General features: G+C 47.0%; 3 protein-coding genes and 1 non-coding gene across 7 annotated transcripts; all 4 read right to left on the bottom strand.

Annotated features, from left to right (window-relative positions):
• Positions 1-37,237: 37,237 nt before the first annotated feature.
• Positions 37,238-62,824, bottom strand: ADAM33 (ADAM metallopeptidase domain 33). The gene is made up of 24 exons (XM_066997064.1): positions 62,542-62,824; positions 59,935-60,017; positions 54,276-54,352; positions 52,024-52,099; positions 51,312-51,388; positions 50,936-51,122; positions 50,540-50,605; positions 50,360-50,431; positions 49,708-49,874; positions 49,511-49,595; positions 48,788-48,930; positions 47,454-47,631; positions 47,162-47,251; positions 46,598-46,803; positions 45,437-45,532; positions 44,728-44,932; positions 43,765-43,842; positions 42,767-42,875; positions 42,194-42,344; positions 41,448-41,538; positions 40,475-40,720; positions 39,974-40,137; positions 39,415-39,432; positions 37,238-38,367 (listed from the first exon to the last, which is right to left on the bottom strand). The coding sequence occupies exons 1-24, from the start codon at positions 62,663-62,665 to the stop codon at positions 38,316-38,318; spliced, it is 2,841 nt and encodes a 946-aa protein (XP_066853165.1). The 5' UTR covers positions 62,666-62,824; the 3' UTR covers positions 37,238-38,315.
• A 6,231-nt stretch (positions 62,825-69,055) lies between these two features.
• ALMS1 (ALMS1 centrosome and basal body associated protein) lies at positions 69,056-106,141 on the bottom strand. 4 transcript variants are annotated; one of them, XM_066997059.1, is made up of 13 exons: positions 105,001-106,141; positions 104,185-104,315; positions 95,598-97,350; positions 94,380-94,505; positions 92,437-92,607; positions 87,568-88,763; positions 84,064-84,178; positions 82,773-83,027; positions 81,320-81,558; positions 80,012-80,195; positions 79,741-79,804; positions 75,524-75,623; positions 69,056-69,991 (listed from the first exon to the last, which is right to left on the bottom strand). In XM_066997059.1, exons 1-13 carry the CDS (start codon positions 105,923-105,925, stop codon positions 69,947-69,949), a joined length of 5,304 nt encoding a protein of 1,767 aa, XP_066853160.1. In that variant the 5' UTR covers positions 105,926-106,141; the 3' UTR covers positions 69,056-69,946. The 4 variants fall into 4 exon arrangements, with proteins under 4 accessions (XP_066853160.1, XP_066853161.1, XP_066853162.1 ...); XM_066997060.1 differs by having other exon boundaries at positions 69,070-69,991; positions 82,848-83,027; XM_066997061.1 differs by having other exon boundaries at positions 69,070-69,991; positions 96,243-97,350.
• Positions 106,142-108,220: 2,079 nt separating this feature from the next.
• On the bottom strand, positions 108,221-141,421 carry LOC125179703 (uncharacterized). The gene is made up of 8 exons (XM_066997063.1): positions 141,295-141,421; positions 129,635-129,769; positions 127,089-127,284; positions 119,979-120,044; positions 115,999-116,116; positions 112,445-114,671; positions 111,579-111,760; positions 108,221-108,351 (listed from the first exon to the last, which is right to left on the bottom strand). The coding sequence occupies exons 1-7, from the start codon at positions 141,376-141,378 to the stop codon at positions 111,722-111,724; spliced, it is 2,865 nt and encodes a 954-aa protein (XP_066853164.1). The 5' UTR covers positions 141,379-141,421; the 3' UTR covers positions 108,221-108,351; positions 111,579-111,721.
• TRNAG-GCC (transfer RNA glycine (anticodon GCC)) lies at positions 128,717-128,787 on the bottom strand. Its single transcript has one exon. It is a non-coding gene; the product is annotated as a tRNA-Gly (tRNA).
• Positions 141,422-142,878: the final 1,457 nt, after the last annotated feature.

Genomic DNA, 142,878 nt, shown 5'->3' with positions numbered 1-142,878 from the left:
CGGTGTAGGCTGCCTTACCAACAGATGAGCTCTCTTACATCCTCCACTTTGCAAAGCATCACTCGGTCAGGATCTGGTTCCCCACCTACACCATTGCAGATGAGGTAGCTGGGCCCTGGGAAACAACTGTCCTGAGGAGAGAGCTATTCCTCTCCTTAAGCCACTGGGCTTGGGAAACAGAGTTTCAAAACTTGGCTCTGCCTCAGGCTGCTGATGTGATTTTAAACAAGTTACATCATGCCAGAGATTTCAAAGAGCTCAGCTCCTGTTAGAAACTCCAAAAAAAAAAAAAAGGAGCCAGATTTGTTCCTGACCACGAGGCAGCTGGCAACTCCCACTGTGACACGAAGAGCCAGATCTTCAAAGGGGCTGGTTGAAATCCAGCCCTTATTCACCCTGGGGCTCCTCTTTCTTCATCCAAGGGGAGAGCGCTGTCTCAGATCACAGAGGTGTTTTGAGGCCAGACCCGCTGATATCCACGGGCAGCCTTTCAGCAGAGGAAGGAAGGGCAGATAAGATATTTGGCTGGACAGATGGAGTGATTTTCCACTTCTCTTTTGCAGTCCTTGTAGAGATGGCTGAAGGATTTTGCTCTGAGCAAGAAATGCTCCTCGCTGCTGTGGCATCTTCCCCATCAGGGCCTGCAGGATCGTGGCACCACCGTGACAAGAGCTCCTCTGAGAGCAATCCCAGACCCTTGTGGCTTCCCCATCCCAAATTTCTGGGCACTCACAGCCCTCAGTGCATCTCCTCAAGGGACTTCTCCAGTTTCCCATTCCACAAAACTTTTAGCAACTTGCAGAAAATAGAAGGATGCCCACTGCGGTGGGACTTGCCACGTGAAGACCTTCTGATGCTTGTTGCAAGCCCATCGCAGGCTGGCCATCCCCTAAATCATCCCCTGGCCACCAGGGTGGCATCCTGCAGCACGCCGAGGCCATTCCTATCGCTGAGCCGGGTGGGAAGGAAAAAGGGCCTGTCTCATGATACAAAATATTGCCCCGTGATGCTCCAATTAAACCAGGGCTGACGGGAAGGAATCAAAAATCACTCTGTTTCAAGGATCTGCTTATGGACTGTGATTTCACCAGCGAAAAGCCGCTTTAATAAATTCCTAAACAGTTTCTGAGGAACCCAAGAAGTTGTTCAGTGCCTTGTAAACATGGCTTTTAATACACAGAGTGAGTACAAATACCTATAGTTCAGGCGGCCTGACACTTTTCGCTACAAGAGCTTATTTGCGGTAACTTACAGCTTTGCAAAGCTGAAACCAGATAGTCTGGTATTTTCTAGGCAGGATGCTTTACCTCACATTGACCTCATCTACAGAAATTGTTTAGCTATTTCCAAGAATGAGGTTAAGGGACTATCTACTATTTTGCCTGTATTCATCAATTTGTGATAAGAAATCCTCCTGGCCGGGTACCCTGCACGAGGGACTAAATGGAAAAGCGGCGCTTGATCAGCAGCGTGACTTTGCATCGTACGTAAGGCGGGGGGGATTCAGATTTCAGCCTAGCAGGCAGCATTTCCCAGCTTTGTATTTTACAGCTGTAATGTTATTTTATCAGAGGAACTGGCTTCCCAGCCAGGTGGCTGATTCCCCAAGCCTGTCAGTGTTCAAGAGGCGTTTGGATGATGCCCTCATTAATATGCTTTAACTTTTGGGTAGCCCTGAGGACGTCAGGAAGTTGGATTAGATGATCTTTGTAAGTCCCTTCCAACTGAACTATTCTTATTTCTAATTTCTAATTTTTGTTGGGAGCGAGGTGGAAGGGGAAAGAAAGGAGCGCGGTGTAACACTTGTAAGGCCTCCTGCTGATGCTGGTGTCACGGTCTGCAGGGACTGCTCTGCTCCTGACCTCCTAAGGACTTTATCTTTGGATGCAAATCCTTAAGGCCTTTGTTTTGGCAAGCCTCAAACTGCTCACTGGGTTTCCCTCCTTTGCAGCACGCTGCGGGTCACAAAGCCACCCGCCGGGGAAGCCAGACCCCGGCCACGTGCTCGGGGTTTTGCAACGAGCCAACGCGTGCGTGAGCAACCCGAGACCGTGCAGACGTTTGTGCTGGTGCTGGCATGTGTCCCTCCGTGCCCACAGAGCCTGCCAGCAGCCGCTGCCCGGAGGTGTTCTCCTGCCACCCCTCGTCTTTGTGTCACTGTCATCGTGCTGTCACGACAGGGTTTTGCCTTCTGTCTCTGCCAAGTCCTAAGCACCAGCCCGGTCCGGGGGCTTCTCTGCAGCCTGCTTTCAAAAGCTTGGATGTGAAAGCCTCTGCTTTGGTTTTCTGCTGGTTTTCTGCCCCTGCTCCCTGCTTTTTGACTCATTTAGCTTTCTGTGCCTTTGCCTGCCAGCAGCAGTTTCCTATTCTGCTGAACAGGGACACAAGCTTTCCTTAGCTCTACTGAACTTTTCTCCCGAGCCCTCAGTGTCCTGCCACTCACAGCACCAATATTTATCCTGCAAAGTGGAGAAACGGGCAGGATTTCTAATGGAAACATCCACCTGCATGAGGATTTCCAGCTCTATCTCGTTCAGCAGCCTGGCTCTCCCTGCCGTGGGCACGTCCCGCGCAGGGGCTGAGAGCCAGAATAACTCTCCTAGATGGCCAGGAGCCAGGAAACAGGGCATTTGTAATGGGAACAGAGAGAGAAAAACTGCTCCTGCCAGAAACAATCCAGCTGCCCTTCCCATCTTCAGCAGAGCAAGAGCTTTCAGCAGCAAAATAAAGGTGGGTGCACAGAATGAAGTCGCCGGCGATGGCTTGCCACGAGTAATTCTCTGTCTTACTCAGCTGTGATAAAGCTCTCAGCTAAGGACAGCAGGAGACAACCCAGAGCAAGGAGCTGTGGGTCAGGCTATGGTGGCCCTGGGATGGGAGCAGGATGAGGCCACTGCTATGGCAGTGAACTGGGGAAGGGAGATGGCAGTGATGCACGAGATGGGTTTTCAGTTGTCAGTCCCTGGATTCAGGGGCAGAAGTTTGATTCATAGGGCACCCTCTCCACATCCCTAACCACATGGGCCCAAGCCCCAAACCCCTTATGCATTCAGCCTCCCAGGAGGGGTTCGCCACAACCTCTCTTTCCCTGGAGGAGCCCTTCAGATCAGCTTGGACTCACCCACCTTTGCAATGGGTTAGGGAAGGTGGTTCCCTCTAAGCCATTCATTTTTCCAAGGTCTTTACCATGTCTGTCTGCAGGCTGCCTGGCTTTGGGACACAGCTTGGGGCAGCTTCTGAAGGAGTCCCATTAGTTTCATGGATCAGCTGTGCTCTGTGCCCTCTGCATGAGCACCAAATATTCCCACAAGCGACTGAAGCAGAATTAAGAAGGATGCTGCAGACGTCTCAGCATCTGCCACCCCTTCTTCCTCCTTTGAAAGACAAGCTCCCAGAGAGCAACCCAGGTAAAATAAAAAAAAAGCAGAAAGCTCCAGCAAGCATTGCCTGCTTTGGGTTCTTACAGCAACCTGGGCTGTCTGCACAGTGAACATCACTAAACTCAGCTAATTCTCTAACTTGCAAATTGTTGGAGGTTGGGAGAGCCTTTGGGGGCATATGACTTTGGGTTGACCCTGTCCTACAAGCTTTTCTAGGCCACATTTTTGGCCATCCAGTGAGACAGTGGTGTGCAAGCTATTTGGCCTGACCCAGGACACTTGCTGCTGTCAGAGAAGCCAGCAGCGAGCTCCTCTTGTGCCAAAAACACCCGGCCAACCCACCTACAGAGGACTCATTGTTGCAAGGCAGCTCTACAGGCCTGGAGAGATAGCTGAGGATTTTGGATGCTATTCAGAAGAAAGCTTTTTCCTGGTATCACACATTACAGCTAATTCAGTGGTGCTTTTTCCTATGAAGCACTTACAAAAACAGCCATGACAAAAGATATCCCAACCCAGCCATTTCAAAATCCTGCTCCCTCGCTGCTATTAAATGAATGTCTGAAAGGTCTGAATTGTGTAAAGCAAAGAGGATATGGAGACCAGATCCTCAGGTGGTGTAAGAGGGCATCCCTCTAAGGGAATCAAATGACTCTTACTGATTTTTTAGCCCAACCAAACGTCTTTAAAACTCAGCAGAGAAGATTGCATTGCTATTGATCAGATACCAGCTATCACCAACGCAGGGGGAGATTTGTGCTTCTTGGGATGCAATAGAACAGGCTCCCAGACCCTGCTGAGAGAAACGGCAATTTAATAAGTGTTGAAACATGCTGTCCACTGAAAGGAAATGGAATAATCATGCACACTGTTGAGAAGCAGGACATGATTCCTACAGAGGAGAGGTTTCTTTGTGAGAAGAGGATTAACAGCCAGGGCCCGAATCCCAGTGGCTCAGCTTTGGACAAATAGCCCCTGCCTTTCACAAATCTCCCTGTACTGGGCACACAGTCACTTAAAACAACATTAGGGTGGCAGCATCCACACCAATTTGCCTGATAAAGCCTTTATCTTAATCTTAATAGGAGCTGACAGTTGTTGTCATCATGAGTTAGCAGCTCCCAGCCGCAGCCCAGGACCCGCTGAAAGGACGAAGCTGCAGCTCCTGGAGGGTTTCTTAAAGTGTCAGAGTTACGTACAAAGCACCGAGGGCCCAATTCATCTTATCCAGTCTCTCCTGGGCCTGTTTCTTCACTGTTTGATTTTATGGAGTCCCCGAGAGCAGCTGTAGAGGCTGCAGGTGAGACTTGGCCACGCTCGGCTCGTCCTGGTGCGGCTGCCCGTATCCAGGTCTGGGGCAGACATTGCTCATGGGAACGGGGCTGGGAAAAGCCATAAAAAATCCCTGGGGTTCTTCTTGGCCCATTTGGCACCAAAATAGCATTTAGCAGGGAGAGGCGAGGCTGGTGTTGGAGAGAAAGCATCTCCATCACTGCTCATGGGGACAAAAAGAAAGCACATGGAAATGGGATGGCCCCAACTGAAAATAGACATCTCCAGGTATAATGATGTGAAATGCTGATCTGTTCATGTTCTGCAATCACCTCTATTTCTGCTTCACAGCCCTTATAACTTCAGATATTTGCAACAGGTAGCCATTGGTCTCAAATCTCTTTCTAGGCTGCAGTGCATCCTATTGCAGGTAGACGTCTGAAAGTAGGTCGTATTAATCTAAGGGTGGACAAATGAATCCTACCCAACGTGACAACTTCTGTCATGTGCAATTCACCCTTCTCCTCTTTCTGTCTCAAACAAAGTTTGTGCATTCGGCAGACAGTGTTATTTTGTAGTATTTGTTTAATTTCTCTCTTTTCTTTCTTTCTGGCTGTTACTATAGATGCCATAGACAGGGAGATGCACCAGCAAAATGTCCTGTCTGTTTTCTTTTTTTCTTTTTTCCTATCACTTCCCTTTCCACCAAAAAGACCTTCGGTGGTAAATATTCCCACCCATTTTTGGTCCTCCACAGGAAGATTAACAGCTTAATTTTGCAGGTGTCCCTCCCTCTGTCTCCCAGGCCACTTCCTTTTCAGGCCAAAAAAAAAAAAAAGCTTTTTGCTGTGATATTTCTGGCCATTTTCCTGCCTGTGAAAACCAAAAAATGACCAGCATTTTTTGATTTAATTGTGTTGGTGGGCAGGTTTTACACAAAGACCTAAACTGTCTTCACACTGTGCCACAAAAGGCTTTTGCAGGGGGGGGGAGCACAGCAGGCTCTGCAATGGGTACTTAAGAGCTTAGTGCTTGCTGCTGCATTATTGTGGCAAGGGGCAACACCTGGCTTTACATCACAGCCAGGTCAGAAAACTTCCCAGGCTTGTTTCCTTTTTTTTTTTTTTTCTCTGAATTGTTCCCTGAAATCCCTGGTGGTGGGTGCTACCAAGGCACAGGCTTTGTTGGTCTTTAGGATTTCATGGCAATTACTTTCAGCCAATTCCCCAAGCACTGTTTCTGCTATCATTAAAGTGTTTCTCTAATTACAGAAATAAGCCATTACAACATGTGTCCTCTTCTAACTGCGCAAACGAGATGAAATACTGCTTCAAATCCCTTACTTCTAAACCAACGTATATGAAGTGAAGCAGAGGACCTGAGTGCATGTGACTTCTAGACAAAAATGAACCAAGCAGACCATGTGCTGGGGAAAAAGTGCCATTGGCAGTAAAAATGCACAAATCTACCTCCACTACCACCACCCTGCATCGCCAGATTTGGGTTATATCTTTCTTTGCAAGATCCAAGTGCGTGCTTCTTATCAGTCTGCTCATGCTCAAGGTGCTTGAGGTCTCACTTTTCAGCTTTCTTCCACAATTGCAAGAGTTTTTACAAATTAGTGTTAGAGCGGGAAGGAAAAAAAAATAGCCTAATCACATTGCTCCTCAAACTGGGACTTTTAATGTGTGTCGAATGCAGCAATATTTGTGATAAAGTATTGCCAGTTGAGGGACTGTTACAAAGCTTGAGAATTAAGGATTTAATCAGGGATTGCCTGCCTGGATTGGGGGAACCCTTCTGAATTTCTGAGCTCTGGTTCTTTCCTTTGGCAGGATGTAGAAATGCCACCTTTGGATCAGGGCCCTCTGCATCTTTCCCCAGTGCGAATTCTTTCCCGTTTCTGTGCTTTTGTATAACACCAGAACTGTTTTAGCCAAATGCCATTCCCCACCTCTCTGTTTTCTGACTTGGGTTTTCCTTCCCCCTTCCCATGCACCTGTTCTGGGTCTGCTCATCTGCCTCCCTGCTCACAGATACCCTGGCCTTTGCTGTGCTGTGTTCAATCCATTTCCAGTGGTGGTTTCTTCAGGTGTAAAAGCTACTGGTGTCTCTTTCTGTGTGGTCATTTGGGAAGGACTGCAGGGAGAGGTTGGAGAGGCAGCCCTACTTGTCAGGAAATTTTTCCTCCAGACTATGCTCTGTTTTGGTAATTGCATGAAAAAGCCTGGGTGGTGAGGCACTTGGCAAACAAATTAAAGCCAGCCAGTAGGGACTCATCCCCTTCGGCAGCTTTCTGGCACAAGCAAGATAGGATAGGGCTTGGGAAGACTCCGTTACCTCTGTAGTTCCTAAAAGCAATGCTGCTTATTTCACGTACTCCTGCAAGGTATCTGATTTTCTACCCCACAGCGCTTTGATGGATGGGCAGGATGAGCTAAAATGAACGTGGCACATGTGAAGGGGATACAAAGCCCTTGGCTGACCTCGGCTTGTGCCAGGGGATGGGAAATATTTGCAAGGAAGATGTGGCTCTTGAGGGATCGTGCCTAACGGTGACCCATTTGGAAACCCCAGGGCATCCCTGGTGCAGTCAGAAAAAAAAAAAACACCACCCTGATTGCTGGCACGGGGAGAAGAAGAAAAGCAATCAGTGAGCACGCTAACACCACCCAAATATAATCAGCACAGAGGCTCACAGTGTGGTGCTGGAGGTGGCATGGTTTTTGGGTGCATAGACCAGGGATTTTGTGGGGAGAGGTCGAAGCATCACGTCTGTGCATAGCAGTAGGGTCACCGTGGCTGGGACTGCATCTTGTTCTGGTGTTTACCTTTTAAAGCGAGAGCGGAGAGAGATGAATGATTGGAAAGTCTGAGTTAACCTGAGAGGACCTGGGATTTCGAGTTGTTTTGTTATGAAAGAGGAAGGCCAAGGGGTGGCTGGAGCACAGTCTGCCAGTCCCCTCATTAAGTGCAGAAATCTGGCATCACTTGTCAGGCTGTCAGACAAAGAGATAACAAGATCCTGAGGCTAGAAGCTAAGGAGAGACAAAATCAAACATGAAATTACGTCCACTTGCTCTTCTACTAGGAAAGGTAAATAAAAATGGAACAACTTCTCGATGGCCGTGCTGGACTGTTCATCGCCCAAAAAGACTTTAAAAACAGTCCTAGGTGAGTTTTGTTCTTTTACCAGAACCTACCGCCATCCCATTAAATAGGAGGAGGACAACATCTTCCCGACCTAATGAGGCCTCTCCAAAGCCGACGTGAGAGATGCAGGGCAGTTTCCACCCTCACTGAAGAACCCAGGGAAGGAGCGAGCTGCAGAAGTGCCCAGAGGGCAGGAAGATGCAACAGCTTCCTGGGGTCCCTTCCTTTTCTTTTGCAGGCTGGGGATGCACTGAGCAAATCCCTCTGGTCCTGAGCTGCTTGTTAGCTGGTGTAGCATGTTCATCCTTTTTTTCCTTCTGGGGAGAGTTTGTAAGCCTTCCCTGGTCCCTGGCAAGCTCAGCAGCAGGCAGTGCCACCTGGGGAGCCCAGCGAGGAGAAGACAAGTAGTTTTTCTTGCCCTGCAGTCCCTATGAGGAACACTGGGTGGTGGACATGCAGTCCTTTAAGCTGCCTGTCCTAAATCCCTTTGTGCTTTCCCAAGGGTAGGGAGTTTGCCAGGACCCTCTCCTCTTCCTGCCAGCAAGGAGGACAAGGCAGGAGACTTCACAGGGCTCAGCACAGCAGTGTGCAGGGAGAAGGTGTCCTCCTGTGTCCGTGATTAGATATGATAGCAGCACTAGTGAGAAAAAGTGATGAGAATGTAGTTTAAGAAAAAAAAAAAAAAGAGAGAGAGAGAGAGAGGGAGAGAGAGAAAGGAAAGAAAGAAAAAAAAAGAAGAAAAAAAAGAGAAAAAGATGGGGAGAGAAAGAAAGAAAATACAGCAGCCCTTAAAATCAATGAAATAAGCAACGATAATTTCCACAGAAGCTTAAAATATTTAATTGGAACAAAGGGGGGGGGGGGGGCGGGGAGAGGAGGGAATATGACACCTAACATCCAGAGCATCCCCCGTGGCTGTTTCCTCCCAGCACTGAGGCCAGAAATAGCACCTTTCTCTCCAGGAGGCTGGGGATAAAAGGGTTGAGCAGGAAAGGAATGAACAGACCCAGCTCTGGGTCCCCATACCAGCAGCTCCTCTCCGCAGGGGAAAAGGGTGGTGAGAGACCTCGGCAGGCCCTGGAGAGGGTTCCAGCACATGGTGATGTGAACTGCTTGGGTCAGGACTAAGGTGGTGGGACCAGGGATGATTTTTGTCCCCACAGGGTCTGGCCCCATTCTTCTCCACATATTCAGTCCACTTTTTGCCATCCTTCTCCTGTCTGTGTTGCCTTTTTTAACCTCTCCCAGCACACCCAGAGTGGTATCCAGCCTACGAGAAGGGCAAAGGACAGCATTTGGCTTTGCCCATCTGGATTTTGCATTGCTCCTTTGCCCAAGCTCAGCTTCACTCCAGCTAATCTGGCAAAACCGTGCTGCTCCCCTGCTTCCCACCTCCTTGGACCTGCCTGGTCCCATTCCACCTTTGGTACTTCTTTCTTGCTGGTGAAGACCAGCAGTGTCCAGCACTACCAGGAAGAAGATCCTCACACAAGTTCCCAAGTAATTAAGAATTAGGGTCCTCCAATAAACCCTCTGCAGTGGGCAGAGGAACTGGCTGCAGGGGGCACAGTTCCCATCCAGAATGTTTTTCATCGAGCTGGTCTAAGAAATACGCCAGGAATTGTGTAAGGACAGATAAATCTCATGACAATAACTCTCTATGGACTAACCAACGAGTGTAGAGGGCCATCCTGTATCAGATCCATGTACAAACAGTTATGGTTAGATAAGACAAATTGAAACCCAAGGCCTGGAAATGGTCTCTGCATCAACCCAAAGCTGGAGTGAGCCTTGCTCAACTCATAGCCTGTCCCCAGCCACACGTGCAGGAAGAGCTGGAGGTCCTCACATCAGCCCTCACTGCTTAGGACATGGTCGTGATGAAATTTGGCAGCCCTGTGGCTGCTCATGTCCAGCCTCCTTGCCTCAGGAGCAATCCCAAGCAGACCGGTGTTCCTCCAACCCCTCCCGCTATATAAACCAGCAAAAAGCAAAATCCATGTGGGGGCGTTTTTGGAAGGCCATCCTGAGCCCACATCAGCTCACTGTGGTCTGCCTTCCCTTTAACACATTGGGCATCTCCAGAGAGCTTCTTAAAAGCAATTTATTTTCTCTTCAGATGAACACAGGTCTGGATATTGGAACGAGATGGGGAGGCTGGGAGGGAGCAAGGGGTGTATTCTGCGAGCAAATCCCCACTGGCTCTGGTTGTTGTGTTGAATTGGGCTGCATCTGTCACATCTGATTAGACTGTGTTGTCCTTTTTTATCTCCCCAATTTAAGCTATGATTCTTCTGTTTTTATGTGACATTTCCTTGGCAATATAACTGCTTGGATTATATATTCAGAATGTTTCCCAAGCCATAAAACATCCAGATTGCAAAGGGTATTTATTTGCACAGTTATGTTTTCGTTTTGTTGTTGTTGTTGTTTTTTATTATTATTTTGCTTTACCATGTGTTATTTTATAATGTTGCTTTTTTTTTTCTTTTTTTTCTCTCTCTTCTTTTTTTTTTTCCCTGATGTTACTTCTAAAGGAGATCCATGAGGCTTTTTGCATTCGAAAGTATCAGTAGTATCAGTGCGTGAAATTTAGAACAAAGCTATCCATATCATACTTGGGCAAGGATGGCACTTTTTAGTTTCAAGTCCCCTGTCCTGGTGTGTTCTGTTGACCTGGTGTGGAGGCAGAACAAATCCTTGAAGTCTTTTTGGCCAACGAAAGTTTAAGGGAGGCAAGATTCTCACTCAAAATGGTCATATCCGTTATTTGGCTTTGCTGGGAAGTTCCTGGACTACATCATCACTTGTGCAAGCTGACTGCTGGGAATAGTGACAAAAGCAGGGACCAGGAGCTGCTATTTTTCAGGCCATGATGTGTCCAAGACCCATCAGTTACACAGGGGGTTGAATGAGTTAGAATGAAAAAACAGCTTCCCAGCTCATTCCCTCTCCGGTTGTGGATATGTCTGCAAGTCTGGGTGCAGACAGTGACAAAACCAATCCAAGATATGAGCTGGAAACAGGCTTACTGAGCCCAGGCACGGTCCATATGGAACATTTCTAAACCACCTGGAAGATTTCTGTGCAGACCCACCTAGCCTCACCCAGTACCTAAGGAGAAGACACAAGGACGAGACCTTTCTCCCCTCTCCCCCCAGCACAGAGCACTCATCACTACTGACATCTGGCTGAGTAAATATGCTCCAGGATGCAGCAGGATCTTAAAAACACTCTAGTTCTCAACCTGGGAACACAAATTGCTCCATAGGGCTGAAAGATTGTGCCTGCTATCTAAGGGGATTCATCCATACATATGTTCCTCCCAGGCGACATTGTCTCATCCCCTCCTTCCAGCTCCTCAGCGTGTGAGTGAGTCCCAAAAAGACTCAGCTTTACTCAGCTCTGACCATTTCCAGCCACCCTCGCCCAACAAGCCCACACCAAAGGTTGTCCTGGCCTTGCACGGGCCAGTCCTGACTGCTAGATTGCTAGAGTATTTCAAGTTTTTATGGGTTAACTTTTCTGCTGGTATTTCCCACCAGCACATGTATCATGCAATCGTGTTCTCCGGGTGTCAGCTATCTCCAAAGGGTCTTGCACATCAGAAGCAATTAAAAACAACTAAAGGTACAGACACTGATCACGGCCCACTTCCTTTGCTCTGTAAATAGATATTATTCTTGCAGCATGGACTAACTCTATAGTTACTTTTATTTATTTCAGCTGAGATTTTCAATATTTTTTCTAAAATACTCATCTTTATATTTTCTTAATTGGGTATATCACGAGATTTTTTATATTTTTTTTTCCTAAAATACTCCTCGGCTTTAAGTTTTCTTAACTGGGTGGTTTCTTCCAGGCTCCTCTCTTCCTGCATGTATCCTGTAAGCTCACACATCCTACCCCATGAAGCCATGCCAGGCCCCTTGGTTAACTGATGGGCATGGCTGGGACTTGATGACTGAATCATTGTGGGCCATGATAGGAAAGCCTTTTGGTGCCACCAAAAGGCTCTTAGGATCCCCGAGGGGAGAAAATGTTATCAGAGTAAGGGTTTATCAGGAGAATGATGGACCCAAGTGGGCCCCACACCACTCCGGCCTCTCAGACCTGCAGACCCCAGGGCCAAACACTGCCCTGCAAAAGATCTGACACATCTCTCCATCAGCCTGACCTCGTCTCACCAAACCTGGTCACATCTTTGTGCCAACGTTATCTTTTCTCATTTTCATCCATTATCAGCGGGGGCTGAAGGAGTCCAGTGAAAAAAAAAAAAAACAACCTCATGCATGTATGTGTGCTCAGAAGATAAATATAATCACTGGGACTGATTGACTAATAAACTCCTTTCTAGAGTCTGCTGATTATTCCTGTGGAGGTGAAACCATGCTGATGAATTAGCAATGGATTATTAGAGTAGTCCTGTGTCACGTCTGCAGAGCTAATTTTCCTGCCGAGGTAACGTGTGTTTGCTAAGCCAAATATTCGACTGTCTTATCTTTGTCTTCTCGTGTGCAAGAAAATAATTCAAAGCTTCCTCACCAAACCGTGGCCATGGATAGGGGAATGATCGAAAGGCTGGGCTGCTTTCACAGAGTGGGAAAAGAGGTTGTGTAAAGAATTGCTTCACAGCCCAAACACAAGGCACCTATTAAACAAACTGACAATGAAGATAGACCAACCAGCTCCCCCAGAGCTCGAGTTCCAGCTTTGTTCTTGTGTTTACCAAGGAGACCTTGGACAGGTAGGTCGGAGATGTCACCTGGACACTTGATACTGGTAAGAGAGGGCAGCTGGAGGCCATTGGGAACCCCATAACACAGCTGGGGAAACCAAGGACATGTAGAAGAGCCTTTGGGACCAAAGACATTATTTTCTGAGAACAACAGGCTCATATACCTCCTTTGCTCTAGTTCTTCAAGGACAGTGAAATTGGTGGAGCACTGATAGGAAGCCATGAGTGGACAAGGCAGAACAGCCAGGAATACAGGTCTGGGCAGGGAAGGAGCTGAAGGTTCACCTGGCAGTGCATGGTGCCCTTGCAGAGTCATGGAAGACAGCAGTGCAAAGCCCTCAAGCTGCCAAGCTGCTGCTCACACCCAGGCTTGAAATGGAGTTTCTGCCCCTTAGGACTGTGCAGCCCCTGCGCCACCTCTGGGAATGATGGAGCCAAAGGAAATTCAAACAATTTCCACCGGAAAGACACTACTTTTTTTGAGCCGTGTCTGGTTTTGAGCTCACCGTACTGGAAATGTTAAATGGATGTTACAGGTGAGTTACTGAAGTGAGGGATTTTTATGGGGGTTTTCTCCCACCCAGCAAATATTCTGCCCTTGTACGATCCTACATCCCTGCTGAACCCATTCGGTTTCTCTTCTTGTATTTCCAAAGCGTGCCAAAAGCTTTTCAGGCAGTATCCCTCTCAATCTTAATTCTGTCGTTGGCATTGCAGCGCTTCAATGAGCTCTGCCATGTGTGACCACCTGGACCTATCCTCAGCCAAGCATTTACATAAGACAGTGATGGGGCCAGACTCAATGGCTCGAATCAGCTATGGCCTGGCATGTGTCTTAATGCCAAATCCCTCCTTGGCATTTTCCCCTAGCTTAGTCTCAGCTCTGAGTTTGAGAAGCTCCCCAAAGCAGGAGGACAAATGGGAAGACAAATGATGGGGAATATGGTGAGGGGCATGGCTGTATCACAGCTGTGTGTATTGCCCATGGTCCACAGTCCCATTCTGACCCAATTTACCTGGACAGGCTGTGTGGAAAGACCAGGGGTCCAGGCTGCCCCAAGCCCTGAGCCAGGGGAGGCACCGTCCCCTCGCTAGCCCACAAACATAGCAGGATTTTCATTTAGATGCAAACATCTATGAACTGAAATGGCCTTTTGTCACCGCACAGCTGCTGCACACAGCTGCTCCTTGATGCAAAAAGGTCCCTCATGGTGGTTACACATCGGGGCCCTGCAGTCCTTTGGTGTCTTCCTCCGTTCATCCGAATCAAGGCGCTGGGTGGAAATGCCAGAGAGCAGCAGATTTCCCTGCGGTGTCTTCCCCTTGGTCTGATCCCAGCACCGCCACGCCTGCTGCCACCGCACACAGTATCGCAGGGGGAGACTCTTACGACATGAAATATTCTGTAGGTTACCTATAGGGCCACCGTGCTACAAGGGTAGGGGTCTCCTGTGGTCTGCAAGGTCCCACACAGGTACCTCGGACACCCCTGGACATCTCAAATGCCACTAGACAGCTGGCTTTAAGAAATTGAGTCAAGCCCTTAAGAAATATTCACTGGAGCTTGGAAGGCAATTCAGCTGAGCCAGTGTCCGCTTCAGAGCTCTTTGGTGCGTATTTACTGCCTCCACCAACGAATATCATGAGCTCCTATTCAGGATTCGGACTCCATTATCCTTGTGGGTCCCTTCCAACTTGGATATCCTCTGATTTTATGATTCTCCCATACCTTGCTCCTAGGAGACACCTGCAAGTACAGAGGAGTCTCTGCACCCAGGGTCTGACTTGGGCTGAACCTCTCCTGGAGTGCTTTTGCCATCAAAAATGATTAAGGGTTTATAAACATGCTTCTCGTCTGATGTAGCAGCAGAAGCAGCCTTTCTGCAAAGCTCTGGGAAATTGGGGTGACACTGTGCAGAGACAAAGCCCCCAGAAGGGACAGGTCTGATCTCCCTAACCAGCATGTCACTCCCTCGATGTCAGCAACAGTGATTTCAGATTTATCCACTGTGAAGTCCGGAGGTTTCCAACAAGATCTGTGACAGCAGGACTGCAGGATTTCTTTTTTATTATTTTATTTTATTTTATTGTGAAATCAGCCGTCATCATAAAATATTGATTCACTGCAGTTGAAGTGCTTTGCCGAAAAAAAGTGGCTTGGGGATGCTGATGACCCACGGGCATGTGGGAGCTCACACTGTCTGCTCTTGGAGCTGGGGATAGGGTCAAAGATAAGGACCACGCACAGGTATTTTATAATGGCCTATGAATTCTGTGAGTTACCAGCAGCTGTAATAATAATAATAATAATAATAATAATAATAATAATAATAATAATAATAAAATCCTTCACTTTGTGAATTTTGGTTTGTGTTTCCAGCTCAGAAACTGTAAGAAGGTGGGCTAGGCATCGCAGAGCCAAGACTCCAGCAATTTGGACATTGGGTGCTGGAAATCATGGGGCAGCGACGAAACTGCGATAAAGACCTCATCTGAAAGTTGGTATTTGCAGATAAGAAAGTTCAGTTGAAATGTTTCTGAATATGAATGCCTTTCCTCTCTGGAAACTGAAACGTTTGTAATGGAAGATTTCCCCTCTCTAAGAAGTGTCACCCTGCCCTTTGCAGATGCACCATCTATTTGTTTACCAACGTTATTTTAGAACTAATATTAAACCAGTATTGCTCTCTTGGCAGGAATGTTTTTTCCCCCTCAGTGGTGAAATTGCATGTGAATTCTGAATTTTCCAGTTAATTGAGCAAGCTAAGCGCTGGCAATGCAACAAGTCCCTGTAACATACATATGCTTTATTCCACTTTTCCTCAAGGGGTCCATATTGAAATAGTCATAAGGAAAAGAAAGGACAGGGGGAAAAAAAAAAAAAAAAAAAAAAAATAGGAAGAGACTTCCTAAAACTTGCAGAGTCATTTCTTGGGGGTCTCTGAGATCCTTTCCAGCTTATTTTCGGGGGTTATCTCAGGATCCCCCGAAAGAAGTGATGCATCTATCAGTGCGATATTTAGGGGAAAAGAGCTGACTGGTGATGGGACCCATGTTCAGAGGCAAATACCTGGAAATGGCAATTATGGGATGGAAATTTCAGCCCTTCCCACAAACGTGGGAGTCCCGGGTGAGATTTAGGAGTTAAAGTGCAATCCTGGCAGCCTCAGCTATGGGATGGGTGCAGGGCAAGCTCAGGGCTCGGACCCAAAATGGGGTAGCCCAAAACCTCTGCCCAGTGCTATCAGTCCTTTTGGCCAGGCTACCACAGAGCCAAACCCATGCAGTGCTGATGGCTGGGGATTTCCCAGAGGGAAAAGCATCCCATCCACTCTGGAGGGTGAAAACCATCAGCTCCGAGGTGAAATGTAATTGAGGGCCAGCTCCTTCTCTGGTGTAAAGCACCCAGCAGCAGGAGGCCGGAGGGACGATGCCAGCTCCCAGCCTGCAGCGAGCTGGCCGTGGATCAAAACATGCATTAAATCTCCATTTGGGTGATAGGGTTTTACTTAACATGTGTTCCTCATTGACACAGTTTGTTTTATGTAAAAAGGGGTCATCGGCGGGGGCAGCAGATGTGCGCAGACACCATGCTCAGCCACGGGCCTGCCCCTAGAGCCAGAGGGGACAGGGCTGAACCCCCAGGTTGGTTATGGCTCCGTATTTACAGACGGGGTTTCTGTTTTCCTCCAGGCTTGCATCTGAGTTGCCAGTCAAAATATGAGTCAGGTGTGACTTCCACTCCTGGCATTAGTGCAGGAAATTCCTTCCCTTTTCACAAAATAAATAAATAAAGTGTAATTTTCCCCCTGCGTGGAGACAGTGGCCTTGCAGGAGCTCTCCTTCCCATGGCTGAAACCCAGGAATAAAAAACCCACGTGCTTCACCTTCACTGGGTTTAGGATTTTCTATGGGCTTAGGGATATTCTATGATTCTATGTCCTTACAAGAGAGGGGCTCTTTCCAGCCCCTTATTTTTAATTGGAGTTTTAAGGCCCAAAGAAGAGTTCTGACAAAATGCCCTTAGAGTTCCCAAAGCATGTTTTTTCTTATCACCACTAGAAACCAAGCGTTTGGTCATTTCCAGGTCTCCCCAGTTCCTCCCCTGCCTCACACTGGGGCTTCGGCAGAGCAGCTCTATCCCACCCCCTCTCTATTTTCCATCTTCACCAGCTCTCTTTGCATCCCACTGCCTTTCCTTCCGCCCCGAGCTCAGACATCCCTGTGATTTTTTTCCCTCTTCCCTGGAAAGGGTTAAGAACAAAATCACCTCCAAAGCAGCCCAGCCGCTCGATCCCAGAAACTTTTTCAAGCGGGACCTGCTGCCAGTGCCGGAACCTATTTGTGTCCCACTGTTCCCAGCCGTGTGGCAGGTGATTCTTAGTCACAACGCATTTGCTTTGCTCCTGCAGGACTGTCATCTAGTGTTTACTCCGGGACCGCAGGAAAAAACCACTGGTCTGAAGCAGGGCTCGAACACGGGAGCTGCTCATTTACCATCTTGCACAGGGTGTCATAATTTTATTAAAACCCAGACAAGCCTGACACCTTGGTGACAGAATATAATTTCCCTAACCAAATGCCTTGACACCAAAAATTAGGCTAAATTGCATTATTTTAAAGGAGCAGATGGGGAATGCTAAACATTTACCCAGGGAAATGCTGAGATTGCCACAGTCCATTACTGCCACAGCATGGCAGGGCACCTAATGGCCTGCATTAGCAAGTGCAGAGCAGAAGCCACCGGTGAAAGTCCATCCCTGGGTGGTCATGTTCTTTGGCAAGAAATAGCATTCCTCCTCCCCAAACACAGCAGGCCTGGAGCTGCTGGGGGAGAATATCAGATTTATAGAGAGGCTGTGAAGGGAAGAGAACAAGGGGTTAAAGCGTGGCTCCCTGAGCACCTCTCCTTCCCTGCCACAGCCACACCAGCCCTGCAGCAGAAGGGGATGAGGATGACTGTTTGGCCAGCTAAAATTTCAGAAACCTGCCATTTGCCATCATCTGAACCCTTCTCAAGCAAATCTCAAGCAGTTCAAGTAGAGAGGAGGACTACAGCAGTGGGGGTCCTGACTCATGAAGCCTTGGCAGTTCTTGTTGAAGCTGAATTCACAGCCCCCCCAGGAATGAATATCACTGCCTTTCCAAGTGGCACGTGCTCTGTGTGGCTGAGCAACCAAGGAGACACCCCTGTGTCCTCACTCCAGGTGTCACTAGCAGGTTCTCACATTTCCCATCTCCAACCACCAGGGTCAAGATACAGATTTGGAAGTTGCATAAGGACAAGCACACCTACATATGGAAGAATTGAGAATTGGGGTGCTTAGACTGACAGGTAAGAAAGCAGGATTCTTGGATTCTGTGCCCCGTCAGCACTAGATGGTGAATAAAACCTTGGGGAGATATCTGACTTCCTAGGAAACAAGGCAGAGACTCCTACTGCACCTCCTGGGGACCGGCTGAGCATCTGGAATCTTCAGAACAGAGCAGCTCAGTGTGTGTCTCAACCATTGCATCTACTCTTGCATGGGCAGCCTTCACAGTTGTCCTTTCCAGATTCAGAGCCCATCCACAGGGGCCAAGTTGTGCCCCTGCAAAGTCAAAAATTGTCTCAGAGAGAAGGTGTTGGGAATATAGAGAAACCAGACTTGGCTTAGCCAAAATTTTGTGGTGTGACCACACATCCAGGGCTCTGCAGTAGTGTCATGAACATGTCACAGTGAAAGCCGTACACCCAGAAAGCAAATCAAGCCTTATGCACGGGGCATTCACATCCTCGCATGTACATCTCCAGCTGATCATCAAACCAACCAAACCTCCACATCTTCTGATTCTACCAGGTGTAGGGAGGGTGGATGCAGGTCAGACCAGGCTGCTTGTCTGCTGATGCCAGGGCTGCACACCATAGCTTCTGTTTCCTGCAGTGTTTTGGGAGAATGTGCAGCTCCCCTTGTGCCCGCTGACAGATTTGGAGACGTATTCATGGAAGAAATCCCCACCAGGTAAACCTCAAGGCCACATTCTGGTTCAGGAAAGTCCTGATTTACAGGAAATTCCTCGTGACTGCAGACTGGCTGGAGTTTCACTGCGTGCTTACACTGTTCCTGTCCCTTGCCTTAGACATCTGCTACCAACCAGGCCCAGGGTGGGTTATGTGGCTGAGCAGTCTTTCAGACTGGCCTGGTGTAGACAGTTTTCTTTTGCGTGAACATGACAAGGGACTGGTTTGCCCTGAGCTGAGAAATGTGAAATGTAGGCAGCAGCAGACAGGCTCAGTCCCTGGGGAAGGAGGTGGAGGAAGGCGAGGAGCCAAGTGTGAGAAATCTGCCCCCGGCAGCAAGAGCTGGGGAGGGATCTGCAGGTCCAGCAGAGCCACAGCCGAGGGAAGACAAGCAGGTCAGGAGGTGGAAGTCCTCTGCCCAGGGCTCCCTGCCACCACTGATGGACCTGAAGCTTTCTTTCCTGAGGCAAAGCTGAGCTCATGGCGTCTGCATTCAGCAAGGTCTGACCCAAATCACAGCTTAGTTTGAGCACTGCTAAGCATTAATAACCTGAGAAAGCTGCTGTGCTTGCCAAATCTGCTTCGTTTCTGCCTCAGAGCTGTACTGCAATTGGCTCCAGTGATGGACACAGTGAAATCCATGTTGACATGTAACCCATGTCTCTCCCTGTACGGCTCCCACAGGACAAGCAAGGTGTTGTACAAAGATCTCAGCATTGCTGGACCAAAACCACTTCCAAGCGCTGGGTGGAGGCATCAAAGCAGTCTGCAGTCCCCCCAGTGCATTGCAAACCTGCAAGGGAAAGCAGGTTCACTGCAACTTAGAGCTGTCTGGTGGCACTTTCTGAATGTTTTCCAGTTGGGCAATGTGCTTCTTGAGTCATGGACTCCAAATTCAGCCAGTCACAGCGACAGATTTGGAGGAGGATGGCATGTCCTGGGCTTCTTGGATACCCTCTCATTTCACATCCAAGGTACCTCAGGACTGCCAGCCCCATCCCTAATCTGAAACAGCATCAGCTAGAAGTCTCTGAAAAAAACAGAATAACCCAGAACACTCAGGACAATTTCTAGAAATGCAAACCCAAGTCCAAATGAGAGTAGATTGGACGATTTCTGCACACTCTGAAAGCAGAAATGCAAGGAGCATTTAAGGAACAGTTGGGGAGAAAGCAATCAAGAGGACTACAACAGAAAAGAAAGAAAAAAAAAAAGAAAAAAAAAGATAAGTAGATGTGATAAAAACCTTGGTGTGCTGGAAACAGTAGTGGTTTAGCTGGAAAGGGTGCCCCTAGGAGAGCAAACAGCTGTTTTGAGGTGGTGGAGGGCTGGGAGGAAGCAGCCTCAGAGGAAAAACATAGCAAAGAGATGAGCTGGGGAAAGAGTGAGAGCCACAAAACAAGCAGAGCGAACACAAAGCAATCATTAATTAGAGGAGGAAAAAGGAATAATGTGCAACAAATTGCAGAGAGCATTGGCAATTAGCAGCAAGGAATCCATTCCCTTCTGCACACAATAGATGCCAGATAAGAACATCCATTTCAGGATGTTTTGCTCAAGTATTGCTCGGGGCAAGTAGCCACAGCAGTGTGGGCATTTGTGCTGACACTGCCTGTGCAAAGAGGGGAAAGATTTGTGGTGAAAGGGAGCAGCTGGCTGGGGGTGGGGGGACCCAAAAAGATTGGGAAAGTGAGGGTGGTGAAGGACAGAAAGAAAACATTCCTGTTTGATAGTGCTCTGCATAAGCTGAAGTACTGGGTATTTCAGACCCCATAACATCAGGCACCTGCTTCCTGAGTGGAGACCACACTGGAGCTGACGCTAGGTGTCCCTGAGCCTGATTTGACATCTACAGCCATGACCCTCGTTGTCTTGAACGATGCAGGATGATGCAGAGTTAGCAACCCGTGTTCCCACCAAGTGATTCCTTAAATAACTTAAGTAAATGATTTATGCTCAAAAACTCCACTGAAACTGAAGGAACTGGTTCTCCACCCCAGTGGATCTTGAACTAATTCAGGATCCTTTCTGTAGATACAGAGATCTATCCAGGTCCATGACTCAACAGGAGCAAACTACCACAGCTCCCCAGTGGCTGAAACCAGCACATCCTAAATTAAAAGTGCCAGGATCTACAGCACTACTACTGGGCAGTAATTCTTTAAAGCACAATAATTCGATTGTTTTCAAGCATGTTGCAAGGCCTTGTTTTTGTTCAAGCTTTCTGGAGGACTCCCAGCTCCGTTAGTCATCCTGGCCTGCAGTGGAAGGTGGAGATGATGGGTTGGGTGTTTCTTCATCTCCTGCCTCGCAAAGGGTTTGCCAAGTTATAGCTTCGGATCTGAGTCCAAGCTCACTCTCCACTCCTTGTAAGTGGAATTTAATTCATTAATTTCAGTACCCCTATTTAGATGTCCCCATGTCGGTGTCCACGCATGCAGCAAGTGTATGAGTACCTCTGTAGACTTTGTAGACTTTGGAGACCCAGTCAACACAGTCAAGGGATCCTCAAGTCCCACTCCATTGACCTGAAAGAGAAGTCAAATTTCAGGGGAATGAGTGGCTCTGTGGACCTCCAGTGGTTTAATAGCTGCTTAAATACTTGTTGCACATTTGGGTACCTACCTATGGGAGCTGCAGACCAGGCAGGACACCTGAGGACATTGCAGTAGAAATGTTCGTACAACTAGGCTGAGCACTGTGAGCTAACTCCCACCCATGGCATCCAGTGCTACTAGAGACGCTCTTGGGTGTCCCAGGAGTTAAATGCACTGAAAGCCATACGAACCCTGGAAAAGGTAGATAAAACCCTGCCCTGACTAAAGGCAGCAGTGCAAGCACAAGGACAAGAAGTGTCATTTAGGTGATTTGTCAAACATCTTTGAAGACATCACTCCTGCGATATTGGAAGGGAAGTGGTTTGCTCAGCCTGTGATTTTTTTTTTTTCCAAAGACCATCTCAGAAGGTTTCATCTGTGAGAAAAAAAAAAAAAAAAGAAAAAAAAAAGTTGTAAAGAGCCTAAACCTATTTACAAAATAGGCATAGACACCTACATTGTTTGGTTTTATTTTCCTTCAGATTTTAAAGACTTCTGTCTTTCAACAGTGTAGGCACATGCCACAGCACAACCTTTACTCCTTGCAGGGCTAAAGAAAAAGAAGCCAAACAAATCAAGAAGTCCCTTTGAAACTCACTGGTTTGAGATACAGCTGAGTAAAATATTTACAATAGGATTCCTTGCCAGAAAGAGGTAAAGGGGAACACAAATGGAAGGAAGGGGGAAAGGGGCAGACACAGGATCTGTGTGTTTGGTAGAGCTGAACAGGATTTCAGATCCAAATACGTCAGTGTTTGAAAATGAACATCTCACTTCAGTTTGTTTTCTAGAGAAAGCTTTCCTACTTCATCTTTCCTTATTCTCATGCTGGGAATTAATGAAATATCCAGGAAAACTCCTGTGTTTTAAATATGAGTCTTATGCCTTCCACTTTCCAAAAAAAAAAACTTTTCAACAAGTTAAATCAAGAATTCAACTCAAGACAAACTGAGGAGCACATCTTGTCTTGTTTCTAAATTTCTTGGCAAGAAATCAAGTCCTTCTATATAAAGTTTAAGTCTACTTAAGTCTATCAGTATTATTCGGGGCGGGGGGGGGGGGGGGGGGGAGTGTTTGGAAGCCAGAATTTTGTTAACCAGCCCATGCTACTGGGAAATCATTCCTCTGCACAGCTAGAGCAGCGCACTGACACGGGGAAAACATCCTACGTTAGATATTAGAAAATGAACCTCATGCGTGCACCAGATATCTGGTTAATGTGCATCATTTCACCTCTTTTCTTGAATTTTTCAACTCCTCAATCAGAGATGCCATTCACCTTTCAGCTAAATATTTCATTCAGCAGCAATTGATTCTTTTTTTGGATAAATATCTGTCACTGCCTCCTATCAGCAGTAATTAAAGTCATATGATGCAGCCCTCGGCATCACAGGTGACGAGCAGTTCGTGGCTGTTGTTGATGGGTAACAAATTCTTTTGGGGAAGGAGCTGACAGTCACAGAGCTGACAGAAACCTCCGCTGGCTCCTGGGTCCTTCCCAGGACAGGGAGACCACTGGGCCCCTCCATCAGCAGGAGGCATCACTGCTGGAGCTGGCAAGGCAGCCTGGCTTAATAAGTCACCCTCACCCTCAGGGCAGTTTTTCCCCATCCCTAAACTCCTTCATTCAGCACTGAGTTTGTAAAATCTCCATTTTTTTCTTGTTCAAAGGTCCTCTGGCCTTCCTGCTCCACCTTGCTGACCTCACTCAGTGACCACCTCGTGCATCCCCACGCAACCCAACCCACCTTCTCATGCCCGTGTTCCTTAACCCACAGCTCTGTTTCTGTATTCGTCAGGTATTTTTCCTGCCCTGACCAGTAAAGGAGCTCATTTCCCTTAGATATTCATGCAGAGAGAAGTTGGCTGGGACACCCAGCCATTTCAACTCAGACCAGCCCACCTCTTTTCCAACAAGTCCCAAACCACAATGTCCCAAGGATGCCCTAGTGCCCAAAGCAAAATTAGGCCCCAAAAGTTCCCCCAACTTCTAGTGAAAGGAAAACATGAATGCAGCTCAGAAATGCTGATAACTTGCTCCATCCCTGTTTCTGAGACCAAGATGCCTTCCTCTCTCCTCTCGCTGCTGCCAAGCTCCTCCAGCACTCAGGACTGGATAGACTTTACCCTTCCCCATAAAATACCCCTGTTTGAAGTGTAGACCTGCCTTAGTATGCCCTCAGTTCTGAAGGTGATGTGGCACAGGGTGCCCAGAGAGGTTGTGGAGTCTCCTTCCCTGGAGATATTCAAAAGCTGTCTGGACACAGCTCTGGGTAATCCTGGTGATCCTGTGACCTTCCCAGGTCACCCTACAAACCAGGACGTATTCAGCTTAGCCACGGTACAGCCAAGAAAGGAGCTGAAGGAGACTCTAAATGTCCAGAGCTGCCTTCTCATTCACTGTGCACCATATATCCACATGCCAGCACACGCACCAGATGCCCTTCCACCCCCAGGCACACACGCACAAGCCTCGCACCACAAGCCACACATGCACTCCTGCCCTCTGCCCACTGCCACAGACCTCAGCCCTGCCTCCAGAGCTAAATCGTAAGTCAGAGCACCAAGCAGCAGACGTGATGGGTCTCATTTTCATTCCAATTTAGTTCAGCGTCCTCAAGAAGCAAAGCCACGCACAGGCAGTGATAGCGGATTTCATACAAAGCAATCAGAATGCAATAATATTCTCCCCAGTAAACGTCCTGGCAAAAGCCTGGGAGATGTTGACATTATTTGCATCTTTATTGTTCCTGAGCAGTAGAGCAATGATGTTGCCGTGTTTTGACTAAATAGACGAAGAGAGATGTTTTGTTGCTTCCTTGAGTGTGGAAAGATTAAGCCCAATTACACATTCGCTCCATCTCTCCCCGTTCACACATACAGATTCCTCCTTTGCCGAAATTGCAGAACCGCCCTGCGAGTTATTTAAGGCAGGCATCAATGGAGAACAAGTGTCATCTGCCTGAAACGGAGGGGATGCCACCCATCAAGCTGGGTTATAATGACTTCTTACAGATGGGTTGAGCATGGTGGTGGTGCTCGGGAGGTTCACAGCTTCCCAGGAGGCCCCACGTTCCCAGTCCCAGCCCCAGACTGGTCCAGCACACCAGCATTTGTGCCCCGAGCCTGCAGGCAGCCTAGGGTATAAAGGGAGCTTGTGTGCCTCATGGCATCCCTTTTTGCACTCTTTGAGAAGAGAGGACACCCTCCAGCTGTGCAGGAGCATCCAAACATGGCCCTTTTATTGAAATATATTAGGGATTCACAAAGACAAATGGCTGAAAACTGCAGGTGTGTTTTATTTTTTTCTTGTCTTTTTTCACGTGCCTCAAAAAGGCCAGGACTTTGGTAAAATCCTTTAAATCAAATGCATCCCACATGTCCATAAACGGGTTTACCTTCTCCTCATCCCTCAGGCAGCAGCTTGGCCTCTCTCCCTTCTTCTGCCATGGTGGTACCTGAGGGAGGTAGGAACTAAAAGGAAACTCGAAAATATTTCCCAGGATACTTCCTCCAGAACTTGGTCCTCTCTAAGCTGCATCCCACCCCTTTTCAGATATCCTGCAGAATGAGAAGAAACTTCATTTTTTCAGGGTGAGAGCCAGCTTTATCTGCTGTGGGCAGAAGAAAAATGCACCAAGAGGCTGAATGTCCCTTAGCAAGGAGGCACAGGGGCAAGAAGCAGCTTTAGTTCCCTCCCATATCAACCTCTTCGTAATGAAAAATAACTGTAGGGTGATGTTTATGGGATGGCCTTGCCCTTGGTCCTCTGAGGGTCTCCATCCATCGAGCAGCGTGTTCCCACATCGGGAGGAGCCGGCACCAGGCACAAAGCTGGCGTGGAGCCTGGAAGTGCCGTGGTGATGGCTTGAGACAGCCCAGCTGGGATGAGGGCGAATAAATCCTCCCACGGCGGAAGGGTGAGCCTGGGAGAGGGATGCACTGCCCTGTGATAAATCATCCTGCCGGGCTGAAGGATTTAAAGAACGGACGGGTGATGAAAAATCCATTTTTTTTTGAGCTAGGAGCAAATGGGAATTGTAGCAGAGATAGCCCCAGGGTGGTGGCTTTGGCCACGGGATGCAGAATCTCTGGGGTTAATGATACCTGGAAGTCTTCCTCCTCCAATTCGGTCCCTGAAGAATTATCGCTGCCTTCTGTGGGCAGGAGATCAGCCCCAAGCAATGAGCACCGCATTGTCTGCTCCCACCACCACCTCCTCCTCCTCCTCCAAGGATCCGGGAAGGCTTTCAAACAGCACATTTTTGTCATCAGCCACCAAAAAAACAGGGAGGTTAGCTGCTTCTCGCCCCGGGTTGCCACTGCTTGAGGGCTGCACACGGAGGCAGCAGGCACAAAGCCGCGGGCGACGGCAGCTGCTTTCAAGTGCAGCCAAAGCTCAGTAGAAAATGGGGAATGAGACCCACTGATTAGACTGACAGTTAACTCAAAGCCTGTCTGCGGCCCCACTTTGCCAGGATGTTTTTGTGCCTCTTCTTGAGCGAAGCTCATGGCCAGGGTAAGAGTTTATATCAGACCTGGGCACAATTCAACCTGATTTTGAGGACGACAAGCCCAGCAGCCCGTGTTGGGGTGCATTTCCCCCTGTCACCTCCGTTCTCCCACTTTTCCAGCCCTCTTCCACCTCAGCAGGACGTCCCACCTCTGCTGAACCACTTCACTCCACACAAGAGTCTATTGTTAAATATCTGTCCCATTTGACCCAGGGCTAACACAGCTTTTGCTGATCCTTAGCACCTGTAAAGACTGAGAGGTGTCAGTACCTTCATGAAGCAAGAAAAATAACTTCATCCCCATCACCATTCCCTCAGCAGAGAAACTGAGTCATGGGCAGGGAAAAGGACGTTCCTAAATTCACCCAGAAAGGGCAGGGGTAGTGCTGGCAGATCATTATTTAACCTAAAGACACTTGGGACCTTAAGACGTTTATCTCTTCATTTAATATGAGGGCTTGCAATAGTTTCCCAGCTCCAGACACTTGGTTTGAGAAATGCATTTGGATTCACACCTCCTGAGCTTGGATCCTCTCCTTTTGGAGGCATTTCTTATCAGTAACAACAGCAAGGAGACCAGGGACATCTGCCTTGAGGTCCCAGCCATATCCAAACCTGTAACCTTAGCTGCTGTGACAGCCCCCATGGGATGCAGCATGGATATCTGCCCAACCATCCTCCTGCTGGCAGGGGTTAAGCCCCAAATGTCCCCTGCTTTAGGCTACTGGTTTCACAGCCATTGCTGTACCTACAGCCCAGACAAACCTGCCGTGCCCATTTAAAAGGTCTCACAGCTCCCTGACCCACTTGGGAAAAAGGAACTATTCACACATGGTTTTGGGTGAAAACACCTTAAAAGAAAGCCCTCTCCATGCATTATATATCATCTCCATCTGGAATGTGGCACATGCACATCAGTGCCCACCAGACCCATCTGTATCTCAGTAGGATCCAACAGGTGCATTAGCAAATTCACATCCCTCTTCTTTCCATTCAAAGTCAGGGCTTTTACAAACGATTTTCTTCTAATTGGCTTTCAATACAATGTCATCCAAAACCCATTGGGTACCTTGGGAAAAGGAGTCTGAAAATCTGAGCTCTTGCTGAATTTGCACATTGCCCCGGGGGACTGACCCTGCTCATGTCTCGAACAGCTGGTTAACACCAGAAAGATGAGAAAATCCTTCCCTGCCAAAACAGGGTTTAAATGGCAGTGTTTCTCCTCATCCCCATGGCATCAGGGATGGTGATTGTGGGGCAGGGGGGACATGAAAAGCTCTACAATTAAGTGATTGAGCTGAAGAAATACGTTTTTTGGACCTATCTGAAAGGTATACTTTTCAATTTCTCTCTGGCAAATCATTTGAACAAAATAAGTCCATTTTGTTTACCTGGGAACTTTTTTCTGTTTAAAATAAATACTTCTGTGTTTTAAGTCGAAGTGAAGCAAGTGAAATATTGTTTCAAAGGGAGATGTTAAACTGTTTGGAGAGAAGAAAAAAAAATAGTTAAATAGAAGCTTTTCTTTTCAAAATGGTCTGTTCTGGTTATTCGGAGCCAAACAATGAACCAAGATTGATATGAAACCTCAGCATGTTGCAGGTGACCTGAAAGTATATCTTTCGGCATAAAAAGTTCCAGGTGAAAATGTTTCCCTGGCTCCAGCAAAGATTGTTTCAGGAGCAGAATTAGGATTCAAAGCTTGGGCCACACAGTTTAATCCACTCCCCCCAAACCCAGCCAAATCCTCTTTGAGCACGACCAGGGTGGAGGAGAAGGGGGGGCAGAGGCATCTGCAAGGGAAACACAAGAGCAGCCTTAGAAGGCTCTGGCATCCACTTAACTTGAAAATGAGAAAGAAAGCAATGAAAGACCAGGACAATTAGATCCTGAGTTGCACAGACCTTTCCAAAAATGAAAGACAGCAAGGGGAATTAATGGGCATAAATGCAACCCAGTAATTAATTGATAAATGGCATTAGAGAGTTTTCTAAAGAGGAAGAGTCCAACGTGACTTATCTTCCCGGAGGCAGAAGACAATTTCGCCCTCCTTTCACCTTGTAGATAAGGACAGAGAGCAGGAATCTTTGCTTTCAGAGGCTTCAGAGGAATCTGGAAGTTGAAGACAAAAGAGAAAGGAAGGAGCCCCATGTGATGGGAGGGAGGAACACAGCGGGCTGTTGTTATTGACTGAGCTCCCAAAGCCGGAGAAGAGGGGTATGCAACTATTCACCACCAAATAATTCCTCTTGCAAGGGTGGGGGACCACTTTTGTTGGCTCACCCAAGGCCAAGTTCTGCTGCGGGATCTCCGTCTCCTTGCCTTGCTGTCCCCACATCACCTGTAAGGTCACATCTGTGCTTCACCCCAGCCACGATGCCCAGCCATCCCCCTCCCAGCTAACCCGAAGCACCCACTTATCCCGAGACACCCTGCAAGCAGCTACGCCACCGCCGTTCCCCAGAAATGCACCAACGGTATTTTCAAGGCTGAATAAGCCTGAAAATTGAGACATTTCCTCCTCCCCTGCTAGACACATTATTAACAATATATTGAATCCCTAGGCAGGATTAGCTGATGGATGGAAACACACAGATCTCAGTACCTAAGTGTAGGTGTCTGTGCTCATACAGTCACAGGCAATGGAGACCAAAGACCTTCTCCAGTTGCCTGAACGTAGGCATCTTGAGATGCTGAAGGGTGTGGAAGACATCTGCAGAGCCTCCTGGAGCAGCACACAGAGGACACATCAGTGATGCCGTACGTGTAAAACCCAGATGAGTGGTCCCAGGAGAGACCAGGAGGCCAGCAGGGAGCAGACAAGGGCCACGTTACCCTGAGCTGGTGTTGGAACCAGGGTCCAGCTTCGTGATTTGCACAGAGTCCCTTGATTCTCACACAGCAGTGGCTCTGCCCTGGTTCATAAACCACCCACCCAGACTGGTCCTGGAGCACATCCATGTGCTGCCCGGTACCACTCCAGGTACGGGGATCTCAGCAGAGCACCAGGGAGAGGACCCAAAGACCAGGAATTTCAGAGTGACCGTGACAAACCCTGTCATTTTCCCTGACCTCTTAGGAGGTAGACACAAGCATGAGAGGAGCTGTGAGCCTGCAGGGTCCGTTCTGCTGGAGCTGCCTGGTTGCCCCTGCCCCTAACTGGGGCCTTCCCCTGCTCCTCCTGCGGCTGTATTTGTGCAGGGTTCCCCTCTGAAACCATTCAGAATTCACCTCTGAACCATGCACGAGGCTTTTCTCTGCTTGGAAAGAAAGGTGGCACAGTGCATGCTCAGGTCTTGTTCCTATGTGGACAACAGGGTTCAGCTAAGACGTATTTCTGCTCCTGGGGACGCAGACCTTGGCTCCCCCAACCCAGGAACCATCTCTGATCCCACTGGTGATGGTGATGGATTAAGGCCTACAACTGGGAAGCCCTGCAGTATTTATCTGACACCCTAACCCTTCCCGGAGCAGTTCTTCATCTCTCAGTCCCGCTGGGAGGCAGGCAGAGAGAGCAGCACAGCAGCTATTCGCTCCTGTCGGGAAAATAGGTGCAATCTCCGGCCAAGGTGCCGAGCCAATTCAGCGAAAACCTGCACAATCGCCCTGAGCCGAATCAATAGCCCCCCGGCTTCATCGCTGGAACAGGTCACCAGCTTATCAAGGGAGAGCCAAAATAATTCACGGGGTGCTTGCGGTTTCTCCGTCCTTGCAGACGTGTCATTGAGATTCCATTAAAACAAAGCCTGCCATTAAAGGTGCACGGACGCGCGCGCGGGGAGCGAAGGAAGGCAGAGGAAAGAAGGAGGGAGCTGGGTGTCCTTTGGGGTCATGCAATCTAGCAGAGAAGCCATTAATGCCACGAGACGACAGCAAGGCAAAACAAGGCAGCACGTTAAGCGCCCGGCGCTGCCGAGCCCATCAGCTGCCCCCCTCGTTCTGATGGTGTGTCGGCGCAGCGTATAATCATCGAAATTGGTATTCTGCTGCAAATCATCCCTCTCCTGCTTTCACGCCGGGCTGAGTTTTTCTGGTCATTAGGGATCAAGGAGAAAGGACAGAGTCCACCTAGCATCAGTGCTTGCACAAAGCCTGCTCGGCCCTCCTCTTTGCAAGCAGGGCCCTAGATGCAAGAACTCCCCTTGTAGCTGTAAGGAGGGGAAGGGTGATCTTATTTTGGAGGTGGATGGGGCACAGCTAGCAGTGGGCTAGATGTTCAAGGTATTGGGGTTCAGTCAAAGCAGATCTGTGATGGTAAAAATGTGAATCACCACCAGCAGAGCTGGAACAGCCCCATTTTAGCATGTGGCACTGAGGTTAGAGCTGACCTAGAGGGGCTGACTAAGTGCAGTCAGCCCCTGAATTTTCCTGGTAATAAAAAAGTTTCTGAGCCCTTCGGAGCTCAGTGGAGGTCCTTTCCAACTAGCCCCTCTGGGATTTTTGGGAGTGGATGAGATTCTTCTTCTGCAAACCCAGAGAGGGCCTTGTCCCACCCTGAGGTCAGCAGCCCCCCAGGATCCCCATCAGGGGCAGCTTTCACCCTGGGGTGGTTTTCAGCAACCCCGGGGCCGTTCCTGGGCTCTCAGGGAGAGGCCAACATCGCAGTCACTGCCTGGAACCCCTCCAAGGAGCTATCTGCACGTTATCAAGGTCCAGGTGGCAGTGTCTGGACTGAATGTGATGCTGCTGAGACCATTCCATGGCCAAGGGGCCAGCAGGTCACAAAGCTCTTCTTACCCCAGCTTTTGTCTGAATGACGGTGGAGACGCAGCACAGGGCTGGTGGGCGCCCAAAAGGGCAGTAACGCCACATTTAGTTGCGTTCTCCCATCCTCAAGGCCAACCACAGGATATTCCCAGTGCACTGCAGGACATCGGAAAGGGACAGCATCATCTGGATGCTGGGGATGGCCTGGTGTCAGCTCTGCAAGCCCCACGGAGGGTCCTGACCTCCTGCTGAAAATACAGCAGGGCTCGATTTGGCTGTGTTCAAGGGCCTGTTCTCTAACAAGACACATGAGAAAAGCTATTTCCCATACCAGAAAACAATGTGTTTTCTGAAGTTTAATGGAGAATTTTCTCCAGCCAATTGTTTTGTGTGGTTTTTTGTTGTTGTTTTTTTTTTTTTTAAACTGTTGTGCATGTCACTCAATGCCAAGTATTTCAAAGTGTGTCATCGCTGATTTCCTTTTGTCATTAGCTGCCAGGTTTGGGGGGGGGGGTTCAGAGCTGAGCCAGATGAAGATTGGAGGCAAAGCTGACTTGATTAAGACTGTGTTTTGAAACCTTTCTGCATCTTGTTTAAATTGATTTTCTTCTGCTTCTGCTCTAAAGGAGAAGAAATAAAAATAATAATAAAAAAAAATAAAAAAGAGCTCCATCAAAGAGAACTGAGTTATTTTCACTGCTGGTATAAAACCGAAAAACATGCAAAGACCAAGCTGCATGACTGCTGCTAATGAAGTGCCCAACTGCAGAGCTCCACAGAGGCAGGCCACGGGAACGGACACTAAAACCTCGACTCGGTCCTGAGATGCTTGCCAGACAAAAGCCTCACATGCGCAAAACCCTCCTAGGAAAACCTCTGCTGAGAAGACAGCACGGTGAAAAAATCATGCCAAGAATGGTTTGAAACTGAAAGAACGACTAAAGTCGGTCTTGCAGTCATGGAAAGGGCAGGCAGGGGGACCAAGCCCAACAAAATGAAGGAGAAGGAAAATGGTTGAAAAAACCTAGCTGTTGCTTTTATGCCAAGGGGAAAATCAAGCTGTTTATCCAAGCCATGGCTCAGTTTGGATTCACTAAGCACAGCCAGCAGAGCAGCTCGTCAGGCTGGACCCTGTCCCTTGGGCACCTCTAGGATTATTTGGTGTTTGGGTGCTGCTTTAGCCCAGCAGAAGCCAGGGGCCTCGTGTTGCAGTTTCCCTGGATAACGCCTGTACCTGGGGTCCTGCATGGGTTCCTGGCGCACAGCCACAGCTTAGGTCCTGCCCCAACGCTCACATTTTGGGGTTGAAGGCTTTAGGATAGCAGGAGCAGTTTTAATGGGGTCACCATGGGGGAGCAGCTGCCGGGTGCTGGAGACCCTCTGTGCCATCCATGGGGCTACACGGCCACAGCATTTGCAGCAGGACGACTGGTGTTAGCAGGATTTTGCTGTGAAACCAGAGGGTAAATTCACACCTTTCTAGAAAATCAGTCTGAAGGCTGCATGGAGTCGATCCAGTTGGGAATGGGAAGGTGGCTGCTCATAAATGAAAGGGGTCTTGCAAGGGTGGGAGCACTTTCTTGTTCCTCATACAGCAGTGATTGCAGGAATAGCTGGCTTTTCACGGAGAAAGTGGGTGTTGGTGCCTAACTCCTCATCTAGACATTTAAAGGTACCTCTAGGGCAGTCTTTTTGCATCAGTGTTATCCAAGACGTCCTAAAGCCTTCTGTCTTTACTCCTTCTCTACCAACCACAGCCAGAAGCAGGGTGAGCAAGAAAGGAGCATCCTTGGTTGCGGAGAGCCACGGAGATGGTTCCTTTCCAGCTCAGTCCCAAAAGCTGTGTCCGTACCAGTGAAATGAATTCTGGATTGAACTCACACTGCTGAGTTGTTGGTGCCTTCTGGCACAAATTTGGCCTCATCATGGTCCCATAAAATTCATGCATGGGTCATCCCATCAGCCCAGCAGAGAGTTTGCTGATGGCCACTTGGTTTTGCAGGTAGGGGAATTTAACGACACGATGAAGACTGCTGTGTCATTTAATGACACGATGAAGACACTGGCCTCGGGACCTTGGGGAATGAAAGAAGCAGCAGAAATAGCAATAAGGAGCCCTCTGTCCCCGGACAAGTGTCCCACCAGCTCTCCCTGTTCACCACCCAGTGCTCTGTGGCTGTGGGATGGCCATAAGCCCATCCATCCTCCTGGGCACCGTCAGCATGATTCAGCCCCTGGTCGGTCATTGCTGTCCTCTGCAAGCATCTCGGAGCATGTCATCTCTGGTCACGTTGTGAAGCGGGCTGTGAAAGCACCCTGAGGTGCATTTCTCAAGGCAGCAATGTGGGGAGCTTTCGTTAACCAGCTCCTTTGTTTATGGACCTCATCTGGTGGCAGGAGCAGGACACCCGGCTCTTGTGCGGTGGGTTTGAGGCCACGTGGTGTTGTTTTCCCCTCCAACTCCACAACCTCCAAATTCTTAATTTTATTTCTTTGAAACACTTTGGTCATCTCAGCTGAGCATCTGGGACTAAAGAAAGCTCCTTGAGTACATTTTCTGGTATCCAGGTACAGCACCCCCTCGCTCACCTAAATTCTTCAAACCCCAGGGGACGGCAGGAGCAGTTTCTTTGCATCCAGATGCCACATCACTGGGAAGCCACAGGACAGGGTTCCTCCTCAGCTCCAAGCGCTGCCTAAACATGCACCGATTTCTTCATTTATTTCCCTGAGAAATGATTTAAAACAGAAAGGAAAGTTGGCACGGGGGAGCCGCATCCTGCTTTGACGCTGCTGACACAGAAGTGCTCCATCTCCGAGCTGGCTTTGTACTTCTTAGTGCCGGGACTTGAAAGACGCTTCTTTAAAAAAATCCTTGGAAATTAGAGTGATACGGCATCAGCTTTAGGCAACACTTCAGTGACAGCACTCAACAGGACCCCAGCCTTCAGCGTGTGTGTGTGTAACGTTATAAATTTATTTCCCCCTGCATATATAGAAATGTTGACGCAGGGAATTAAAATCAAGCTGTGCTTCGTACTTTCATTTTTAATGGGACCATTCTTGGCTCCAAGGAGAGATCTATCAGCCCCACGAACGGCAGGAGCGGGCGGGGAGAGCGATCGCCTTCTGCCAAAGACAAAAAAAGTAAAAGGAAAGAAAAGGTGCTGGAAAATGATGAATGGTTCAACGTCCTTGGCTGCAGGAGCCTCTTCATTAACCGCCTCACTGCCTTTTTTCTTCACTTTTTCCTTTTTTTTTTTTTTTTTTTTTTTTTAGGGGGGGGGTGGGGGATGTTTTTCCCAAATCAAGGGAAAACAAAAGGCTCTTGCAGCTCTGTGAGTTGCCTGCTGGTGGCTGCCTGGTCCCAGCTCGGTCCCTGTCCCCCCTCACCTCTCCCCTCCAGGACGCAGCATTGCATGAGAAAAACAAAAGGAAAATGTTTTCACGTTGGCGATGTCACTGTGCTGTGCCCCAGGGGATGGGGACAGGGACGGGGCACACCCAGAGGTACCTACGAGCGTGGTGCATGCTGAAATTCAGGCTCCAGGGAGCCAAGGACACTTCTTGTCCCACGGTGGCTTCTCAGTGCACTCCAGAAAAGTCGCCCAGTTTCTGCAGCTCGCAGGAAACCTTTCAGACACGGGGACTCCCTGCTGCTCCCCTGCTGCTTTGACCTTCTCCCATGTCCACCTGCATCCCTTGGAGAGCCCAAGAAGGCCAGAAGCCCATGGAGCTGCTGTGGGTCCAGATCTGGTCTCCTCTTGGTGTGGGTCCCATACCACAGGGCAAACGGGGAAGCCAAGGCGTGGGTGGGACAGCAGAAGGCGGCTGCTTTTCACCAGACCAAGGGGAATTGAGGAATGGGGAGATGCCAAGACTTGCTCCAGGGCAAGGAGCCCGTGTCAGCTTCACCACAAGCACGGTGGGTGACAGCGAGCCCCGAAGTGGGCAGGGGGGCACAGTGCTGAGTCCCTCTGCGACCTGAGCTCGGTTCGGCTCTGCAGGGAAAGCAGCACGTCCCACTGAGCCTGCAGCTATCCTGCAGTGAGGCATCCACGGAGCCATGGTGCTCACCTCCCAGCAAGCCACAACCATCCCGCCTCAAAGACGGGACCTAAAGCAGCCCTGGTGTCCTGGCCGGGTCTGCCTGGAGTTGTCACAGGGGATAAGAAGCCAGCTGTAGCCCCCTGAGCTGTTTTCCTACAATGTCACATCTCCTCGGTCACCCCCGGGAGCAGTACGGGGCCAGAGGAGCCCCATCGGCTCAGCAGGACCTGTCCCCAGGCTCAGGCTGCGCCTGTCGTGCCACCTGGATCTTTAGTTCGAAGGAGGACACGGCGTTAGATGGAAGCCTGGGAGATGTTTAAACACCCCCACGCACACTCCTACACCCCCTAACCAGCCCCGCTAGGAGTGAAAGCATCCAGAAAGCCCAGAGGCCCCTACTAATTTCGTAGCAGGCTGGATCACGAGCTCTCGGTTTCACTGTTTGCAAAGTGCTTGACGTGCAGGGACCCCAGGAGCCTTGACGAGAATGTTAATGGAGAGGAGATGCAGCAGGAGAAGAGCAGCAGTGCAGAGAAGGATGGAGACACCCCTGGGGATGGCCCACCCAAGGTATTTCAGATCAGCTTCTCCCCCGTTTCATTTGCACAGGACCTGGAGCATCTCAGTAAAGGAGGGAGAGGGAGAGCCAAAAATCAGATGGAAACTGGGGAAAACATTTGCATCACCGGGAAGAAGGTGCAGAAAGATGCTCCCCAGGCTCTCCGTCACTGGCAGGCTGAAGAATGTAAGGGCAGCTATACCAGGTCAGAGCAAAGAGCTCCCTGGAGGTGGTGGGTTTCAGCACACGTTTCCAAAACCACAGCCCCAGGTTCTTCCCGACCGGCGGGGAAAGAGTGAGGCTCAGCCTCCCAGCAAGGGCAGCGGTTTGTGGACACCCCCAAGAGATATCCAGTCCAGTGCAGGATGGATTGGCAGCCCACCAAAAGACGCTAAAGCAGGTTGTTCTCTGCGGTGCTGGGCTCCACCTCGAAGTGCACACAGGGACAGACATCACATATTAGTTGGATAATCCAGCAGCAAACCTGGGATGAGCCTCCAGCCCCCCAAGGTGATACAGGTCTGATCCCCTGCCCCAGACTGAGCCCTCCAGAGCTTAGAGAGGCCAAAAGACATTTATGGAGCAGATGGGACCGTGGTGCTGGTCTCATCGCCTCTGTTTTCAATGAAATGGCTGAGCCAGGACCACCGTTGTGGGACCCTTCCCCTTCCCAGGCAGATGAAGAGCTTCATCAGGAAGTGGCACAGAGAAGGGCTGTGGTTTTTCAGCTCTCGTTTTGCTGTCGCTTTCTGAATGTACCCAAACTTGTAGCGAAAATTAAGGGGAAAGCCCCCATTTGGATGGACTTCGGGCTCAGCAAGCCACCAGAGGCCCAGCACATGCTTTCAATGGGATCGCAGAGGATGGCTGGGGAGGGAAGATGCAAGGAGAAAAGCTGCTCTCCAGGCTCTGGTCCCTGGAACATCCCGCAGAGCCCCAGGGGAAGGCTGAGCACGGATTTCTGGTCATCTGCTGCCATCTGGTGTCGGCTCAGCACCCCAACCCCCCCTGCAGGAGCGACTCCCACCAGGACTCAAGCCACAAAGTGCCCACCCCGAAGTAAGGTGGGTTTTGACAGCAGCATTGGCATCCCTCACTTCGCATTAACCTAAATGCTCGAGTCTTCCCTCTCCAGCACTTCTGTAGGGTCTCCTTCCAGTCTGACCATGCCAGAAGTTCTTGGGATTTCACAGAAAAGAACGGGACCCTGGGCAGGTTTAGGGACCTGGTCATTTAACCTCTGGAGGAGGGCTGAGAATGACCCCAGGAGGTCCCTTTCAGACTAAACAACCCTGTGATGTTGTGACTTGTTATCGGTTACGGGAGCTGCTGGAGCCTACAGCCTGCCTGGGTATCTACCCACCAAGAAAGATGTGGAGGTACTGGAGATGCCTCAGGGCAGAGCTATGAGCAAGAGCAAATACTTCAAAAATAAAAATAAAAATAAAAATAATAAAAATAATAAAAATACAATAAAAACAATAAAATAAAATAAAATAAAATAAAATAAAATAAAATAAAATAAAATAAATAAAATGAAATAAAATAATGAAATAAAATAAAATAATTTAAAAATAAAATAAAACAATAAAATAAATAAATAATGAAATAAAATAATTTTAAAATAAAACAATAAAATAAAAATAAAATAATAAAATAACATAAATAAATAAAATAAATTTAAATAAAATAAAAATAATATAAAATAAATAAATAATGAAATAAAATAAAATAATTTTAAAATAAAACAATAAAATAAAAATAAAATAATAAAATAACATAAATAAATTTAAATAAATTTAAATAAATAAAATAAAATAAAATAAAATAAAATAAAATAAAATAAAATAAAATAAAATAAAATAAAATAAAATAAAATAAAATAAAATAAAAATTAAATAAAATAATAAAAAACACAAACATGAGCATGGACAGCTTAGGCTAAAGTGGACTTAACCACAGCCTGCAATTAGCAGCCCGTTTTGTAGTATTGGGGTTAATGAAACACCGGAAGGGTTTCCTGAGGGTTGCCCCTGAGCCTACACCCCAAGTAACCTTGACATTGGTCAGCCACATCTCGGAAAGCCTTGTCCTGGGTCTGACGGGATCTAAGCCCGGGTAGCTGATGTGTCGCACACGGCTGGACCCCCTGATCCCGGGTTTAAGGACGGACAGAGGGGCTCCAGGGGTGCCCGTTTGTGCCGGCTGGGGGCAGACCCCGAGCTCGGGGAAGGTCTGAGGCAGAAACCAGGCGGAGGAGCCGGGGCGCTGTACAAAGGCATCGTTCTCGTTTCACACCCTGACAGCCGCGCGTCAAGTCACGGGGAAGCGGCACGGAGCAGTCCTGTGCGGGTCAACAGCACCTTTCGTATGAGGATTGTAAAGCCCTGTCGAGACACCAGTTTGCTAAACCTCACAACACCCCTGTGAGGTAGGTATATTACCCCCCCATTTTACCGACGGGGGGAACTGAGGCACAGAGAAATGCAACGGCTCGGCCGAGGCCTTTGGGCAAGCGACATGGGCAGGAGGCCTTCCTGCTCTCGTTCCTGGCTCGTGGCTCCGTCCCCGTGGGGACAGCAGTGATAGCAGCTCACAAAGCCACTTCTGGGCCTGCAACGTTTTTGAAGGGCTCCTGAGCCCCTCGAAAGCACCATGGTAGCCAGCAGCCACCAGCGCCGCAGGCATGAAAACCGTTTCTCCTTCCAGGTACGGCCCCGGGATCGTCACTGGGTTTTCCTGGAGGGGGCCTGGAGGAGCCGGAGAACGTGGAGCCTTCGTGGCCATGCCCCAGCACTGTATGGCACGGTCCGAACTGGAAACCACTCTTCTCTGATGGCAAAAGTCTCCCCGGAGACAATGCCCAGCATTGAACTCTGGTGGCAGCGGGTGGCAGGGGATGTCACCAGGCCCGGAGGAGAAGGAAGAGGTAGCTAGGAAGATATTACACAGCTTTTGCTGCCACCGTCGTCAGCATCTTGCTTCGGTGTTGGATGGACCTCAGGGCACCCCGACCAGCCCATGTGCAATGTCAGGAAGAATTAAAGCTGGGGGGGAACCTGGCAAGGAGGCGATCCCCAGAGCTGTGGTGGAGGTCCCACCAGCCCACCGCAACCCTTAGTTGTATCACGGTGCCAATTTTCCCCTCTCCTCCCCCTGCCACCACAGTTTGTGTGCTGAGTACTTGTTCTGTCTTATAAAAATAGTCCTCTGGTATCAAAAAAAAAACAAACAAAAAAAAAAACAAATAAAACAAGAGAGGAATAAAAGTCCCCTGTCACCAGCAGCAGTGCAAATCAGGAGAGCCAGCTCAGGGAGGATGGGCTTAAGGTGTCCTTGGTTTGTCACTTCTTCGAGTGGAAGGAGGTGGATTGGACTTTGATGGCTGGGACAGGCCTAGAGCAAGAAAAAAAAGGGAAAGGAGACGACTCATTAGGGTGCAGAGAGACCACGCATCCGCCACCCCCATCACAGCCAGCCTTCCTCAGCTCAGGAACGCAGAGCTGCTGCTGTCTGCGAGATCAGAGGGACCTGCAACTGCCACGGTCACCCCACATCCTCCCTCACAAATATCATCCCAGCCTGGGTCACTGGGTGCTCTCTTTTGGTGTATACTTAAAACACTGACAGGAGACAGAGTCCACCAAAGCACGTGGTGGCACCAGGCGGTAACCAGTGGTGAGAACTGGGCGCCCACCTGTGTGGGAGAGATATCCTCCAGGGGCTGCTGCTCTCCCATTCCTGAGAACAACCGGAGTGGTTTGTTCACTACCAGAGACATCCCCGAACCAGCCATCCCAGTATGAACCCTCATCAGCTCATTAAATTTGTCCCCTCACCCAACCAGGAAGGAGAGTGTTTCCCTCCCTTACATATTGGTGGTGACCAGTACTGAATCAGGACCAGGACGTGGGTACATCCAGCTCCCCAGCACATCTGGTCCTCACAGTCAACACTTTCTGACACCATTTAAGAATAGTACGGCCGGGGACTGCTCCCAGTGGGCAGCAAGGCCAGAGCCACCTTATCTGGGGACGGAGCCAGGTCTGGTTGCAGGGATGTGCCAAATTTTTCTTGTTTCAGACCAGAGAATGGGCAGAAGGGACAAATTGCAGGGACTGAGTTACACCAAGAAATTTTGGGGCATACTCAGCCTCCTTGTGGTGGCAACTACAAAGGCATAGGAATCTAAAATAGCTTAAGAAAGGCAGAGCAGTAATTAGACCATCTGGGGATGAGGGTCAGCTTCAGTTCAGCGTGGTGCCTTCCCTCCATGGTTGGATAAGGCCCACAAGCCTGGCTAGCAGGAGGGGAGGCAAAAACATCCACTGACCCATTTTCCTGAGAATTTAGCATGAGCTGAAAGAATTTCTTTAGCTATGATACCATAAAGGACCGAGACTGAATCTCCCAGCTCCAAACTGGGAGGTGTCTGTGACTCACCTTTGAGGTGGCATCGGCCTGTAGGGAGGAAAGATGAAAGAGAGCATCACTGTCCGTCCCTGTACTCCCCTGTCTCCCAGCAGCAAACCAGCAGCCCCCTCTGTGCTTGAGGACGAGGAGCCACACGCACTCATATATCACAGAATGGGTTGGGTTGGAAGGGACCTTAAAGATCATCTAATTCCAACCCCCCTGACATGGGCAGGGACATCTCAGGTTGCTCAAAGCCCCATCCAACCTGGCCTTGAACACTTCCAGGGATGGGGCACCCACTAAAGGCTGGCATCTCCCTTAATTAATCCAAACCCTACAAAAACCCAACGGCGTAAGGACCCAAAATCCCAACCTTGGTCACCATTGGCCACCATTGGCCAGACCCTGCAGGTTCGGGCCAGGCATAGAGCCGCACACCCTAGGTCATACTACAGATGAGGGCACAAGGAGAAGCCCATAGCACACCACGCTGACATTTGGGGTGTCCCACGGGACCCCTGCTGTGGCTGCCTGCAGGACCCCAGCTGTGGAGGGAGGTAGCTCAGCTCCTCTTCTCTCAACTTACTTGAACGGCCTCGTAGGGTGGCTCGTGGTGCTTGTACCCGATGCCTTGAAGTTGGTAGGAGGGACCATGACCAGCAGGGTCTGTCCGTGTGCAGGAGGCAGCTCTTTGGCCAGAAGAGGACTTCCAGGCAGCGGCCGACGAGGCGGCTGGTGCTTTGGGCCGACCTGGGATCACAGAGAAGACCCTTAGAGGAGCCTACACTGGCATCCTACAACCCTCCAAAGCACAAGGGGAGAGACAAGATCCTTAGAGGAGCTTCCAGTGGCATCCTACAACCCGCTCTGTCTTGCTGTAGAGCTGAGAGGCTTCAAGGCATACAACAACAGTACCCAAACTACCCTAAAATATTCCCATCATCTGCTGAGCTTTCTTCACCATTGCAACAGATTTGTTTCTTAGGGTGGCATGACAGCTCCTTAATAGCTCCCAACCCAACAAAGCCCCAGGCAGCCAAAAATGAGGAATTTCTATGAATACAACAGGAAACTCAGCCACACTCACCAGCGGGGTCCTCACGGGGCTGCAGGGAAGAGGTTTCTTCGGAGGAGGCAGTTTAGCTTGGGAGACGACCGTTTTGGTGGGGATCATGGGCGATTTGCTGGCTGGCAGAGGTGGCCTGGCAGGCTTGGGGTCCCTCGGGCGCGGGGGGATGGAGTGAGGCGGGGGACGAAGCGGGTGGACGATGTTGACGGGCTGGGGGCCGGGATGGTGAGCGCTGGGTTTGGGAGGGAACGCAGCACGCGATGCCTGCGGGGATGAGAAAAGGTCATGGAGGAAACCCTCAGGTGCATTTTTCTGGGTGCTGAAAAGCAGATGCTCCCGCAAGGTCTGGGTGCTAGGGAGTCACAGCACTCCCTGTCTATACCCTATACAAATATATTACCTATATATACCCTATTTGCCCTATATCCTATATAAATACCCTTGACAAGAATAGAGTTTTTATTCCACTCTCTGGCACAAACCTTTCACCATCCCACACAAAAGCTGAGCACATTTGCTCCTCGCTAACCACAAGAGAGCACGCAGGGAGAAGAAAGGTACTCAGGAGACCTGGAGCGGGGCCAGATCTGGGGAATTAATCTCAGGTTTCTACCAGAACGAATTAGAGATGAGAGATATCAACCATTCTGCCCTGCTTTCACGTCCTGTGGCCAGGCTCAAAACCACCATCACGCTTTCTTTGTAAATTCTGCCTCAGGCTTACCCACCCCAAGGACACTAGAGATGCAAAAGCCACCAGCAGGACTGCAAAGCCCCTGCCAGAGACTCCTAGCAGTCACCGAAGTTTTTTTAGGTAGGCAGAGCTCAAAAGACTCACTTTTAGCAGGGATGCTTACTACTGCCCTAGGGCTCACCCCAAAATAACATGCAAAACCAGCATGGAGCTGGCCCTGTTACTAGAGGGAGATGTGGTCAGCCACAAGTAACAGGACCGGGGAGGAAAAGAAATGGAAGTTGAGTCATTACTTACTTTGTTAGTGTAGCTGGAGGTGGAAATGTCCCGCAAGGTGAAAGCAGCTTTGGAGTGGCCACTGGTTGCCTTCCGACCAAAGGCTTTGTTCCTGCCCGGGATCAAAAAAGTAAATCACAGAGGGCAAAATAAAGCAACCATCCTTGCAACAGCTGCCTCCCAAAATGCTACACGTCAGCGAGGTCCTGTCTCCACAAACAGACAGGGAAATATCTTGCAGGTCTGGGCGAGCAGGGACAAAAGTCAGTCCTGAAATAATAAGGGGATGGTGGCATTTCTGAAGTCACTAGCAATATAAAAGAAGGTGCTTGTCTGGCTCTGGGTTTTTTATCTCAAATGCTTGCAGGAACTCTAGGGTAGGGGGGTGTGCCTAGGCTGGGAGAGGAAATAATGAATATTTAAATTCTGTGCTCATTTAGAGCCCTTCCAGCTCTTGCAGCCTGCTAGGAGCAGATGGCAAGGAGGCTGCTCGGTACCAGGCCACCTTCATCATCGCTATCTAGGGCCACCCTGTCCAAGGGATCATTCCTGCCTCTGCTCAGGAGAGATCTGAAAGCCTCGGGTTGTCCCCAGGAGGAGCTCTTTGTATTGCAAAGCAGGTTTCATACCACTCTGAAGCAGGTCCTGTGCTCCCCCTGCTCCCCCACAACTGTTCCTACCAGGCTGGCTGCTGCCAGGGGCAAGAAAATAAGGTTTCAGGGCCCCACTGGGTCCTCAAGAGAGAGATGTTAGGACGTATCACCCACCGGTACGTCTCCTGGCCCCTCCTCCTCATCTCCTTGATCCATTTATTCAGGAGCGAGTTCTCCCGCCGGTACCAGAAGTAGATGCCCATCACCAGGGCCGGGAGGATGAGCAGGAAGATGAGCAGAAGAGTTATTAAGATGGCTTCATGATCTGTTAGGGAAAGCACAAGGATGAGAACGGGGCTGGGACGGCTGGCAGCCTCCAGGTTTGCTTTGGCTGGGGCTAAATCCAGAGCATGGCTCTGCTCGATGCAAACACTGAACCCTTCTGCCCACTCCCAGCCACCCAGGCTCGAGACACCATTGCTGCATCACCACACCTCCAGAAAATGGAGCAGTACATCTGCTGGCCTCTGATAAAACTGGAAGGCCACCAAGCAGCCACGGAGCCTGCCTGAACAATCCCAAGGCAGCACACATTTGGGAACTGAGCCGTCGCCAGCTTCATCGCCCCGTCTCCCCGTCACGTGGCATCGCCCCAGCCCCAGCAGCACCATGAGGTGCCAGGACCAGATGATTTGAAGGTCTCTTCCAACCTTAATGGCTCTTTGATTTTATATCTCTAGGACTCACTGTCGTGCTGCACGGGGCCGCTGTCCACGCTGCCGCCCAAGCCCGGCTTCTCGCAGTAGGGGGGAGCCCAGCCAGCGTTGCAGTGGCAGTTCTTGTTGCTGTTGCAGACCTACAGGGAGAGAAGGAGGGCTGGAGACCACCAGGGACACATGGAAATGATGGTCCAACGGGGGTGAGATCAGATGGCAGGAGTCTGGGCTGAAGGAGCTTAGCCCCTGTTAATATTCCCCCCTGGGACATCACTTGGATCGTGGCTATGTTGGACTCAAATCTGCGATTGCAATGTACAGAGATGTTTTCTTGCTGGCATGTTTTTATCCCTGCTCTTTGCAGAAACCTTGCAGACAGGCATCTTACAGCTTCAGTTTTCGCACCAATGGCCTTAATACTTTGTGTTAGGGCTAGAAGTTTGCTAAACATCTTCCCCTTGGGGTATGTCCCACTAACCCACAGCGTTTCTGAAGCCGAGACTCCAAGCCTTAACAATGCTGAGCGCTGGGTGTCGTACCTATCACCTTTTTCTGCATAACCCAGCAGCGCTGTTTGTTGTCTCCTTATCTGACAAAGCCATGGCTTAGGGAGTCTTCATCTGCAGGGATCAAATCTTTGTAGCCTTTAAGCATTGGACAATAGTGGCTTTTGCTATTCGCTGAACCACTTCCCTGCATTTCTGCAGTCCCAGTTGTGTTTCTGTCCATTGCTTTGTTCTCAGAGGGAACAGGCACCTGCTCTGAGCTCTGAACGCTCTCCAGTTCAAGCCGGACCCTGATCCAAATTTTGCAGATGGTCGTTACATCAAGAATGCTCTTCTTCCTCTAACTTGGACACAGATAAGCAAAGACCTCAGCTCAGTCTCACCTGCAGCTAGCGTGAATGTGAGCATTACGAAAAGCAGACGCCCCGCTGTGTTGCAAGGCTCATCCCTGGGGGACATAGCTTGGTTTTGCTTAAGGATCTGAGCTCATCTCGGCAGCCTGCTGTAGGTCTTAGAAACTCACCCCATGGCCATTGCATTGGGAAACACACTTCTCCAGCTCAAAAAGGGAGGCATTCTGGCACCGGCGGTCTTTGCAAACCTAAAAGAGAGACGAGAAGAAAAGGTTAGGAAGGGCCTGAGAGACAGGACAGCGATGTTTGGCTTCACAGATAGGATTCTGGAAGGGCACTGAACGTTGGAAAAAGCAAGTTGGATAAGTCACGTTGTCCCAGGTCAATGCATTTCACCCCGGTTTTCAGCACAGCCCAGAAATCCTCTGCCCTCTTCTGTCCCGTACTGCTCAGCGGGGACCATCCACCTGCCACCCACCTCCCTCCCCTGACACCCACCTTCTGGAGAAGGCATTTCCCATCCACCCCAAAAAGCAGGTTTTCAAAAACGTCCATCCTTTCTCATGAAAACATCAGCATTTTGGCTTCCAACCCAACCTGGGAAGAAAATTTCGCTAGGAAAATGCCAAACAGCAGAGGCTGTATCTGCCCGGCCAGCCCGGTCTGGCACGCATCCCTGATCCCAGCCCATCCCCAGCTGAACTGACCCTCTGAGAAGCACTTGAAGATGCAGGGGCTGTGAAGGAGACACGCTCAGTTAGCAGCATCTATTTGTATCTATCCAAATAGATACCTCCATTCCTAACAGCTTTCCTGGGGGAAAATGTTTGTTCATAGGAGGAAGCCTCTGCCATCAAGTCCTGGGGCAGGCAGCCCCTGCTGTGGTTGCTCTACTTTTCATTAATGGGTAAATTAAGATGGAAACCAAACTGAGGAGGGCTTGGTTGCCTATGCACAAGCATCAGGCAATGCCTACAAATGCCACAGCTAAGATGTCATCAGGGAAATGTCTGGAAATGTTGGGGAAATCAGGTACAGTGTCCTGGCTACCACGTGGAGAGCATCCACAATGGGACAAGAGCCAAGGAGCTGATCCCCTTTAGGAGACCCCAGCCCTAGGAAGAGGTACTCACCATCCCATCCCCACATTTCGTCCCCGTCATCACCAGCCCGGGGTCAGAGAGGTCTTCCTCGTCGTCCTTAGTGGTGTACACGTAGGTGCCCCGGCACTTCACCTCCCGCCCGTTGAAGCGGATGGTGGTGTCGATGGAGACGGTGTTGGTCCCCTGGGGCTTCTTCGCCGAGCTCTGGCACTGGATCTTGCCGCACATGGCATCCCTAGGAGCAGGGCACAGCCGAGATGAAGGCAGGAGGAGTGGGGACCGGCTGCCCTATCCTTGCTGCCCCATTGCCCTCCTGCCTGCTAGCTCACCTCCCTCCGAATTCATGGTCATGGGAGAGGCTCAGCAGGCTCAGAAAGGGCTTAGATAAATCATGGACAGCAGAGATGGTGGGGAGAGAGATGGACAGAGAGGTGCTGGAGGGAACAGGCAGTTCCCCTCTAAGATCACTGCTCTAACAGGGGATGCTGGAGCGCACACACTCCTTAAATGACCTCTCCTGCAGATGCTGCCCTTGGTTTTCCCCTCAGGCTGGGCAGGAAGGTGGCACACGGTGCGACGACCTCCCAGCAGAGATGGGGACCAAGCCCAGCAAGGACCTGGTGGCTTCTGAGGCCCAAACCAGAGACATTGGAGGTGATGTTGGAGGTGGGGATGCAGCCCTGCCAGCCCCACTTCGGGGTGGGCGATGGGACCTGCGGGTGATGGATGGGGCACCCACCTCTTGTCACACTTGACGTAGCGCCCTTGGCTGTCCTTGCCGCAGTTGCCGTAGGTGTTGCCAGCCATGTTCACGTCCTGGAAACAGGCGTCCGGGCTGGCCAGGCACCTGTGGTAGGGGGAAGGTCTTGTAGGCAGCAGGATGGGGAAAGCAGCCAGCAGGGAGAAACCCCAGGACTGGGACCAGCTGGATGTTTGCGGAGAAAACGCACTGGGGAATTCTCCTAGAGAGACTGCTGGGGGTGCTGGGTGAGGGACAGCACAGGAGGGATGAACCCCCCTTTGTGCTGGGGTCCTGCAGAGGATGGTGGCCCTGGGGGGGTATTTTGTCCCCTCTGTGCCTGCTGCAGCTCTCCTGGCCTGGGGGTGGCAGCGCCACTGTGCAAACGGGGACAGGGAGCTGGGAGCTGCCTGGGCTGGGAGTTGGGGGGTGTGGGTGTAAATGGGGTGTCTGGGGTGGGCACCGCAGTGTGCACAGGGTCAGGGTGCAGTTGTATGTGGCATGGGGCCATATGCAGCATGGGGACCGTGCACAGGGTATGTCTATATGAGCTATAAGCAGCCTGAGGGCTGTATGCAGCCTGTGGCCACATGGAGCGAGCGAAATCCCAAAGCATCTGGCCACGAGCAGTGTGGAGGCGACGCACACCCTGCCAGACGCAGCACCTATGGGCCATACGGTCTGTAGTGGGGGCCGTACGCAGCATATAGGCTAAAACTAAAGCACAGGGGGCCATACACAGCACCACACGCAGCACTGAAGCTGGAGGCAGTCCTGAAGCTCTAGCACGGGCTGCACTGCACCGTGGAGGTGACTTTGCAGCGTACGGAGATGTGCAGCATGGGGACCAAACCCAGCATGAGGGCTGTATGAAATGTATGGGCTGAATGCAGTGTGGGGACCACCTGCAATGGCCTGATGGGCTGTGCACAGCACAGGAGCAGGCACCTACGAGTGTGCATGCACAGCACCCCCAACCCCACATGTCTGCTGGATGCTGCCCCCAACCCTAATGGAGACAGCAAACACCCTCTGCTCGCTACACTCCAGCCCCAAAGGAGGGCAGGGGGCTTGGGCACCCCTCGTACAGATACAGCGCTGACCCCCCAGCGGGGCTCCTGCTCCATCAAGGGGCCATGAGGATGCCCGTGGAGGTAGGACTGGGGCTCACCTGGCCCCCAGAGCTGGACACACTGCTGGTGGTGGGTCATGCACATGCCGTTGTTGCAGTACGCCTCGCCGTAGGCGCAGGACGAGCCGTCCAGCAGGTACACGTTGGCCGGGCAGTAGGGTGAGGCACCCGTGCAGTATTCGGGGAGGTCACAGGATCCCGCTGCTTCCCTGCAGGTCGTCCCAGCCACCTTCAGCTGCCGCGGGAGGAGAGAGAAACATCAGCACCCACAAGAAGTAAATAGGACTAACTGGGACAGACGCTGCCTCCTGGCACAGCGTGGGGCCAGAAACCATCTGTAATGTCCCCTCTGGGACTGCGAGGGGCTATCAAGGTACAAAGACAGATTTTGTGGCTGGAACCCAGCCACAAAGCAGCCATCAGAGACTCCCCTGAGGACAGGAGTTTATGCACATTTAGGCACAACCCTCCCCGTTTGGCACCAGGAGAGTTGATCCTGGGGACACGCAGAGCATGGGTCCCACGGGGGCCACATCTCACTGCGTGGTCCGGCGAGGGGGGGGATCAAGGAGGTGATGAAACGAGGGGGTTACCCTGCAGTTCTGGCAGCAGTCACCGTGGGCACACTGGGCCCCCATCTTCAGCGTGCAGTTGTGCGCGTTGCAGCAGGGGTTGGTGCACTCCTGCGCGGGGAGACGGAGACAGCATCACCACGGGCAGCGAGTCCACCCCTTCCCTCCCCCATCGCTGCTCTCAGCCCCTTCTCCACCCCTCACAGCACCACCCCTGGGACGCAGCCCCTTTGGGACCAGCAAACCCAACCCCCTTGGGAAGACCCCTCTCCGTGCCATGCGGAGAAAAGCGGTGCGGCACCCGTCCCCGTACCTCCACCTCCCCGCAGTCACAGTCCTCTCCATCCTCCAGAAAGCCATTGCCACACTTGCGGCCCACCACCAGGTCCTTGGTGTCGGGCAGGTTGAAGAGACACATGCCGCCTCCCTTCTGGAAGTAGTTCTCCAGCTGCCTCTTGCTGCAGGAGCTGAAGACGCGCGGGAAGGGGTGGCTGCGCAGGGGACAGATGGGGAGGGGTGGGAACCGGGGCGGTCGGGGCCAGGAGAAGGTGGAAAACCACAGTCAGAGCTGGGAAATAAGGACACGGGCGAACTGGCACAAACCCTTCCAGGAGCAGCAGCAGCAGCACCACCGCCAGCCAGGTGCACCAACACCTCCATCTCCCACCCCAACCCGCACCGCTGAGCGCCCCAAAAGCAGAGCACCGGACACTGACAGCCCAGGACCCAAATGTTTGGACAGCTGGACGCAAATATTTTCCAGAGTGGGTTGGACTGGGCAAGCAGAGATGCTCGATGCTGCCCCTGGAGCAATGGATCTCCAGCAAGAAACCTCCTAGAGATAGGAGGCCCTGGGTCCTCTGCACGGGGCACACCACGGATCCCCCGACCCTAACCACAAGGTGGGTCTCTGCGTGCAGTGCCCATGTGCCCAGGAAAAAATAAAATAAAAAAAAAAAGAGAAAAAAAAAAGGAATGAAAAGGAATCATTTGCAACGCCTGAGCAGCAAAAATAAATAGAATAAAACCAGAAGCTACTACTTGTATGGTCAGTTCTCTAACACCCAGCTGGCCCTTCCCTTAAGGAGCTGGACAGGAACCGGTGGTTTCCTACAGAAGCTCTGAGAACGGCTCTTCCAGAATTTTGCACATGTTTTGAGGGTGTTTTTTTTTGGGGTGATGCCCTGAGAAGGAGGAAGCAGAGGAGCACAGCTCCAGCTCTCTCTTTCGGTGCTGTTTTCATTTCCTCATATTGCTGAAAAACAATTTCTTTCCTATGAGCAAATCTCATTTCTGACATGAACCGTGGCCTTTTCTGAAGAGATTCTGAAGTCTGGGGAATATCTCTAGAGCTGCAGGAAAAAAACAATAAGTCCCTGCAAGTTACGGTAGGGCGAGCAAGTAAATATACCCATAAACTGGTACATGAACATGCAAATAGGGACAGGCAAAGATGTACTTCCTGCACGTGTGGGGGAAAAAATATTTCAGAAAAAAAAAAAAAAAAAGAAGTAAAAAACGTGAAAGGGAGATGCGGTCAGGTTGTCCATCTGCAAATGTCATCCGCAGCTTGCTGGGGGGCTCGTGGCCGTGTCCTGTCCCCGTCCCTGTCCCCGTGTCCCTGTCCCCATCCCTGCCACCTCTTACCCGGTGGCCGCTGCCATGACGCAGCCGCCCTGCTCCGGGGTGGCCTCCACGCAGCAGTCCTGGCTGTCGTGGCTCATGCCGAAGTTGTGGCCGATCTCGTGGGCCATGGTGGCGGCGGCTCCGATGGGGTGCTCCGAGTGGTCCTGCGCGGGGACAGGGGCTGTGTCGGTTTGTAGGGGTGGCCCGCAAGGTCCCTGCGAGGGACCACGGCAGCCCTGGGCCTGCAGCTGGGTGCCACGCAAGGAGGGTCCATAGAAGAGGTGGGGTTCGGTCTCCTGAAAGCCCCCCGAGGGAAAGATTTTGGGCCGGAGCCGACTGTTGAAAAGCTGGGGCCTTGGAGGGCACATCCCAAAAGACAGAAACCTCATGCACCACGCTGCCGGCCTTAACCAGGGACCACAGGCTCACCAGGGCCACCGTCACCCCATAGGGAGAGGCATGAGAGGTCTATGGGGTGGGAGATGACCCTGCAAAACCAGAACAAGCAGGGGGTACTCGAGGTGAGGAGCCAAAGCAACACAGGAGAACCCAAGGCTGCTGCCCACTGCAGTTGGGGCAGGAGGGCTTGGCCAACATCTGAGAGGGGGGAACGGGCCACCAGCATCGTTGGTTGCCCTCAGGCTGCATCCCAGGACCAACCCCGCTCCTCCAACCCCAAAAAGATGGGGAGGGGATGGGGTCCCCAAGGCAGGAGGAGCAGGAGGTCACCCCGTGCCCCCTTACCATGCTGACGCCCCCGGAGTTGTCCGCGCTGCACATCCCCTCCAGCGGGGCCATGCCGATGGTCGTCCCCCTGAATGTCTTCCCGCTGCTCGGACGCCCACCGGAAAGGAGAGCGGAAGGGTAATTAGTTCCTCCAGGCAGAGCAATTAGCAATTAGCCCTTTCGGAGGGCTCGGGCCGGGCCGGGAGGGCGCTCACGTCAGCAGCTGGGCGTTGTCGTGCTTCTTGCGTGCCCTCAGCGCCTTCTTCCACTGCAGGAAGGACCAGAGCGTGGCGTTGGCGTCGCTGGTCACGGCGCACTGGTCCCGCTCCGTCCACACCTCCAGGCCGATCAGGGCCACCTTGATGTTCAGCGACCTGTAAAACTGCAGGGGGACGGGGCTGGAGGGGACCAGCTCTCACCACGTGTCTCCCATCGCCGTCACCTCCCTGCTTTCCATCCGCTGGGCGACTCGGGGACACGCTTGTCCCAAACCCAGCTGCAAACACGAGCTCCGCCAGCAACAGCGTGGGCACAGGAGCAAGTTGGGGTGGCACGATCCCACCCACCAGCTACCAAAATTGACCAGCTTGGAGAACCACGGCACCAACCCTGCCCCAGCTCAAGGATGCCAGCTGAGATCCTGGCTCTGATGCTGCAGCGGGGCGACCCTCCCTCAGCTGCCACCATCACGGCATGTCCCACCATGGGGACAACGCATTTTCCACCGTGTGCTCACGACTGCCACCTAAATTCCCAGCACCAGTGACACGGGGACAGTCCCTGAGGGTCTCCGACGGGCTGGCCCCGAGCCCAGGTGCCTCCCACGCGCTGGGAACGGCAGAGGTGGTGACAAGGGACCGGCGTTACCTTGTCCACGTAGTTTGCGATCTCCACGATTCGCTGCTTGGTGAGGCCCAGGTTGAGGTTCTGGTTCCTGAACTGCGAAGAGGTGGTGATGGAGGAAGGTCAGCAGAGCAAGAGCAGGGAACAGAGAGCGTTCCTGGCTCTTCTGCAGGGGACCACATTTTGGCCCCCCGTGGCACTCACCAGCGTGTTGTCAGCAACGATGAAGAGCTCCATGTACTTCATGGTCCTCCAGGCATCTCTCTTCGCCTGTAAATCAGACAGCAAGGCTTGGAGGAGCAAAGGGGTGGGCAGCCCGGGGGCCTCGTGCGCTCCCCAGACACCGCAGAGCCGCCCAGGACGGACAGCTGGGAGGGGAAACTGAGGCCAATTTGGGCTGTTACAGCGCAACCTCCCTGTGTCCCCCCATATCCCATCCCACCCAACGCAACACCAGCCCCAACCCACGTCCTAGACTCCCTCTGGGGGTCTCCTCCCCAGGCTGAGACCCCGTGAGCCGCCCGCCCAGGGCAGCAGCAGACATTTAGGGAGGGCGCAGGCAGCCCCAGCGGTGCACGAAGGACCCGGGGCTGGCTTTACCCGGCGCTCCGCCGGCCTGAAGAGCCGGGCGATGGCACCCACGGTGCTCCCGAAGTCGTCGCCGTGGGCGCAGGTGCCCCCCGCGATGGGCAGGTGCTCCGCTCGGAGGATGACGTGCTGGCCCGGCTCGGGGGTCCCCAGGGGGTGCAGGTAGTAGCTGTCGTTGCTGCTCACCACGATCAGGCCCCTGGATATGGAGAGCAGCAGAATGGGGGCAGGGGGATGGAAAATCAGCCCCGCAGAGCACCGAGCTGGGCTCGCGGGAGCATCCGTGATGCTCGGAGGGGTCATCAGAGCGGGGTCTCCGCAGAGAAGGAGGTGGCAGCACATCCATCGCCCCTCTGGCAGCCCCAAAACCCCGCTGCAGGCTCCGTACCGTATTCCCGAGCAGGTGCTGAGGACGACCCAGGAGCTCCTGTAGCCCCGCACGTGCCCGTGGTAGTAGCAGTGGTCCTGGGAGAGAGGCAACGGAGACCTCAGTTAGAAACCACCACGCAGAGCCGACCGGCCATAAATCCCACGTATTCATCCCAAAACAAGCTGCCTGCTTTGAATTTCACAACTGGGACAGCAGCATCCTTGTGGACATGGGGATGGATGGAGCCAGGATGCCGACAGCTCTGTTTCCAGCCTGGGACATGGACGGTCCCCCCACGTGGGGGACACATCGCTGGAAGGGGACACTGGGGACAGCGGGCGCTGCCCGTGCCTGTGTCCCAAGAGCTCCAGGAGCCGTGTGCTGTCCCAATCCTCCTGCACCGGGGATGCTGCCAGCCAGAACACTGTGCCCCATCCCCATAGGGATTTGGCTTCAGCCCAAGCAGTTTCCCAGAGCAGGCTGGCCACGTGGATGTCCCTGAACACTGCCATGAGGACAGGGGACCTGCACGGGGACAGGGACAGGGACATTTTGGGTGGCTTTGCTGCTGCTTGAGCTCTCTGCGTGACTTGAAAGAGGCACAGAGGGTGCAGGTCCGGAGCATTTGGGGATGCTCGGGGCTCTTCATGGGGAAGCTGAGGCTCTGGGACACCCCAAAACCATCGTCCCCCTTCTTCCGAGATGAGTGACACCCATCCCTGGTACCCACCGTGTGGTTGGGAGCCACCGTCACCGGCCGCCCGTCCGTGGTGTAGTGTGTCTCGGTGTAACCCGGTGCAAGCAGCCTGCGGGGAGAGAGGAGTGATGAGGAACCCCGCGATGCTCCGGGGATGTGCCGGCCCTTTTGGGGCCCACGGCCAGCAAGGACACAGCCTGGCACAGGGGGACCAAGGGGACGGGGAGGTCCCACCGCTGCCCAGCCCCAGGAGATGTGCAGGGGGACGAATCACAGCCTCTGGCCCCTTTCTGAAGTCCCCAGGTTCAGCAAGGATGGGGCTGCCCATCCTGCTCGGGGTCCTGGGCATGGAGGGAGCCCGGCTGCCCACCCCCACTGTCAGGGGGCTTGCCACCCTGAAGATGAGCAGCTGGGGGGGGTGACGGCTTCCCCACAAGGACCAAGCCCCCCGTGGGACTTCAACAGAGCCCCTTGGCCCTGCTAAGTCTCCCTTCGCCCCCCCACACCACTGAAGCAGCAGCATCCAAAGTCCCCACCAAGCTAAATTCCCCAAGGGGCAATGCCCAGCCTGGGAAAGACGGGGTCAGCCCCATAATTGGGGTCCAGCCCCAGAGCATGTCAGGTTTGGGGTCTCCAACACAGCCTCGGGCACATCACTCATGGCACGACGAGGGTGCTGCTCCCGACGCGCCACCGCGCCAGCACCTCGCCAAAACCAAAAATGCTGGTGAAAAAAAAACCTCAGGCTGCTGCCGCAGGGCCCTGCCTTCGCCCCGCTCCCCGCGGCCGCCAGCCGTCTCTCACCCCGGCCCCGCGCTGACAAATTGCTTCCTGCCGCCAGGCGAGAAGAGCCAGAGCTCAGCCCGCGTCCCACGCGCCTGCGCACGGGAAGACCGATGGCAGAGAAGCAAAACCTGGCCCAGACGCCGGGGTGATGGGCACCCTGCCGCCCGCAGGAGGACCACGAGGGGCTGGGTTCACCTGCTGACCCTTTGGGGCTGGGTTTCCTGGTCCCTTCCCCGTGGTTTTGCTCTTGCAGGAGGAGAAAACGCAGCCAGCAGCCAGCCCCAGAGCGGCATCGGGCCCCCCCCTTCCCTGTCTCTTGGATTCTTTTTTGTATCCGCTCTGGTTCCAAAAATGCTGCTGCGGGCACGCTCCTGGCACCCACGTCCCCGCGAGCAGGCGCCTGGCACCAGTAGCTCCAGTCTAGCAGGGGAACCAGACGGGAACTCGGACTGGGTCCTGGAACGGGTGCAACGGGGACAGGGACGGGGACAGGGACGGGTCAGCTGAGGACGCTGGAGATGCGAAAGCCTCCGTGAGGTGTCTGCGGACAGGGGGAGCCGGGAGGGTTGAGCAGACCCCCAGCAGGAGCACAGCAAGTCCCAGCATGGGTATTATCCCCCAGGATGTCCTCTGCAAGGTGGGAGCCCTGGGGAAGGGAAGGCAGGGAGATGCGGCTCCTCCTCCTGCTCAAGGGAAGGTCTTGTTGAAAGAGATCGCGAGGGATGGGTTTGGAGGCCGACCACCTCTCCCAGCACCGCAGGAAAAAAGATTTGGGGACTAGCAAAGCCTGGCTGGCCCACGGGCTGGCAGGGCTGAGGCAGCCCAGTTGGTTGGCAGAAGACAGCAAACTTGGTGCCACCTCCATCTGATGGGGCTCAGCTCTCCCTGCTCTCTTCCAGAGCTAGAATTAGGGTCGTGAAAATAAATAAAAGCATTTCTGGGCCCGCTGCAGCAGCTAGGAACCAGGCTAGGCATTGCAAGCTAGTTTGCAACCCCAGCTGGCAAAAAGCAGAAGCAGAAGCCGGACACCTCGCAGCCACCGAGCACCAGGAGAGACCTGAAAACACAACAGCACAAACGACACGAGGTCCCCAGGGACCGCCCTGAGGTTCTCCGTGCTTGGCTGATCGGAGGCAGGAGCAGCAGAAGAGCAGCAGGGCTTCCCAAACGCCCTCGATGCCAGCAGCCACCGAGCTACCACCAAAGCCCCCGCAGCCCCCCCCCGGCAGGGCTGTAGGACCGTCTCCATCCTTCGCCCACCCTGCGCCCTGCACCGTGGCACTGCCCAGCCCATTTCTGCCATGACACGGGTGTGAGTCACAGGAAAAAAGCATTTCAGCCCCAACCCAGCATCCTGCAGCGCCGCGTTGGCCGTGGCCGGCAGGAAACCACCGTGACCTGTCCCTTCCCATGAAGCAGAAAAGCCACGGGTAATCCCAAACCGGGTGGTCCCACGGCAGGGATGCCCACCACCCCTTCCCCACAGCCCCGGCACTTACTCGTTCCTCTCCAGCACCAGGACGAGCTCTCTGCCCTCGGCCATCACGGCCACCTCTGCCCGCGCCGGCGCCGGCTCCTGCAGGGAAAGCGAAGGAGGGACGGGGTTAGGAAGGGGTTAGGTGCTGCCAGGAGGGTGTGCACCTGCCTGTGTTATTGTAGGACCTACTGCAAAATGGAGCGGGGAGCAGCAGGACTGGGGTGGGCATCAGCGGGGACGCAGGGATGAGTGGTCCTCGAGCTGGGACCCAGGGGTGCTGGCAGCTGCACCGCCGTGGTGCCAAGGAGATGAATAGGAACAGCCCGGGGAACGGGGACCCGCGGCCCTACAGACACCCGGGGGCAGCGGGAGGAAGCGTCTGACTCAGCTTCCCCAGGATGCCGGAGGTTTTACTCAATCCCTCACTTTGAGGCGCAGGTGAAGGATGGCATCAAGATGCGCCTCCCCAAATCACAGACATCCCCTAAAAGCATCCAAACCCAGCACCCCCAGGGTCTGTCCCCGACCCCTGGGTCCCTCCCGACCCGTGCGGGTCCCTCCCGACCCATGCCAGTCCCTCCTGCTCCCCAAGCAGGGCCGCTGCTGAGGTTTTCCCAGCTCGGGAGACAAATGGGCGAGGACGGAGCTGTCCCGGCAGTGTCTGGGCTGCTCGCAGCATCACGGGTTTGTCACCAGGAATGCGAAGGGGTGGGGGTGAAGTTGGGTGATTCCCAAACTGGGATGAACCGGAGCCCAAAAGCTCCTGCTGGCCTGTCCCTAAATCCAGCGGTGCATCGCTCCTCATGCACCCCATTCCCCAGGCACCAGGGGGACACCGGGACACCTCCAGCCCTGCAGCCCTGGGGATGCTCTTAGGGGACAGCACCGAGCATTTCGGGGTGCAGGGATGTGGTTTTTTTCCCTGCAGGCCCACCCCAAGCTGAGCACCCCGAATAAGCAGCTCCCATCAGGTGCTCCTGTCCCCAAACAGGGCTGTGCCCATGTCACCAAATTGAGCGAGGACGACGAGGGGCTGGTCGCCCCATCCCATCCCACGGCAGCACGGGGACGCGTAGACGGATCCACGACGGCCAAGCCCCAACCCCGACGCCTCGCACGGCGTCTTCCCAGCTCCAAAAAAGGAGACCAGACGCAGGGCTTTGAGGAAAAAAAAAAGGCACAAAACCAGCGAGGAGCGGCGAGGCCAGGCCTGGTGGGCGAGGGGCCCTGCGCGGCGCGGGAGGAGGAGGAGGAGGAGGAGGAAGCCGGGGCCGAAGGCTCCTCTCTCCGCTCCGCCGCTGGTGGGAACGGGCTGTATTTTTAGAACATGATCTTATACAAACATCGCTCCCTGGCCAAACATGGTCTGTACATTTTTCTTGCAATTTCCCTGCTTTCCCCCCCGCCTCCCCGGCCCTCCCGTATTTCAAGCTCCCACCCCGATCCCTTTCCCCGCACCCATCTCTTCCTCCTCCTCCTCCTCCTCCTCCTCCTCCCCAGGCCCTGCTCCTTCCTCCCCGGTTTGAATTCCCCAGCAATTACTCCCAGCATCGACTTCGGGGCCCTGCTGGCAAAATGCTCGCTCCCAGACAGTCTTAAAGGGACACGAGGGCGAGCAGGCTCGCACCGATGCTCGCAGCCCCCCCGTGCACACTTTGTTGCGCCACCGAAGGCTGGAAAATAAATTGCTCCTAATGGGGTCGGTGCTCGGACCCTACACGGGGCTGCATCCCAAGGTCTTCCCCTCCCCGTGCCTCAGTTTCCCCCGGGGTTGGGGATTACGTGGGGAGGCAGCAGGAGCTGAATCTGGGGGGCCCAAAACCCTGCAGAAATAAACGGCAGGATGGAAAGGATGGAAGAGGAGCGAGCGCGCAACTCCCACGGCAGGCAGGAGCCTGATAACCCAGCTCTGAGGCCAGGAATGGTTATGATGTTAATTGCATTAATTAAGCGTTGATAATTTTGCCCTGAGCATAAGTGACAGAAGTTGGGTCCCTGAGACCTGCTGGCTGTGGCTGGCAAGGGGCAGGATCAGCGCCGTCCTGGGCTGCAGCACCATCCTGGCTCCAGCACCATCCTGGCTCCAGTATCGTCCCAATCTCCATCACCATCCCAGCTCCGTCCTGACCCAAACGCCGCTGCCTTTCTCCACCAGCCCCAAAGGACGCCCCGGACCCTCCAGGGGCTGCAGGAGCCGTGGCAGCCGTGGCCCCTCTCCAGCACATCGCAGCAAAGCCGGTCCCAGCGGGGGCTGCGCAGAGCAGCCGGGATGAATCTGCCCTGGCGAGGAGCCCGCGGGGCAGAGCTCGGCTCCGGTTTTCCTTTCCAATCTGCTGATCAGAACAAACCGCAGTCGTGTTTGGAGAGGGGCTGAGGCCAAGGAGATTGCATTGTTGTTCAAGGGGAAAGAAGATCTTTGTCTCCCCGGGGCTCCTGGACGCGTCCTCGGCCGGGCGCCCTCCTCCAGCGCTGCTGGAAACATCAGACCTCAGCCCGGCCGCCAGCTCGGGCAGGTCCCACGAGCCCCGAGGTCCCATGCAAGCCTGGACATAAGGAGGGGGGAAGGAAGATGGGTTTCCCACCCCGCCACAGGGGATGGACGCTCCCGGCTGCTCCGCAGAGGATGCGGTGATGGCTTTTGCAGCTGAGCTCCCAGCTGGAGCATCGTGGCCCAGCCAGGCCCTCCCCGGGCTCAGGAGGGGCCGGAGCCGAGCAGCAGAGTTTGGGTTCCAGGAGCTTCCCATCATCCAAACCTGTGTGGGAGCACAGGGACCGCACCGCCTTGTCCTCAGCTAAATGCACACCAGCATCGAGATCTGAGAACCCCAGGACGAGCCTCGGGCTCCGGCCGCTCACTGGAAAAGCACCCTTGAGTCAAACAGTTCTGGGGAACCAGGAGAATCCATGCCCTGGATGCAGAGGCAGGATTTTGGTCGTTTCAAAGCAAATTTGGCTCAGAAGCCACGTCCTGGCTCGGTCTGTGCCCTGCCACACGCTGGGAAAGGGAAGGGCTTCCCTGCAGGAAGCAGATTGCAGGAGCCGTGCCGCGGAGCCGGGTGACAGCACCTGCAGCGGGGCAGGGTTCGGGTTCGGGTGCTCCCTGCTCCTCCCTTCCTGCTCCTGCCCGGCCCTGGCAATGCTTCCTGGGGACGGTCCTGAGCCGCTGGGATGCTGAACAGCGTGGAAAAGGGGACAGACAGATCCCACCCGCAGGACAGGGGGACGCTGGCTGCTCCAGGGACCCAGCGGTGGGTGGGAGGATGCTCCATAACACGTCCTTCTGCAGGTCTTCCTATCCAGGGTGCCAGGAGAGAGATGGAGGAAGGTCAGAGGGGTCTGCCTGGATGCAGCTCAGCCCTCGTGGTTTCACCCCCAGCTCGGCTACAGCAGCAAAAACCTGCTGATGGGGGTGACCCCGAGATCTCAATGAGGCTTGGGACGCCAGGACACCCCGCTCCTGCAGGCAGCTAAATCCACACGTGGCAAAAAGCAACAGCAGAGGGGAAGAAATCAGGCAGGGAGCGACCCAGGCAGCGCAACATGCCGTCCTGCTGGCCAGTGAGACAGTGGGGACAGGGGACAGCTGGTGGCAGAGGAGCAGGATCCCACCCCAAGCCGGCGACGAGGGAGCTGTTTGCAATCAGGGTCCCCACGACCTCCTCCCTGGCCTCTCCGAAATCGCTTCCATGTGTGCCGGGAGCCGTGAGCCCGCGGGGATTTCAGCCCCAACAATAGGAGGCTGGGTCCAGCGCCGTGCCAGCCCGCACACGACGGGGCCACCAGGGCCACCGGCAGCTCCCCGCTCACCACCGGTTCCTCCGAGAGGAGCATCGATGCCACAAGGAGACACCACGGTGTCCGAAGGGTGCTTCCCGGGATGGCACGGGGACGTGGCACATGTCACCCCGCTAATCCTGCCCACTCCAAGCCGTCATTTCCCACTTGAGCAGCGGATGCGGTTAATGGCAGAGCAACAGAGGGACCGAGCCCGGCGTCCCAACACCTTGGGGACAACTTTGAAGGGTGTGCACAGCCCGGGTGCGCTCACACCTCCGGGCTTTCCCACCCACATCCACCCAACGCAACTCATCCCAGCCCACGATCCTGGCCATAAAATCCCTCCTCGCTCCTGCACGCTACCCTCAGCATCTCCTCCTCCTCCTCTTCCTCCCCGCGGCCTCAGGCCAGGCAGGAGCGTGCCGCGGACAAACAGCCCCTTTGTGCGCCAGGAAGCCGTGGCCGCGATCATTTCCAGCGTCTTTGCTGGAGGGCAGGAGACACGGGGTGGGGAACGGAGGGGGCTGGATTAAATTTATCCTATAAATAAGCACTCGGCAACAGGCTGGGGGGCAAAGGGTTGGATGGGAGTGAACCCTTCGCGACGCTTCGGGTCTCGATGTGGAAGCAGGAGCCCGCTCGCCCTTTGTCTGCTTCCCGCAGTTCTCCCCCCCCCTCTCCTCGCCGCCCCTCTGAACAGCAGCCTCCTTGTTTCGGCCGTCTGGAGCCGGCGGAGGCACAGCGGATGCCAGGAAGCTCCAGGACCTGCCCAGCCACCCCTTTGCCTTTCGGTGGCCGTCCCAACCCCGACGGCCACCGGGACGCGCCTGCACCCTGCTGCCCGATGCGATTTTGGGCAGCGGGGATGCTAGGAAGGGTATAGATAAACTGCCCGCCTCCTGGGTGCCCTCCGTCCAGCCTAAATATAACCCCACGGCTGGGGCTGCTGTGGAGCGGGGAGGGAGGGGATGTTTCCGCAGGGTGACCGCAAGGTCCCCGAGGCGCCGGGGCCGGGCACACCGCAGGCTATTTCAGCTCCAGGAGAAAGACGATTCCGGGCAGCTGCTGCCGGTGCTGCCGAATCCCCCCAGAGAAGGCATTGGCCCGGAGGTCTCACGTGGAGGCATCTCAGGTGGCTTCACCGCCGCGCCCCCAGGCCACTTCCCGGCACCGAACCTCGTCAGCAACGAGGCCACGTGGCCCCAAACCACGGCGGTTTCCTGCAGTGACCCCCGCGGGTGCTCGCTGTGCTGGGAAGGGATTAAATCCTTCCCGACGCGGAGCAGGGCCCCGTACGGCCAGCTGCTGGGTGAGGATCACCACAAGCACCTCCTAACAGGGATTTAGGCATGGTGGGGACAGAGGAGATGGCACGGAGGCCAGCAGTGAGCCCTAGGAAGAGATGTCCTCTCCTCCACACAGCTCTCGGCCATCAAAGGCACCAGAGCCGTGCCATTTTCAGGGCCAGGCCCGGAGGCCGCGGGCCCAGCGCGGAGCCCCGGCGGCTCCCCCTGCCCCTCAGGCAGCACTGCTGGGCCGGGCGGGTGCCGGAGCCCTGGCACAGGCTGCCCAGAGCTTGGGGGGCTCCTCCTGGGGGAGCTTCAGCAGCCGCCGGGACGTGGGGCTGGGCACCCTGCTGGGGCAGGGGGGGACCCTTGGGGACAGGGTTCCTGCCTGCCCCCACACCCTGGGATCCATCCTCCCCGTATTTAAGACCACACTTAACTAATTCACCATTAATCCCTCCGATTTCCCTGCCCGTCACCAGAAGAACCCCCAGGAGAACCACCATGCCCCTGGGCCCTAGCAACTCGGTGTCCCCACACCACGAAGCCCCAGCCCCACAGGACCCGATCCTGCTCCGACAGCACGGTGCTGGGGACAGGAGCCGTCTCGGTCCTCACCTGCTCGTCCAGGCTGACAGCTCGCCGGGTGCGGCCCCCCAGGAGCCAGTGCGGGGTCACCCGCTCCCCATGGGACGCCGGGCCTGGGGGAGAGAAGAGCTGGTGAGCGCGTGAATGGAGCGAGGGATCCCACGGCAAGAGAAGAGGGGCTGCGGGGACAGCCAGGGACGCCTCTTTGGGGTTTCTGGGGCTTGGGCATCGGCACAAGGCTGCAGCATCACCCCGTCCCCACGCCAGCACCCGCACCGATGCCCCAGCCTGGCTCCTGGAGCATCCCCGCTCTCCCAGCCCCAAACTGGTGCCTCCCCCCCGGCTCCCAAAATCCCACAAATGGATTTTTCTTTTTTAACATCTCCTTGTGCTTTTACTCCACTGATCCGGATGAGGAGATTTGGTTCGGTCACCCAGAAATCGAGCCATTGTCTTCTGCTCAATCCCACAGCTGCTGAAGGAGCTGCAGCAGAGCACGGGTTTGCCCGAACCACCCCAGCTCCCCTGGGCAGAGCAGCACGAGCCATTCCTTGGCTCGACTGGAGCCAGGCAGGCTTTCTAAGATTTATTTTTTTCATAAACAATGTGGCTGTATTTGATTGCACCAGAACGAGCAGCTACTGATGGCTTAAGCCTGGAAAACAACAAGGGAGAAAAAAAAAATATCTGCTGCTGAAGACACTGCTGAGAGGGGATGAGGTCTGGCAAAAATGTCAAGCACCAGGCCACCTTGCCAAGCCAAATGTTGTCAGTGAAAGCTTGGATCTTGTAACCTTCCCCAGCCAAGGGCAAAGTTATTTACTAAGGGAGTGGAATAACAGGGCCCGTGGCTTTATAATTTTCTACGCTTGTTTTGGTTCCCCCTGCAACTATCTGGGGAGATTTGGATTGAAGAAAGATGATGTTATTGGAGAAAAAAAATAGAAAGAGGGGGGAAAGAAAAGATGAAGTTGTAGGTTGGGAACTGCAGAGCGAGCACTTAAAGCTGCCCAGCCTGGCTGGACTTGCCTGGAGATATCACACAGTGGCATTTAATCGGCTCTCATTATGTATATAGCATTTAATCAGATTCCAGGAATAACTACAGATAAGGTGGTGGCACATTCCCAGCTCCCTTCTCCTCACCTCCTCCAAAAAGGATAACGGGGCCTCCAACCCCGTGGCCGTGCAAATGGGGAAACTGAGGCACGGTGCGAGTCTGCTGCTTCCCCGTTACGATGAAAGAGGAAAAAATAAAAATAAACAACCACTTTTCCTCGGGGCGAAGAGGAGGGAGCCCCCGGTGATGGGGCCGGGAGGCCAAATTCAGGTTTTTTTGGCTGCTTGGGAAAATATCCGAAAAAAGTCCCGACGCCGGCAAGGGGCTGCGGCAGGGCCCGTCCTGCTCCCACGCTGTCGGGGGAGCATCCGTGCGGCGAGGGGCGGCCGTGCTGCGGGGTTTGGGGCTGGGCCACGTCGTAAAGCCCCTCGGTTATTAACTTCAGCCGCTCGCTGTTTTGACTAGGGCTTTTGCCGGGAATAGCAGAGCCCCAGAGCCTGAGATAGGGCCTTAGAACTCTAAATTCAAAGAAAGCCAAACGAAGAACAGAGGGGGGGGGGAGTTCCCACCCCCTGCTATTTTATTTTTTTTTTCCTGGAAAACACGCTCATTCCCGGGCCTTTTGGGAACACCACGTCGGGAGCATGGGTGCTCGGGATGCTTTCGGTGCACAGCCTGGGCTGCAGCCGAACGGTGCCGTCCGCTGCTCGGAGCGGGGATTTGCCCAAAGTTTACCAAAACAGGGATTTCTGGCTCCCACCGCCCGCCCCGCTCCTCTCCCGGCAGCACGGCTCGCTCGGAGCTGCTGGAAAACTTGTTTGCTGCAGGACTACAGAATCCAGCAAAGCTCGACCGAGAAAAATAATCGTAAAAATCGGGTGTTGAGGAAAGCCCCTGCTTCCTGGGGGGGCGGGTGGAAGAAAATAGGGATGGAGAATGGAGGCAACAGGAGGCTGAACCCAAACCGGCAAAGACAGGCTTTCAGCAAGCACCCGTTTAAAAAATGATAGAAAGCTTCGGGGGAAAATAACGGATTTGCTCACAACAGCGGAAAAGGCCGAGTTTTACCCCAAAACACGCCTCAGCGGCACAAGCCGGGTTCTGCTTCAAGTCGCAGCCATCCGGAGCTGGGAGAATTACGGGGACCCAAGGGGTCCCCAGTTTGGGACGGGGAGGAGGGGGTGTCCCGGGGGGGCTGCGTTGTCGTCTCCCCTCCTCTCGCGGGGGCCGCGGCTGCTCGCAGCCCTCCGCTCCCAACCAGACCATATAGAGGCATCGGCACGGCCCGGGCGGCGCTGGGAGGGGGCCGGGGGGACCCGCAGAAAGGGGGTCTCCAGGGGGGGGACCCCCACATACATACAAAAGCAAGGCTACGGGGTCAAGGGGAGGAATCGCAGCCCACAGCCACCCCCGTGGGCTGCCCCGTGGCAGCCCCAACCGTGCCACCCCATGCACGCCCACCGCCGCCGGACCCCATGCAAAGTGGGGTACCCCCATCCTCACCCCGCTAACCCCCAAATTGGGGTGCGCTGCTCCCTCCCCACCACCCACCACCCCCCCCGTCCCCATCCCCTTACCTCGTGGCCCAGCAGCACCCCCCTGCCCAGGGAAAAGCAGCAGCCCCAGGAGGAAGACGTGGTCCCCCCAAAGGATGGCGAAGCCCCGGCGCCTAGGGGGCTTGCGGGGGGCCAGCCTCGCCATGCCCGCGCTGCCGGGGGCTGTCACTGCCTCTGCTCTCCGCCGCTGGCCCTGCCTTCCCTCTTATGCTCTCGGGTCCCCTCCCCTCCGTCCTGCTTCCCCCTGCCAGCCCCATTCACTCTCCCCGGCCTGTCCCGCTCGGCTGTGGCCGGAGCCCCCTTTCCCAGACACCCGGCTGCATCCTGGGGCCGAGCGGCGAGATGGGGGCGGCTGCAGGGAGGGGGCTGGCATTGTTCGCCTTTATTTATTGCTGTGGTTCTTGGCCGAGCCGGGCTGACTAATGAAAACCAGACGGGCTGCGAAGGCTGATCCCAAACTCTATCCCCCCCCCCGCTGCACGGGACGTCCCACCGGAGCCACGGCGGCAGCCCCCCAGTGCTCCCCCAGGAGAAGCCTCGAGGAAGGGGGGAAAACCGAAGCAAAGAACCCCGAGCAGGCCGGCGGTGCCTCCACCCGTGGCGAGGCGGAGGGGAGGCCCCTCGATACGCTTCTGGCCGTTGGTTTTGCTTCTTGCACCGAGAGGGGATGCCGGCACCGGGACCGGGTGCTGCTCGCTTCCCTTCCTGCCCCGAAACCGCAACGCTCCTCCGTCACCCCCACCCATTTCAGTTCCTCCCCTGGGGAACCAGGCCAAGGATTCATTAGAGTTAACACCCTAATAATAATGCTGATTAAGCCTAATAAACTTTGCTAAAGCGCTGACTCCCTGTGCAAAACAGGGACAGCTGCAAGGCACGCTCACCCGAAATACTGCGGGGCCCCTGGGCTTGATTGCCAGAGGTGACAGCGCAGGGGAGGAGGGGACAGGGAACAGGGACAGGGAACTTTTCTGGGGTTTCCCAGCACAAACAGCAAGTCGAAATAGCGCAGCCCCGTCCGAGCCCTCCTGGCACTCCAGCCCCTGCTGAGGTCCTGTCCACAGGCGCCCAGCAGATGCAGGCAGCTGGACGCTGCCCGGGAGCCTGCCCCGGCTCAGCAGCACCTCCCCAGCTCCCCAAAAGCCCAATGCCAGCATTTTTCAGGTGGGTGCCCTTTGGCAACGCCTCGCTCTGTCCACCCGCTGCCCCAGGCAGCTCCTGCCCTGCCTGGGTTGAGCTCTGCGAAGCACCAGGGAAGGCTCCCTGGAGGCTGAACACCTCCTGCTGCAGCTCACCCAGGTGCTGTGCAGATCCCAGCCCCTCTGAGGGAGGACGGGAGGGATGGCAAGCGCAGCAGAAAACAAAAACACGCCGAAAAATAAACCTGTGCAAGTGCCCTGAGAACCAGAGGCACTGCCCTGCCATCTCCCATGCCCGCAGCTCGCTGGCAGCCCGGCAGAGCAGCTGTACATCAGCAGCCTGGCAGGCGACCAGGAGATTTTCCAAGGCTTTCAGCCACCAGAAAGGCATCAGGGGCGCAGGCGGGAGGGCAGAGGCAGCGTGGAGCTGTAGATGTCTTTCTAAGAAAGGGCAGCCGGTGGCCAGGGCTGGCGGAGGGGACGGAGCCGGGACCACAGGCCGAAGGAAGCACTCGGCGTGAGGCTGGAGCATGGCAGACGAGGCCCCGGTTGCTGCTGGCAGATACGACGGGCATTGGCACGTCCAGAGTGACTCGCTGCTGAGGCATCTGCCCCCAAAATGCTGTGAGGGATGTGACTTCACCATTACCACGTTGGCATTTCTCCTCATTCCGCCGTTCACTCAGCAGAAGCACCTCCGCTTGCCACCAGGCCGAGAGCCTCGGCCCATGGCCCTGCGCAGGCTTTGGGATCACAGGGGCTGGTGGCCACCCCCAAGGGCTTGTAAAGAGATTTTTTGTGCAGAACCGGCCTCCTTCCCCCTGCCTCCAGCCCCGACCACTCGATATCTGCTGCCAAAAGCCTGCAGAAGCAGGGGCACCCGCCCAGGCCGCAGCTGGGTCACGCAGCCCAGCAGCTGAGGCCAAGGGGGGGATTTTGGTATCCCAGCCCCAGCCAAGAGCAGCACGTGTTGTGTGGGGGCAGGGGACCCCTCACAGCCGTGGCATTGGAGGCAGACAACAGCCCTCGCTATCTATTTTCAGCACGTTCCTGCCCTCCTCGGCTCTCATTATTTATAGGGTTCAGAGGAGGCAGCCAGCCCGGCGAGGTGCATGGGCACGGAGCTGCTCAGGAACACCCCAGGCACCCTCCTTTGGTGTTCCCCCGCTGCTCGGTCAGCACAAATGCCTCGCTGTTAGCATGACACGGATCCTTCTGCACAGGGCCAGGACAGCTGCACTGTAGCACAGCAGCTCTACATAAAGTGGCTCTACACTATGCCTTGATAGATAGGCCAAAAAAAAAAAAAAAAGGGTTCCATGTACCCAATTGTACCCAATAATGTCCCATTAATAAGACTGTAGGGGTTCCCTATACCCAATTTCACATAGCGTCCTGTTAATAAGACTGTAGGATACCACAGAAACTTGCCTCCTCGTGCGCAGGCATGCAGGCCACGAAGCATACCTGGCATGCTGTGTCCTCCAGCTCCATCCCGCGGGGCTCAGAGCCTCGGAGACTTCCCAGGGGAAAGGCTGGGACATATCGAATCGAACCTGGGCACAGGACCCAGCACAGACCTTAGCAAACTAGCCGGAGTCTCTCTCTTCTTTAATGTTTGCATCAAGTTTGAAGTAGCTTCTGCTGTAGCTAGACCACGACAGGGTTGCAGCAGATGCGCACACGCATGAAGTCAGCCTGTGTAAGAAGAAAACCCTCTTCCCTAACAAGAGCCCTCACAACTGTCCTCATCACTGTGGAATTTGAGTGCCTTCCAGAAGGGTATTAATCAACGGGGCTTTCATTTGTCATGCGGAGGTCATTCACCGTCCCACAGGGTCTAATTTGGCCCAGAGAGTTCAGTTTATCTGCTGATGTAGGGAGAAAAATATTAATAAAAGCTTGACTTTCAAGCTTTGCTTGTGTGAAAGCATCGCGTCTATCCCATTTGCAGCAGCTCAGCTGAATTCGTTCCTCAAGCCTGGGCCGAGCACACCCCAGGACTTCGCGGTAGGGTCTGGGCTGTCTGCAAGCACAGCCATCCAGCTGGCGAGCCAGTAAATGCTGCATGAAGGAAGCAATTATATTAAAGTCTTCTTTACGGGATTATAGTTTGATCTGGACTATTGTACAGCCAGCCAGGAAGCACTATTCCTTCTTAATTAGAATCTCATTTCAGGAAAAGTGAATTATAAAGCCAGACGCTTTAACAGGCAGGCGGAAGCAGTTAGCTTACCTGCTTGCACGGGGCAAACCTCTCTTCGGCGTCTTCCTCTTCCAGGTCCTCCCGTTGCATTGTCCTGCAGCCCGTGGCACAACCACTACTGAATTTACCCCCGGCTGCAGGCAGCAGAAGCCCCTCTGGGAAGCCAGGAGCCTCCCTCCAGGAGCTGGGCACTCCAGACCCGGCCATAGCCAGGCAGGCGAACGGTAACACAACCACGTTCGGTGCAGGACTTCCCGAAGAAGTCACACACTTCAACTTTCCTTTGCCATGGGAACCGATCGTAAGGGTGATGTAAATCCTTCCGTTTATCAGTGAGGAGAGAGAACGTGTCCCTAAGAGAATCAGCTCAAGTTCCTCACCCATTCCCTTGAAGCTGCCTGACGAGGCAGACATCTAACCTGAAAGTGGTTCTCTGCAGGAAGGACTCCAAAGCACCCACCAAAAAACAGAGGATTTAACATAAATATAAATAACTGTAATATATATATATAAATAACTGTAATGTATATATATAAATATAAATATTGTAACGATGGTATTTAGAGCACAAAAGGTAGAACTAGTGGAAATGATCACACAAGAGGAAATGGAAAGCATTTCAGAAGCACGAATGGGCCTCTTACTTGAAAAAGGCACCTTTCAAAGCACAAGGTTGCTTTCTACAGCCCTCACTCCACTGCTTCCTTGCCCCAACCACCTCAAGTTCAGCTTGCTGAGAGTACATCAACAGGCAGTGCAAAGCCAAACGCCAGCCATTATGTTAACTCGGTGACAAACAAGGTAGAATTGGATGATAACTGAATTAGATCAAAGTTGCTTTCGGTTTCTGGATTTAGCTCAAAAGACCGCTTTTTCTTCCATCTTTGAGACGGCAGCTCTGACAGCAGGCCTTTCGGTGAGACTCAGACATGTGTTTGGCACCTACACAATAACCGTTGTGTGGGGTGGGCACGGCAAACACTGATCAAAGAACATTTCTGGTTAACTAAGAACAAAAGCTTACACCTCTAGCATCCTAAAAAAAATTAATAAAAAAATACAGTTCCACCCTCTTTAAACTCCACCAGATTTGCAGAACTTACCCTAAAAGTCTCTGTCTGGTTGTGGATTAAGACGAGATGAATCAGGGCAAGACAAGCATAATTTCCTGAGTTTCTGGAAAGAAGCTGTCCCATTTTCGAACCCATGACTCCAAACGTCAACAGTCTCTTTCCAGAGAACTGTAAACACTAGATGCTTTTCACCCAGCGTGAGCTTTATCTGACCCGAGGACAAGGAATTGTAAAGTGGAATGGATGTGAGTCATCTTTGCTAGCATCCATCATGAAGAAACCATGAGAAGGATGGATGACCACACCGTTCAAGGACGTGACCGGGCAGGAGACCTGCCGCTGCTCCTGTAAACCTGGCCACTGACCTCATTTTTGTAAGTTCTGAGAAACTGCAGCTCCTGCCGGTGTCATCTGGAATGCCAGGTGCTTACCCCAGGGGGGAGGAAGAGACATTCAGTGCTCCTCTAAAACACCTTCCTCCCCACACTGCATGCAAAGTGCACGTTTGCTTTACAGTATTTCGGAAAGAGCCACAAACTTCAGAGTTCAGAAACTCTTTGTGCAGCCCAAGACCAGCATAAGACATCCAAGAACAATTTTCAGACCACGCTTTCTGATACACTGAAGTATGCCTGGACAGAAAATTTTAACAGAAGCAACCGCATCTCCCCGAGCAATAGAAAAATGCTCCGACATTATTACCAAATGAGGAATTACAGCTATTTCTTGCTAAAGCTCTCATGCTGCAACTCTAATGACTCACAGAACGGCAGCAACTGCTCAGAGTATTTTGGCAGTTACTGAACACCTTTAAGCAAGGTTAAAAAAAAAATAAAATTGCAGCAGCTCGTTGTTTAGGAAGGTTTTACAGCATGTAGCTCTCTACTTAGGAGGATGGGTGCTCCAACTGCTTGCAATGGACTACCTCCACCTCTCTTTGGTTTGCAATGTACTCGATTATTGACCTCTATGCTTCTGTGAGGGAGCAATGAACAGGCAGAGTAGGGCCATTAAAAAGCTACCATCAGCTGTGTTATCTGAATGCAGGAAGACTTCCAAGTATATCCTGAAGCATCAGTACGGCCCTTAAGCTTTCTCGGGAGTGTTTTTTTCTTCTCATCAGCTGAAAGTTTAAAAGCATTTTTCAGAGGCCAAGTGGCTTTAAATGAGCTTTCAGTGAGGCAACATCTTGTCATGACTAACACAACTGAATTTCTTGTAGCAGGGGAAAAAGCCTATTCATATGTATATCAGGGAATCGCATGACAAACCTCAGTACTGGCAAGTTTGAGCATCTTCTGCTTCAACGAAGCTGCCTTCTAGCCCCAGAAGAGCAACCTGAAAGCAAAGCAGCCTGCACCCAAACTGATTCCAAAGGCAATGCAGTGGAAGCAGCAAATAGGTAAAAGCAAATTTGGAGAAGTGGAAGGCTGTAAGGATGTAAGCCGTTCTCACAGCTGGTCTATCACAGCCGCATGATACTGTATTGTTTTTAATCTGCAGTTTTCAACTTCAGATTTCTGAGACCAGACCAGGCAGATGTGGCCTTCTGACACATTGGATTATGTTTTTGATTTTTTTTTGCATTCTATTCTGATAAGCAGAGCACACCCAGATACATTCTCAGAGTATTTCCTTTCATAAAATAAAAATTTATAAATCAAATAAACGCATGTAACAGCTGCTTTTACGGCATGTGCCAACACTAGCACATGCCACAGCTTGAAAAATATTATTCTAAATCTTTGTCTATGTCTTTGCAGTATAGTATAGTTCTACTGACCTTCCAGGAAATTATTTCCTATCATTATAAGATTTGATTCATTACATCCTGATGTGAACTCCAGGGATTACTGGCAGAGCCAGATCACAGCCACCACTGTGACCGCTCAGCGAAGGGGTGAACCAAGAAGTTCTGTGACATTCCTAGTGAACACGACCGGTCAAAAAAGTCTCCGTTGTGCTTCACCCTCTGGAGGAATTTATTGTTACAGTTGTTCCTCGAACTAAATTGCTGTGAAGATTTTAAGTACAGAACGCTGTATGAAAAAAGAAAGCCACCGTTTGCACACTTAGGTTTCCTCAGGTGTCTTTTCCTGTGTATACACCATATCTACTCTGTGGTGAGCCAATGAAACTGAGACTTCAGGCTTCTATCACCAAGAACAATCTTTATTTTTCATCTTTTACCACTGTGTTGCTCATTAAGTGCATAACCAACCATCCTATGAATGTAAAAGCATCTAATGAAGTGAAGGGGACTCTCCCTGGCAAACCTTAAAAACTCTCAAAATAGTAAAAAATAAAAATAAAAAAAATAATAAAAATTCTTTGATTAGACTCTCCTGTTAACACAGAATGACAGCAAACCAATCAAAAAGTAAACGTAGTCATGACACCTTCAATCTCTGGTACTAATGATGTCCAGCTTAAACAGCTGTCACAGTTGCACTAAGCTCTTCACTGAGTCCTGTGGTGGGTAGAGTCCGTGGTGATGACAGCACAGTTTCTTTCCATCTTGTCCGTAAGGACAGTGAAGATATATTTCATGATTGCTACAAATTCACCTGATGTTATTTCATTTTTTTTTCCAGTACAAAACAATTACAAACAGGTTTTCTACAATGAAATAGAAAATTAAAAAAAATAATAAAAATCTCCGTTAAAAACTATTTAAAATGTATATAATACTCCTATTTCAATCATGTAGTTATAAATATATTATGGACCAAGTACTGCCAAAAAATATTTTGGAAGTCCATAACAGCACTACAAGCAACAGCCACTTACTTAAAAACCTGTCGTTCACTTCAAACCACTGATCCTTTAATATCTTAAAAAATATGGCAAGATCCTATTTGTACAAAAAGACATCATTGAATGCCACAATACATACATTGCATGATATTTACTGCATTATCTATTTCACTTCACAGTCTCCCTTACAGAGGAAGGTGCTGCAGAGTTTACTAAGCACAACACGCTTTCATTTGAAGAGGAGATCCTTATCAGTTCCAAGGTACCTTCCTCCCTAAGACACGGTTGGTGATTTTCTGAAAGATAAAAACAAAGCGGTAGAGACCAGTATTATCCCTCTAAAAATTAAAAACACCAAGCATGAGTACAGCTTATATATGTGACTCTAAGAAATGACCGTTCACACGTTTTAGGACAGCTACAGCAGCCTCGCTGTTTCACACGCGTCATTACAAAAAACACCAGGACATCCCTGTGCTGGCTGCTGTGGAAATGAGCAGAAGCAAGTATGAAGAGTCAGAGCACATCTTGACATTAGCTGATAGATAGTTTCCACAGTCTCTCTTCAGCTTTTGAAGGCAAACCTCTGGGCTTCACGCGAGCCTCTTGTTCCCTAGCTCACAGTGTTTATGAAAGGACACAGAAAAGAGGAGAACTAGAGAATTACAGGGAAGAGCGACAAGGATAGTGGAAGACACAGAAATTGCATTTTCTACAATAAACCACTGAAGAAATTAGGACTCTACACCGTGGCGGGAGGGATGAGCCGTATCTGAAGAGGAAGCAATGAGCAAGTGAACATCTACATGATTCTGAGAAAGCCTGAAGTAGGCGAAAAGGTGGTGTTAGTTACAAGCCTAAAAAAAAAAAAAAACACAAGTAGGCAAGTTCATGAAAGAAAAAAACATCAGTATATGAAGGATGCCTCGAAGTCCCTTGGACACAAATCACACAAGACTGTTAAAGCACCTCAGAGGAGCACTACTGGTGCTGGCTCCATTACACTGCTCTTCCCCAGGCACCTGCTAGCACGACCCACTCTTCCAACGGGCAATTCAGGCACTGAAACATCGCTCTGCTAGCTCAGACAGCACACTGCTGGTGTTCTGAAGCATGGCACACATTTGTGTGGCTTTACACAAGCGTGAGATGAAGAGCTCATGTCTTACAAACGGAATGATAAGGGCATTCCCTGACGTGACCTTTTGCGTTACCCAGAGGTATGCAACATGCAGCTCAGATCTTTATACACATATATATATTTATAGAGTACACAGCATGTGTATGAATTATATACACATGATATACAGTGTATAGACTATTCACACTAACACAGTATGCATTCTGCATACATCTCTATATATACATACAAAACGCAAAGCTGCTGACACGAATCTCAGTGTGGAATGTCCCCAGGAACTTCGTGAAGCCTCAGGTCTCGAAAGCCTTACCCACACAACCTCTGAGCCTGCCCTTCAGCTCACAGGCCAGCTTGCAACTTAATAAGCAAACGCAGCGAGCGATGAGATGCTATCTCCCCTCTTTGCTCCACTTCCTGGAAGTGGCTACAAAACAGACTAAGAAGAAAACCATGATGCTGTCAAGAGAGAAAATGTAGCCAAGGGGATGAAAAACAAACATAAGAGAATCTTGTAAAGCAGCAGCAAAGTGCAATTCGGTTTTACACCTCTAGAAATGAGCGCTGTTTCCTTTGAGGTAGCGACACCTTGTGGCCCCTGTCTTGCATAGGCTCTAAAAGAAGTGTCGCATCCACACGCAAAAAACTTCAGTACTCCTGAAAGCTAATGCTTAATAAATAAATAAATAAATAAATAAATAAAAAATAAAAGCTACATGGAAGTATGTAGCTCAATAACTTTGCTATCCCCTTTACGGAGGTTTCTCTCATGCTTCATGTTTACAAAAATGACACACTACGTGCAGCGAACAGAAGAGCATCAGTAACAGAACAAATTTGTACCTGCTGAACTCAAAAAAAATTCAATTTCACGTGAGTAGGGTTGGAAGAGTTCCTTATGATTTATGCTGCCATCAGATCAGAAATCTGTCTCAAACGTAGTCTTCAAAATTAAAGGGCTTGCACCATTCCGTTATCTAACTAGTGTAATTTTATGCTCTGTTTGAAAGTAAAAATAGAGAAGGGACAGAACATCGGCCCAGACCCATGTGTATGTTGTGATAAAAATAACTTTTCAGATAGCAAAGTTAAGAACTTAACAATTCCAAAAGTTCAGGCGGCAGGCACAGCCCTCTCAGCTGCCTTCTAGCGCATGAATTCTGATGTTTGCTGTTATACGAGGATCCCCTCCTAGCTTAGTAATAACAAAACTTATTTCACTCCCTTTCCTTCTCACCGCATTGCCACGGCAGCATATGAACAACTCAGAACAAGCACTGCCAGCCCTTGCTTCTCGGGTGTCCTGTGTGAGTATTTTTACTTGTGCTTTACAAAAGGAAAAGTGGATTTTGGTTAAGATGTGTTTGTTAATTTGGGACCCTGTTTTGAGCCCCATAAACTCCGTTTCACCCCACCCCCCATAACCTGTGCACTAATTTAAGTTCATCATCATCATCTGCTCCCTACAGCTAACGAGAAGAGAGATGCTGCCTCCAGGGAGCAGTGTGCCCCGCATAATAGTTGTTCACACTGGAAACACACAGCTGTGTTTTCTCCTTGGGATGCATTTTTAAGAAGCTGGTGTGCATTTTTCCTTCTGAAGACCTGACAAATTATATCAACATGCACTTATACCTAACATATCCCTAAATACTGCTGCAAGGGTTTCATTCACAAGTGATACTGGCAAACACTTGTCCACGGTCATGTATATAAGGACGAGTGTGTGTGCACGTTTAATTCACTGCTTCCCTACGCAGACATTAAACACCCTTAACCAGTGAGCCTTCAATGCACAGCAGAAACAGCCTGCACGTGGTACTGGCAGCTAACCACATCCTCAGAGCCATCTGCACTACAGTCAGTGAGGTGTACACCTAGTTTTGCTTCTTACATTCAAGAAAGTGTCCCAGAGCCATATTACATCATGGTTGATATGTAATACACTTAGGGTGTAAGTACTCTTTGTTATGATAACAAATAATAATGGTGCTAGGAGAGGAGAGTGCTCAAATTCTCATTTACTGAGCAAAAACTAGAGCAGCAGGTAAGACATCCCCCTCCTTCCCAGCTGTTTCACTGGTGCTCCTCTTCCAGCTATTAATATTTAGTGCTAACCTACTGAGCCGCACCCTCACCTGGGGTGGCTGTGGCACGAGTACATCCTTCCCCCACCAAGATGTCCAGTGCTAGCCTGTCAAAATCCAAAGAGAGGACAACAAAGATTCATTAGGGACAAGTCATGCCCCTGAACACTGACCTGGAGTCAGAGAATATAGGTACCATGCCCAGCTCCGCCACTGACCCAAACGCAGCCTTGAGTAGGGCACTTGAGGGTCTAACCCCTCTCCCTTCCCAAGCTTTGTCTCTAGATGCATGTCAAACGATTTGGGATAGAACAACACCTCATACAAACCTAGCAGGTGGCAACAGGACTCCTCCAGGAGACTGCAATTAACATAAAAGTCAGGTTTATTCTAGAGCACTGATCTGCTGCATCATCAGCAGTTCACAAACTTGTCACTGTAAGAGATACTCAGGCCAGTTTGGATACCGTGAAGGATGATTTACATGATAAAACCCTAGATTACGTATGTTTTTAGTCTAGCTTTTGTACCAGCATAACAAAACAGTTTTCTCCTAATATTCTGTGTCATCTTTGGAGCCATTCCACAAAATCTGTGGCTCTTTTTTCCCTGACACACAATCGGATCTGCTTTAGAAACTGATGCTCTCAGCAACACATTAACAAAATTCTAAACAAACTATTCACTGTATTTACAGCTACTCACTACAGCTATTCTGCATCATCAAGGAAGACAAAAGATTACAGTATTTACTGCAATGAATCACCATCCTCTTGCAATCAAAACAACACTTGTACACAAAACTTTCAATATGATTCCCTCTTCTTCCAGCTGATTACACTGCTTCAAGTGAGTTACTGCCAACATTCATCAACTCGAAGACCTTACTGTACTGGCATCTGAGATTCTCAGACTAGTAGAAAAATATGTTGTGAATATACAGTGCAAAAGCATAACAGCAAATTCAAGTCATTCTAGTCATAAGTACCCACAACCAGATTAGGAAGGTATTCTGGATAATACACCGCATTACAAGCCCCTGCTTTTAAAATCCAATTACTGCTGTTCCTAACAAATAACTGTTATTCCAGCTCTGGTAGAACAACTCAGCCAGAAAAGAGTTGCAGTGCTAAAAACTGAAGTGTAAGCTTAAGATCCAGAAGAAAAAAAAATCAGTTTTCATTTTTAATGCATGTCCTTAAACCAGTGAGGCCTCTAATGAATTTTATTGCCTATTTCCTGAGTTCTGCAGAAGGCTGCATTTATTGGTACATGGGTTAGACAGCAAGAAGGTGAGTCAGGTTAGAACCTCAGTGTTGATAACAGACTGCTGTTTCCCATCTTTTAGCTTTTACTGTCTTAAGAGAAAGCGTTTGGATGGCTGAAACAGCTCAAAAAGGGATACAGTGGTCAGCCTGAGAGATGTGCATCACAGAAGGGACTGATTGGCCTCCTCTGTTTTATCACATCACTCATTGTATATAAATTGATATGCTTTGTTACACAGAAATACAAGATAATAAGATGTGTGCATATAGGAGGAGAGATAGACAGAAGACTCTTTTCCTTATTACTCATTGTGATTAACCCAGGAGAGTCTCTAGCACGCAGCTCTTCAATCTTTCTGTCATTAATAAAACCTAAGCTTGACACACATAAAGCACTTGTTAAAAAACTTGGACAGCCAGGGAGGAAGAGCGCTAGCAGCATTGCTGGCTAGGACAGAAGCAGCTCCCTGCATGGGTCTCTCCACTTCACGGCAGAACGGGTCAGGATTCAGCAGAGCCCTAGAGCGACCCAGCCAAAAGGGCCCCACAGATTCCTTCTCCTCCTCCACACAAAAATCCTGGAGTCCTCACCTCATCTTTGATCTGTTGCTGGTTGTACGGTGAGACCGCAGCACAGGAACTGTTCATAAAGTGCTGGTCAGTGTTTGTGGTTCAAAACTAGTCACACTCACGCTTGGGGATACCAGTTTATTCCACAGTTTGCCAGACAGAGCTGATCCTAGGCTGATCAGTGCCAGTGCATACTATCAGCCGAACAGGCATTTAATTGTGAAATCCACAGCCCTCAAATTTAATTACCACCAGGACTGCCAATTCTCCACTGGAGAAAAGTTAGAAATGACAACTCCAGGCTTTTTTTTAAACATGGCTATAAAGTTATCTGTGAATATTGTAAGTTAAAGCCATCTGCAGCAAGAGTACACAAGAGCTACAACAGCAGCCTTCAATTCTAGGAGCTTATTTATGGAGTATCTCCTTTGGATATGCTCCACAGCCCACCTTGTTCTGCTCTCAAGACTCTGCACATGGCCTTTTTTGTATGCTGCTTACATGGGACTATGCTTCCTTGTTGGTTTTTTTTCCTCCCCCACACAATATGTAGGTACTGGAAGGATTTCCAGGTTAGATGTTTGTGGGGTTTTTTGTTCCACATTTTTATAAGCTTGACTTCTTTGACCCTGATTATTCTAATCACCTAGCATCTGCAAAATAATACCACAGAATTAGCACTCAGTATTACTATAAAGCTTGTGACCTCACGGAAAAAAAAAAATCTAACACGTTCCAATATAAGCACTTGACCAGAACACCTACCGTTTTGTAAAGCTGTGCTTTCAGGCGGTACGAGTTGTATTCCAATTTCCGCTTCTCTTCCTCTCGCTTCTTCTGCACTTCTGGCAGCTGCTCGTAGATCCTTAATGTAAATACAAAAAGTCAAAAATAGTGACTTGGCAGGAAGGAATTTATCGATGTAAAAAAAATTCTCCTTTTTATCTTCACATTCTGTTAAAGGCTACTGGCCAACCACAATTGTATTTGGGGTTTTACTAGTGTCGCACATGGAAAATTTGGAATACGCAGCAGTTGCAATACCAGAAGTTCCCACAATCCATAATGCCGTTCTCTTACAAGCAGCACCTCCCAAAAGCAGTATTTGTAGCACTGAAACGACCATACAGCTGCTCTTATTACCCAGATGCAGAAGGTGGAGCTTCGATATCACCCGTGCAGAACGGCTTTGTTGCTTTGAAGGTGTGCTGCTTTGAAGGTGTGCTGCTTTGGAGTAACACGTTTACCCATTAACAGCAATATCCTTACGACAAGCATAACTTGAATTAAGCTGTTCAGGAATCTTTTCTGCCCAAATGCTGCCTTGCCTTGATCAATGCTTTGTCTTCTCCCCTGCTGAACTACTCCCATAGCAGAGCCAAACAGCAAGCGATGCTCTGAAATAAAAACGAAGGTGCCTAATGCTCACCCCAGTGTCAGCGCACTGTTCTAGACCGTTTTATATGGTGCCACCTAAAGAAGGGACCTAATTGCTAAGATGGCAGAACAGTGCTGACACTGCCTCCCCCAAATCTTCCTTTAAGATCATAGGGCTTTACTCAGTTCATGACAGTGGTTGCCAGGAACCATGCAGCTTCAAAAAGATTACAGTCTATGGGACATGAAAATGAACCTTGTTCAAAATTCCAGTCCCATTATATTTAAAGCAAGACAGATACTATAACTCCTTCCTTAACGTACTGACTTGATAATCAGCAATAGGAGGAGGAAAGGAAAAAAAAAAAATGTTACAATACCGCAAAGGTACAGTTTTAAGAGACTGCTTCATTCTTACGTCAACATGATAACAACTTTCCATAATTACTGTTCACTTTGAATATTTTAAATGCATCTATGCCTTCAACTCCTATTATCTGAAAGTGCTTCAACCCATTCCGTTTTGAAAACTGCAAATCAATACAGCCCACCAGCCGGGAGGGAGGAGAGGCGTCTTTCACAGTTGTCTTGGTCCTAACTCCAGCAGGAAAATAAGTTATTCTTCAAAACAGCAAAAGAAGTGATGGAGGCAAACGAGTCAACCTGCATTGATTTGCTATTTAGTCAGTAAGACTCAGGTGTTACTTCCATGTTTCAAAGGACAGAAGGACTAGAAATTAGCAGGAAAACAAACTAAAATGAAAGTGAAAGATGACTATGTAGGCAGAATCAACAAAGCAAGGAATCATATGTAAAATTTTGATAAGTATTGACTTTTATGTCCTAATTCCCCAGTATCAGCTATGGAGAGCCACACTCGTTTGTACAAGCATTACACAAGCGTGGGTATCAATCCATCACAGTTGAACTGATGAGCTTATGTTCTCTGAAGGCAAGGAAATACAAATCCAACACCAGGAAATTCTTTAACAGGCCACTTAATATTGCATCTATAGAGACAACTGTTATTAGATTTAAAAAATAATAAAGAAAATACAGGAACTGTTTCCATGACCTACCTCTTTGCGTATATTCCTATTCTCCTACTCTGTCTGCAGCTGCTCTTAAGGTCATCTTTCTAAAAATGTCACTACCCACAATGCTGCTACAGAAAAGAGGAAGTAAACCATATTTGGATGCTTATTTTCCATCTCTGATGCTTTGCTGACAGGCAGCAGAGGGTGCTAGGTCTATAGAAGTGCTACTGAAGCAGGGGGGTTGGGGTTTTGTTTTACTACCATCTCACCATTCACTAATGGCTTTACCATTCTAGGGCTCCCCTCAATGAAAGATCAAGGTTTACCACACACTGATTCGTCCCACCATAAAGATATTTAGAGCAAGAAATGGACAAATCAGAATTGTAGGTAAACTCACTGAAAATGGTTTTCATTAGCTCTAGCTAATTTACCACAAGAAATTCCACTTATACCCTCGCAGAGAAAAAGCAAAAGCTTCTGTACTCATTATAGGTGTGGATTTCAGAAGAATGGTAGAGAATAAATGACTTCTCAGATCCAGCTGAGAGTTGGAGTATGACAGCAGTAAGAACAAAAAAATGTCACCGAGTGCGACTGCCTGAATCAGTCTCCATAGAAATCCTGCTGACTTCGGTATTATGAAACCAGAGTTTCTGAAAAATACTTGAGTTCAGATATGCTGATTACACAGCCCAAGTGACCTGAATCCAAATCCTTCCATTTCCACTAAAACATGGAGGTACATTCCTGGGGGAGGCTGGCATATTTACCACTTCTGTCGCCTTTTAACTAATGCCCTAAAAATACTGTTAAATGCCAAAGGCTATTGAAATAACACACCCTTTTTGTCCCCTAGCACATATATCACAGGGTTTATTTTATATATTGTGTATTCCAGTGGATAGTTTGCAGAATCACTATGTGATTTAGGCTGGAAAAGACTCCTGGAGGTCACCTAGTCCAACCTCTTGCTAAAGCAGGACTAACTTCAAGGCTAGACCAGGTTGCTCAGGCCTCATCCTGGTAAACTTCGGACTGCTTCCAGTGATGGAGGTTGTACCATCTCTGTGGGTCCCAGGTCCAGCATTTCACGACCCTCTTTGTGAGAAACTCATTTCCTTGTCTCTCTCCTTAACCGTAACACATCACCACTGCCACGTGTCCCATCACCATACACCTTCAAGAGAAGTCTTTCTTCTGCCTTCTCTCAACTCCCCTTTTCTGGCAGGGGAACACCAGTGCCACATCCCCACCTCCAGCCTTCTCCTCCCCAGCCTCCACAGCTTCTCTTCACACACCACATGTTCCAGCCCTGTCTGTTTTGCTGGCCTCCACCAGACTCAGGCCACTTGGTTAATAACGCCCAGAACAGGTCACAGGATCCAGCTGCGGTCCCATGAGCACGAAGCAAAGGAAATATCTGCTTCTCACCTGTATGAAACCCACCGTGTGGCTAGCCTTCATCACTGCAGGAGCACAATGCTGATTGCTATCGATTTGCTGTTCACCAAGCATCAGGCCACAAAGCCTTTTTCTAAGGGGCCACTGCATGAGCAGCCTGTCCTCAGGGGCTGCCAATGCCCTGATGGGGTGGTTGTGCCCCCAGGAGACATTTGATAGTTCTTGTTGATGATCTTGGCCCTTTCCAGCCCGCAGACGTCTCCAGAACCTCCAGAGCTACTCTCAGGCATACCAACTGTTCCTCCCAAAAAACTGTCTGTTCCTCCCAAAAAACTGCTGAGGTGTGTTCCACCCCATTGCTACTGATGAAGATGCAATGAAACAGTTCTGGCCCTAAATACTGTCCATAACACAAATCTTTCCCTTCATGTAGCACCTGCATTTGGTGCAACAAAGCACTTACACGATCAGAGAGAGCTTCGTGAGTTACAAATTTATGTTTAAGTATTTCTGCTGTTTCTCAGGTGGTACCTTTCAACCACCTCCTCTTGTATCTCTATCATTTCAGAATCCAGATGCAATAAAACACCATTTTTTATTAAACCCTTGCATATTCTCTCTGTGGCACAAGTATTACAGATGTTTAATACAACATTAGTGTGTTGTGCATTTAGCTATAAGTTACTTGATTCAAACATAAGACAAAATCTATCACAAGGTGTTTTTTTTTTTCCAAGAGTAAAATCCTCACTATTCCTTTGTGGATAATTATTTCTTCCACACAGCTACCTCCACTTGGTGAAATGGTACCTCACTTCCTGCCCCAATTACCTAGTTTGCTAATGTTTAAAACTATACAGACACTCCATTAGCCTGCACCCTGCATTTCATCTCCTTTTGGGATCCAATATTTGGACAGTTTGCTGTAGTGTTTGGACTGCATATACTGCGGCAGAATACTCAATTTACAAAAAAAGTTTTTTCCAAAATGGTGTCATTTCCAGGATTTTATGAATAGGTGCTTTCTCATTCTGATAAAGTCCCTACATCTTGCACAGGAAAAGCCCAAAGCCCATTTTTTTCTTACAGATACAATTAATCCATCTTTCCTACTCATTTACTCAGGGCACTTATCTATCTGAAACAAAAGTTTCTCAGCCTTACCGTTTAGATCTTTGAACCATTTCACTCTTCGGAATTGTTCTTCTCTTTTCTTTAACCAGGTAACCTAAATAGAAAGTTTTAGGATAAGAGCACAGTGAACAAGTCTGCTTATCACGAAGCATTCTGTTGCATCAATCTTACTCCTTTTTTGGATTTTTACAGATAATATAAAAAATTGTAATACTTTTATTAAAAATACACACATCCTTAAGAACAACAGGTAAATTAATTCATTCCTATAGAACACAAGGAGCAGAACCACAAAAGGTACCTCTGTCAGACAGCATGTGACTTGCATTCCTGTAGCCTTTCCTTTTCTCCGGAGGATTAAATAGCTCTTCGCGTTCAGACTGCAGCACGCTCTGTATCCTCCTTTCCTCCATTACAAGCTTCAGGTGCTTCACCCGCTCGCCAGAGCGGGAGATGAAATCAGGGCGATGCACTGCAAGAGCCTCCTAAGATGGGACGACAAAACAAAATCTAAAGTGGTCAGACAGACTCCCTACAGCTGGAAGAGAATAATCGAAATATCTAATTCATTACCAAAGCATGGGAAAAAAATCCCAAAGCAATATTTGGTATAATGTACAAAATCACGTATCCCTAGTGCTTAGTAGATCCTCAGAGACCTTGTTTAACACACAATTTGTCAACAACAAGAAAACTAACTAGCTGGAAGGAAATAAAATACCCAAAAAAATGAGCAAAAAGGACATAAACCTCGTCTCAAAAAAGCATAGCAAAGTTCACACAAAGTTGAGCCTGTAGAAGATGCCATAACTTATTATGGTCTCCCTTGCTATAAATCAATGGGCACATCAACATTAGCACTTCGGTTTTGATCAAAAGTGGAATTTTCTTTTTTGTTCTCATTTTATTTTTTTTTTTAATATCTCCTGATATCCCTGTTTGCCACGCTTCAGTTTCCATCACAGAGAAGTCTCTAAGCACAGGAACAGATGCAACTGAACTTAAAGAAACTTCAGAAGTGCACCTGCATTAGCACTTGCCACTTTAGCTTTCACTTTTTATGGATGATCTTCTTCAAAAGTATTTCTGTATGCTGTTATCTGTATTTTCCCAGACATTTAGAGTGATCACATTCAATTTCTTCTGGAGTGGACATTATATATGCATGTGCATGAATATCAGCACTTCCAGTGTTTGCACTGTATGAATCAAAGCCCGCTTTAATCGCACACTATGTACATCACACCATTACTTCTGCATGGAAGCAAGTATGACTTGGCATTACTTCAGCTACATTCCCTCTAGTTCTTGAAGCCAAGTGATTTAAGCCCTAAAATATTAGCTCAGTTCAAATAGATGATCGTATTGCGCAAAGTCAGTTTACAATAACAAGCAAACATGACTGATGACTTCATTGTGTTTTGGTTATTTTTTTGTTTTGCCTTTTTAAGGAAGAACGGTCTAACTTGTTGATTTCCAGCAATCATAAAGATGAGTTTACAAAAAAAAAAAAGAACAAAGTGTTTCCACAAGATTCAGCATTACTCCTGACAAAATCCTACAGAGATCCCGGCAGCCTTACAGCAACAGCACAAGAGCGTGCCTTTACCTGTAGCGTAAGCTTCACGAGCGGCCGAAAGGACCTGGTCTCAGCATCTCTTTCTGGAACTGCTTGCTGAGTCACGTTGCTGTGCTGTTGCTCTTGCCAGTTCTTCTCTCGAAGAGGCTCCCTCCAGGGCTTAGTGTTGGTCAGTGGTTCAAACCAAGACGGACCAGGACAAGAATTGGAAAAGTTTTCTTTCCTAGATTCAGATTTCAAATCCTCCGCTTGGACAAACCATGAAATTCCTGTGGAGAAGACCACAGAAGACAGTAAAGATAAAGATACACAATGCCCTTTTTCCATCCCCATCTACGGCCCTTCATGCCCAAGACCTCATTAGCTAAATACAATCTGGGGCCTAACACTGCAATAAATACTCACTTCAGTTATTACACCAATTTCAGTGGGACTCTGTACCAGACACCTTTGGTTGTTTCTGAAGAAGTTTTTTGCCAAGTGTCAGTAAACCAGCAAGCCTCTATCAAACAGCACTTTTGGAAAGGCACAAAATGGCTTCATTTGTAAGTTTCTTTCTTTGTAGAAAGAATATGCCCATGGCAGGGGGTTGGAATTAAATGATTTTTAAGGCCCCTTCCTACCCAAACCATCCTATGAATAGTTACTTATCAGCAATTACACATTTTAAGGAGCCTCTGTATGTGCTAAACCTGATGGCTTTTTATAGACTTTTTTGAAGAACAAATGTTTTACATCTTCCAAATGTTAAATATGTATACAAGAATTAGATTACTCACAGTTTACATACATAATGGGATTTGAATACATCAGCTAGTATTCTGAGCAGATATTCTAAATAAAAATGGTATGAGAGAGAGTGATTTGTCCCTACAACAACAACGATGATGACTAAGGAAAATATTTTTAAACATTTAATCGTGACACTGTGAAGACTGTCAGTAAATTTTAAAAAAATAATCAAGAAACTACTCCATCAGCCCAAAAATGCAACTCCAGCTGAAAGAGGGAAACAAGTCTAGCTCTTCTGGTACCAAATTCTTCCCTTAAATACTCTGGGGAAAAAAAATAAAATAATAATAAAAAATTGTTCTTTGAAGCCTTAGTATATGAAGCAGTAAGTACAACTTAACAGGGTCAAGTTACTCAGAACTTAGCAGAACCTTTTATACCTTGAAAATGAAACCACTTATCTACAAGATTCCTACCTTATCCCCTGCCTTATTCATTGCCTCCTATTTGCTACCTTTATTGGAAAGGCAGCATCTAATGGCTTGATTGAAAATGCATCATAGAGCATTAGAAATCTCATTTGCCATAGTGAGTATTTTTGTTTAAAATTTACTGATTAAAAACAATGTAAGAACTGACTAGACTAGTGTCAGAGACTACCGTGTTCCAGTTAATCCTCCTCGTACGTTTTGCTGGTCGCTGTTGAGATGCACAGCTTTCTGCAGAGCAGAAAAGTGTATTTTGGACTGACCTTGTGGTAAATGCAGTCTGCTCCTTTTTGTCCTTTTCTCCATGAAAAAATTGCCTGGCTGTCCCTTCTGCTTACCCTTGCTTCCTGCTGCCTGATGATCTGTGACCATACCAGCTGACTCTCCAAAAATACCATCGACACGATGCCAGGGTTTCCGTGGCCGTTGATTTGGCTGGCTAGGCCTTGGTGTAGGAAAAGTCACACCAACATCTCGGGTGTTTTTCTTAGTTGCACTGTTCACAATCTCCAAGTCTCCTGTAGACCAAAACAATGCAGTAACATCTTATTCTAGAGCATCTGGAAGTACTTCAACATCAGCACCTACGACACGCACAGCTCAGGGGGTGACCCTCAATTTTTAATTTGGAGTTGAAGGGTCACTTATTTTACCCCATCTTCAAGAGGCAACATCTTTTATAATACCACTTCAAATTCAAAGCAAATCCACTGTTACTTGGGATTGTTACTATATGATAATTAAATAAAATTAAAGATGTGTACATCCAGTCCCCCAGGCAAAGCAGGGATATTTTTTATTTGCATATTATTTATACATTTGTATAAATACATAACATATATTGTGTGTATGTTATATATATATAAATAATATACAAATATAATATACAAATATATACGTGTATTGATTATATATTTGTATTAAAAGGGTGTGGGAGTAAACTTGAACCACCACTGCACATGAAAAAAGCAGTAATAAATAAATTATGTGTCTGATGACTGAAACAAAACCACTATTCAATTTTATGGTAGGAACTTGGCATTTAAATTAAAGTAATGGAGGAACTGGAAACTGCCACCGGAAAAAACTGAATGCAGAACTGCACCAGTCCAGGATGAGCTTGTGTTTTAAATAGAACATAACATCCAAAATATTACCAAGAGGAATGTGAAACACTGCAGTCACAGGCCTTCTGAAATAGTATGTGCCTACAAAATACATTCTGTGAGTAACAGATGTCTTACAGAGAAAACAAAATATAAAAAAATAGTCAGTCCACCTTTACGACTGAAATGAATCAGAAGTTTAGGTTAATAAAACTTACTAGTGAGTGAGAAAGTTGGCTACTACTCAAGCAAGACAAGAAAGGAAATGAAATGGGTCATTTTAATTAGACCAGAACATTCTTTTCTAAAAGCACATGAAGTGAATTTGAAGAATGCTGTACATACGTACCCATAACCAGGATTGTACAACAGACCCTGGAAAATGTTTTCAAAGAGATAAAAAGCAGAAGCAAAACACAAAAGACAAACTTGGAAGCCAGCAGCTCACCTGCTTGGACACCTTTGTTTAACATCCGTGTTCGTCGCTTGTTACTAAGAGCTGAGCTTGGCCCCCAAGAACTGCTGCTTGAAGAAGTTGAATCCAACGAAACACGGATTGCCTTCTGGAGGGGGAGAAAAAACAACAGAAATTCCTAAAAACCTAAGTGAAATGAAAAGGAAGAGGGATTTAAACAGCAAGTCATCCCTATTCGCAGTACCTTGACTCTAATGTTATTTAGATGTTTAAGAGGCTGCTCAGTGTCTCCTATTGCTGTGCCACACAACAGTCAGCCTTGGTTTTATAGCCTCATGCAGCAATGCACTTTGAGCACCCTGTTCTCGTAAGCAGAGTGCACGGTTTCTGTAAGATCAAATTCTGCACGGTGCTGAGCATCCTCCTGTTCATCTGTCCGAAGCTCAAGGGACAGCATAGCCTGTCGAGACAACTCGTCCAAAGCCCCTCTGCAGCACCAAGACCATTTGTTGGCTGTGCTTTCAGGAAAGATTGCAAAGCTCAAGGTATTTCTGCTTTGGGTAGATGGAGAAGATACATCTGAACCGAATCCTATATTCCTACCCTCTCAAACCAAAAGCCTTTAGAGGTGGCTGGTGTTGCTGGAGGGACAAACTGTCTTGAAAGAAAAGCATGTTGCTCTTTCAAGTGAATTCACAGCGAACTCCAGATCTGCAACGCTGGCACGAAAGAGCAAAATCTTCTCAAAGCGTGAGAAGTTCTCTCACCCTTGCGATCCTCACTACAAAAAGTTCTCCAGGTGGAGAAAATTCAACTCAGAATCAAGAAACATGAGGCCCATGGTGAGAGCACAGCTTAGGCGAAAGAAGGCTTTCACATCAACAGTCACTCAAACAGGAGCTCCAGCCACAAAGAGAGTAAGCAGCATGACTGCCATAGAATTTAGATTATTTTAATATGTTATAACTTAACAGACATTTAAAATGGAATATATTCTGAGGGTAATGCATCTAGTCCATAAGCTGTTTGGTTATAGAACGCACAAAAACGGTAGTGCTTTATTAACAGCAATTCAGTGGCAGTGCTTCCCTGGGCTTCAAAGCCAACAGCGCAGCACAGACCAGCCTCTGCAACTCTGCTCAATTTCATTTTTTAATTATGAAGCAGATTTTGTTTTGGTTTTTGCTTGATCATAGCAATTAGTGTTCTATTAGTAACTCATAACGCTAGCCACAATGGAAATGAACAAAGGCTTTTTATTACCTTTTTATTGATCCTCTGCTACCACCACTTCAATGCAAAACAATTTCATTTCAGCATTTAAAGCAGGCAATTTTTATTCTCGTGCACGCCGGGAAGAGCTGTTTTTTAGTTTCATAAAACTATTACAGCTCTGACACAGTGCGCTAGGCAGCTGTAGTAGGTCTGTATCTTCTTTCAGAGAACAGAAGCAAATTTGAATATGGGCTGCTCAGCAAAAGGGAAGATGGGATGAAGCAGGGAAAAAAACAAGATAACCCATTTACATGCACATGCAGAAATAAATACAAGCAGCGATTCGGTACTGAATATCGACATGCATATTCCTATTTGGACCAGAATACTCAGCGCAGTGCCTTCAAAGCCCTGCAGCAGTTAAATAGCACAACCTTTAGTTTTGTACCTGCTACCAGATGGCAGCTCTAAGAGTGCTTTAGAAATAACAAACTGGAATAGATGAAAACCTTCTGGGATGGGTTCAGCGTCTATAAATAAAAAAAGCTGCAATCAAGTTTTCTGGAAGCAGAGCTGACAATAGGCTCTCAAAAAAAAAAACTGAGCTACAAAGCGCAGCACTTGTCTGCAAGATTTGTACAGTAGTCTCCTTAGGAGTAGAGCTCCTGCTATAAATAAACAACAGTTTCTGAACCACAGATATTTGCAACTAAAAAAAAAAAAGATCTTGATTTCTGTTCTGCCAAGTATCACGGAAATTACCAACATTTGGATTTTACCATGAAGTTAAGTTCTGCCATTAATTTTCTCTCATCCTTACTTGAGGCAGGTCAATCATCTCTTTGTATGTTGGTTATATATTCACACACACAGAGCACATCATGAGATAAAAGTTACCACTTTCTAAGAGCCATATGGATTCAATGCAACACCAAGCACTGAGAACAGTGAGTCTTTATTCTCATGTAAGTATTACCGGATTCTGTTATCTATCTCATAGGTGGTTTTCAAAGTCAAGTAGACTACAGGTTGTTTTTGAGGTCTAAATAGACATTGAAGGATTAGCCTTACAAACAGAATATGGAATAAAATCATCATGCCTCATCCCTGGCAGTGCCCAAGGCCAGGCTGGATGGGGCTTTGAGCAAGCTGGTCTGGTGGGAGGGGTCCCCGTCTATGGCAGGGGGGCTGGAATTAGATGATCTTTATGGTCCCTCCCAACCCAACCTATTCTCTGATTCTACGAACTTCCCAACGCTACAACCATGGCACAGCATGTTGGATCCTAATTTGATATTTAGACAGTCAGTGTGCTGATTAACAGTGTTAATGTTACAAAGTTTGACTGTTTTATTTCGCAATATTAATAAAAATATTTTAAAACAATTCTTAGCCTTGGAAGTCTTTCTTCCCAGACTTGCATTCAGTAACTTGACAGACAAATTTAGTTGGTTGTATTAAGAAAAACTAACTTGTTTCTCTAAAACCCATTATTAACAATAACACTATCACTTTCTTCCACCAAAAAAGAAGAAATATTTCCTACTTGTTCCTGTACTTTTCAGCATTAATGTATATTACAGAACTCCAGAACTCTTATTTCTTTCTATAATCATCAAATCCGTACCATGGCTGCCTTTCAGGAAATTAATTTTCATTTCTCCTGCAGGAGGCCACGTACAAATTCAGCTGAAGTCATCAGAACGATTCTCTCAGCTTCATAACAGCTTTACTCCAGAGTTTTTGTCTAGAACTCTCAGGCCAAATGCTTTCTTTTAATGTGCCTAAACTGCCAAATACAGAAACTTACAACCAGCCAACACTCGGATGTTGATTAAATTCCAACATTTAAAATAGACAAACAATAATAAAATTCATATAAATCCTTTGATCCTTTTTATTAAACAGTATTTATTGTTGCCCAGATATACTTAGGTAGCAGTATTCAGTCAAAAGCTGCAACCTGAACTTTCTACCAGGACTGCAAAAAGCACAGAACCTGCACGGAACTAGAAATAAGACAGAGCAGCATCTTGTTTCCCAAGACTACCTCCCAGGCAAATAAAGGAAGAGGAAAAAAGACACAGAAGAACAGAAAGAAAGGAAGCAGGATTGATGTTTTAAGGTATTCTGAGCTCCTCCTTATTCCTGGAGAGGCAAAAGAGACTGTGTCTTGCTTTTGAGCTATCAAAGATAGAAGCCTACCACTGTGTGTTTTAAGTGATTCTCCAAGTAACAACAGAGACTTTATTGCTGTACAGTAGTTTAAGAGTGCCTGTAAAAATTAGCTAAAATTATCTTTTGGTCTAACTGATCACATACCTGGGTCTCTTTCCGCTTCCTGTGTTTCTCAGCAGTAACCTTGGGATATTCTACGCCCACTGCTTTGCTGCTTCCCTTGTCCCACTTTTCAGAGCGACTCTTCTGCTGGTTGATGGTGCAATAAAGCTGGGAAAGTCTTGGTGACACCCGCACTCTTTCATGCCCAAAAGCCCTGATGAGCCTGGCGGTGTCGATGGTGGAAATGGAACTGCTCACCTCTGTCTGAGTAACAGTTTCCAGCTCTGTTTGGGTTACCCCATCTGATTCAGAGATGGTAGAACTTATTGTGGTGCAATGATCTTTACTAAGCCTGCTCTCTGAGGAAGTGTCACTAGGAGTTTCCAAGTACTGCTGGTGCTCCAAAATTTTATTCATGTGGCAGATCATTTTCTCTTCTGACCTACTTTTTCTAAGCTCAACAAAGCTATTTTCATCATGGTTGATAAATGCCCTTTCTTCAACACATGCTGCATGAGGCTCCGAGGTACTTTCAGACGTGTTCTTTTCTGGCAGCCTTACTTTCTTCTGCTCTCTTATCTTGTATTTTCTTTCAAAAACATTCTTACCTGATTTTGCTGGTATTAGCGTATGCTTAATCGGATTCTGAAGGACCCTGGCCAATCGATCGAGGCGCTCAACGAGGGAGAGCTCACCGTTACCCCTAAAATCATGGTGCTGGTACCTCTTCTGGCGCTCCAGAAACTTAACCCAGAGGTCATCCAAGCTACCGGTGGAGTGGGTTCTCTGTCTCAGCGGCAGGTCTTTCTCCACATTCTCACGAAGACAAGTTGTTTGGCTACAGGTTAAAGGATAACTTCTAGCTGCCTTTTGTTCTGCGTCTCTTCTGCCGCGCTGAAGCAGCTCCTTTCCAGACATTTCACTCTCCGGAGACATACCAACGTTTAGATCCTCGTTCTTGCTGTAATCTGCTTCTGCAGCGAGCGGGAAGAACTCGTTTTCACCATCGCTCTTATGACGGGCAGAGAAAACACGTTTATGGCGATGTGCGTTCTTCCGGTTCTGGAAGACAGCACTTGAGGCAGGTCTAGCACGTCCAACACCAGAACCGTCCTCCGAGAGCTCGCTGTTCGACTGGAAGGAGCTCTCACGCATGGACATGGGATGATGAAGGTAGAACTGGGCAGACTTGAAGACCGAGTGAGTGGTTTTCACAGACTTTAAACAATCCGCGTGTTCTGCAACAGAAGAAAATCCTTTTGTTGTTGTTGTTCATTTACAAGGAAGCAAATAAAAACCAGCAAATCTGAAACAGGGTGATTTTCATCTCAACTCTCCCATTCCCAAAACGCAGCTCACTTAGGAATGAAGTTTTAGCATTATTAAAAGTACGTAAGTAGTATTTTCTATCATTTGCAACCCGGAACCCAAGAGAATACTGGATTCAACTGAATCTGAAGGAGGAATCTAGATATGCTGCATGTAATCACAGAGATCAAAGTTTGGACAAATTTATATTATTGGAAACCTTACATTTATGGAAACTCATGACAGGAAGCCACAGCTCATTTTGCCTTTCAGACAAACGCCCAGGGAGTACAAATGTCCCCCTAGGGCTATGCCTGAATATTACCTCTTAACTCAGAAAAGCACTATATACAAGACAACCAATACCCCCTCCTGTATAGCTCCTGGAAACATTTCTGATAGTATATCAAGACCTAGCTCTGCTTTTTATTCAAGCTCAAATAACACATTTTAGCTCAAAGCAGCAGTGAAATCCCCCAAGAATATGCTACAACTTGAAATTACAGAGCACTATATGCAGGAATACAACTATTCACTCATTTGTAACAGACACACATTAAGTATGCATGCAGCACATTCTAGCAGAAAAATACTCCAAAGACAACTTTAAAGCCATTTTAATAAACTGGAAAAACCATAAAAAATAAAAAGTAAAAATGTTTCATATTACGTTCTTTGTACAACAGACTGAGTTATACAATCATATAGTCAAGGATCCATAAAGGAAGAAAGCAGGAACTACAGATCCTAGTGCCAGAAGGATTTCTCAAGTCCTCAAATACTCAAATTAGTTTTCCCTGGCTTTTCAACATTCTCCCCCAAAATGTTTTGTTGTTTTAAGCTATCTTCTCATTTCTCTCCTTCTGCAATTGTAACAAAGAACTGTTTTTTTTGTTTCTTTTTTTTTTAAAAAAGAAAAATTTGCTGCTGTTTCAGCAAAAGGGGTATTAAGTCCCACAACCAAGCCCTTCCCCACCCAAAGGAGGAAAAGCCTACCTGCCTCATCATGAATCACAGGCTAGGGTTTTATAAAACCTCAGTTCCACATGGGAAATAGTGATGCAAGACAAGCACAGAAAGAGTTACGATAAAATTATGTCATTTTATCCTGTTAACACAGGCTTCATAAATTTTACTTTTATTCAGTCACTTGTTTCCTTGCATATCTTCCCTTCCCTGTCTCATCACAGAAACATTTCAGTGTCATGTTAAGATCAGGAACAGCACACCCAGTCTCACTAGCTCTGAAATGAGAGGAATTTGTGTTTGCATACAAGGTCAATGTTTATGTACCTATGTAGGAACATTCCTCCACATCCTCCTGACTAATGAGATTAGGCTTGGGAATACTATGCAGAATTTTTGTTACTTCTGTATTTTACAAAAAAAAGGTTACCGACAAAACGGAAGGAATGCAAACAGACAAAAAATAAAGCTGTTTATATAGAGAAACTTTTTTTAAAAAAATAAATAACTTGCAGAATTTTAAGCTCTAGACAAGCTCTGTGGGTAGAGGTAATCTTTTATTAGGCCTGCTAAAAATACAGTTGAAAGAGTCAGAAGATTTTAAACATGCAAGTTCTCTTTCAGAAAGCTTGCTTATTAAGCTTTCAACTGTACTGTTTTAACAAAAGATTATTTCTACTTAGTTCTTTTCCTGCCTGTGTCTTTAGGCCATCATTCCTACAGAAAAATACCTTTAGTTAATTTTATATTAACAGTTGTGCTCCCGTTTCATTTTTACCCAGGCTATTCAGACAGACAGCATAAATGGTTCTCTGCTCCAGCGCAGCATTTTGTTTCTTATTGCAGGTTCTTGTTTGGAAAGCTACTTCTATACATGCAGTCTTTCTTCAATTCTAACACTGTGACCCAAGATTCATCTTCTGTTTTGAGTTACCCCCAGCAAAAAAAAAAAAAAAGCTTTTTTTTTATATTAAAAAAAAGTTATTCCTCTTTTCTGTATCCTTGCATTTTAAAAGTGTTCAGAGAATTATTTCTTCTGTTCAAATAAATAGGTTAAGAGAATGTTGTCGTTGTTGCACTAATTCAACTATTGATCCTATGCAGGTTTATCAAAAAAGCAAATACAAAATAATGACATTAAGCGTCTTACAGAAATATTTTAAATTATCTTCTGGAAATATCAATAATGTAATCTCCATTCTGAAGAAAAAAGCTTCACTTCAAAAGAAAATCCCTTCTAAATGGAAGAACTGAAGTCATCAGCAGGAATCGCTATCGATACATCAGCGCAGCTCTACGGGGTGACCTTATCCCAGGCATACTGAGCTCTCTGCTTAAAACAACAAAAATAATCATACTGAAGTATGATTGTTCTATTTAATGGAATGCATTTCAAAAACATATTCCATTAAGCACCTTCATATGGTGAGTTTACATGGTATTAGGAAAAATAAATGGGCTCCCTAGAATACTGTACGGGACTCTGCCTGTAAGAGCAGGAACCCTGTCATTCGGCATCCATTATGCGGTTCACATGGTTCTGGTCCCACCCAATATTAGTATCCATAGTTACATTACCTTCTTGCAATTTGCTCATTCTGTTTGACTTAGCACATGTACTCTGTGATAAACACCTGCCCTGATGAATTCAGAGCTGTATCTAGGAGAGATGGCAACCACAGCACCGTTTTCTGTTTAGAGTTACTTCTGCCCAGGAACAAGATGCAATTCCCGAACTGAACAAAAATCCTCATCCTTCCTCATACGTGAGGAAGTTTATCAGACACTCAAAATGGCAGCATGAGGTTTTGTACAAAAGGAGTGTCCATCAGGACTAATTTTAGCTACTATCATGAGATACAGTGCAAAACCGTTAGTTAGCTCAGCGTCGTTTCGTTTTGTTGGCATTCCAACAATGCAAGATTGCCTTAAAGTCGGCTGCTGTAGTATAAACCCTGACCTTCATCCCTCAGGAACTCCTCCATTAACCTTCTTGGATGGTGAGGAAGAAGGACATCAGTCAAATCAAATAGAAACTCAGTTAAATACCAGCATTACAGAGATACTTCACATGACATCACAAGATATCAGTGTATCTGTGGGAAGGAACAAAGCTCCTGCCCAATATACTGAGCCATCCCATGTGCTTTTACTTCTATTATTTTCTACATTTGCATCCTTCCCATACTTAAGAGAAAGCTTTGCACTTCACAAACTTAACAGAGTGCCTTAAAAAAGAAAAATAATCTTAAAAAAGGCCCTAATAAGAACTGTAGCTACTGGAATCCTAGCAAATAGAAATGTCCATGTTTCGCAGTATTAGGTTAAAGGCTGGACCAGAGGAGCTTAGATGTCTTTTCCAACCTAAATGATTCTACGATTCTAAGTATTTGGGCAGTCAGGGAGAAGCAGAGAGATGGAGAACAGAAAAAAGAGTCAGATTTAGCATCTTCAGGCAGAGTATAAGCAGTAGCATAAGACCAAACACCATGGATCCTAAAACCTAGTTCTTTTGATGTGATTTCATTCACATGTGTTAAAATACATGTATGTGTGTATATATATATATATATATATGTATATATATACATATATATTTTTTTTTAAAAAAAAAAAGAACACCACCATGATAACTACCTGGGGCAGCCTCTAGGGGTATCATTTGTTCCTCAGCCCAGGCTAGCTTGGGCTTCGCCCTCTTACTGTACATTCCTTCTTTATGCTTGATAGCCGTACTGTCTGGAGGATTATCATCTCTGAAACCAAGCACATTTTCTGGAAGCCTTGAGGGATGAGCATCACTTGATCCTGCAGAAAGAAAGGGCAGTAATTATGAGTAAAAGGTGGAAACACGAAGAATAGATACAGAAATTTCACAACAAAGATGTCTGAAAGAAAGCCTATTATCCAAGTATCAGTACCAGTACATTCAGAAACCAGCAATCATGATCCCTAGAGAGCAGATCTAATGACTAATAGGCAGCAGGCACTGCAGGATTGTTTTCCACAAACTTTGGTGACAACGTTCTTCCGTGAGATGCAGATAAACTTACCTTTTCTACTAATGAGCAGAAAAGAACACAAGAAAATTAGCATTAGACAAGTCTGCTAGGAAGCCAGACACAGGACTTCAGACTCCCTCCGATTCAAATTAAATTCCACACGTTTTCACTGACTGATGTAAATGCCTATTTTCTGAGCTCAGAATAGCCATGGAGAACAGCTAGAAGACAAGACCAGGTCTGTATAACCTCTAAACAGGAATTCAAGACAACAGCAGCATAGTTCTTGGTATTGTATCTCTGTGTCCTAATGTTAGAAACCTAAAACGGCCCCTAACTGATTTATTGTCCTTGTCAACACCACCTGGCTACATTCAGCAGACTTACCCAGTTTCCTTCAGCTACAACTCGGGAGCTAAGAATCCCAGCAGCCCGTTTAAAAACTACTGTTTGGTTGGGTTGTTGTTGTTGTTAGTTTGTTGAGGGGGATTGTTTGTTTGTTTATTTGTTTTTAACTCCGCTCTGCATTTTCTAGAACCTTGCACTGTCTCGTATGCATGCTGAATTTTTGTATCTAGCATATTTTTAGAAAACAAGACTTGCCTCGCATTTGTTTCTCTCATTCTGACCATACTACAAGAGGCAGACTGGAAGGAGGTAATGAGCAGGGACACAAATAATTGCAAGCACAGCTTGGGGCTACAGTGACTAACCTGTGCACTTACTGTCGCCGCCGTACCAACCTACTCCCCTGGGGCACATCTGATAGGAACTGGACATCTTTATAATATTAATTTTGTCTACAAATAACTTTGGATGTCAAAAAGCTCTGGTTGAAAACAACATGAAAGTAAGACCTACAAAGCTTAAGTGATGTGTTCTTTACACATAGAAGAGAACTTAAAAAAAACAAGATGATTATTAATCCTAGATCATCCTTTTCTCTACTAAACAAGAAGTGTTTCTTACTGAGAGATAGGTGGATGGGGTGGTAAGAGGTTAGTTTGTATTTTAAACCACAGTTACAAATTGCAATATTTATAGGAATTTTCTATACTGGAATCCTCGAAAATGGAGGAAGGACATTCAATACTGAAAAAGCTACTATCAGAAATGCTTGCGGTATTTCCTGGTATTTCAGAATGCACAAATCGCAAATTAAAAAAAAATATGAGAGAGAGAGAGAGAGAAAATACAGAAAGAAAGGAACTATAAGGAAGGAGAACTGGCAGAGATGTGAAAGAGCCCAAACTAAACAGTAACTCCCAGAGAAAAGTAAAGAATTATCAAGTTCCAAGACATTCAGCCTTGTTTCTTTGCCCTGCTAACAGAATGAGAACATCCTTTTCATCAGAGACTTTGAAACCGTAACCTTAAGTCAGGACTCATATATCTTTGTGTTATAAAGTGGCGTGAATGTGAACAAAGACATTTTTCTATTAAAATCAGCACACTTCCTCTAAACTAGGAGAAGAGTTCTGAGCTAAACTGAGATAATTCTGCATGCAAAATAGATATATTTTGACCCATAAACTACAACCATGATCTCACATTGGAACATCTAAGCCAAATAAGTACCTGAGTGAGAGCTCTTAATGCTAGTTTCTGATCCAACTGGAGAAATTTTGGATCCTGCTCTGAGATAAGGAACATAATACATCCCAGTACTTCCAGAAGGTTTATACGGCAGCAGTAACGGCTGATCTGCAGGGATGGAAAGCACAGCAATTAACAGAAGTCAGGATTTAATCCTTTAATGCAGCTGAAGATAAAAGTAACAGATCAGGATGCAAGGAGACAGAAGGTGGTCATTGCAGTAAATCTCGAGAAACAGCATATTCTTTAGGAAAATAAATTGCAATTATTAAGTATCTAATGAACACCTACCCATGGGTTAGAAGACTGACTGTCAATTAAATAGAAAAGATAGCTTACTTGCCAATGGTTTTCCTCAAAGATCAATATTAAATTATTAAATTTGTGACTAGGGTGACAAACGCTGGCTTAAAAAATAAAAATACAACTCATATATCCACAGAGCCTCCATTGACCCACGGTTAATGAAATCATTTACAATGAGCATCGATATCTGTCTCTTGAGTCAATAAACACAGTGTGCTGTTATAACAGAACACACACAAATGTCTGGACCAAAACGTTAGCTGACTTCTAATAGAGAAGAGAACAGCTGATCAAATAGCTGGCATATTTTGCACTCTGATGTAATGAAGTAATCTGTTCTCAACTACACCATTTTAAACACCTTGACAATAGAGATACAAAGTCCAGAGCACAGGAAAATAGTACAAAACCTACAGTTTTTGTAGTACAAAACATCAGTGTGGGAAACCACACTGCAACATCCATATTCCTCCGTCAAGCTTTAAAAAGCCCCACATACCCTCTTTTATTCTATGTATTTCATTCTAAAATAGTGATGGGCACATTTTTCTTAGTTTTCATCCAACCACTAATCTTTTTTAAGCTGTAAGCAGTGAACCAAATCAAGTTACCTAGAAACAAAACCCGAATTTTTTCTTGAACCAAGCCTGTCTCCAACAAATGTGGTTCCAGATAGACTTGAACTGAACCACAACTGTCTTGATACAGCTCCCTACCAACAAGACTGTAAATCCCAAGTGTAAGGGTTCGTTTCATATGAACTGTAAATATCAATATTAGAATTATCTCGAGAATGTTACTTCCACAAAAAAGCTGCGGTTTTGTTTTTACTACCCATAAATACCTCAAACTTGAACAGATGGAAGACTACACATAAGACACTGATTTGCTCACCACCCTGCCTCGGGAAAGAGGAAATTTTGTTAAGAGCTGAAGTTGTATTTTGGGGAAATTCACGTATTTTCTGGAGAGACGACTGATGGGTAGTATTTTCACTGTCTTGTGAATTAACATAAATTTCTGCTGAAAAGGTTGTTTTTTCAGGACTTTCTGTCGTTATCTGGGTGGTGGCATCAGAGGTGCTTTTCCCAGTTTCTGCAGGAACTATGGAGTTGCAGATATCCTTCAGATCACACCCCCCTGAACCCACGGCCTGCAGGCTCTCACTGCCTTGCGGAGGCAGCTCTTGGGCTGCTGTGCTTGGAACAGAGGAAAGCACCAGGCAGTGATCTGCTGAAGACACTGGCAGGGGGAAAGATGAACCCCTCTGATCTTCTGGAATAAGGGCAGCAGTTGGTAATTTAGAAACAGCTTCTAATAAAGCTTCTGGAGTTTTTAAAGGCACTGGTAGGGTATTAACTTCAGGTTTATCCCCCAGTCTCATCTCATTTGCAGTATTCAAGTCCCTGTGCAGCTCTGAGTTATTACATTTTGGGGAAAGAGTTATGTGGACACAAGACAGCACTTTCTTAATTGGCGATGAAGGAGACACAGACATGGTGGTGAAAACCTCATCTGGAGACGAATGGCGAGACGCACCGATTTGCTCTCCGGAAGCCTCTTTCTGAATGAGAGGCACTGCATCAGAAGGATGTTGCTCTTCTTCCAACAGCTTAACTTGGCCCTTCAGCAAATCAGTTTGTATGGCTGGATGGGAATCCTCTAAGCTCTCACACAACTGGATGCGGCCAGGCGGGCTGCTCTCCTCCTGCTGATCAGAGTTTACAGAACAGGGTTCAGAAAGCCCATTCGTACCTTGACTGAATCTTGCAGCAGAGTCTAGCCCCAGGATTCTGGCACTGTGCCTGCCCGATTCAGTCACATCTTGAGACAGAATGTCAGGATTTTTTGCACTAAGGGTCTGTCTCTCATCAGCACGGATGCTTACAGAATCCTGATCTGACAAACAGTCTGTTTCTTGATAAGCTCCAGCTCTGTCACTGCCAGCAGAGACACGATGAAACCTGGCTCTGTCAGCAGTAAATGCCATCTCATCAGACCGTGAGCCAGAGAGAACTGGACTTGAAGGAGGACAAGCCTTAGATCTTTCCCAATGTTGCTTGCCATGTCTCTGTTCCTCAGCGCTAGCAGAACCAACCTCCAAAGGCATTAACCCATCGAGACCATCTCCACTAAGACTGCCACTGAGTGCCATGGAAGTCAGAGGCGACGGAAAACGTTTTCGGGATGAAAAGGTGATAGAGGTAATTTGCTTCGACATCTCTTCGGAACACTTCGGAAAAGACAGCTTTTTCTGAGCTGGTAAATGGACTTCTGTTTGCACATCAGAAGCAGCTGCAGACCTCACCACACATCCGTCCCGTTCCTTCTGCAACGGTGAGTGAAGTCCAACGACGCCAGCAGAATGACTACTTGCAACTGGCTGATGTTGGCTGCAGATAGGCGTTTGAACAGCACTCGGAGATTTAAAGGGTGTATCCTTCAGAAGGCAATGATCAGGAGGATTAGCTCTGTATAAAGGCACGACTTGTTGTAAGCTCGACTCTAAAAGCTCCTTAGTCCTGGAGGCTTGTGTTTGGCTGTCAGCATGAAATCTTTTGTCACTCAAAGCTTTGAAGTAGTCCATGTCCTGTTCCTGATTACAGCCATAGCCAGAAGCAGCTTCCAAACCGCAACTCCGTGCACCCTGAAAAACACAGAAGAATTGATATAGGTTATGTGGACGGCTTTCTGTCCTCACCAACATCAGGATTTCAGAATTCAGAGAAAGAGCAGTGCTATCAGTAATCGAGAGTCTGTAATTACAAATGAGCACACGCTTTCTCTGGAACTCATTTTTTATGCAACTAATTAAAAATTTGTTTTATTTTAAGTGCTAGCAAATTAGCTAACAGTTTTATTCTTGTTTATCAGTGAGTGGAGTGATGTTGAGAAGTATTTGCAACTTAATTATCCTAAGAGCTAGAACCTTTTAGTTTTGTAAGCTATAAAGTTGTATTACAGATGTCGGCTCTGATGCTTGTTATGACATCAAAACTTTCTACCTTTTTATGAACTTTTTTCGTACACAGTTGAACACTTACCATAAACCTACTTCAAAATGTACTAGGAAAAATGACTACCCTTGGAATGCATATTTGTTCATTAAGTTCAAAGTGATTTAGACACACACATACACCACTATAGCCTTGTAATTTCAGTGCTATTTTAATCGTTAAAAAGATAACCAGTTAGATACACAATCACAGAAACACTTAGGTCAGAAGAGACCACCGGAGGTCTCCAGTCTGATCTGCTCAAAGCAGGGTAAATTCAACATCCCGACAGCTTGCTGAGGGACTTGTCTCATCAAATTTCATAGACCTCCAAGGACAGAGATTTTACACACAAGCTTAACTACCTGTGATCTTTTAAGTTTCTGATGAAAGGTGTCCCTTAATAGCTCCATGGAGAAACAAAACACAATGCAGAACCCCCCACTTTACCTTCCAATTACAAGTGCTCAAGCCTTAACCAAGTGCGTGATGTTAAATGCTGGCAACCTCCACGAAATCAGTTATAGCAGGCAGCTAAAAATATTTTCGTTTGGAGCAGAGTCCAAACAAACTCCACGCAAGCGAAGCACTGTGTTGTGACATTTTAAGGTTACAGGGATGCTCTGGAATCTGACATTTTGCTACGGCATAACTATCACAATATAAAGTAGAACTTTTATATTAAATGTTTTCCCTCGCACATGAGTTGCTTGATTCTAGCGTTCACGAAGCAGAACTAAAGTCAAAGAAACTCAATCAAAAGGCAAGAAGAAACGTTCTTTAAAAAGAGAGATGTTCTTTAAAAAGCATGAGAAAATATTTAATTAGAAAAGCTTTAATTTTCCATAATTGATATTTTTGTTTTCCTTTAAAAAAAGCATGCCAACTTCCCAGACAAGACCTACAATAAATCTTTTTATGGTCACCACCCACTGCTGACAGTAATTAAAATATGACTGAAAACAATCAGACCTTTCATTTACTCTTTAAGGCAAATTATAGCTTGTAAAAACTTCCCAATTTTCAGGCGCAGATCATTTTCATTCTCCCATCAAAACAGACACATTTGCCACAAATACTTTTTTTCCCCCATTCTTTTTGAAAGCTGCTGAAACTGCTGGATACTGCAAACAGCATAAGGAAATCCTAGCAGTAGGTAAGACACTAATCCAGCCAAAACCAAGGATGTCCACTGTCAGTTGTCCTTGTTCATAAATTTGGGGCTAAATTACGTTTACGTCTTTGTCTGACCATGAAAATTGTCCCACATCCATATCACACCCCTCTATCACAGCCACTACGTTTAGGACCCTACTATTTGGTTACCCACATTCAGGCATCTCTGTCATGTATTTTACACAGCAGTATAAAATTCTGAGTCTTAAGTTATTTGCTTACGGCCATTTAAGAAACAAACTAATAACTTTAACTTTCTTCTTGGTTTTCTTGCCCAATTTTACTAACCGTTTGCAGCCTATTCTCCTGCCTTCATTGCTCCATATTCTCCTGTACCTCAAGGTCCACTGCCACCAGCCAAACAGCTCCACCATCAACAATCAACAGCAAACTGCTGTAGTAAGTAAATAAAATTAAAGCAACACAGGCTATAGCCCAACAGCAGAATCAGTCAAAAAACCCGCACCCTACCCTTTACATACTCTCCTCCTCAGATGGTGTTGCCTTTCAGCACCTGTTAATGAGGCAGAAAACCTACACAGCAGTTAATGGGACAATTCCCAGGGCGTGCTCCTCAGTTACAGCCCCTGCTTTCTACGGAGCCTGTGCTGCCTTCTGGCATCTCAAAATGAAATCTGAGTTCTCTACACCTTTTGCAGACAAACCATTAAATATACCATACAGAGAGAGAATGCATAAAGGGTTCAACAAGTGGCTCTCGGTACTTGCCAAACAACACAAATAAACGTGTCTAAATATATCAGTGAAGTTTGAAAACGCTTTAAATCTCATTACAAAGCACAGACACTAGCAAGGAACATTCATCATCTGCAGGGGCTTACAGAGATAAACCAGATGGACAAATAAAATGTGATCCTCTCTCTGCGGCAGAGACCTGTGTTTTTAAGGCTTTTCTCATTACAGCAGAAGCTCCAAAATGCTGGCAGCTCATCTTTGCAGCAACTTACCTGACTGGTGTAAGAAGGCAGTTTGGAAGAAAAGAAATGCAAATACCTCATGATCACACTACAAGCAAGTGAATAAAACACCACACTCCCAGATGCATGCGGAAAACCTGTTCATCTAAGAGCACAAAGATAAATGCTTGCAAGTATAATTGAGAAAAACTTACGTTACCATTCACAGTATTATTTTTTTTTTCCTGTCAGTGTTGATCAAAACCTGCAACAGACTTTGCCCTGAAGCAAACTAAGGCAACTGCTCCCCTGATCTGCTAACTGCTCGGCTGCAGGGAGGGCACCTTCAGTAAGGGCAGTAACAAAACAAAGGAAACGCTGGTTTTTACAAGTAGCTGTTGCAATTCCAGAGTGACTTTTTATCCACAGAGATTCTTCTCACTTAATCAGGTTTGAACTAAACCTGGTATCATACTCTTATTCCCCCTCCTGACGCAAAATACCAACCCACGTTTCACACGCCATGCTAGACAGCAGCTCCCTCTTCCATTATTCCAGCCCATCTCTTTCTGACAGATTGGTTTAGCGTCAGGGGCAATCGTGGTTAGCTGGGAACAGCAAGACAAGACAAACAGTTTCATCAGCATCCAAAATTGACATCAAAATCCCTGGAGTGCAGTAGCGCATCTGAATGGCTAGGATTACTCTTCTTAGGATTACTCTTCCAAGGCTAGGATTACTCTTCCAAAGCAGTACTTTTCTGTGGCCTTACCTATTCCAAGGAAGTGCATTAGTTTATTTGAGTCCCTGCATTTCCTGTGGCTGGGAGGGACAATAAGAGGGTGTAGAAGTGTGTAAGGACACGGGGCACTTCTGTGCCAGGGCAGGGCTGCTCCTGAGCCCATCTCTTCCCTGAGCCATGTACCAGTTCAACCGCCTGAATGCAGCAACTCCTACTGAAAGCAAGCACAGCAGTTGCTATAAACTCATCTTCCCAAGCCTTTCACATGTTTTATTGTGCTTGTTATGTGTCATCTTTCCAAAAAAGATCTGTACGGCATATGATCCACAAGAGAATGCAGTGCAAATTTATAGCTACAACTCAGTGAACTTCCTGAAAAAGCAAGTAAGAACAAGGAGTGGAAAAATACAGTATATAGTGGAAGAATACAGAATGCAAAGGGAGAATACTCGTAGGTAAATCAAGTGATAGCTACTTCGCATCCCCACGAATATAGGTGGAGTAATAAGATCCTAAATTTAGATGGAAAGAAACCATGGGGTTAGTATGTTGAAATTCTCTTACATCCAACATCATTTCGAAACCCCTCAGCCCAAATGAGGGGGCACAGAAAGAAATGCACATATGCAAAAGGCACAGGAAGAAGGTTAAATTTGAAAGACAATACACCTGGCGCAGAACAGCACCTACAAGTCTTCAGATTTTCCCATCTGGCTACAGATATAGAAATTACCCAAAGTGACACTTAGGATAAGTGTCACGAGGTTTACCTCCACACAACGTAAAATTTAACATTTCCTAGGCACCTTCATATAACATTCAGTTAATAAATCCACAGACTGGGGCTCCTGTGATACTCTCCTAAAGAAGCCCAGTGCCCTGCACCTTCCCTTTCGTTGAAGGACCAGTTAAGACCCTTAGGAAGAGTCGACTGGAAATGGAGTCAGTATGAAGTTTAAGAAATAAGCTGTATAAGTCCCATGTTTGCCATCTATCCCTAAACAGCCCTGCCAAGATTTAGTGTTTATAAGCACATGAGTAAACTATTTCTCACCTTGTGTATAATGGAAGAGCTATAAAATGGACAGGAGGACGCCACCAATTAAGTGCACAGAAAACAGATGCACAGGGCAGGGTTTGTCAGTTTTACAGAAGAGAAAGCAAAGAAAACAATTCAGATTCTGAGTTACAGTCATGAGCGTTGCTTGCTATTAGAAATGCATCTTCAAAATTAAATGTCATTTTTATATAGAATGCTCCTTTCCGGGGGCAGTATTCAGCTGAGCACTTCAATACATGTTTGAAGCCTGTTCGTTTGCGTATGTCCCAATCACCTCCTTAAAACACTCGGCTTAACTAGAACTTGAGAAACCCTTACGCTTTTTCTTTTTTAGAGCATCTGTTATTTAACACATCACAAATGACAAACAGCAATCGATCAGACGCTATCCCAAACGTAGAACAGAACAATACTCAGATGATCCCTGAGAAGAACTCTCCCAAATTGTCCTGCTCTTTACTTGCATTTTCTTTTTAGTAGACAAGCTTCACATCTTTCCTGCTAGAAATAATAAAATATCACAGCGGTACATTTCTTGAGTTTTCACCTATAAAAAATGAGAGGCAGCATATAAACTTTCTAAAAAAGAATATTTGTCATAAGCCTGCATCAGAAGCACTAAATAAAAATGACGATCTGATGAAAGAATTGTTTGCGTGAGTGCTAGGAACAGTTTGCCATTCATAATCTTTAAAGTTTAGGAGAAGGAAAATATCTTTTCATAATCATTTTTCTGTTCTTTTTGAGTCAACACATTGCCAGCTTCGCTCTGTAAATTCAGGAGGTATTTTACAGAACGGTTTCCATTAAACTTATAGTAGATTATTTTGTCAGCAATAAAACTGGCTGCATTTTTTTCAGTGAAATAGTTTTATTTTCAACAATCTGGATTTTTCAGTGACATTGTTTTCCTTGGAGGGAAACAAACATTTATCTCAAGTATAACAAAAAAAGAAAAAAAAAAGCATCTACCTTCATTCTGCAAATTCAAAACTACTTTTGATCTCCAATTAAAGCTATTGTAGAGTAAAAATGCTTCCAAGATCAAAGCAGAAGGTGTTGTAGTTAAGCCAAAAGTAATTTCTTGGAGTCTTGACTTACAAAACAATGGTATTTTTTTTTCTTATTCTACATTGGGACAAAACAATTCATAGCCAACACTAAGTCTCATAAAGGTAGACCTATTTGGTTCCAAACTGTAACATGTCAGTATTAGGGACAAAGCTGCGACCTAGCAAGAATTAAAAGCTCAAGAAAATAGCTCCAGAGCCTCTAGTTTTTGATGAGCAGACTGAAGCAGACATTTGTGGGTTTATTTACTTATTTTTATTTTTAAGTGGGAAGAGTCTCTTGTCTGAAATTCCAAAAGTACATAAAATTGTTAAATTTATTTTCCTTTTTCTTTTTTCAGGCTCAAAGATTACATCAATACCTGAATAACTGAAGTTTGGTCTGATGCTTTTTTGAAGCTGATGTCTCTATTACCAACACTGCTCTTGACAAAGAAACTGTAAACGCAAATATGGGCTACACATGAATCATACTCTCCCCCTACCCTAAACTACTGCTTTTCCTGGCATGCAGTCAGTCTGCAGAAAAAAAAAAAGAAAAGAAAAAAAAGACTAACTAAAGCTAAAGACATTTGTCCCATCCTTGGAAGTGTTCAAGGCCAGGCTGGATGGGGCTTTGAGCAACCTGGTCTGGTGGGAGGTGTCCCTGCCCATGGCAGGAGGTTGGAACCGGGTGATCTTTAAGGTCCCTTCCAACCCAAACCCTTCTGTGATTCTATGGTTGTCTGGAACACCAGATTAAGGACAGGTAATGACTGCATTTTCACATGCAACGTTTCTATATTCTCAGAAACTGCCCCAATTATCTTCAGTTCTGCCTGATTATCTGGTCTCTCTTCCAGTAACTCAGTACATTCTATCCTTCACTGCATGAAAAGATCATCCATCCCCTACTCATCTTATACAAACACCTCCACGTTTTTCCAGTTTATTCTTTTGTTTAAAAATACCCTCTAAGAACAGTGGCCTACCTTGGGACACACAGACAGCCACTAAAAGCTTGACGTGAGACAGCATTATCTCATGTCCAGTCATCTTGTACAACATCCTTCCTCCACAAAAGGAGGAGTTTACAAGGCACTGTCAACAAGTGTAAATGTTCTGTGAAAAGCAGAACTCATTAAACCTAATGGGATCACGAGCAGTGTGCATTTCTCCCATCACATAATAGCTGACCGTGTCTCTCTGCTTCATACCTTACAATCATAGAACGGTTTGGGTTGGAAAGGACCTTAAAGATCATCACACCTTCCTTCAGAGCATCTTCAGTTATGTATTAGTACTACCCCTGAGATATCCAACTATCAGCTGGGAAAAAGAAAAAACAGGAAAAAAAACAGGATGTGCTACAGCTGGTCCAGACTAAGCCATGCCCAAAGAAGAAACAAGCTTATCCACTAACTTCATCTGCACCCCTCTCCCTGTCTATCCACCGGTCTTCAAAAACATCAGAAATATAATTCATCACTGTATGCTGGAAGGGAAGACAAAATTTCAGAGCAGCTGTTTCTCTTTCATACCTTGGCTAGTCCAGATTTCTTGGCACTCAGAAGCAGCTCCGCCTTTATCTCCTTTATTCTTTGTCGGTCCTCTTCATTCAAGTCTGACACAGATTCCTGAGATCGGCTGGCCAGCTTTAGCTTCACCCATGCTACACACAAGGGACATAATAAAGAAAGCTGATTACTTTTCTTTTTTGCTCATCATACATAGCAACAGTTTTATAATTTAAAGTCATAACTACGCTATGCATTTCTAACTACCCCAACAAAGGAAACAAAGATTAGTATCAAATACAGTGGTTTGAATATACGAAACACACTCCTGGACAGACGGACCAGGAATACGAGTCAAAATGGACCTTTTGAGCATTTGTTTGGAAAAATGGATCCAGAACCAACTGCCTGGTTCTGACATCTTTACAGCCTCAGGCTCAAGCCAACACTCTTACACAATCCCTTCCCAAGTACTTAAACTAGCACATTTCTAATAGCTATGTGGACAAAACCACAGTAACAATTTAGGCAAAAGAAGTATCCAAACTGGTAAACTACAATTCTATCCTATTCTTTCATCCTACATAAGGAGACAAAGACATTGAACATTAAGCCTTGTCCCATTAAAGCTTATCATAAGCAACATAACGTGGTATGTGATATCAGCAACATAATGTCATATGTGGCATGAACCTTTAAAACCAGTGGAAAAGGTCCTCCTGTGCCCATACCCCTTCATTTCAAAAGCACTTCAAAGCAATCCCGTAAACATATACCTAAATTAAAGGTTTGCCATTCTGATATAACACTTGCTAAAACACAACTGAGCTATTTCATTACCTCGTGCTTTCCTCTCCTCTTCATCCGCACCACTCAGAATTTGTGTCGCATGGATTGCGGGTGATCCACTTCTCAGCAGGCTTTTGACACGGGCTGCCAGCGAGTCTCCACTGCTACTGCCATCGCTCTCTTGCATTCCTCCTGCCTTGCTTCCAGCTACACTCGCTTTCGACAACATGCTCTGGAAGCCTCCTGGGACATCAGTGACTCTGCCTAGAGGCTCTGAAGGAGGATCCCTCAGCAGGCTTTTGACATGGGCAGCAAGTGAATCTCCACTGCTACTGCCATCGCTCTCTTGCATGCCTCCTGCCTTGTTTCCAGCTACACTCACTTTTGACAACATGCTCTGGAAGCTTCCTGCGATATCAGTGATGCTGTCTAGAGGCACTGAAGATGGATTCCTCAGAAGGTTTTTGACGCGGGCAGCAAGGGAATCTCCACTGCTACTGCCATCACTCTCTTGCATACCTCCCGCCTTGCTTCCAGCTACACTAGCTTTAGACAACAAGCTCTGGAAGCTTCCTGGAACATTGGCAGCACTGCCGTGAGGCTCAGATGAAGAAGGATTCCCCAACCCTGAAATTCTTTCAGTGCTGAGTTCACTACTTGCATTGCTTTGTGCAACAGCGACGAGACCAGGTTGATTTCTGTCTGTAGTTACACTGCTGCAGCCTTCTGGCTCCGACCTTCCTACAGATTTCCCCATCCTAAACTCTTTGGTCATCTCCTTTATCATCTCTTCACTGCTACGCAAATTGACATCAGAAGAACTTTCCCATCTTAAATTGCCTTTGTGAGAATCCAGAGGCTTTATTACCGATCCCTCTTCTTGCATACTTCTTTGGGTCATAGTCTCATCCTGTGACAGTATCTTCTGAAACCAAAGGACGCTGTCTTTCTCCAACCCAGAATCTTTTGGGGCCATCCTCCTTTTTAATCAGCACTGGGGAAGACTCACCAGTTTCTCTAGAAGAGGCAGCAGAAAAGACAGGGTCACACCAGCTGCCAGCTATAACCTCTGCCTCTGCCAAAAGCTTACATATTTCCTGCAATACACCAGATCCAATCTGAGAATCACTTTCCTGAGCCTTATTTCTCTCACTACCCACACTCGAAGTTTGTGATCCTCTCTCAACTTCTATTTCACCTTTAACTCCAGCCAAGGAACTGGCAGTCCGTCTCTGTGAGCTGCTACTCACATCTCTCAACTCATTTTTAACTAGCAGATCCTGAGCATGTTTTGCAATCAGCATGGGACTCTCTCTATCAGAATGGCAGTCAGGTGAAACAGTCTGCAGGTGCTGGTTTGGTTCAGCTACTCTGGAGACAGCTGAATGTTCTGCCTCCTGTTGTGTGGAAAGCGGAGCACTCATCTCCACTTGGCGGCATGACACGCTGCACGGACTCAAGGGTTTGTCTCCAAAAGATCTTGAGAAGTTGGGAGAGAGTTCACTAGGTGACAGAACATCGGAGCCAACAGCTGAATTCATTGGTATAGAAATGCTGACAGTGGAAGTGCCAGAGTTGAAACTTGTTTGTGTAACTTCAACTGCTGCCAGCAGTTCACCTACAAAGAAAGAGAAAATTCTTTAAGTTTGGGACTCTGGGAAACAGCCAAATCAGTAAAGACTACTTTTTTCTTATACTAGAGGGACTAATTCTTCCCTTCTTGTAGAGGAAGAAAATAATTACAAATACTGAAAGACGTTCAGGAAGTGTTTTTAGAATGAGACTTGGCCTACCGCTTCCATGAGAATTCTCTACTGGAAGAAATCCGTTAAACCATTTTGGATAAATATCAACAAAACTACAGAAATTGACTTAAACAACTTGCATTTAAATAAATGGTTATTGTACTTTTTAAATAATTGTTCTTAGATAAGTGACATAGTGGTGACACTACATCCAAATGAATACTTGGATTATAAAAGTATCCCTGCAAGAAACGAGTCCTATGGGACAGTATTTCCAAATTACAACAGATAAGCTTGTTTCCCACTAGTGGTTGGAAAAGTCCAAAAGCAGACAGGATGCACATTTGGCATTACATTTAGCATTTAGATAGGTAATGTCTAATTGCTTTACAGAAATGAACTTAAATGCAAATGGTGTTTTTAAATCCATGCTGGCAGGTACACACAACTGCGAAAAGCCAGCTCCCAAGTATGCCTACCAACAGGAATTTTACAATCATAGAACATCCCGATTTGGAAGGGACCCACAAGGATCATCGAGTCCATTTTGTTTGTTTCAAACACAATTTTGTTTCATGCCCCAACCACCGACATTTTCAAGTACACTTAGCCCAGACAACATTGCCCCTGTACCTACTGCCAAGTGTTTCAGTTGCCAAGTCTCCCATAATGTTTACAGAAGGAAAAAAGAGAAAACAAGCAAGCCCAACAGGCTTAAGAAAAAGATGCATTTAATCTCTTCTTGTCAGAAATGCAGGTCAGCACAAGACACTTGAAAGTCTCAGATATTCAAAGGGTTAGACAGGTACTTGTGAAGAGGCTGCAGATCCGCTCTTCCCCACTGAGTACAAGATGCAAATACCAAAAGAGAATGTGCTAAGGAAAATACAAACTTTAACATTTAAATGAGGTACTACGTGGGCATGGCGCTGAAGGACTTCTTAACCCTAACTGAACACATTGTTCTTCATATAGAAATGAGTCGACACTTATTAAGGTCGTTATCCATACATTTTTTATGTTGAGATAGACTGATTCATGAACTGATCAGGTCAGCTTTAAAGTGTGTACGACTTTTTGTCACACTGAACAAGCCAAGGAAGCCTTGTGAAGAAAAATAAACCAAGACTTACTACTCTCACAGAAATAAGAAGTTTTGTAACACTTCTTTAACCTTTAGATACAAAGCATTTGCTTCATAAGAAATCCTATGAAAAGAGAAATAAAGATACACGGACACCACACTGCCAAGAAGATGCCACATAGCCAGAATTTCTTGGTGAAAAGGTATGCTTCCAACGGTTTTAATGCTTATTTTTCCAGTTCAAATATCTCACATTTGATATCAAATCATACGAAGATCAAATTGTATGAATGATGAAGAGTATCACAGGAGAAGAAACATACTTGACACTGCCAGGCCACGAATAACCTCACGGGTATCTCTGAAGTTCTGTTCTCTAAGGTTTGCACATCACAAGGCCTTCCCCTCCCACATACCTTGGGGCTGCTGGGTCCTCGCCAGCGTGTCAGTGGAGTCCTTCAGTGTTCTGAGCTCTGAAGGGGAAAATTCAACTTCCCTGATGGGTCCTCGGGGTACAAACGGAGTCAGTATAGTTCCAGGTGACTGATCAATGCCAAGGTTGCGAAGGTATATCTGACAAAAGAAATAAGGGACACACGAGGCACTCTTACAGAATGCTAATGGATTCTGAAGTTGCACATTTTCCCTCCATCATCTTAGAGAACAGTAGAGCAGATCAGTTGGAAGAGGCTCACAGAGATCAAGTCCAACTGCCTGACCACTGCAGGGCTACCCAAAAGTTAAACCACATTAATGAGGGCAGCATCCAAACGCCTCTTGAACACTGACAGGCGCTGGGCATCAACCACCCCTCCAGGAAGCCTCTGCCAGTGTCTGACCACCCTCACAGTAAAGAATTTTTACCGAATATCCAGTCTGACCCTCCCCAGAGCAACTCCCATGCGTCCTGCTATTGGTTTCCAGCATCTCCTTATGTGCTTCCCCTCCTCAGGGAGTTGCAGAGAGTAACAAGGTCGCCTCTCAGCCTCCTTTGCTCCTCAGCCTCTCCCCACAGGACACGCATCCCAGACCTTTTACTAGCTTTGCTGCCCTCCTCTGGACACTTTCAAGGACCTTAACATCCTTTTTACGTTGTGGAGCCCAGAGCTGCACGCAACATTTGAGGTGAGGCTGCACCAACGCTGAATACAGCGGGAGAATCACCTCTTTTGACTGCCTGGCTACGCAGTGTTTGATGCACCCCAACGCGTGCTTTCCCCTCAGGTCCCTTCCTGCTGAGCTGCTCCCCAGCCGTTTGTATCCCACCTACATCCAGCACTGTTCCACCCCAGGTGCAGCACCCAGCGCTCACCTTCGCTGAATTTCGTGCCACCGATGAGTGCCCAGTGCTCTATCTAGATCCCTCTACAAGCCCTCAAATCCTTCCTGAGAGTCACCAGCACCTCCCAGTTTAGTAACATCAGCAAACTTGCTACGGGCACATTCAGCTCTTGCATCCAGATCATTGACACAAACGTTGAACAGAACTGGCCCTAAAATTAGTGGTGTTCCCTGGGGAACACCACAAGGGGCCGGCCAGCAGCCAGATGTAGCCCCATTCACCACAACCCTCCGAGCTCTACCCTCAAGCCTTTTCCTCGCCCAGCGTAGTGTGAACCACTTCATCTCACACTTGGACTATTTGTCCAGAAGGATGCCGTGACAGATAGTATCCCTGGCCTAAATAAAATCCGGAAAAATGACATCCACAAGGTGGGTGACCTTAGTGCAGAAGGGGATCAAATTAGACAAGACTTCCCCTTCACGAGCCCACACTGACTACAGCCAGTAACAGCTTTGTTCTTTAAACGCCCTTCAGTAGCACCTAGGACGATCTTCTCCATAACTGCTGTAGGAACTAAGGTTAAACTAAGGTCTGTAGTTTCCTGGGTCTTCTCTCATGCCCTTTTTGTAGATGTGTATAGCATTGGCCAGCTTCCAGTCAGCCAGGACCTCCCCGGACTCCCATGACCTTTGGTAAATTGCTGAGAGGGGTCCAGCTGTAACATCCTCTAATTCCTTCAGCAATTTGGCATGAATCCTGTCAGGCCCTATGCGCTTATGAATGTTGAGTTGATAAAACCAGTGCCTTACAATTCAGTGACCGATGACAGAGAGTCACTGATCCCCCGTCACGGTCCTCCAACTCATTGGACTGGGCAGCATGAGATCTGTTATTACTGCTAAACAGTGAGGCAAAAAAGGCATTAAATGCTTCCACCTTTTCCTCATCCTTACTTGCCAGGTGCCCATCTGCATCAAGTATTAGTCCAGTGTCTTCCTCAGACCTCCTCTTGCTCTTGACATACTTTAAAAAGCCTTTTTTTTGGTGTGATTACACCTTTTTCTTCCCAAATGGGTTCAGCACAGAAAGCTTAACATGATCAGACTTTGAAATTCAGGCTAGGCAGCAGGAAAGTTCCTCGCTCTTAAGGAAAAGTTCATTATGGGCCAGTCTTCAAGGCAAAGAGTTGTGAACCCTTTTGCCAGAGCTGGTTCAAAACAATCATGAAATAGTTCTGGTGATGCTGCTATAGGGAATAAACCCACACTGGACTAGGGACGATATTAAGTTCTTTGTACAACCAAGACTTAGTTTTACTAGTGCAGCTAAAGCAATAAATCACTCCATAGTAAAGACAGCATAAAATGTATGTCTTTTTTCCTTTTCCATATGGGAAAGTACAGAACAAATGCACACAAGCACTATCTGTAATTGGATGCTGCATATGTATATATATTCATATAACGTATTAAATAAAAAAATGCTATCCAAGTAAAATTTCTTCATTATCATTAAGCGTTAAAAGCAGTTTACAGAAGCAAAACTAAAATCCTACTTAAAAATCTAAAAAATGTGTGATACATATAGAGAGAAAAACATAACTAGGATGAAACCAACTCTCCGTGCAACACCCAGAGATTGTCAGTTCAGACACACACAGCATCATCCCCTGTATTAATATATTTTGAAAGCTGGAACAGTCTCTCAGAAGTAAGAGCCTATCAAAAGCCACCTACGGTCTCCTGAGAAAATTTCTTTCCTTTTACCAGAGTATCTATGTTTATAGATATTATATACAGCTTAAAAAAAAAAGAAGTTAGTTTCATTTCATCACTTATAGGGGGAAGTTATTTTCAACTTATGCTACAGCCTAAATTTGCCAACCATATGAAATAAATGAATTTATATAACTTGGCCAACTCTATCCCCTATGATACTATTATAAACCTACATTTTAATAACTTACGTGCGACCTGATCCCCTTTACCTTGTCAGTGATTTATGACAACAGAATCCTCAAAACTACAGCTGGAGAACATGCCTCATTATATTGATGAGTCTATGATTCTTTATATTCATTTAAAAAAATGGAGATAACAGACAACCTCTATATCTCATGAATTCCATTTAAAATATTCTCCCTGCAACATTTATATTTGTTTCAACATGTGTTTTCAGAGACATCTCAGAGAGGAGAGCTTCTAAAACATAGTTCCAAGGACCTAACGATTACAGGAATCATCTTGTGAGGGGAACAGCCACATACTCAGAAGATAATTACATGTTTATGATTAACACAAATCTGCATTTAATTTTCTCTAACACTCAGTGGCTATTAGTATAGTTAACATGGCTGCCACAATCTGCCCTTCATTCTCTCCAGCGATCCTAAAACGGAGAAGGGAGGAATGAAATCTGCATTAGCCAGATAGGATACAGTAAAGAAAAGGTATGCAGAGCCTTCGAACATCGTTCATGAGCAATATAAAGAATCAGGAATTTATGTCTTAGATACCTGAACAAAGTGAACAAGAAAGAAGAGTATTTGCCAAGAAGTTCTGTGTCGGTTTTGCTATTATTGCAGATCCGTGGGTGTGTGAAGTTCAGCTCTCTCTCCTGCAGCCTAACGTTTCCTTAGTCAGCACTTGAGTCTCAACCTCACGTTTGGATAATTATATCCCGATCATTTGAAAGAAGCTGGAAGATCAGAAATGACTTACCAATGCTCTGCAAAAAGAGCTGTAAGCAACTTATTTACAAGTCTTCGTATCAAACATTTCACTTACCACTAATGCTATGTCCTGTTCTTTTTCTTGTGCCCTTTATGCTCCAGCACAATCAGCCACTGATCTTTACATTCCTCTTGGGTATTGTTACTGCGATACTATCACCTGTACCCGGGGGAGCCTCTGCCATACCCAACCCTTACTTTTCCCATATAAATATTACCTGAAAGTTATTTCATCCACCTCTGTAGTTAAGACAAACTGAACCACTATCATGGATCAAGGTCACCAGTAGAACAGATCAGTCAGTATAAAACCATTTGTATGTAGACCCTACCAAAGCATTGGGAAAAACAATGGGACAACTCTAACGTCAGAGTTATTAGAATCACAAAAATGAAGTGTCCTTTAAGACTTATTAGGCATACACAAAATAAATCACCTAGTATTTCTACAATAACTATTGCATGACGGGTTCCCAACACAACTAGATGTCAGAAACTAACTATAAGCACGACAGCCTCTCGACTCAGACAACCAATCTTATAATACCTTCTGCACTTTTGTCCTACCTGCTCTAAAGTAGCTGAATATACTCATATCCCTTTATAATCCCTTGTAAAAAGTTACAAAATTTTATAAGAACATAACTTACTGGGATCCTTTCTTCAATATTAAACTCTTCTTTTTCCGGAGTTCCCAAACAAGCTGTTCCAAAGGGGATGAAGTTATCGTCTTCTGCACTGGTGAAGAAGTGTCCGGAAACTGCTGAAGAGCACCCTGCTGAGCCCGAGCCCCCCTGGCTACTTTCCCCAGAACTAGCAGGAAGATTCAAACTGTCTTGGGAAATATCCCCTAAATTGTCCGTGCTGACATGACCAGTAGGAATATCTACGTTATGGGGCAGTTGTTGATTTTCAAGACCATCACAATTCTTCTGGTCATCAGCTGGAGAGTTTCTATCCTCTCTAAGGAGCTGAGCAACTCTTTCACAGGAAACGAAACCATTTGGGTCTGAACTTTGTCCTGTACTGTCACTTTCAGCATCTTTATCAGTAGGTCCAGAAACCATCTCAGTTGTAAACTTGTGCATCATGGAGCCTCCTAGTCTATTTTCAGACACTCTTAGAACACTACTTTTTTCTTCTAAAGGTTGCATCGCCTCCGTTGATGTTGCTGGCTGAACAACGTCAGTCAGGGAGGTGTTTCTACCAGCGACATTTACTGAGTTGTCAGACTGAGATCTAGTAAGAGGGTGAACATGCTCCAAGTTTTTATTATAACAGTGCAAACTTTCCAGGGAATGTGTCTCCCCAGGAGAAGCAGCAAGATAACCTTTAGGGTTTCTACTACTATTCTGCGTTGACAAAATATTGTTCAAAGAACTGGTAATTGCACTGTAGGCTTTCTTTCTCGGAGAAATTCCACTTGGGTGAGATGAAGCCAGTGCATCAGATATCTTGTCTGACTGGCTCATATTCCAAGTCCCCACCTTCTCCATGAAGCTAAGTGATGGGAGCGACTGAATTCTTCCAGTGTGAGGATATTTCAGTTTCAAGGACTCAAAGTGTTTGTCATTTCCTTTCTGAGCACATTGCAGAGAATGTTCCTTCTCAACAGATGTAGGTGTACTGGTAGACAAGTTCCCAGAATTTTCTTCATTTAAGCACAAAGGAGAGGCCTGAATATCCGACTTGATCACTCGAGCACTGGGTTCTGCCTCAGTTTTGTTTACAAGTATCCCTGGAGTCGACTGATAGCTTGGACGAGCAAGGTGTCCAAAGAATGAGCCATCACCTATGAGGAAATTAAATGAAGGGGAAATGTCTCTAAGTTTATGTCCCCTTTCTATGGAAAAATCTGAAATAGTTAATTCACCCCTGCGCACTCCAGGTTCTGCTTCCACTAGGGCATTCTCACCACGTGAAGAAGGAGCTTCCGTGTCCGTCACGACGAGCTGTTTAGGTGTACAATCACTAGTGCCCGTCACAACAGGGACAAGCTCCTCTTTCTCAAGTCTCACTGCAGGAGATGCTTGTTTCTGCTGATGATCTAGGAAAGCTCCCTGGGGCTCATTAGTAACAGCCACGAATTTCACGCTTCCAAAGTCATTTAAATCTGCTCCATTCTCCTCAGACTCTCTGAGTATTTCAGAAGTCTTTGCAGAAAATTTATCCTGTCCATCTGAAGTTTTACAACTGTCTTTCCTCAAATCATCAGGCAACTTATTAGAGAAATCAAGCCCAGAAACATTCTTGTCTTTTTCCAACTTCTCTAGGTGTCTCAGGCATCCTTCTGACTCTGTCTCAGCCATTGTTACTTTCTCCACCTGCATCTCTCTTTCACATTTTTCTGAATTCTTAGTCAGTGTTATTTTACAAGAGGAGTTTTCAGATGAGAACTCATCGTGCCTCAATAACCCTTTTTCCTTCTCTGCAAGCTCAAAACCAGGAGCTTTCACATTGTTGTCACAAGAGAAATGTTCATCTTTTGCAGAAGTACTACAGGTCTGCTTTGCAAGGGAAGCTTCCATTTTGTTCAGTCTACTTTCCTGGATTAGCATCGTTTTAGAAGTGGAGCTTGCTAAACTGTCACCTGTTTGGGGGATCAGTGTCTTTCTATTAGCGTCGTTTTTACAGTCTTCATTTGCCTCCTTGTTCACAAGTAGATGTCCAGAAAAACAAGAGGCTTGCTGAGACAAACCACCACTAAAACTGGCATCACAAGGTTCCCCGTGTCTGAATGGAAGCGGATGCTGAGACAAACTAAAGCAGTCACTGGGTGCATCGGAGGGTACTTCAGCATCTGCCAAACACACAGCTTCTTCTATGTGCAAAGGCTTTGAATGCTCCTCTGAAGCACCAGAAACATCAGGGACTCCTCTATAAGAGACAAGAAAAGTAAGCACATTTCTCATGACACTATTTATTTCAACATTTTCTGCTTAAGTGTAAGAGGCCAAAGTATGACTTCATCCAAACAAGTAACTGGGATTTAGCAACATGCACATAAATACATCCCCTAAACAGAGCAAAATGCAAAGAAATGTAAAGAAAGTCCAAATAATATTGAAAAGCCCTCCTGCCCTATAAAGTCAAGGTTTGAAAGTTATTTTTTCTACTTGGTATGTTGGTATTTTTAGTCAGTTCGGGACTGAAAGGTTTTGCTTGTTTTTATTGTACTAACAGGACACTTTAGTTAAATGTAAAATAAGACAGAAGTCTAAAGAAAATAGAGGATTTGCTTACATTTTTTAAAAAATGCAAATGTATAAACGTATATAAATTGTATAACATAGAGGAAATACAAGAATCATCCACTTCAGTTTTTTTATATTAATTATTTAAAGGATATAAAATATAGTGTTTTTTAACATAAAAATTATCATTAAACCTCAACTAATATTACTAAATGCAAGTAGATCATCACCTCTGGTGGAACTGAGTTCTGATCCACGAAGTAAAGTCACCGTACGTTATATTAGGAAACAAATCTGTCCTGTCACACACCAGATACGTAGGGGGAAACAAACATCAATGACACTCTAAATATGTGTATTTACATGCACACTCTTTTCCTGTCTTTAATAAAGGGCAGAAAATTTCCTGACTTCTTTGCACAGGAGTTATTTGTCACACTTTCGTATGAAGGCTTTGACAAAGACTTTTTAAAGAAATACTTCTTGCAGTAACATATTCATATTTTTATATAAAAGTAAGTATTTTAAATGACAAGTGTTACACTAGCAAATAAAAGCATAGAGTCATATAGAATGGTTTGAGTTGGAAGGGACCTTAAAGACCATCTCGTTCCAACCCTTCTGCCATGGGCAGGGAGACCTTCCACTAGATCAGGTTACTTAAAGCCCCATCCAGCCTGGCCTTAAACGCTCACATAAAAAATGAAAAACACATAAAACACATAAAAAATGAAAAGTTCATATAAGACCTGTTGAGGTTTTCCCTTGTTCAAACCTTTTTGAAGGCAAAATAATGAGAAGAACTCTACTAAAGCCTTCTCTCTACTTAAAATAAATACATAAAACACAATAAATAAATAAATAAACAAACAAGCAAACAACGACACATCTTTGTCCTTTGTTTCTGTGACCACAAAATGATAATTATTTAATTATGAAAGATAGGACAATTTATGGTCACTCAGGAAAAAAGTTGTGTTCTGTCACAACACCAGGTAACTTTATCCTACCTTAAAGGAATAAAATCCATTTCTGATTGCTGGAGAAGCGTCTCATCTGAAAACCTCCGGCCTTGTGTTGAATACGTCAGCAGGGGAAGACAGGGAGAGAATTGACTGTCCTGAATATCTTTTAAAAACAACAACAACACAGCAATCAAAGTTTGCAAGGTAATCCCTATTTAACTGCCCTGCCAACTAACACAGCCTTCAAACTCAAAAACGTGCTAACTGCAGTCAAAATGATGTAACCCCATCGTTTACTCTACTGAAGCATATTCCCTTATGTTTAAGGGAAAAATTTTAATTTAGCTTTTTTTTTTTTTTGTATCAAACTCAAAGGTTTCCTCTCACCGATCTCAAAATGCTACATGACACTGACATCTCTAACTTACCTTCTTAAGCTTAAATTTCCTTTTGTGCACATCCCTATCCTTTTTCACTCATTAGCCAGCATCTCCCCTAGTGATTTCCTTGCAGCCTGTACACAGGACAGGCTTCTACCCAGACCACCATTTATTCCTTTAAAAGCGGAGAAGCTCCAGTAATGTCTTCTCCAGTTGCCATTTTTTCATAATTTCTGTTTGCAGCAAAGGCCATGTATACATTTTTCTTTCTTTAGGGTTTAAAGACGCAAGTAATAGTAAAATTTAGTTATCACAATTATACTAGCACCACTGTCTACTGCCATAGCAGTAAGTTTTAGGTTCTATCACATATTTCTTTGTTGTTTGAGGTACTTGGCATTTCCAACCTTTTTAATTCACTGCTTACAAAAACAAAAGGAAATGTTTCATAACACAAGAATACAAATAACTGTAAGCTTGCATTTGATAAATGTAAATGACAACATACACGTTTTGATAGAAGCAAAACAATTACTTCCACTTCAATGATAAGTAAACAGATTTTTTTAAGCAAAAAAGCAATTTGTCATCAACAGTCTGACTTTCAGAATCAGAGTTCACATTGACTTTAATTACGTTCATTAGTTTCCAACCATCACAGACCAGCTATACTCTGGATCACTTACAGAAGCGTAATCACATCAGATAAGATGACCATTACACAAAAAGAATAAAACTTTAACATTACATCAGCTTTATCCCAAGGCTTTCCGCAGCCTGTATTACATCACCTGATGAGTGGTATCTGACCAGAAGATGACCTTTGAGTCATTTTTAATTTAATACTTACAATTAATGTTTTTAATTACTTTAGAACATTACATAATAAGAGCATAATTAAAGGAGTAGAAATAATTTTATGTCACACAGCAAAGCTGGATCAAAATATGGATGCCCCCTACTCCCACCCCATCAGCAGCCATAATAATATCAATAATAACAGTAATAGATTGCTAGTTTCAGAAATTCCCTTTTATCTCAGCAGCTGTCTCAACCACATGGCAAGCCTAACGTCTCCTAGAAGAAGCCAAATTTGTACCTTAGCATCAGTTGTACAGATGGCACAAACATGCTACAGCAACTTAAGTGAGGAGTCTTTGTTTTTCTAGCACCCAGTACCTCTTCAAAGCTAAACTCTCTCCTCTACTTGATTAAATAAATGTATTGCACTAATCACCATTCCACTGTACTTTCATCTTAATTATTTGCAATACCAAACAGGAATGAAAAGATAAGCTGCCTGCTTTTTTGGACGTTTATAGGAACAGGAGCATATGTATCCTAAAGGTGGGGGCATGGTATGACTTGCTACTTCTGAGCAACTGGACAAGAGAAAGCATTTGGAAGAGGCTCCAACGCAGACTGGTAAGCACCTGTGCCAAACAGGATGAAAAAATGTTTTACGCTTCCATGCCCATTATAAAAGTAGGCAGAACAGCAAAAAGGAGAAAACAACACTGTCAACATCAGCATAGAGAGAGCAAGATCCAGCTAAGGAACAAGGCCAAGGATGTCTTTTTACTACAAATAGTGCCTCGGGGCTTCAACCAAGACTGTGGCCAAATGTACTGGGCTGTTTTGTATTTACGTGGTTGGAATCACAATTTGAATCATGACTTAAAATCACGGAACAGGAGACTGATTCATTTCACTGTAATCTCTAACATTGTTTACAGCTTACTTTTAAGAAAACAAAGAGGTTTGTTTCCAGTGGCTGATCCTGGTTTAGAACCAAATACATTCTGCACATTAGATTTCTTATTCCCAATCACTAACTGGAAACAGACAATATTTACAATGTATTTAATCAACCATTTATTATGTTTAGTATATATTTATTCAAATAATTGTTTTTAATTTTTTATTATACTTGAAAATACTGAGACAGTAGACTGACCACAGATAGCTTACATACAGAATTGTATTAAAAATGCAAAACCATTTATTTTAAGAAACATTAAGCAAGTTGGAATCCAAACTACCTTAGCTGTATTAGATGCATTTTTTCCTCCCAAATCTTGTTTTGCATTTAAAATATTAGTGAACAAAGGAAATAGTAACTGTAGTTATTGAATTAGACTTGTCATCTCCCATCATGATACACTTCATGTTCTCAGAGCTGGCATCTTATTTTTAGTCATACAATAGAAGAGGAAAATAAGCTTTTCTCAATTTTCAGCTTAACTTCTTCACTTTGAATGAAAATGTATTTTCAAGCTAAACTGCAAATCAGGAGTGATTAAAGAAAAAGCTCCCTGCACAATAAAGCCTGGGTGTGCTGTCTTTGTAAATGAAGAGACAAAAAAGACTATGAGGGAGGGAACCAAAAAATAATTGAAAAAAAGCTGTCAAATGCTGTCAAAAATAGATCCTGCCAAACAACTTTTAATGCATCTACACATGTATTGATAAAATAAATGTGCATATAGACATACACACACACCATTAAGTCACAATATTTGGCTGATAAATCAATGCTCTGAAGATATATTATATCAACAGAGATTTAAGTACCACTCAATATTTGTGCTGAGAAATTCAACCTCGCACTCAAACTGATGAAAAATTATTTACCATTCTCCAAGCAGAGTTATAAACAGGAAATCCTCCCTACACGGGTATGCATCCAGTCAGTCCCTTCAATGGCCGTTCTCGTCCCGGTCCTATCCCAAACCCTGGCCCGCAGAAATCCCCACCTTCTTAGAGAAGAGGCACACAGATGAGGCAGATGTTTGCCGAGCAATAAATATCTCGCAGCAGAGACCACCACTACAGGGCGGCCTGGTCACCTGGCATCGCAGCACGGCAAATGATATCACAGAATCACAGAATTGTAGGGGTTGGAAGGGACCTCCAGAGATCATCGGGTCCAACCCCCCTGCCAAAGCAGTTCCCTACAGCAGGCTGCCCAGGTAGGCGTCCAGATGGGCCTTGAATATCTCCAGAGAAGGAGACTCCACAGCCTCCCTGGGCAGCCTGTCCCAGGGCTCCGTCACCCTCACTGTGAAGTTCTTTCGCAGGTTGGTGCGGAATTTCCTGGGCTCCATTTTGTGGCCATTGCCCCTTGCCCTGTCCCCACAAACCACTGAAAAGAGGTTGGCCAAATCCCTCTGTCTCCCACACCTCAGGTATTTGTAAACATTGATAAGATCCCCTCTCAGTCTTCTCTTCTCAAGGCTGAACAGACCCAGGCCTCTCAGCCTTTCCTCACAGGGAAGATGCTCCAGGCCCCGTATCATCTTTGTGGCCCTCTGCTGGGCTCTTTCCAGGAGATCCCTGTCTTTTTTGTACCAGAGAGCCCAGAAATATAGATAGATACAGATCTTTATATAGATAAATAGATATAGATCTTGTTATAGAAATAGATCTTTGTATGACCAAAGTCCAGCCATACGTTTCAGGGGACAAAGCACCCTAGCAAATCTAACAGAGTCGAGGGCTACCTTAGAGGATGACTTGGGGTCATGATCAACAAGCCAGGACAGGAGCCCAGAGCATTACTGAACCCAGAATGGCAAGCATGTTTTCTAGACATACAAGGAGAAAAATTGTTGCTAAGTAGTAACAAGGACTGCTCTCGCCTACCTTCTGCTGAAGCTACTGTTGAAATAGCATTTGCAGGTCCTGATAACTGTAACTCAGAAGATACCCCTAAAATAAGAAGATACCACGGGAGGATCAGAGAAAACAGCCAAGTGATCGGAGAAGCACGCCTCACCACAAAAGGCTGTCAGAGCTAGATCTCGTTAGTGTAATAAAAGAGAAGATTACCGGTGACTCAATCACATTTGTATGTATGCATGCAAGACCAGAAATCTGGTAGTTAAGAGGATTTCAGTTCATATATATAAAAAAAAAATATATATATATATATATATAAAAAAAACAACAATCCAACATAAAACACGGAAGCTATGCAAACCCAGATGATAAGATACTCCGGAGAGCATCGACAAGATCCAACATCGCTGGCGTTCTAGAAGATGTACAAAGCAGTTTAAATAGATCATTAATAGCTTCAACATCTATTTTTTGCTTCAATTCTCTCTTTCTCTCCTTCCTCAGCCTCTTATACATCATCCTGAACAAGAGCCCGCAAGTTCTCCACCTCCACCCAAAGCAATGAAAGCAAATCTCAGCAAGGTACAGCCCCAGTCTCCCCACCCCAGCCCAGGAATGCATTTCCCCCTCCTCTTTTTGCACAGGCACCAGAACTTCACTCAGAGGAAGGGTGCTGGTGCTCAGTGCCTGGAGGCAGCACACGAACAACAAAGCCATGCAGGGTGAGAAGAAGGGGAAGAGAAAAGAGGGGGAAGGAGCAGTTGCGATTCAGCACAGTTGCATCCTTGGTGGAAACCCTCTCCTCCAGCTTGCCCCCTGCAGCAACCTGCAGAAACACCCTTATGGAGTTCAATAAATTAATTTTAACTGAGGCTATAAAACTAAAAATATTTTATACAACATAACTCCATCCATGTCAAATGTTCTTTCCCTTCCAGCTCTTTTCTTTTTCTTTTTTTTTAAACCTTTTCTAATCTTTCAGCGCACGAACTCTATTTTTTTCAGTAACTTATTCTAGAGGGAGAAGGATCATTGCTATCATATTTTGGTTGCTTACAATGATCTAGGGGCTCATTACACTCCGGCATAACCTAGGTTTTGCAGGCAGAGAAGCAGGTGCTCGATGCTTAAAGCAGCAAGTGACGTCAGTACAACACACTTCGAGGATCTTGTGTCAAAACAGTAATTCTTCCTGCTGTCGCTCTGAAGGTCAAAAGCTTCCTCACAGTTGAATTCACTGAACAAGCAAAGCTGGGCATGCTACATTATCTTACAGCCTGCTGACAATTCTGAATGCCAGAGTCAAACTGCCATTTGTGGAAGATAAAAAAGGAAGGCAAAACAAAAACAAAACCTTCTTGGCTTTGTCAATCTGTTCCACAATGTAGCAGGAGCAGTTTCAATGCAACTGTCATTGTGATTTTTCTTTCCACCACCAAAAGGTGATTCAAACACCTTCCGAAGAGAGAAAGGAATAAATTAGTATTATAGCTTACGTTGCTCCCTTCCCTCTCAGATCAGGAAATTTAAGCTTATATAAGGAAATGCTGTGGTTACTGGAACACACTCTAGAAAGCAGTAAATAAGATGCCAGAAGTATAGGGAATTCTTAGATCTTTAAGTATCATGTTAGAAAGCCTTATGCTTTCTATTTCATCTTGCATTTAAAAAAACAAACTTTGACAAATAACAGGAAATTTTTCATGATAAAAAGGTTTCTAGTTCTGCAAACTAATGTGGACAAAAAGCTATACAACATACTAAATACACTAACCCTACAATGAGGATGTAGTCAAAGATAAAGCATACCTAACCTATCGTGTCCTTCCACTTCCTAATATCTGACTTAAACCTGAATTTCCCACATGGCAAAACAAAAAAAGGGTGTTATTCAGTATTACCTAACTTTAGCCAGACACTGTATGTGTACATTGCAGTGAGATGTTACCTGTAGACCCAAACATGAGAAAGCTAGGAGTGTGTTTTGCTTCATAAAGGAGAACATTTATTCCAAAACATCTCAAAAGTCACTCCAAATCCACAGCAGCCAGCAACTAATTCAGCCATACCAGCTTTTCTGCCTGTGCTGTTATGCCAGAACAGGACCTCATTTCATCTTGCTAACATGATGCTTAGAAAAAGAAGAAGAAAAGCTTATAGCAAAATGGTTTAGCATTCAGTATAGTTAATATATTGCTTTTGGTCTATGTCTTGGCAAAAGTCTAAGTCCAAGACTTACAATAAGCTACCTGAAGTTTCTAAGAAGGAAAAAGATGTGCTTGGTCATTACTTCTATGCGTCTCTATCACACACAGGATTTTTCCTGTTCTTTCAACAGATGTACTACTTCTACCAAAGCTAACTTTGTCCCAGGTTTTGCATTTGCAGGTAGATGTCATCTTCTGTCCTGGTTTTCTTCACAGAAATCTATGTATATTCACCACTGAATTCAAAAAACCCTTAGGAGCCACAAATGTTTATCAGGCTATTCCCAAGGCCCTTTCAACTCCATCCCCTTGAGCCAGTTTTTTAACTTCAGAACAAACAACCACAAAGAGCAACACGCACACAAGCAGGTACAGGAACAGCAAATTGCAAGCTGAACTTGCCGTTAACTGGAAGCAACAGAGGCTTATTTTTAAAATATCACAAGCAATCATGCTATTTGCCTATAATTACCTTGTTTGTTTATGAAAAGAACAAAAAAGATGGTGTAGTGAAACCAGCCTTAGAAGCCGCTTTATTCAGCAATTTCAGCTACATCCTGGAAAAGTGAGTCACAAATATAATAACATAACAGGTGGGTAACACTTGATTTTGCAGAGTGATCCTCTAAGGGGTATCAGTACAAAAAGAAACACTTCAAGCTTAGTAACAGCATTGTTAAGAAATGCGTTTCCAAGAAGCGTATGCAAGGATATGCATAAAAGAAGTCCAGGTGGGTGCCATGGAAGTAAAGAAAAAAAGAAAAATAAGTGCTATCAGCATGCAAGAAGTTAACATATTGTAACTTACTGTTACATCATCTAGACCAACAAAGGTTTGCACAGGGAAAATTAAAAGCACAATATTTGATTGGAAATGAGACAAAGCTAACGCTGAAAGTCAGAAGTTAAACTTACAGCACATGATCAAATGTGATGTAAGAACCAGCATTTAAGAGCAGAACTCTACACCTAAATGCAACAAGAGCATTGCAACCGATGGACAACAAGCATGGGTGGGGGACTGCTGAACAGTGGCTGAACACTGTAACTGGGATGAGTAAGGAAACAGAAATGCAATAAACGAAAATAATGCAATAATTAAGTAAGGTAAGCAAGGAAACCATTCTAGCCTGGGTAACGAAACCAAGTATTGATAACACTCTTGGCTAGTTGTGTCTTCCACAGACAGCACAGAAAAGGAAAATAAACCACTTACACAATATTAAAGGTTGGACTAGATGATCTTAGAGGTCTTTTCCAACCTGAATGCTTCGACGATTCTATATGGGTACAGTTAACTATATACTACCTAGCTCTACCTTTACTTTTTGGTTTTATTAAGTGTGCATATGCAAAAAAAGGAAAAGATAGAATAGTTCCAAGTGGAAAGGACCTACAAAGGTCGAGTCCAACGGTCAGACTTCTTCGGGGCTGACCTAAAAATTAAAACATATCATTGAGTCATTTGGTTAACACTCTTAAACACACACAGGCACAGGCAACCACCACGTCACTGGGACACCTGTTCCAGCATCTAACTACCCTCTCAGTTAAGATGTTTTACCAAACGTTCAGTCTGACCCTCTCCTGGTGCAGCTCTGTGCCATTCCCATGCGTTCTGTCACTATATACCAGTGAGAAAAGATGAGCACCTCCCTCATTCCCTTCCTCAGGGAGTTGCAGAGAACAAAGAGGTCACCCCTCAACCTCCTTTACTCCAGGCTTAACAAACCCAGTGTCCTCAGCCTCTCCCCACAGGACATGCCTCCCAGGCCTTTCACCAGCTTTGCTGCCCTCCTCTGGACACTTTCAGGGACCTTAATATCCTTTTTATGTTGTGGAGCCCAGAGCTGCACGCAACATTCAAGGCGAGGCTGCATCAACACTGAGCACAGCAGGAGAATCACCTCTTTTGACCGCCTGGCTATGCCGTGTTTGATGCACCCCAACACACGCTCTTGGCTGCCAGGCACCCTGCTGGACACGCTGAGCCCACTGCCGCCAGCGCCCCCAGATCCCTTTCTGCAGAGCTGCTCTCCAGCCACTAGTCTCCCAATCTGTACTTACGTCCAGCATCACTCCACCTCAAGCACAGAATTCAACTGTTCTTGTTAAATTTCATGCCATGGTTGATGGCCCAAGGTATAATATACTTTATAAATTGATTGCCACAGCTCAAAGTCAAAAAAAAATGAGCAAATACAAGCAAATAAAAGCAATAAAGAAAAATGGATCCAATCAAGGTTGGCTCCGCTTCCAAGAGAAATTAGTTCCTCTTGTTGGGGGACAGATGTGTGTGCTATTATTAATGGGGATCATTTGAAAAAAAAGTCTTTGTTTCCACCATTTTGAGGATAATTATAAACTACTTCAATAAATCAGTAGTATAGTAGTATCACTTGCATCTTAAGATGCAGAGAATAATGTTGTGGTACTAACAGAAGTTTTCTGTTTCAAAGATGTACTGCTGCCAGTGAACTAAAAAGCATACAACCGGAATGGATTAGAATATTCTGACTCCACATGGATGAAAATCAATGTAAAACGGAATGAATAAAGGCAAAAATTAAATTTTGGAACCTCTCAAATCAATCTAACTAAACCGTGGCAATTAGATGTGAAAGAAAGCAACAGAAACACTTATCTTTTCTAAAACAGAGGCGTTAAAACTGAAAAATATTTCTGACAGCAATATAAATTGTACCTAAAGGCATGCGTTAGCAATTAGGACCACTACTAGAATATTAAACACTATAAATTATGGTCTATTGCTACAAAAATATCATTTATCTAAACACTCAATGCAGAAAGAAAATAAGTAAATGAACCACCCCATGGTGGTGGAACTAGATGGCCTTTAAGGTCCCTTCCAACCCAAACTATTCTATGATTCCATGAATAAATCTGTATCTAGGCTGGTGCAAGTTCCAGGCATGGAAACAATACAACCATGTCATCAGATTAGATTAGAAAAAAAACAGAGAAACAGAAAATCTGGCTACTTTATGTCAGAAATAAAGATGACTGCCAAATAATAGATGCACGGTCCCACTAGCATTACCAAATGTAATCCATCAGTCACTCAGGATATCTCATGTGAGAGGTCATGGCGTATTAGCAGAGCTAAAAATGCGTTGTGAAAAATGGAGTTATAACAAACGGGTCTGTCCTACAGGAATACAGCCAGAAGAACGCTGTACTTGAATGCAGCAAAAACTACTTTGAATACAGGACGAATCAGCAGTTAATGATTCTCTCACTCAGGATGCTAGAAACAGCTGCATGCATATTCTTTCCCAGTATCCAGCTTGGTGGGGATAACCCAACTCCATGTGTTCTTCATTTACATATCAAGGATGAAATATATGCAGTGTCCAGCCACATCATGCATTAGCTAATCAGAACTATATGGTCTGGAAGATCGCTACACCAGCACTAGTATGGCTGGAAAACAAACTTATTGATGAACTACAACAAACAGAACACGAAGCTGAAGTATGAGGAAACACCAAGCCAGAAAGCCTCAAATTATGTCAGAAAACTGACAGCTGTTATAATCAGTTGATGCAAAAACTAAGTATTTACCATTAGTGTATTATTCTGGATGGTCACAGACATTAGCTTTAACACCCTTCAGGTTTTTTCTATTTGAAACTGCATTCTTAATGACAATGCTTGTAATAAAGCTATAAACTGCACGCAGCTTTCATATCTTCGCTATGATTAACAATACTGAGGAGAATATACCACCTGAAAAAGCACGGCAAGGCCCAAATGACCAATTTAAGACAGATAGTGATTCTTTCCCTTAATGTGTTACATCCCAATACAGGTATTGTCTGAAGACAGAAATTTAAGGACTTGTAACAAAAACCTTAATGTTGATATGAATGAAGTAAGAATTTGGTTGTGAACACACATGCAAGCACCAGAACAGAAGGCTATTTAGCAGAAGATCCTGTGCCCTGAAAACAGGAGGGTAACAAGGCTGCAACATTTTATATACATGGTGCCTCCTCCTGTTAGCCCAAGAGGACAGCAGAATACAGCAAAGCACCACCCCATAACCAGAACTTGATAGTTTTGATAGCTGGTCTGTAACACAGAGGCTAGTGCATCCTAGCTAGACCACCAGGTGAAAAAAAAAAAGTTGGTGGTTCTGAGTGCAACAGAGCGAGTGGGTGGACATCAGCTGACTCAGACGTTTTGAAAATTACCATCACCTTCCCCTTCCAGGTAGTCTTTGTTATACTAACTTCCTACATGAGCAAATCCCTTTATCTGGATAGTTTGGGTTGCAGTAGTACAGTACTTCTAGCTAAAATTCTTCAGTTTTTCCTCTTATCTGCAAATGAATACAAATACCAATTAATTAAAGAGCAGCAGCATTTATACAGTACCTCTATAAAGGGCCACTGAAAACTTTTTTAAACTGTATTTGGAGATTGCTTTGTAACAAAAAAAAGCAGAGAAAGGTGGAAGCAGTACACAGTAGCTTGAATATATGAGACGGGTACAAATATGTACACACCAAAGTTTTTGAAGCTATCAATTACATCTAGTTTACTGTTTTGAAGTTAACAAAGATTTATGACTAAAACAGGTTTTAAAGAGAATATCTGATCACCTAAAAAGAACCCCCAAAATTTCTAACTTGAATACAGCTTACTGTTAATTCTCCAGGAAAACAAGACTACAGTTTTACCTGAGAACAAAGATAATCAGTTCACCTATTAAAAGACCCAGGGAAGGCACACAAGCTCTCTATCTCATTTTGAAGATGGGCTTTGACAACAAAATTACACAGAACATATTTTGTGAACACCACTTCTCACAAGAAGAAGTCAAATCCAAGCTGAGGACTGGTTTGAAAGGAAAAGTAAAATCCTAATCATTTAGCAGATTAAAGATGCCGAGTTGAACATACCCAGCAGTAAGCCACGTGATGTATCTCCAGGATACTGCCTTCTGGATGTTTCTGCTGAAGACAACACTCCTTCCTCCAGCGTAGGGAACTCCGTCAGGTCATTTCTATCACAAGTCAGGCCAAGCTTCGTCTCCGAGGCAGCAGTTAATCGGCTGGCATCCACTTCTGGTGGAAGCTGATACCACGACTCAATTTCCTAAGAACAAGTGGGGAGATTAAACTGTGCATCAAGAAAATTCTAAGACATTTTTTCCAAGGAATTAAAGCCTAGGTTTTGAAATAGTGAAGCCATTGATTCTAGATTGTATTTTCTATACAAATACTCAGTTGTCATTGTTAACGAATCATGATGCACTAGTGAACTGTCGAAGTCCACTGTCAGTTCTCACCATGGTCTGAGTTCTCAGCATTCACTACCTGTTCACCAGCCTTCCATCACTTCTCAGAAACTGAGCTCCATCTCCAAATCCTACAAATATAGAAGACTTTTTTCCAAACCAGAATGAAATCTCTCACTTAGAAATGACAACCCCAATGAAGACAAATGCTTCTGCAGGATGCTGGGCCAATACAGTACCTGACACTGTATAGTAAAGGTGGTTCGCATTCTGTAACTGGGGATTAACAAGCAGAGCACTTACCAATTCAACTTTGAAAAGATTCTAGTTATGAAAGTTCTGAGTTCACACAGATAGTGCCTGAGACTTCTAGCCAACCCTTCGTTTTGTTTTTTAACAGAAAAAGACATACAGTTCACGTGCAACTGGAAAGGTGCATCGTCAATTCAAGTAATTCATTAAAGAATTTGCATTGGGATTACTGGGGAAGTAATTAAATGGATACTTTTTAATTATAGAAAAGGTACAGACCTATCTGGTGTAAAGACTTAAGAATACCAATCACTTAAGGCAACCCATTATCTTGAGCATATATAACATAATTACATATACATTAATATGAGCAAGAAAGTGTCCTGGTAAATTGGCAGAAGTACACAGAGCACACAGAGTTGTTAAGGCTGGAAAAGCCCTCTGAGCTCATCTGGTCCAACCACCCCCCTACCACCGCTGTCACCCACTGAACCACGTCCCCAAGCACCACGTCCAACCCTCCCTTGAACACCCCCAGGGACGGTGACTCCGCCACCTCCCGGTCACCCCGTCCCTACACCTGACCACTCTTTCTGAGAAGAAATGTCTCCTCATTCCCCACCTGAACCTCCCCTGGCACAGCTTGAGGCCATTCCCTCTGGTCCTATCACTGGTTACCTGCGAGAAGAGGCCGATCCCCAGCTCCCTACACCTCCCTTTCAGGCAGTTGCAGAGAGCAATGAGGCCTCCCTGAGCCTCCTCTTCCCCAGACCAAACACCCCCAGTGCCCTCAGCCGCTCCTCACAGGACTTGTGTCCCAGGCCCTTCACCAGCTTCGTAGCCCTTCTCTAGACACGCTCCAGGGCCTCGATGTCCTTCGTGTAGTGAGGGGCCCAAAACTGAACACAGCACTCAAGGTGCACCCTCACCAGAGCTGAGTACTGGGCTATGATCGCCTCCCTGCTCCTGCTGGCTACGCTATTCCTGATGCAAGCCAGGATGCTGCTGGCCTTCTTGGCACAAAAATTTGGGCGTTTCTGCATTGGCCGGGAATCGAACCCGGGCCTCCCGCGTGGCAGGCGAGAATTCTACCACTGAACCACCAATGCCAGATGCTCTGTGTTTTGCTGTTACAAACCGACCACCTCGCTAAAACTCAGTTGTTACTGAAGTAGCATCTTTGCATAATGGCTGCAGGTTCTTCTGCCTTTTGAAACGCTGCTAAGGTATCAAAAGCTGCTTTTCACATCAGGATTTTACTACAGGAGCTATCATCTTCGCTCAAGATTCTTTATAGTCCATTTGAGAACTCTGAGTTGATGAGAAATTTTGTTTCCAAAAAACTGTGATCTTATGCAGTTCTTGGAGTACTGAAATATTTAGCAGCGTATCCATTAGATAGAACTACTGCATCGCAATGCGAGTACAATTTTCCTTAATCAAATCAAGAACGTGATTAAAACTAGGGTCTAGAAGTAGTCACACTTTACGTGAACTGAAGCATGGCTCTCTGCTAACAGCCAAATCCAGTATTTTGAGGCAGACTGATCTGACAACTTAGAAGGAGTAGCAGGATCGGGATTATAGTGAATTGCAAACTGGATACACATCACTGCTGCAATGCAGAAAACATTATACTGGAAAATTTGTGTAAGTTAATAACCAGAAAACAGAGGTCACCCCCCCTCTCCTCAGCACAGGTACGTTCTCAGCTGAACTACTGGTGACTCGGTTTTGAACACTGTATATGTAAAAAAGGTTTGTAACACCTGGATCACAGCTAGACAACTTGACAGATTTTACAACAGTCCTGTAGTTCTGCAGTTCCAACGTACAGAAACACCGAACTTTACGGGGGGTAGGCCTGAATTATACAGGTAAAGCCCTTTGTGTTATTTTAAGTCACATAATTAACCTTCAACTGTGACAAAAAAAAAAAAAGCACAAGGCAAGTACCTGGTTAATGGCAGTTCTCTGACGTATCGCTTCTCCTAGGGAGATGCCGCTGGTAGCCGATGCCTGGGTCTCGCTGCTGCTCTGGCTTAGCGATTCCTCCTTCCAACGACGATGCGGTGGAGTTGTTGCAATAGGCTGAAAGAAACAACGTGCATTTTTAAAGCAGAAAATTTCTGGGTATTTCGACATGCATACATACCTAAGTAAACTGACAATTAAATATACTAAATAGCCAAGACATCCGTAATGCTGGAAGTTAGGCATCCACCCCAGTGGATTTGGCCAGCGAACAAAATTCCATGCAGAGTCCCAAAAGAGCGTAATTTTTTGCACATTAGCCCCTTGTTTTTGAGGGCCCGAGACTTACTTCTCATTCCCATCCTACGTACATGCAGCTCTGAGTAAATCACAAAACACTAAACTCACTGTCTAGATCAAAATCATTCTGACATTTGTCCTGTCTCTTTTATTAACAGCAGACTTCTTTTTATAGTCTTTTGTTATTTTTATATTATTTTTGTTAAAAACAGAAGGCTTTTAATTTATATCAGTGTTACCAACTCAATTTAAGTTGTTTTAACTCAATTTTTAAAGGCAATTTATGTAAATACCTTAAAGCAACTACAAGATGATCTCTATATTACAGTTTAGCACTACCTGACTCTGAGGACATGAACTGAAGTTAAATTGGACTTCTGCCTAGAAAAGCAGCTGTGACGTTTTTCCCTCGAGGTAGCAGAGGAATCTATTCTGCAGTCAGAAACAAATTTCTCTCCCAGAGCATCCCATGCCTGCCACCCCAGCGACTCTAACAGCCTTCCTCAGCCAGGCCCAAGCACAATCGTATACAAGTGTGAAGACAGACACGTTTGCAACTCCCAGATTCAGCCAAAAGAAAAGTGTTCCAAGGAAAGCAGATTATTAGCTTAAAAATAAATAAATAAATAAAATCTGGAGACTAGCACTGGTGAATATCGGGTAAGGTTATTAATGCAGCAATCTGACGTGAATTCCCAACCAGAAGGGCTTGCAGCTCTCCTACCCCTTTAATACACCTCCCTGCCCTCATACTCTTCCTCATGCCAACTCTGGTTCCAATTTAACTTACTAATAACAAACGTTTAAAATTTTTTTTAAAGCTCAGCCACCCTTGGAGGTGTATTTAGTGAAGAACGCTGCAGCCAGAGCGAGCTGGGCAGGAGGATGATGAGGGCCCATCACCCGGGCAGGGGATGAAGGGCTGAAGTAGGCAGGGACACGCTCAGAAAAGGACAGGGCTGCCGAGAAGCAAAGGATTTCCTGGAAGCCCTCCCTCTACACACCTAACTGGAATACTGTTGGATCTAAACCTTCAGTTGCAAAGCCCTTCGGCGACTTTTTCTTTCGTTATGTATTTCTGACAAAGTGGTCTAACATTCATTCGCCAATTCCCATTCAGCAGCACAGATCTACATTTGACCGAGTACCTTTTGCAGCCTGAAAAGCAAGCCAGAGTTTTCACGGAATATGAATGTCTTTAAGGGAAGAGATCAGACGCAAACATAGCAAAAAAAAAAATACTGAAAATTCAGTATTTAAGACTGCTTTCTTTAGCCAGGGATAATACCGACTAAATCACCTAAATTTACACCTGAATTCTGTTTAATTCTTCTTATGCACAAAAAGCCGACAAGGAAATGAATAAAAGCTTTTAAGACATTTTTTTTTTTAATGTGACTGCTTGAACTTAAAAAAGATGAGACAACTTTTTACTACAGAATCTCAGCTGAAGATGATTTCTCACGCAAAGCACACCAACACTTTCGGTCCATCCACAAAAAATAAACCAGGCTGGGTTGTCACCTACATGCGTTTGGGCCTTCCCTCTAAATCCCAATTACCAGGCATCCAAACTTCCAGGGAACGGCACATTTCCACCCCTACCAAGTCTGGGAAGACACAGAGCTGAACCTCTCCTACCTCTAAAGTGTTTGCCCCGGGGACCTTTTAATTTTTTTAATTATTTTTTTTTATTTTTATTTTTCCTTTAAAATACATCGCTTGCTCAAATGCACGCGTTTAAACTAAAGAACATCTCTGGGGCAACGCCTCTGCATCTTCTCCAGCTGCAGCTACACAAACCTCAACTCCATGCAGCAATCTCACAATTTTTAGCTTTTGGAAGGAGGACAGTTGCCAAAATTTGGCACCGTTCTTCCACGCAGCAGCACCACCAAACCCAAAAACATGCAGCTTTCCTTTGCCCGGAGCAGCCGCGGGTGTGCAGCGTGGCACTGACAGCCCACAGCCACGTGGAGCACCCCTTGCTTCTGGGTAGGTCAGCACCCCAAAATTACCTGGAACAGCAAGAAAATTTTTGTCTGCGTTTAAACAAGCTTTAGCACTCAACGGAGAGATGTTGATTCTTGTTGACGAGGACTTGCCTTCCACGTCACTGCACCTTTAATGAAGATTTAAGCGAAAAAAGAAGCTTCTCTTGAAAGCGTCGCTGCAATGCTGATGAAGCTCCCCACCCTCAGAGACAACAGCTCTAAAATTAGAGATGACAGGAGCTCCGTGATCCACACGGACGGAACCAAGCCTCAGCCTGGCAGAAACCACTAGGTGAAGCAGTGGTCATAGTCTTTTGTGCAGCCTTACCCACGCCGAGCAGGGCAGCCCTTTTAGCCCCGAGGAGCTTGCCCTGCTGTCCTGGGGACACAGGCAGGGAGGAGCAGCTCTCCTACGCTTCTCCAAATTAATTCCCTGCACAAAAAGAAGAAAGGCTTTCCCTGGGCTTTGTGTCAAGACTAAAGGTAATAATTGTAGCCTGTATGCATATATTCAATCGCTGCATATATTCAATCGCTGTTGCATTCCCCTAGTTTTTATTGTTCGCTCTACACAAGTCATTAAAAGAAGTGGCACTGAAGTGTACGTGACAACAGCTCCGAATGCTAAATATTCCAGGAGCTATTTGGTAAATTAATTAAGGCCTGCTATTGAAAATTTGATTCTGCATCCTCAACAAAGGGCGACTTTATTAATCTAGCTGGAAATTAATAGCGTTAGGTAGGGGCCCCATACTGCGCTTAGAAAACTAATTCCCCCCAAAATAGGTACTGATTTTATTTAGCTGTGCTCCGCGTGGCTAATTGAGTGAGGGCTCCAGAGGACAGCAGAACGCACGAGCAATGACCGCATTCGAGATGCACACAACGAACAAAAGACTAAACGCCTGAACTGTGCCTGTTACTCTTCATGCTCCTCTTTAAAGTAACCTTCTTTAGCCTATGGTGAGCAAACCCTCTCCAAATCCTTTCGTTGTTTGTATACCTGCCAGCCACTTACATTAAAATCCTCTCTCTGTGCTCCAGCAGTTGCACTGCAGACTTCCCACAAACATGCCACAGGAACCACTTCACACGAGGAGAATCCTTCACCTCCCGAAGCCCACTGATTAACTTGCTTACAAAGATTTTTAAAAAAAAAAATTTTTTTTTTTAAAGTTGTCTGACAACCTAAAGAAAACATGACAATTTCATTAAATCTTACAGACAGAATCTGAATTTAACCCTTCTTCTTTATACTTTCAGCGCACACAGAGTGATGTATTTTGGTCACCGTGCCACAAGACAAATAACACTCAAAATATGCGAAAGCACTAACGAGTTATGATGCATTTAGGACAAACAGTAATATTCTAGAAGATCCCAAGCACAATTACACCCAGAACTACTTAGGTTCAATCACTCACCCAGGAGAGCAAGGAGCCAAAGCAGCACCGCTATTGCTAAAAGTACCTACATACACAGTGCAAAGACCCAAAGCTGTATCACAAATATTGATTCTTGGCGCTAATTAGAATGCATGTGATAAACATTTATCCTGCTTTTACCAGGCACGGAGACCTTAACGTATACAACACCACCACAAATCAATGCCAGAGCTGAGCCCGGAGTAGCGTGGTATGACCACAACGCTGCACACATCTCCTGTGATGCTCTGCGCCTTCCTCTGTCCTTGCCTGCCTCTTACCAGAGAGTCCAAAAGATGATTATTATGAGTCCAAACACGATTATTTTGCATTATGCACCTCCCTGATCCAAACAAGCAAAGTACCTTTTTTGTTTAGGCAAAAAGAAATTTAAAAATGACAAAAAAATCCAGAAACACTCGCTGTTGGTCCCCCACTCTACCAGTGCCCAGTTCTCATTTCCAGCTGTTTGACACCACTTCTTTTCAAAATGCCCACAAATCATTGATCTTTCTGCAAAACTACCAGGGGCTGGGATGGAAGAGGATTTGAATGTGAGGAAAAAAATGAAGCAGGACCACTGGGAAAGGAATATAAATAGTCAGGAGTTCTCCACTGAAACACGCTCTTCAGAAAACATCAATAGCACGACACCCAAGGTACCCCATGTGAAACAAACAGTTATCGTCAGTAACTGATGGATTTGTCCTGGAAGGCAAAACCCTGGAAAATCAGCCACCCAACAAGTCAAAAGCTCTACAAATCAAGGAGCAATCCTACTGTCCTAGCCTCAGGCTGCCCACCTGGCAGATGCTCACTGAAGCCATTTATCAGTTATCCGTACATTTATCCATTCCACTGCTGCTATTTAAATAGTTCAGCTGCGTATCTCCAAAAGAATCACATCCATCAAGAGCTATTGGGGTCTCACAAACCGTTAGTTACTCTGACACAAACAAGTCAGAGTTTTTCTGGGAAGATTTCATGAATTTGCACCTTTAAAACTTCCCTCAGAGAGAAAAAGCAGCTTTTTACACAACTGCGTACATCCACAGCCACACTTTTCCAAATTTTACACTCTAAAACCAGAGAGAATCACAAGCCAATCATGCTCGAGGTACCGAAGCACCAGGACCCCCAAGGAAAGCTTCCTCAACCCAAGCACTTCTCACGCTGCGGGATTTTTTTTTCCTGGTACCTCCCAACCCGATTTGTCTTCGCCCTGCAAACGCCCCAGCTCAGGGCTGGAGACCCACAGGCTTACCAGCGGGAGGTTCTCGTTCCTGCGTGCGTAAAGCCGTGCCACGTGTTTAGCATCGCTCTTTAGAGGAGCCTGACGTGACATTAGCAGAGCTCCGCGAGGGAAATAATCTCTCCTTTTCAAAGCCAGCCAAGTCACTCGGACCTCGTGCGTTAGCAGCTGGAGGGAAGCAAAGGGAACGTGCAAACGGCACTTTCTGTTTCATTATTTTGGTTTTAATCCTCATAGCAAAGAGCAATATTAAAGGAACGGTACAATGGAACAGATCTGCCAGATATTAGCACTGTGTGTACCAGGGCACATAACGAAGCAGTTGCAAGCGAAAAAAAAAAATAAGTCGGGATTGAGTAAATTAGTATAATCATCTCGGAGGGCTTCCACATCGCTAAATTCAAATGAAGAAAATGTAACCAGGTTTTTCTTCCTGCAATCCAAAAGTTAGCTTGTGCTGCTAAACACATAATGAGAAGGAAAGACGAAAATAAAGCTTACCAACCCCAGCCACCCCCACGCCCCACGGTGCCATTGACTTGCATGGCAGGAACGGCTCCTGCTTGGCATGCTTAACTGACGCCACGCTTTGTGGAAAGAAACGGGAAGGTTCCTCTGTTTTGGACCACTGGAAGTTTGAATATCCAGACTCGTGCCTGCTTACTTTATTCTGACCCACTGATCACCAAAAATACCCCAGTAGAAATATCCTACAACAGACCACAGCACAACAAAGATCTGAAGAGGCGTAGGAAACAGAACGCCCTAGATGAGCAATTTGAAGAAACGGATCTTCCCCAAACATCAGAAACACACTGTAACTTCTTCAAAATACTTTATTTCATCTCATTACTGCCTCCTAAAAATCAACGATACATGGCCAGGTTAATTCAGGATTAATCTGTGTGTCAGTTTCCTTACCCAGCTGAACATGCAGCTGCAAAGTCATCAACCCAGCAAGAGCAAGCAGTGGGGTTCAGGGGCAGCTCTTCCAGCATCAGCAAGTGTCTGCACCAAATTAAGGTGAACATACAACAGTGCTAGAGACAGAAACCACTCTGAACTTGCCTTTGTTACATTTCAAACTGTTAAATTCAGGACCTCCCTTCAGTTTTTCAGGAACATTCCTCATTTTGACACCATCTTCCAGAGCACTTGCCACTTTCCCCAGCATAGCTTTAGCTACTTATTTTCAAGGACTTGCCATTCACTGATCGTGCAATTAATTCATCAATGAAAATACTGAATAGGAATGAGCCAGGAAAAACATCAAGAACTGCAGTTGAAATGCCTTCCAAATGTGGTGCGTACTTCCTTAGCTTACCCCAAGATCGCAAACCCCACTGACAAGACACAGTCATAACACCATCACTTCTAGATCACTCACCCTTTCAAAGACTAACTCAACGGGTTTGAAATTGTTTCTCGACAAAAGTCACACTTGGACATTTTCTTAACTCATTTCCATTAGTTACAAACAGTTTGTTCTGAATTCTTGCCTTTTTGTGCTTTTATCACCTGCTGCTCGTGGTGAAACAAGCAAACAACACACAAACACAATTAATGAATAATTGGACAAGCAACATTTCATATTTCAGACAAACATGAATTCGACCATCTGTATACACAACTGTTTTTTGATTCAGATGCAGAAAAATCCCCACCCTAGAAACCCCAGGCACGTGTGCCGAATAATTGCACCCAGAGCATCTACAACTGAAATCCTTTCGCTGGAGGTTTCTTCACTGCTGCAAAACTTGCGCTGTGTACTAAGAGATCCTTGTTCACATTTATCCATTAGTTTACGTTCAAGTTTTATTTGGGAAGAGCCGTAAAGGCTCTAAGTTGTCACAGATCATACCTGATTCTAGCTTTCCACAGCTTTTTCCCTCGCCTGGGGAGCCTCAAGGAGGGAGGTGTGAGCACAGCACCAGACCCAGCCATGCCCGAGGATTAAAAAAATCGGTTTTGCCAGGACACGAAGAACACAGGGCACGCTGTGTCACGCCTGCCCTGCTCCTTCCACGGTGTAGTTATCAGCTGGTAACGGACAGTCAAGGAAAAGCAAAGCAGCTGCCATGCAAAAGCACTTCAAGGGCTGCACGCAGAGGCAGAACTCCGTGAATGCTACAGGAACACGGCTATTCCAGCGTAACCCAACAATTTGTCGTGGCTTTACAGTCCGTATCAAACCTGCTTCGTGTGTCAGAATACTAAGCATAAAGCAGTCTCGCTCCTCATTCAAATGCAGAATAGGTTTTTACATCAGAGTTGTTCTTGGCCAGAAGCCCGGCACCACAAGCTGTATGAAAATTGCCAGCGTTTCCGCGCAGCTACTGAAATCAACAGCAAGATTCCCACCGTCTGCAAATGAGCCGGTACTAGAGGTTCATCTGTGAGCATACCTGTAAGTAATGCGGATTTCGAGAATAGGATTCGAAGAATGTAACAATGATTTGGCGTTGTCAGGTATGATAAGGTACAGCCAAAACAGCTTGTGTTAGTTTCCTTGATAAGGACTGGTATGCCAGCAGTACTTCTCAGGCCCATGCCATTCCCTTCTGGCCTGAAGGCAACGTCAACCAGCACACATCTCCAATGCAAGGCAAAACTCACAACACAGTGAGCTGTCAGGGTGTGCCAAACGTGTTCCAGGGGGATAATCTGTGTATTTACACAATAGGCACTGACATTGCAACGGCTGCTAGCACAGCACTGTGAATCTTTTAAAAATAATAGTTCACAGGCAAGGTTATAACATCTTTATGGATTGTCCCAAAAGGACAGGGGCAAAATTAGTCACTTTCTGCCTATTTTTTCACCCAGTTTCCTACAAAAGTAAGGCTTCCAAGGCTGACAGCACGTGCTCTGTTCCCTGTTACACCTCAACCATGCACACTGTAAGGCACTCAAAGCTGATTGCTGTAAAGCACCTTGACGCCTGAAGCAGCAGCTTTATTTGTGTCATCAAAGCATAGCTGAGGTTGCAAGGGACCTCTGGACATCACAAGGTCCATCCTCCTGCTGAAAGCAGCACGGACTTCAAGGCCAGATCTGGACATGGTCAACTGAACCCAGCCTCCTCTGCCTCTCCTCACGCACCACATGCTCCAGCCCCGACTGTCCTGGAGGCCTCCAGGGAACTCAGGCGGCTCTGTTCACCTCTCCTGCAGTGGCAAAAAAGGTGACAGGACCTGGTGAGGTCAAGAAGAGGGAACACACAGGTGCCTCCAGCTGCTACTTACGCTTTACTTACTCTTTAACAGAGTCCAGCAAGCGGCAGGCCTGCATCACTGCTGAGAGCACACCACCAGCCCCTGTTCACCTTGGTGTCCGCCAGGTCCTCAGGTTCCTCTTTGAAGGATCTCCAGTATGGGGATTTTCCTTTTCAGTTAGAAAGACTCCACATTTTTCATTCCTCAAACACTCATGAGATTCCTCTTGGACTATTCCCCCAGCTCAGCCAGGTCCCCGAATGGCATCCACGTCCTCCAGCACATCATGCACTCCTCCAACTTGCTGTCATCCACAAACTCGATGTGAGTGTGCTCACCCCATCCACCTAGGTCATCAGTGGTGACATTACACAGCACCAGGCCAGGGACTGGCCTGAGGAACACCACCAGTTCGGGTCTGAAGAGCTAGCCAAGCTAACCGGTTAGTTGTTCCCCAGATTCCCCCTTCCTGCCCTTCTTGCGAGAGGGTAGCATCACCCTTTTTGCAGCTATCGCAGACATCTCCCAGTCATCGCAGCTCTTCAGAGACGACAGAGGCCAGTTTGTGCCATCAGCACCCACCCATCCCCATGGGCTTAGAGCCGGCTGGTTCCCCCAAGGGGTCACTGTCATGAGCCGCCCCTGCCCCAAGCACTGCCTCTCGCCCACAAGCCCTTTGACCAGGCACTGAAGCTAAAGAAGATTTACATGAAACTAGGATGTTATCCCACTTCTTTGGCACTGAACATGGACCACCCTATTAATTCAGAACTAATTAATTTTGGATTTACAGTTGCAAGAACACACTGAGTTCCTGACATCTGTTAACACCACTACAGACTCTTCAGCAATCTAACAGCGAATAATTAGAATGAACTTTCCTCCAAGCATCAAGCTCTTCTACATTTTGTCTTTATTTGAATTAAATAGAGTTTAAGCATCTACCTGAAGATTTCAGAACTGCTTGTTTCTCGTACAGTAGTTAATCCATCTTAGCGCCATTCCTGTGAAAAAAATCCCTTAATTGCTTACTATCCAAATTTTAACTCCAGCATGAACACTTAGCAGTGTTCCTGAATGCTTTTCAGTAATGAGGTCAACAACTTCTTTATACTCACTGCTTTGCATCAGTAAAAATGCCACGCATATCTCTGAGTTTTAGATTTTTTTGTAGATGATGCTTTCAAGAGCTGTAACCTGTATTCCATCATCTGTCATCTGAGCTTTAAGAAAATGCTCGTTCCTTTATCGCTTCCATACTAAATTACCATTGAAGTAAAAGGCACCATGTCAGATGTACCCTAATATGATGTTTCTACTTCAGTTAAAAAAGCAAAAAATAAGTATTTCTGACAATCAATGATGGACTTTACAGACCGTAGGCACTAACACACAGTGCGTAAGAGCAAGAACCACAACCTTGATCCTACTGGATCTCAGTTGCAACACGTATGTTTAACTAAACTGAGGATAAAAACTTTGCTTAAATCATCCTCACAATCAAAAACAAACTAAAACCAAACTGTTTTCACTGATAAAACAATAGCATAAACAGTAAAGAGTAGCGCTATGTTGGTGACAGAATTTTCTCTCATTCTTACAGTCCAATGCCAGCAGTTCCGTAACATCTTTAAATTAGCATAAACTGGCACTTCAGCAGGAAGATACAGTCCCAGTTTCTCTTCAGCAAGCAAAAACTTGGGGTAAGAGTTGTCTACATGTTTCTTAAGACAGTTTTGAATGCAGTTAACAGCCCACTGCCTAACTGCATTGATTTTTGTCTATCAGAACAGACAGCACTGACAAGAAGCAACCAGGACACAGCAGCACATTACTTCTTTTGATGTAGACTTCCTGATTTGTATGCCACTCACGAAATCACAGCCCTAGGAATTACACCTTACAATCATGGGTCTTCAACATTAGTCTCTCTCTGTCACTTGACAGTATAGGTAAAATAATCTCTTGCAACAAAAACATGCAATAAAGGTGTAAGAGCAACCATGCTGGGACAACCAGAAGATCCAGCTGCCCTCCTGCCTACCTGCACCTGCATCCCCTGGACCCACAACAGAGGTAGCGTTCTGATAACAGGCTTGGCTCGGCTCCATCTGGTATTCCCAGGCCTGAGCTCTGGTTGTCAGAGCAGCAATTAAACCTCAGAGCTAAACACACGCAGAGAAGGAAGCACTGGCCACCGTGAAACAACAAAACATGAAACCCAAAACGGATCAAACCGAACTGAGCTATGATGAATACCATGAAGACAAAATAAGAAGCAGGAGGCAAGTTCACTGGTCTGTACCGTCACATACAACCGAGTACCACAAATTTAACTATGAGACTTGTCCGTCTGTAAATCAGCATGCAGATGAACTTCATTCCTAATAAAATATATACAAAAACACACCATCGCACAAAAAACTTCTCTTCGGTTGTTTCCTGAAAACACACGGTGAAGGTCCTTCACCAAAAGGCTTTCAGACACCAAATTAAAACCACACCATCTGAACCCCTGTGTTCACGTGTTTGTTGGCGCTGGACTTGCTTTGGATGTGCCATACTTACTCATATGACCGCCTCCACTCTTTATTTTAGTTTCTATTAGTTTTTGTGATAGGATGGGAAGCTGTACCAATCCGTGGTTCTTCCCAAGGCACGCTGACGGTTGGACCAGGTGATCTTGGAGGTCTTTTCCAACCTTAACGATTCAGTCTGCAAAAATCGCTCTGACACCTACCACGGGTTGTCACTTGGTGGTGGCACCTCGGGGGTCCTTCAGAGCTCCAGGGTGAAGCTCTGGAGCGATCACCGTGAGATCCTTGCAGCTTTACGTTTGTGTTGAGCTTTTATACCTTTCCTAGTACACGTATCGGGACGTGACACCCACGAACATCTCCGGCCCCAAGCATCCAACGTCAGCTGCCCCAGCACCCAGCACAAAGCTGCCTCCCAACAGCCTGGGAAGCTGGGGACACGTGCAGGTGCCGCAAGCACTTTCTGCTTCTGCAAAGCACCGAGCAGACAGCGGGACGGGGAACCGCAGGCGCCACAAACGTGCAACACCACAGGCAGCTTCCCAAAGCTCCCACGAGGTGCAAGTTTAGGAAGATGCCGCTGGAGACGGTGGGACACGGCGGATCTCCAAAGCTCCCCCCTCGCACCCAGTGCTGCGGCACAAACACAGCAAAGTCCCCGAGCCCCCCTCCTCCAAGGGCAGCAGGGGAGAAGGATCAGGCCCCCCACAGCCCTCTAAGCCCAGGGGGAGGAGGAGAGGTGCCCTGCGGGGGCCGTGTCCCCCGTCCCCTCTGCGGGGCACGGCGAGCAGCCAGCCGCCCCCAGACCACCCCCGTCCCTCGCGGAGCACCACAAACACCACCGAAACCAGCCCAAATCCCCCCCCAGACCCCTTCTTCCCCTTCCCCACACCCCCCTACAGCCCGGTGCGGGTACTCACGGGGACCCTCTGCTCCTCCTCCTCCTCATCTTCCTCCTCCTCCTGCTGCCTCCGCTCTTCCTCCCGGCGCGGCCCCGCCGCCATGGCCGCCCCCCCCCCCCCTTAGCCCCGTCGCTAGGGACTCGCCCCCCCCCCCCTCCCCGCGCATGCGCGGCGGGCGGCGGTGACCGTTGGGAGGGCGCCATGGCGGTGCCCGGATGGGGGGGGGGAATGGGGGGAGTTGTGTCATGGCCGCCGTCGGGCCTGGGTGTCACTGAGCACCATCCCCTGTCGCTCCTGCCCTCCCTTGGGGTGGCACGGAGGAAAGCAGAGCCTCACGTTTCACCTAACGCAGCCACAGTGCTGTCGCTGCTGGTGCCCAGCGTGATACGTGATGTTTCTGCTGCTTTAGTAAAGGAGGAATGTCCCCACAAAAGCAGGGTGCTGTGCTTGCTCGGCTTACCCTTCCTCTAAAGCATCAGGAGCAGCAAAAGCTGCGGGTCACTGAAGTGACACAGCGCTGACACACCTTCCTTCAGCGCCATGGAGGAGTCTGGGGGTCGCTGGCTGAAGCTTGGCAACCCTGCGTGCCACAGGCGATCCACGCGCAGAGCTCGGTTTAATCTTCATAAACTTACCGAGCTCCTTCTCGAAAGCAATTAAGCTTTTCTGGTGATGGGATAAGCAATACATCCAGCCGTCCGTTTGGATATAGATTCAGACTGTCCACCTCGCTGCGTATTAGACAATAAATAACTGTGCCAGTTTTCGTTCCCTGCTAAGCAGAGGGAAGCTGAGATAGGCTGAAAAAATAAAGGCGCTCCTGTGACACTTTCTGTCTCCCAAGTTATTTATTCTCCTCACAGCAGTTATCTGCCATGTATCCAGTGTAACATCTCCCAAAGGGCAGTATATGCTCGTTTTTGTCTCTGTTGATTCTGCAGCCAATTGGGCATTATTTTTCAGTACTGGATAAATCAGAGCAGTCAAATACATCAAGGAAAACATGCCTTAAAAGAATTAAAATGCTGACAAGAAAATGCAGCTTTATATCCGAACCCATCGCCTAATACAAACGAAATTAAATTTGCTGCTCTCAGCCCATCCTAGTCCTTGCTTATGCACATCCCCAAAATCATCGCCTAGTAATTTACAAGTGAAAACTAAGAAAAAAAAATCGTATAAGGGTGTGTGCCTGGGAAAACTGAATGAGGAAGATAAGAGGCAGCAACAAAAAAGTAAATACCTCTGCAGGAAGCAGACTCCGTTCTTGCTTTTACTGCGAAATACAAGGAATAGCCTGTTTGATTTCAGTGCCATTTTTCCCTAATTACAGTGGTACAGGGGGGAGCAGAATTTAGCCCGTACGTTGTAGTGCTAATAACAGTTCCAAATGTCATCTGTGAGAAAGCTTGCCATTTGCTTTTCTCAGCTGCAAATGACTGAAGGGCTTCTCTTGTCATACAATACAGAAATTCTGTCATACCCTTTATTTTTAGAAGAGCAATTCACAGGCAGAGAGGGGAGGAGGAAGGGTTTTCTGAATGTTTATCACTTACACATCATACAGGAAGCTGTTCAAATTCTTTATTAATTTTCTAACAA

The sequence above is a fragment of the Anser cygnoides genome, chromosome 4 (genome assembly GCF_040182565.1).
Source record: "Anser cygnoides isolate HZ-2024a breed goose chromosome 4, Taihu_goose_T2T_genome, whole genome shotgun sequence".
Classification (NCBI taxonomy): domain Eukaryota; kingdom Metazoa; phylum Chordata; class Aves; order Anseriformes; family Anatidae; genus Anser; species Anser cygnoides.
Note: the sequence above shows the minus strand (reverse complement) of the source record. Positions and strands in the feature narration are given on the sequence as shown.

Excerpts from the sequence above, each read along its gene's own strand:
- ADAM33 (XM_066997064.1), bottom strand. The coding sequence starts at position 62,665 with ATGGCGAGGCTGGCCCCCCGCAAGCCCCCTAGGCGCCGGGGCTTCGCC. Across the intron at positions 49,875-50,359 it reads TCGCAAACTACGTGGACAAG|TTTTACAGGTCGCTGAACAT; the intron begins GTAACGCCGGTC and ends GTCCCCCTGCAG. Across the intron at positions 42,345-42,766 it reads CGGCCCCGTGCAGCACGACA|ATCATGAAGCCATCTTAATA; the intron begins GTGAGTCCTAGA and ends TTTCCCTAACAG.
- LOC125179703 (XM_066997063.1), bottom strand. The coding sequence starts at position 141,378 with ATGGCGGCGGGGCCGCGCCGGGAGGAAGAGCGGAGGCAGCAGGAGGAG. Across the intron at positions 120,045-127,088 it reads ATCACGTGGCTTACTGCTGG|GGGTATCTTCTGAGTTACAG; the intron begins GTATGTTCAACT and ends TTCTTATTTTAG. Across the intron at positions 111,761-112,444 it reads ATATTGAAGAAAGGATCCCA|CTTCTTTCAAATGATCGGGA; the intron begins GTAAGTTATGTT and ends CTGATCTTCCAG.
- ALMS1 (XM_066997059.1), bottom strand. The coding sequence starts at position 105,925 with ATGGCCCCAAAAGATTCTGGGTTGGAGAAAGACAGCGTCCTTTGGTTT. Across the intron at positions 84,179-87,567 it reads GGAAGCGGAAAGAGACCCAG|AAGGCAATCCGTGTTTCGTT; the intron begins GTATGTGATCAG and ends CTCCCCCTCCAG. Across the intron at positions 83,028-84,063 it reads AAACAAAGGTGTCCAAGCAG|GAGACTTGGAGATTGTGAAC; the intron begins GTGAGCTGCTGG and ends TTTGGTCTACAG.